The sequence below is a fragment of the Oncorhynchus gorbuscha genome, linkage group LG16 (genome assembly GCF_021184085.1).
Source record: "Oncorhynchus gorbuscha isolate QuinsamMale2020 ecotype Even-year linkage group LG16, OgorEven_v1.0, whole genome shotgun sequence".
Classification (NCBI taxonomy): Eukaryota; Metazoa; Chordata; class Actinopteri; order Salmoniformes; family Salmonidae; genus Oncorhynchus; species Oncorhynchus gorbuscha.
The window spans coordinates 57,127,727-57,271,905 of NC_060188.1; the positions used below are offsets into that span (position 1 = coordinate 57,127,727).

General features: G+C 42.7%; 7 protein-coding genes and 2 pseudogenes across 12 annotated transcripts in view; 7 read left to right on the plus strand and 2 right to left on the minus strand.

Moving 5' to 3' along the window:
- Window positions 1-25,860, plus strand: part of ddx10 (DEAD (Asp-Glu-Ala-Asp) box polypeptide 10) — a 90,157-nt gene extending 64,297 nt beyond the window's left edge. The window contains exons 16-18 of one of the 2 annotated variants that reach the window (XM_046304478.1): window positions 5,415-5,471; window positions 21,371-21,510; window positions 25,397-25,860. In XM_046304478.1, the coding sequence (XP_046160434.1) occupies window positions 5,415-5,471; window positions 21,371-21,510; window positions 25,397-25,589 (390 nt within the window). In that variant the 3' untranslated portion in view covers window positions 25,590-25,860. The remainder of the gene's footprint in view (window positions 1-5,414; window positions 5,472-21,370; window positions 21,511-25,396) is intronic. The other variant, XM_046304479.1, reaches the window with a different exon arrangement.
- Window positions 25,861-42,144: 16,284 nt separating this feature from the next.
- On the plus strand, window positions 42,145-45,141 carry LOC124000474 (uncharacterized protein C11orf87 homolog). The gene is made up of 2 exons (XM_046306847.1): window positions 42,145-42,578; window positions 43,049-45,141. The coding sequence occupies exon 2, from the start codon at window positions 43,160-43,162 to the stop codon at window positions 43,643-43,645; it is 486 nt and encodes a 161-aa protein (XP_046162803.1). The 5' UTR covers window positions 42,145-42,578; window positions 43,049-43,159; the 3' UTR covers window positions 43,646-45,141.
- Window positions 45,142-46,874: 1,733 nt separating this feature from the next.
- On the plus strand, window positions 46,875-52,932 carry si:dkey-183i3.5 (uncharacterized protein LOC566445 homolog). Its single transcript, XM_046306564.1, has 10 exons — window positions 46,875-47,181; window positions 48,344-48,555; window positions 49,066-49,126; window positions 49,238-49,333; window positions 50,062-50,238; window positions 50,620-50,745; window positions 50,910-51,023; window positions 51,145-51,251; window positions 51,377-51,753; window positions 52,698-52,932. The coding sequence occupies exons 1-10, from the start codon at window positions 46,876-46,878 to the stop codon at window positions 52,715-52,717; spliced, it is 1,596 nt and encodes a 531-aa protein (XP_046162520.1). The 5' UTR covers window position 46,875; the 3' UTR covers window positions 52,718-52,932.
- On the minus strand, window positions 52,812-70,615 carry LOC124000293 (annotated as a pseudogene).
- A 3,563-nt stretch (window positions 70,616-74,178) lies between these two features.
- LOC123998620 (linker for activation of T-cells family member 2-like) lies at window positions 74,179-79,833 on the plus strand. 2 transcript variants are annotated; one of them, XM_046303654.1, is made up of 12 exons: window positions 74,179-74,295; window positions 75,523-75,627; window positions 75,854-75,896; window positions 76,165-76,208; window positions 76,414-76,459; window positions 76,942-76,958; window positions 77,613-77,654; window positions 77,823-77,853; window positions 77,966-78,039; window positions 78,597-78,653; window positions 78,812-78,880; window positions 79,018-79,833. In XM_046303654.1, the coding sequence occupies exons 2-12, from the start codon at window positions 75,525-75,527 to the stop codon at window positions 79,047-79,049; spliced, it is 558 nt and encodes a 185-aa protein (XP_046159610.1). In that variant the 5' UTR covers window positions 74,179-74,295; window positions 75,523-75,524; the 3' UTR covers window positions 79,050-79,833. The 2 variants fall into 2 exon arrangements, with proteins under 2 accessions (XP_046159610.1, XP_046159611.1); XM_046303655.1 differs by lacking the exon at window positions 78,597-78,653.
- Window positions 79,834-79,982: 149 nt separating this feature from the next.
- Window positions 79,983-91,260, minus strand: LOC123999774 (annotated as a pseudogene).
- A 33-nt stretch (window positions 91,261-91,293) lies between these two features.
- Window positions 91,294-104,388, plus strand: LOC123998619 (E3 ubiquitin-protein ligase rififylin-like). Of its 3 annotated transcripts, none has more exons than XM_046303652.1 (7): window positions 91,294-91,492; window positions 94,232-94,410; window positions 97,981-98,118; window positions 98,452-98,760; window positions 99,061-99,271; window positions 99,508-99,531; window positions 99,801-104,388. In XM_046303652.1, exons 2-7 carry the CDS (start codon window positions 94,240-94,242, stop codon window positions 99,980-99,982), a joined length of 1,035 nt encoding a protein of 344 aa, XP_046159608.1. In that variant the 5' UTR covers window positions 91,294-91,492; window positions 94,232-94,239; the 3' UTR covers window positions 99,983-104,388. The 3 variants fall into 3 exon arrangements, with proteins under 3 accessions (XP_046159608.1, XP_046159607.1, XP_046159609.1); XM_046303651.1 differs by lacking the exon at window positions 91,294-91,492 and adding an exon at window positions 92,473-92,632; XM_046303653.1 differs by lacking the exon at window positions 91,294-91,492 and adding an exon at window positions 97,082-97,152 and having other exon boundaries at window positions 94,272-94,410.
- Window positions 104,389-104,646: 258 nt separating this feature from the next.
- On the plus strand, window positions 104,647-113,233 carry fkbp6 (FKBP prolyl isomerase 6). Of its 2 annotated transcripts, none has more exons than XM_046306612.1 (9): window positions 104,647-105,076; window positions 105,559-105,676; window positions 106,947-107,036; window positions 107,118-107,320; window positions 107,591-107,710; window positions 109,184-109,381; window positions 109,879-110,015; window positions 110,098-110,172; window positions 112,963-113,233. In XM_046306612.1, exons 1-8 carry the CDS (start codon window positions 105,005-105,007, stop codon window positions 110,168-110,170), a joined length of 1,011 nt encoding a protein of 336 aa, XP_046162568.1. In that variant the 5' UTR covers window positions 104,647-105,004; the 3' UTR covers window positions 110,171-110,172; window positions 112,963-113,233. The 2 variants fall into 2 exon arrangements, with proteins under 2 accessions (XP_046162568.1, XP_046162569.1); XM_046306613.1 differs by having other exon boundaries at window positions 104,655-105,076; window positions 109,906-110,015.
- A 24,121-nt stretch (window positions 113,234-137,354) lies between these two features.
- LOC123999930 (frizzled-9) lies at window positions 137,355-140,248 on the plus strand. The gene has a single exon (XM_046305969.1). It carries the CDS (start codon window positions 137,950-137,952, stop codon window positions 139,702-139,704), a length of 1,755 nt encoding a protein of 584 aa, XP_046161925.1. The 5' UTR covers window positions 137,355-137,949; the 3' UTR covers window positions 139,705-140,248.
- Window positions 140,249-144,179: the final 3,931 nt, after the last annotated feature.

Consider the following 144,179-nt stretch of genomic DNA (forward strand, 5'->3'; position numbering starts at 1 on the left):
GCCCAGAGGAGAAGGCAAAGCCTGTCGTGCTGCACCCATCCCTCCCACTCCAGGTTCTATTTTTAATCCCATATATAGTATATCGCAGGTTGAAACCCAAATGGCAATAACAGACATGTCTGAGTCTGGCACACAGCTTGGGAGCCCACAGGCAGACGGGGAGATCAGGTTCAGTTAATATTTTCGAGAGCGAGCTTCATTTCTCCACTAAAATAACTGCAGAAAGTTTGCTCAGCTTATCTGATTTGCAGAGAAAGTACTTTCCTTGCCAGTGGATAAATATTGACTGCTGGGATAAATATTGACTGCTGGATGCTATTGTCTCACCCACTCGTTGCTACCTTATTTTATTTTATGAGATTATTATCTTATGATTTGATTGGAAGTAGTAATGACTGGCCTTTGAAAGGCATGTGGTGAGTGTTGATGAGGGAATATATACATTGCACAATGTGTAGAAAACTCATATAGAACAGAATAAAGTCATTTTAGCAGTGTAGTCAATGTCAGGGATTTATTTTTCACACTTATACAATTACCTTCTACTCAATTAACTCAAAGCTAAATAACCCACTAGTATTTCACTTTACTAGCAAAGGTTACAGTTCATCAAAACCTGATGAGGAATTTAAAAAATGTTATGGTTGAGAGGGATGAAGCAGAAGGAATTGCAAATAAGTCTGGCTGCACAACCGATTGGCAAACGTACTGCAAATGTATAAATAATTTGACTAAACTGAATAAAAAGACGAAGCTACACTTTAAAACAAAGAATGATAGTAAAACGCTTTGGAGCGCCTTCAATGACATTTTGGGGGAAATGCAAACTCCGTTCCATCATTCATTGAATCAGATTCATTACAAAACCCACTGATACTACTTAAATTATTTTTTAATTGGCAAGATTAGCAAACTTATGCATGACATGTCAGCAACTAATGCTGACACTACACATCCAAGTATATCTGACCAAATTCTAAAAGACAAGAATAGTAATTTTGAATTCCGGAAAGTGAGTGTGGAAGACAGTTTTTTTTGTTGTCTATCAACAATGACAAGCCACCGGGGTCTGACAACTTGGATGGAAAATGACTGAGGATAATAGCAGACAATATTGCCACTCCTATTTGCCATATCTTAAATTTAAGCCTACTAGAAAGTGTGTGCCCTCAGGCCTGGAGGAAGCAAAAGTCCTTCCTCTACCTAAGAATAGTAAAGCCCCCTTTACTGGCTCAAATAGCTGACCGATCAACCTGTTACCAACCTTTAGTAAAGTTTTGGAAAAAATTGTTTGACCAGATACAATGCACCCAAATAAGGGCACTGCGTTCATCCACCTCTGGCCTGCTCGCCTCCCTACCACTGAGGAAGTACAGTTCCCGCTCAGCTCAGTCAAAACTGTTCGCTGCTCTGGCTCCCCAATGGTGGAACAAACTCCCTCACGACGCCAGGACAGCGGAGTCAATCACCACCTTCCGGAGACACCTGAAACCCCACCTCTTTAAGGAATACCTAGGATAGGATAAAGTAATCCTTCTCACCCCCCCTTAAAATATTTAGATGCACTATTGTAAAGTGGTTGTTCCACTGGATGTCATAAGGTGAATGCACCAATTTGTAAGTCGCTCTGGATAAGAGCGTCTGCTAAATGACTTAAATGTAAAATGTAAATGTATTTTACAGTAAACAAATTGACAACAGACTTTCAGCACGCTTATAGGGAAGGACATTCAACAAGCACAGCACTTACACAAATTACTAATTACTTGAGTGATTTGTGACAAAAAGTTTGATTTTCATTTGAATATTCTGTAATTAACATAAAGAAAATTTGCGCATTTTCCCACCAGTGGTGTTTCTCCACCATTTGGACTTGTTGCGGATAAAAGTCAGTGCGTGATGACCTAGTGCACTCAATGTACGTTTTTGCTTAAGTTTTCATGTACCAAATAAAAATCTAAAGTTCAATGTGTTTCCATCACATTTTCAACTCTACCGATAGTTTTGTCACAAACTATTGAGTTAAATAGAAGTGTACCTACTCTGGTTTTGGCACATGCACTGTATCTGTGAGCTGTTGGCTAGAGCGCGAGTAGGCTAGTCTACATAATTATTATGGATAAGAGCAATAATATTTGTTTTTGTCAAACTGCAGTCAAGCATCAATCATCATGTCACCAGAGTAAGACCCTCTATTTATTTGAAAGGAGCATCGAGATCACAGTGCACTCTCACCACCCTGTGGAGTTCATCATACCGTATTTCATCTGTAGCCTAATAAACTGCATGGTTTCACGAGTCACCTTGGGAGGACAACACCATGTCAAAGCACGACTCCAAGTTTACTTCGATATGATGGTTATTATATCAATATTTGCGCATAAAGGCGTTTGTACCACCATTTCTCACATACTTAATTTTACAGACACAAAAAGATCCCACCGTGTCGAATGAACAAATTCTGTCGCCATTTATAAAATTGTACCGAAGCTACCTGTTTCCACCATCTGTTGTGATTAAAAAAACATGACGTTACTCAAACTGTGGATGAAAATGTGGTTAATGTCAAGCATGCATTAGCTCTGCTGAAGTGTTGTGTAGGTGAGCCACCTCCCCCGTAAAGGGCGGCCCTCGAGTGGCTCATCTCATGGTCTCGACAATTAAGTTATGCAGCAGGCACTCCCCCCGCACGTCTATTAGGCATGGCTGTTGTGATTAACGCCTTGTCCCGTTCATTTGTCGTGCTCGCCGAGCATTGCCAAGAATGGTTGTTGTGATGACGGCTGACGCGTGAAGGGAAAAACAGACACTTTAAAAATCCATTTAAATTTCTGTGCAGCAAGCTGCCTCCGACACTCAGACACGTGTCCAGAAATCAATTAGCAGCAATCACCAACATGAATCATTCCTGGCTGGCTGGCGTGCTAAATATCCCTCATGTAGCTAACTCTCTGTCTCTGGCTGTACTAAGGCCCTACTCAAACACTGTTGTGATCGTTTTAGTTTGACGTTCTAACTGAACTTGCCACCTATACTTCTACAGTAGAGAGCCAATCGCTCTGGACCACTGTAGCTACTGTAACTGCACACAGCATGCTGACTGAGGGACCGGAGGCATGCTGACAGACTGCCAACTAGATGGGCAGTTACTAGTCTGGTGGCCGTGGCCCCTACTAATGGAAGGCAGCTCAGTGGGGAAAATGTATTACTCTCCCCAGACCGTCCTAATAGATCCATAACTTATTTGTTAGTCACGACTCCCTCTGGTGTTCGCTCTCTCTTCTCCCACTTCCTTTCTTATGCTCTTGCTATCGCTCTCCCTCTACCACTTTTCTGCATCGTTTGGAGGCCGGGCCAGAGTAGATTCCCATATTTTCATTCGGTCACGGACCTGTGCTCCTCGCTAGCTCTGTAAAATGCTTTAGACACCCTCCCCCCTGCTCATACCTTGTGGCCTGAAAACCAATGAGAGCCCGGTTCTAGCCTTCCTCCCATATCACAGACAAATGAGGAGGGAGTGGATGGCTGGTCCTCGCCACCACACACACACACACACACTAGTGGCGGTCGCTGCTGTTTAAGATTAGGGAGGACCATTCTTTTTGTTGCTTGACCTTATTTCCGGGGTAGGATGTCATTGTAAAATAATTTGTCCTTCACTGACATGCCTAGTTAAATAAAGGATAAATAAAAATTATATTACAGCATATTGGATGACTGTCATTCATATTCCATTCACCCAGCTCAATGTGACATCGATAGATTTAGACTACTACATGATACTAGAATTTTGTCCTATACCCATCATAAGGTTGCTACAACCTAGTCTACAAATGAAAGTTGATAACGTAGGTGCACAGGTCGAGAGACAAATTGGAGTAATCAAGGTGACAGAGAGTGACTCATTCAATACCGCCTTGCACACTCTTGCCTGCATCTAGCTGATCTAGGGTGTAATCATTAGTCCCAACAGCAGTTGCAAACACGTTTCGATTAGACAAATTCAGCTATATTTATCCCTGTTTCATTTCATTTGCTTCCTTTTCAGAAATGTTTTTCAACAGAATCGGCAGAATGAATACACCCTTGATCATCTGCACACACAGTTCACTTTCATAGCAGCCACATACAAACAGCTTCATCACTTTGGGTTATGTGTAACTCTGTGTTGTTGTATGTGTCAAACTGCTTTGCTTTCTCTCGGCCAGATTGCAGTTGTAAATGAGAACTTGGTCTCAACTAGCCTACCTGGTTAAGTAAAGGTGAAATAAAAAAATGTAAAATGATAAAGGGTCACGTTAAGGGAGAAAACAGTTTATGGCCCGTATATCACTTAGTTTCCTGCCTAGCAATAAAGATACAATGTTTGTTCAGATGTGTAGGAGGAGACTCAGCCTAGGAGAAATGGTTAAATATCAGTGCTTGTGTGAACAATGTCTTTGTCTAATGCGGCTGTATTGATCCTCTAAGAAGAATAAACTTGGTTTGCGCTTTCATAGTATCCGTGGAGTTTATACTCTGAAAATTAGAACCTAACAATAGTCTCTATGTATTGGATAATGACACAATCATTTGGCCTTGGGCTCATAAAATGTATTTAATGTATGGCTCATAACATGTATTTTAATGTAGGGGTTATCAGGCTTTCATTTTAATGCCGATCAAAGCTTTAATCAAAGCTATATGCTTTAGTATGACACTTCTGGTTTGTGCGGGAAATACTGGATTACTTATTTATTCTCTGGATGGAACATTTTGGGAAAATATTCAACCCTAATACACACACACATTCTAATGCAAAATGTGGTTTTCACTGAGTGACATTTGGAGCAGAAATTAAGAACTCATGTATCAGCTGCTGACATTTCCTAATGCCTTCTCCCGCCGCATATAAATAGGCTTCTGTTTTCTCACACTCATTATTTTCCCCCTCTAGCGAGGGTTTCACTCCCGTGTCAAGTCGTTTACTGTGGTCAGTTTTTTCTGAATATGCCGTGTTGGACAAATGATAATGGTGGAGGTCTGCTTTATTTTGGACTGTCTTTTGCAAGTCAGCCATTTTGTTTAGATTTGTTTGGTGTTTTTTTCCCACCTGAAGGATGTGGCTGCCTCTCGATACTCTATTGTGACCTGTCTAACCTCCACTCCTCTGTCTGCTTTCTTTCCTTCCATCCCCTCTTTTCTATGTCTTAGCTTAGAGGCAGTAACCAGTGAATCTTATCATTTAAAAAAACTACATAGAACAAAAAAGAGAAAGCATATCCTCTCATGGAATCTCTGACAATCTAATGAAATACAGCCATTTCAACCCAAAACAACCTGCCCTGAAAGGCATGGATTGTCAGAGATATACGACACAAAATCTGGTCAGACTGACATTGCTCCAAACTCAGTCTCCCTCTTCTCTCCCACAGGAGAAGAGACTGAAGGAGAACGCTGCCAGAAGAGAAGCCAGCAAGCAGTACGCTGAGGTAAGTCTCTCTCCTCCATTTTACATTAGAATTTCTCCCCCCCAAACCCCTCTTGAAATCCATCACATCCTGAATGGGTTTGACTCCATTCACTAGCTCCCCTTCACTCGTGTTACGTTAAACCGTGGCTGTTTAAAGTGATACTTCTGTCAGGATGCTGCTATTGAACTCCAGTCTAGCTTCAAAAGGAGAGGCAGTCTCTAAAAGTGAGGGCCACACTCTACCCCTTCGTCTTTGTAACAAAGGCAGAAGGAGCATTCTCTCTTCTTCAGCCAATGTCAGACGAAGAACACAGAGTCCCCTGATGCCGATGTAGCACTTAGCTTTTAGATTGGAACAGAATTCATTGAGGAGAGAATGGGACAAGCACAATGGTACTTTACAGGGTCATTAATGTCAGCCCCTCTAGTGAGTCATGTGAAGTGTTATCTTCACAAAAGGGGACATGCTTTTCTGCAGACATACCAAACGCTCCATAGAGCTTCTCTATCGCCAGCTGAATTGGCTCCACTCCTGCCACGTGATGATGAGACTGAGAGAGGAGTTCCTTTTCTTACGCAAGATCCCGGTCACAAAGCATCTGGGGTGTCTTCAGCAGAGGCGAGTCCCTCTTCCTCTCCGTGTAATATTAAATCCCCCTCTGCTCAGCTTGTGTCCGTCTGCCCGCCTGCTGAATTCGTCTTGCGTAATGTGGAAATTAAAAATCTTGTCTTCAACCTCAGCATAATTACCATGCCAGCACTCTTTCTTTCTCTCCTGTCAATCAAACACACCCAGTGTCATTACATTAATGCTGGCTTGCAGTGATAGATACTCCGGAGGTGTTAGGGTGGCATTGCTCTAATCCCCCTTCCGACAGCTCTTCTGATGCCTCCTACCACTCTGGTGTATAGCCTACCTTACGTCTCCTGCTCTGTTTAGCTTTGTTCCTATTTGGCCTCTTCAGTGACGCGGGAGACTAATAAGGGGAAAATGAATGCAACATCTGAATGTGGCGTCATGGGTGGGATTATCATACACATCCTATCCCCCCTGATCTCGTTCAACGCTGACTCAACTCCTACACATAGACTTCCTATTGAGTTAAATCAGACATTGATAAATACTTCACAATTATCCCTCATTTCATTGGGTTCAGAATCCACGTTCCCCATCTTTCTTTAAAGAAATACTATGTAGAAATACCTCCGGCATTTCCTGGTTGCTAAAATTCTAATATTTCGCCTAATATCAGTTTGTGACAAAACAAGCAACAATCGTGTCGCGCACTGTTCACCAATCGGTCGATCTCCAAGCCATTCCTCGTCGCTCACCAAACGTTTCTGTAAAAAAATATGATTAAGCCTTGCAATTTATTTTTTTCATTTTGCACTGTTGGTGGTAGGTGCACTTGATTCAGCAGCCCTAGCGCCGGGAAGGCAAGGTATGAATAATGCAGTTTGACTTAAGTTTCGCCATCAGCTGGGCAGCTGGGGGAGGGAGCCTCGCATCCGACATCCGAAGTAATGCAACAAATGATCTAGCAGTGTGATCATATACCTAAAATGTTGAAATCTAATTTAGAAAATGGTCTGAGCCACACACAATTGGTGGGGCAGTTCAAGCGTGGACAATATGCAGTACTAATGTATTGGGCCTACAGCACAGACCTCATGTTAAACACATTCTAATAATCTGAGCAGTAGAGATCGGCTTGCATTTTGACTTGGTGATCTTGACTTAGAAAAGGTTGGTAGGCATCCCAAATGGCGCAGTGGTCTAAGGCAGTGCTACCTGGGCCACTAGAGATCCTGGTTCGAGTCCAGGCTCTGTCGCAGCCGGCTGCAACCAGAAGACCTATGGGGGCGGTGCACAATTGGCCCAGCGTCGTCCGGGTTAGGAGAGCGTTTGGCCGGCAGGGATGTTCTTGTCCCATCGCGCACTAGTGACTCCTGTGGTGGGCTGGGTGCATGCACACTGACACGGTCGCCAGGTGTACGGTGTTACCTCCGACACATTGGTGCGGCTGGCTTCCGGGTTAAGCGGGCATTGTGTGAAGAAGCAGTGCGGCTTGGCTGGGTTGTGTTTTGACCTTCGCCTCTACCGAGTCCGTATGGGAATTTCAGCGAATGGACTAGACTGGAACTACTGGATACCATGAAATTGGAGAGAAAAGGGGTATAATCAAAAAATAAAAGTTTGGGACCACTGGTGTAGACAATTATTGTACCATCTAAACATACCGCTGTGAAATACATTTTCCATAACTAAAAATATTGTATTTTCAGCTGTTTGAAGCTAGTGTACAAAACCTAAAGTAAGATGCAGAAGACCTGGAATCATAGAAATAGAGCACATAGAAACATATCTACAACTTCTTAGACTTGCTTTCAATGATAATTACAGATTTATAACACATTTCTGTGAATTTGGTTGAGTATCACAAAAACCTACACATTACAGCTTTAAATCTGCCCATTTTTTAAAGTAGCTTTTTTTCTCAATTCGTTCATCTTCTGTTGGCCCTGAAGTCTGCTCTTATGTTTTACCAGCTGCATGGTAAACCAGGCTGCTTCCTCCTGGTATTGATAGGGGCTGTGTGTTGAACTATGCACCGCCATACTGAACACTTCTCACTCTGCCATCCTCCCACTCACACAGAGACAATTAGAGCATTACAGGCTGTCTCCACTGGGCAACGTGCCTTCAGCCCTCCACTGTTGTCTCATTTATCATCGCTAACACTTTTCCCCAAAGCCTGCGAGCGCAGCCATGGTGCCCTCAATAAAGCAGCAGGCCAGACTTATCCAGGCTAAAGCTTGGGGAGACTTCGTGCTTGTTTGTTAAGGATTTGAAAGGAATTGGGAAAGTCTTGGGTCAGATATAGCTTGTTAACTAAATGAAGTGCCTTCTACACTGTCCTTGAGTTTAAAGTTTTTTTTTGTCATTTGAAGTTTTGATTTTGTGTGGTTTTGTGATCCTGGAGTATTTATTTAGTCTTCAAGGTCTTATTTAATCTTCAAGTTCTCTGGGCAAGATAAAGATGCAGCATCTTGTTTCTAAAGGTGCTATTGATCATATAAGCACAATGTCCAGTAGTTGGATACCTTAAGGCAGGTATTCCCAAACTGGGTTGCCGTCGTGGGTACGCCAAATTAAAATGTGATTCATAAATTATTATTATTTTGTCACATTTTCAAGCAGTCCATTTATAGTTTCCAACAGGGCTATACATTTGGGTGAGGTTTTTTTATCGCCTGAGTAGCCTCGTTTCACTGCCAAAAATAACATTAAACGATCTAGTGTTCAGCAAAATAACAACACAATGTCAAATAATAAACATCCAATCACATTAACTGTTACTCTCTCGCGGGAATTCCACTAACGGTCCGTATGTAGCCAAACGTAGCAGCTGCTCATTCCATTGGCTCGAAAATGGATAAATGGTTCAAAAAAAAGTAAGGCCCATAGAGACACATACCAGTTCTACATGTAGTACTGCTACCACTATCAGCAGTAGTGCACCTGTCGACAACACAAGTTGTTCTGCTTCCATGAGCACATCCAATGCTAGTATCAGTAATTCTACATTTGTTGTTAGCCCAGCTAGCATGGACACTGACAGTTGTGAATCTCATGCAGCCGAAAGAGCTACTGATCCCTTACCCGGGAAAGCACCGAACAGACAGTGACGTTGGACCATCGAAGAGGCGCAAATATGACCCCTACATTGATTTGGAGTTCACTTATATTGGGAGTAGTGCCTTTCCTCAGCCACAGTGTATTTAATGTGCATAGTACCATCTCACAACACAATGAAACCTTCACTTTTGCGCAAACATTTATAAACAAAACATGGCAATTTAAATAAAAAAAATAAGCCACAAGAGTTTTTTGAGCGAGAATGAAAGACTTTCGAGTAGTAAGACATGTATAAAAGCAACAGATACCATTAATAAGAAGGGGCTAGAAGTGTCTTATATGGTGAGCTACGGGAGTAGTTAGCACAGGCAAGCCCCATACTATTGTGGAGGACTTTAATTCTTCCTGCTGCCGCAGATATGTCTGGGACAATGCAGGGGGGAATAGGCCCAACAAAAAAATGCCTTCATCAAACAACACTTTCACAATGCATCATTGACGTGGCAGGAGATGTTTTGAAACAATTACTGCTTCACATACAAGCCAGTGATTTCTATGCGTTACAGCTGGATGAGTCAACAGACGTGGCGGGCCTGGCACAGCTCCCAGTTTATGTCAGTTACATTTATGGGGGTTCAATTAAGGAAGACATCCTCTTCTGCAAACCACTGTGTATTTTCTCAACTGTGTAATGATATGGGCAGCAAATATTTAACACTTTTACAACATACAGAAGTGCGCTGATTATCAAGGGGCAAAGTATTGACACCTTGTTTTAAAATTGAGAGACGAGCTTAAAGTTTTCTTCGCTGACCATAATTTTCACTTGAAGAGTTTCTCACACGACTGGCCTATCTGGGTGATGTTTTTTCTCGCCTTAATGATCTGAATCTAGACTTACAGGGACTCTCCGCGTCTATATTCAATGTGCGGGACAAAATTGAGGCTATGATTAAGAATTTGGAGCTCTTCTCTGTCTGCACTAACAAGGACCTTCCTCCAGTCCACTTACCGATATCTGAACAAGAGAGCCTCATCAAAATTGCAACAAGTGGTTCTGTGAAAATTGAATTTAATCAGAAGCCATTGCCAGATTTCTGGATTGGGCTGCGCTCAGAGTATCCTGCCTTGGCAAATCGCCTGTTAAGACACTGATGCACTTTGCAACCACGTACCTATGTGAGAGTGGATTCTCGGCCCTTACTAGCATGAAAAACTAAATACAGACATGTGCTGTGTGTGGAAATGATTTAAGACTGAGGCTCTCTCCAATACAACCCAACATTGCAGAGTTATGTGTGTCCTTTCAAGCACAACCTTCTCATTAACCTGTGGTGAGTTATTCCCCATTTTCGATGAACAAATAAAGTTTGATATGTACGATAGCGAAATTAAAGAGTACAATTATTGATTATAATTGTTATTTGTGCCCTGGTCCTGTAAGAGCTCTTTGTCACTTCCCACAAGCCGAGTTGTGACAACATGAATTAAACATAAGAATGAGCGTATTATATAGTGTGTGCTTGGCAGAAAAAGAAAAAAAATCAACTCTCAAATTTGATAGTGTGCTGACCCTGGTGCTAGAAGGGGGTACGCAGCTGGAGGTTGAGTGTTTGAAGGGTACGCGACTTTAAAATGTTTGGGAACCACTGCCTTAAGGATATTATAAAGATGAGATTTGTCTCTGACGAATGACCGGGCTCTTAGGCTGTGCGTGAGATTCAAGTTTGGGGAAGCATTTAATGCATCCATCTTAGTAGTTTCAGACTAATGTAAGAGCCTACTATTCCTAATTTGATGAGTAGATTGGATGGTGAGGAATTAAGATTATAATAGCTCACTCACTGTTTGCAAAAAAATAGGCTGCCGTTCTGAAATATGCGTTTCTTGTCCATTCTTTGCACTTGTTTGGAGCTCAGCCCCAGCTATAGGATTATTTTTTTGAAGTGTACGTTATTTATAATAAGTTTCAAATTTGACATTTTATTAGATGTATATGTATTTTATATACGTGGTGTACACTGTCCAACAAAATGCGTACAAGTTTTTTCTCAACAATGCAACAATAAGAAATAATAAAATATAAAAATTGAATAAACATTTTAGCGTAAGTATAATACAGGAAGGCACAATTTATAGTCCAATATTTACACATGTATCAGGGAATGTGCACTATTAGCAGTAGTAAATAAAGAGCCTGGTTTGTGTGGACTACATGACCAAAAGTCATGAACATCTCATTCCAAAATCATGGGCATTAATATGGAGTTGGTCCCCCCTTTGCTGCTATAACAGCCTGCACTCTTCTGGGAAGGCTTTCTAATAGATGTTGTAACATTTGCTGCAGCCATGAGCATTAGTGAGGTTGGGTACTAATGTTGAGCGATTAGGCCTGGCCAGCAGTCGGCGTTGCAATTCATCCCAAATATGCTCGATGGGGTTGATATCAGGGCTCTGTGCAGTCCAGTCAGGTTCTTCTACACCGATCTCTGCAAACCATTTACGTATGGGCCTCGCTTTGTGCACAAGGGTATTGTTATGCTGAACGAGGGCCTTCCCCAAACTTTTGCCACAAAGTTGGATGCACAGAATCGTCTAGAATCGCATACTGTAGCGTTAAGATTTCCCTTCACTGGAACTAAGGGGCCTCGCCCAAACCATGAAAAACGGCCCCAGAGCATTATTCCTCCTCCACCAAACTTTACAGTTGACAATGCATTCGGGCAGGTAGCGTTCTCCTGGCATCTACCAGAGTTCAATCTTGGTTTCATCAGACCATAGAATCTTGTTTGAGTCCTTTAGTTGCCTTTTGGCAAACTTCCTAGCGGGCTGTCATGTGCCTTTTACTGAGGAGTGGCCTCCATCTGGCCACTCTACCATAAAGGCCTGATTTGGCGGAGTGCTGCAGAGATAGTTGTCCTTCTGGAAGGTTCTCCCGTCTCCACAGAGGAATTCTGGAGCTCTGTACGAGGGGCCACCGGGTTCTTGGTCACCTCACTGACCAAGGCCCTTCTCCCCCGATTGCTCAGTTTGGCCAGGCGGCCAGCTCTAGGAAAAGTCTTGGTGGTTTCAAACTTCTTCCGTTTGGAGCCCACTGTGTTCTTGGGGACCTTCAATGCTGCAGAAATGTTTTGTAGCCCTTCCCCAGATCTGTGCCTTGACACAAACCTGTCTCGGAGCTCTATGGACAATTCCTTCGACCCCGTTGCTTGGTCTTTGCTCTGACATTGCACTGTCAATTGTGGGACCGTATATAGACAGCTTTGTGCCTTTCCAAGTTATATCCAATCAATTGAATGTGTACCACAGGTGGACTCCAATCAAATTGTAGCAGCATCTCAAATTTGATCAATGGAAACAGGATGCACCGGAGCTCAATTTCGAGTCTCATAGCAAGGGCTCTGAATATTTATGTAAATAAGTTATTTCTGTTTGTTGTTTTTTTAACCTGTTTTAGCTTTCTCACTATGGTGTATTGTTTGTAGATTCATGATTAAAACATTTAATACATTTTAGAATAAGGCTGTAACTTAACAGAATGTGGATAAAGTGAAAGGGGCTGAATACTTTCCGAATGCATTGTAAGGGGAGTCAAAAAGAAACGCGACAATAATATACAAGGGCATAGCGAACATTACAAGTACAACTGTTTATATGGATTCTCTTGATAATTAAGTAGGCATACACTACATAGTGTGTGAATTGACACGCACTACTGTCACACGCAAATTTCAACGGCGTCCCTCCATGCGTTTTCGGCTTAAGGCTGCATGATGCAACAAATGATTATTTGAAAAGAGTTTAATGAAAGGCAGTCGCGCTGCTCTGTTTCTTGCGCAGGCTGCACACACTTCATCAGTCTCTCATTCACAAGTTGACAAGCATATGATATTCTCACCCATCAGACTATTCTCAATTCAATCTGGTCTTTACATAGAGCCTGTAATATGTGGGGAATTTTTATTTTATTTAGAATGGCCATAAAAAAAGTTAATCTATAGCCTGCACTTGAATAGCGAATGTAAGATACGTGTGGTTTATAAAGCAGATGAATGTGCTTAATTTGAAGAATGTAGTAATCAACAGAGCAGCACGTGAAAGCTGTCTCTTTTTAAATAGGGGCCAGTCAGAACAAGGTTTTCACACACGATTGCTCATTGACTGGGCTTATAAGAATACATGTATCACTAGGATATGGGCTCTCCAACAGTGTTCCTGGGATCATGGGCCTAAAAGGCTATGTTTAGAGTTATTTGGCCACTTTAGTTGTTACAAACCTTTTCAAAACGTATAAGCATAGGGCCTCCCGAGTGGTGCAGCGGTCTAACGCACTGCATCGCATTGCTAGATCTGCCACACCCTTTGACCTAGACAAACATTGGCAGTAGAATGGCTTTACTGAAGAGCTCAGTGACTAGGGTGCCACCTTTTCAACAAGTCAGTTCGCCAAATTTCTGTCCTGCTAGAGCTGCCCCAGGTCAACTGTAAGTGCCGTTATGTGAAGTGGAAACTTCTAGAAGCAACAACGGCTCAGCTGCGAAGTGGTAGGCCACACAAGCTCACAGAACGGGACCCCCGAGTGCTGAAAATCATAGCGCATCTGTCCTCAATTTCAGCACTCTCTACTGACTTCCAAACTGCCTCTGTAAGCAACTTCAGGACAAAAAAATGTTTGTCAGGAGCTTCATGAAATGTGTTTTCATGACCAAGCAGCTGCACACAAACATAAGATCGCAATGCCAAGTGTCGACTAGAGTGGTGTAAAGTTCACCGCCATTGGACTCTGGAGTGATGAATCACGCTTCACCATCTGGCAGTCCGACGGATGAATCTGGGTTTGGTGGATGCCAGGAGAACGCTTACTGCCCGACTGTATAGTGCCAACTGTACAGTTTGGTGGATGAGGAATAATTGTCTGGTGCTGGTTTTTCATGGTTCGGGTTAGGCCCCTTAGTTCCATTGAAGGGACATCTTAAAACTACAGCATAGAATAACATTCTAGATGATTCTGTGCTTCCAACTTTGTGGCAACAGTTTAGGGAAGGTCCTTTCCTCTTTCAGCATGACAATGCCCCCATGCACAAAGCGAGGTCCATACAGAAATAGTTTGAGATCGGTGTGGAAGAACTTGACTGGCCTGCACAGAGACCTGACCTCATCCACATCGAATACCTTTGGAGTGAATTGGAACGCCAACTGCGAGTCAGGCCTAGTCGCTCAACATCAATGCCCGACATCACTAATGCTCTTGTGGCTGAATGGAAGCAATCCCTGCAGCAATGTTCCAACATCTACTGGAAAACCTTCCCAAAAGAGTAGAGGCTGTTATAGCAGCAAAGGGGGGACCAACTCCATATTAATACCCATGATTTTGCAATGAGGTGTTTGACTGCAGTCATTAATCTTGACTGCTGGTTCACTGTAACAGCTGTACACAAGGTAAGGTATTGAAAACAGGGGTGGCAATAATTTTGACATCCATCTAGTCGAGAGAAAATCATAGTACTTGTTAAACAAAATCTCTATCTGAGTAATTGTATTAATATAATATACCTCAGTATTTGTATTTATTTTATCAAGGGTACCAATAATTTTGGACCTGACTGTATATGTTGATTTTATGTGATGTGCTTCCCGATGTGACACAGTTCAGTCACGTAAAGAACATTTCATGTACAAAGCTGTTAGGCTTTGGAGTCCCTTATCATCCTCGCACAGACCAGTACACAGACATGAACATTTTGATGCTGGCCCTACCAAGCCCACTGAGCTCGCTGAAGTTTGAGTGAAGCTGATTTAACCACCACTCACTCCAACTCTTTTAAATAGATATCTCCCAAGACTAAGACTTATCAAACAAAGCCCCCACTTCGGACAGATGGCGTTTTGCTTGACTCATTTCCAAACCCAGGGTAAGTGTATTACTGTGATGGCATGCCAGGAGAACCACAATGCCCGGACTCTCTGCATCAGAAGTTAACGTTAGAAGGGGTAACCGCCCTTTGTTGGTATTTTAAAAGTAATCTTTGCAGGGAACTTGGCAGCAACCTGGTGGCCAATCCAGTGTTTCTCTGCTCCTCCTGGAATAATTATATCCGGCAGAGTCCGAGAACTGGAAAGCAGCTGTTGTCATCCGTTTCAGGAGGCCGTCCACAGTTTCTAGATGGCAGCTGTCATGTCTATTCTTTTCCCACTCTCTCTGGGGGATACCTAGTATAACAAGCATATGCAAATGCAGGTGTTGGGAAGAGGTATCCATACCACCCTTTGATAACCGATTCTCAATGGACCTGGTAGTGCTCTTGTGCTCAGTTACCACATCTACAGTGTTTTGTACCTGAACCGGTGCTATCATTTATTGCTTTCAATTGATACCTAAAAGACCATCTCTCTTAAGTGTTCTATGCAGCAAATTAAGTTTAGTTTATTGTTAATTACTTAGCTTGACTGACCAATGAACAGATTCAAGTTTTACACATAGTTTTGGTGTCCAAATGGGTACAAATATTATCTAATGAGCTGTATCAATGTTAAGCTCAAGGCTTTTCGTGTTTGTTCACTTCCTTGTCTCATAACCTTCACTATATTATCTATAAACCCTCTTAGATTTAGCATCTGTGCGTTTTTGAATCCTGGCAAGCCTTTTAGGTCTTACTTTTATGTAATCCTGATGAGAAATGCCGGTGGTAGCTCTGCATGCGCCAATGAGTTCAGACAGCCTAATGTCTGACAGGTTAGTAATAAATGTTCCCTCCATGCTGCCTGAAACTGCTTTCCACTTTTCCCAGAGTTAGACTTTCAAGAGATGAAGCTCTAAATGAGAATCCATCACCAGGGGCCTGAAGAGATTTGATTAAAGTCCACCAGGGAGCGTGAGCTGTGGTGGCATGTCAGAATTTCTCCTAAAATACTTCTGTGTTCTCATCAATCTGTCCTCCCTTCTCTTTTATTGCTCCCACACTGGGATTTCTGTCTGTGTTCGTGTTTTGTGCCTAGTTGTTGGCCCAATGTTGATACAGAGCCCATGCGTTAATCAGTAAACTCCTAAATTGAATGAATAGGTGGAAATAAGGCTTCCTGGATGATCTAGATGAGCGTGTCCTGAAAAATTAATGCCTAGTATTCCAGGGTTTAAAGCGTCACATACATTTGATGGTCTCCTAAATGCTAAGTGATTACAGCATTTATTTAAATATTCATTGACTAAAGTGCTGGCTGGAGCCATTCTAAGCTGGCACGAGGCATGGATTTTGCCTGTGTGTGATTGAGACACCTTAATCGACGTGACATCCCAGGTGGTGCCTCTGAAGATGTGTGTTAAACTAGCTGACACAGTAAAGGCGTGTAAAAGAAGGCTGTGCTCACACACAAGGGAAATAAACATTGCATGATGTTGAATGTCAGCGTTTTACTTTGACCTTAAAATAATGGTGGTGCTTTTTTAAATCTTTGAGATAATAATAATATATTTATTTATTTTATATAGAGCTTTTCATTACAAACAAGAATGTCAGCCGCATTGAAAACAAAAACTAATGTAGGGATCTTGCAGTTCGCGGTTGGTCTTCCACAGCTTCCGATGTCTAGGCGGTTGGTCTTCCACAGCTTCCGATGTCTAGGCGGTTGGTCTTCCACAGCTTCCGATGTCTAGGCGGTTGGTCTTCCACAGCTTCCGATGTCTAGGCGGTTGGTCTTCCACAGCTTCCGATGTCTAGGCGGTTGGTCTTCCACAGCTTCCGATGTCTAGGCGGTTGGTCTTCCACAGCTTCCGATGTCTAGGCGGTTGGTCTTCCACAGCTTCCGATGTCTAGGCGGTTGGTCTTCCACAGCTTCCGATGTCTAGGCGGTTGGTCTTCCACAGCTTCCGATGTCTAGTCGGTCGGTCTTCCACAGCTTCCGATGTCTAGGCGGTCGGTCTTCCACAGCTTCCGATGTCTAGGCGGTTGGTCTTCCACAGCTTCCGATGTCTAGGCGGTCGGTCTTCCACAGCTTCCGATGTCTAGGCGGTCGGTCTTCCACAGCTTCCGATGTCTAGGCGGTTGGTCTTCCACAGCTTCCGATGTCTAGGCGGTCAGTAGCAGTGGCTTGAGGGGAGGGAGCCAAGCCAAGCTGAATAAACTGGCTTGCCGTCATCATTCCTGTAACTCCGTGGGTTACCACCGGTTATTTCAGATCAACCCTCATTAAGTTAAAAACCAAAGAAGTTGATTGAAAAAATGCAGTTAAAAACACTTAAAATAATGAACATATGCACAACATTTAGAGTTTTCTGCCTAGGCGATCCCACAGCGCCATGGCAACCACTGAACTTGACGTTATTGATGTATAATATGACATCCTGTTTCAATCAATACATGGCATGCCATATACTGTGGAATTTACAACTAAAGGTGCACTGAGTATTGTATTGCTATTTTCCAGACAGTATCTGTAATATGTCTAAAGGGTTTTCAGTTTCTACGGTAACACTGGCTCCTCTCTCAGCTCAATATGGCATTCTTGTTTTGATGAGTACATAAGTCTCCCTAGAGGGAGCTGAGATTGCACTAACTTGAACATCTGAGACTGTACTGAAGATAATGAGATGAGACCACGCACAGGTCTGCTTGGTGGTGTGGAATTATGCTGCCAATTCTTCAGTATATTTAGTTTATGATACTGTCAGCCTTGTTTTTTGTCGTTGTAATTACTAATATATTGGTCAAAGTAAGAAAGAGACTCATTGTTGCTGTTAATCTGTACATAATGATCAGGTTAGAAACAATACAGTTCTCATCTATAGTGCTGGGTGGTATAACATATTTTACTATACTGAACAGAAATATAAATGTAACAAGTCACAATTTCAATGATTTTACTGAGTTACAGTTCAGATAAGGAAATACGTCAATTGAAATTCATTAGGCCCTAATCTATGGATTTCACATGACTGGGCAGTGGTGCAGTCAGGTACAACCAATCAGAATGTGTTTTCCCCCACAAAAGGGCTTCATTAAAAACGTAAATACTCCTCGGGTACCAGTGATGATGTAGGCTTAGATAGGCATGTTTGTGCAATGGTAAGAAACCATGTAATGTAACATCTAATTAGTCCCCTGGAAACACTGACCAACACTTTGGTTCCTACCCTGTCAATAATTCCTCCTTGGCGTCGTCATTCATTGTCATGTCAAACAATATATTCAAGATGCTGCCCACTATATTCCAACCATAGAATTAAATGAATCATTCTATTTCCATGATCCCAACAGTTAACTAGGCATATATTTTTTCCCCCCATATTATACAGCTCTGTGGGGAACAGTGTGGTAATGATAACAGAAATTCAGAAAATGCTGAGGATTTTAGTTTGAAGTTATAACGGTATAAAATGTTCATGACCCTAGGGTGGAAACACTACCATTCTGAACTACCCATAAAGCATATTTAGAATGTTTTTATTATTATTGAAAAACATAAAATACCGTCATACCATACATCAAATATTGTGATATGATATTTTGGCCAAATTTCCCTACTCATCTGATTTCAAGTTTGTTGTGACACACTGGTGTACTGTGTGTTTCTCCCTGCTCTGTTTCATGGGTCTGATTTGTAACTGTCCCTGACATCAGCATGAGGCAGGGTGAACTCTTGTTTTTATTCTGTTCAAGTGGATATGACAGGACTGTTCTTGCCCCAGGTCTTGCTAGCAGAATTTCACATGAATCGTACAAAAGCCAGGTCTCCATACAGGATTTGTTTACAGCGTGCACAGACACTGAATCTGGCTCCCTGCATAGCAAGACTAGTGGCAGGACACTGCTGCTGATACTCCGACTTAATGTTCTAACATTAGGTAAATCAAAGATTATATTTCCTCCCGAGAAACTAGAATTGCTACAAGTCCCACACCCATCCATATTTTGTTGCCTTTGTTGCCATGTTAGATCTCTAACATGAGAAGAGTCAAACTGGCATACTGTGTACTCCCCTTCCTCACTAAAGTGCTTGAGCGATTGCTAGCCTCACAAATCCAACGACATATAGCATCTCATTAACTTTTTGAGCCCCTCCAGTCAGGCTTACGGGCTATGCATAACACTGAAACTCCCTTGGTAAAGGTAGTGAACAACGTTCCCTGTGCTGCTAAAGCTGGGAACATCTCCATCCTCCTGGACCTGTCTGTAGCATTTGACACTGTCATCAGATTTTAACTGGCCACATCTAGAGGCTTCTTGGAGTCTCCAGAACACCCCTTGCCTGGTTCCACTACCCATCTGATAGACAACTAATTGTTTCCCTTGGAAACTGCAGGTCTTCCCCTGTCCCTGTATCACAAGGTGTCCCCCAAGGCTATGTTAGGTCCATTACTGTTTATTATTTACATGCTACTCCTTGATCAGTTTCTCCCACCACTTTGGACTCAGATTTCACTATTATGCAGATGCATATGCACATCTAGGTCCACTCAAAAAAAGTCTGTCATCATCTTTAGTTTTCTCCCTGGTTAGTCTGTCATTGTGTTTAGTCTTCTCTCTAGTTAGTATGTCATCGTATTCGGTGTACTTTTATATACTTACTTATTTCTATGGGATTTTATTGCTTTTCATCCTGCTGCATGTAAAGTGATTTGGGGTGTCTTGAAAAGCGTTTAAAATGAAATGTATTATTACTGTATCCATATTAAGCCTACATATGCGTCATAGCTATTGCTTCAGTGTCATCCACTAAGCTTAGAACTCTTTTATTCCATTTCATGTGGATATCTCTTCATTTAAATCAGCAAAGTGCATTGAACTATTGACTTACCAGCGCTATAGTCTGTAGTCACAAGAATGTAGGAAAATCCATACCGCAGGTTATGTTTGGAAAGTTATGAAAGGGGTAGAGTGTAGTGCTGTCGCTAACTCGGTCTCCCATAACATTTCATGCTCATGACCCTTTGTTTTCCACGGTAGCCTTAAAAAAAAACTTTTTAAAAACCTTTTTCAAACAATCCGTGGGGGAGGTCTTTCACACACATCAGATGGCCTGATAAATTGTTTTGTCTGGATAGAGCTGTTGGTTTAGAAAGCAGAGCTTTGAAGACTGTTTTCAAAGCCAGTTGAAATTGAGCAGCCCACCTTCTAGTCGTGAAAATCAGCTTAGGTCTTAACGTTCCATCGAGTTGCTAAAACCAGCAATATTGTCTTCTCTTTCAAGGCTTTCTAGAAGCTATTAATAGTCTGGGACGGGCAAATAAGGCTTGTTGAACACTGAGGTTAGCAACACGGACTCAGATATGTGGAACAAACAGGGCTCTCTCATTATAGCTGTCCATAGAGAAATCTACCACTGATGCGTTTGTCCCAAATTCTTTCATAAAATGGCGTCCCTGTGGGTCTGAGAACCCGAGCTCATTAACAAGTGCGTTCCACTGGGCAGTTTCATCCATTTTAAGTAGATCAATTATTTCCCTCTTTTCCCTCTCCCTCCCTCAGTACCTCCCCTCTCATTCCCTGCTTAGATTAAAGAGCACCCAGTGAAACGCCTTAAAACTTCCACTTGTTTTATTTGTAGCTTTTTATTGCCCTCTGAATATGTAGGTTACATTGTGTGAGGGAGATCCACGGGTTATTAGTGAAACACACAGAAGCAGAGTGGTTTGGTGCCCCCGATTCAGTGTTTACACTGCTCACATAGAGGCTTACCCCTCTGCCTGTCTCTGTAAACCTTTTTATTGGGCTGCGTTTATCTTGCCCCTCGTCTTTTAACCTGCTCTTGATTCAGACTGAGTTTGTTTGACTCATCCCATACTGCTTTAACCTTCTAGATATTTGTATCCGTCAGGCTTTCACTGTGAATATATTTTCATACTATTATTTTGGTCCGCCACTGCAGTATTTCCACTTGCCAGCGTCAGACTTGCAGTATTATCGCTGAGTTCATTTAGGGGTGTGATTTAGTGTGGCTTGGCAAGCTTTCTCTTTGTGCAAAATAACATTCATTAATTGGGCATACAAACATTGTCACATATACATTACTGTTTATGGGTGAAGTTTTCTCCCTCTAACCAGGTCAATTCATTGATTGCATTGCTAATGCCAACTGCTAATTTCCTGTCTTCCCCTCACTCACAGTTACACCTGTACCTTTTTTGTTTCGGTCAGTAAGAACTTTTTCAAGACATTCGGTGGAACATTCATAGGGGTTATTATATATATTATTATTATTATTATATTATGCAATTAGTTGATTTGCTTACTGGATCCAGCACCTGAGGTATGTATTTGTAGTAATGGTGTATTTTGTCCCAGGAGCAGAAGTCCAGTGAGGAGGATGAAGAGGAGGTGGTAGCGTACCTGGGCGGTTCTGATGGAGAAGAGTTTGACCCCAGCACACTGCCCGACCCGGACAAGCTACACTACGACTCAGAGGAAGAAGATGACCAGATCAGGTAAAAAAGTGCTACTGTACCATCTAGTCTTTAGGCTGAAACTGGATGCATGATAGACTAAAGGTTCCATACAAGGCTTTTAAAATGGCTTGACAATGCGCAGCCCCTACCTGTACGGATTTTGTGATGAGTAAATCTGAAAGAAACAGGCATCAACTCGACAAAGCGTAGATTAGATGTCTGGATATCACTGATGCATTCCAATCCTTTCAAAACTACCAGACAGAGTCGAGAAGCCAAGGAATCCATATCGGGGAAAATGAGGTGCTCAGCATTTTAGGCTTGGTGGTGTGTCGTAGAGGGGTTGTTTCTATTGAGCATTAATAGATTCATTAGATTTGCAATGTTGTATCACTGCTTGGCTGCCTGGGGTTATTGGGATTTGTGGTGTAATTGCCTCCGGAGCAGAATTATACCCTTTCCAGGAGGGAGGACTCACTCTGTAGCTTGCCGAGGCATTGATCGCGGGTCGGACAGCAGATAGGCCATAAAGTGTGTAATTAGAGGCAGATTTAAAGTGGCAGCCGAGGGTGAAGGGCAACGCGGCCTCTCGCTACAGGGTAATGCACCAAGGATTTAAAGGCGGAGAGGCAGACAGGACGAGGCTTCGGGTTTTCTGCTCCACGTCTCCCTCTCTCTTCTCAATGTTTTGTCTACTACGGCAGTGGTTCCCATCCAGGGGTACTAGGTACTTGAGGAGACTCATGAGACCATAGTCTTACAGGTTGGTGGATAGAGCAACTGGAAAAGGTTGGGAACCACTGTACTACGGATTATTGTCTTTGTGCTCTCGCTCTGACTTGTTTCTACTTATCTCCCTTTCAATTCCTCATGCTTCTCTCTCTCTGCCTGTCTTTCGCTCCCTTCGCCTGCATTTATTCCTCCCTTCGGCTTCCCATGAGTGGAGGATCAGCAGATGTTCCTTCGTCCTCCTCCGTGAGCCCTGAGGGCTGCAGGCGAGAGCAGATTTACAGTCTGCTCCACTTCCCCGCGTTCACTGCATGACTACGATGGCCCTTTACCACGCAGATCTACCGCCAGCCTGCCTGTCTCTCTCCCCAGGATGCTGGTTTATACTAGGGAGGGATTTCTCAGAACACCACCACTTATATATCACCCTCTCCTTGACACCTTCTACTGCGCCTCCTCCTCCCTCTTTCCTCCTAGTGTCTTCTTCTGGCTGATTTCCACACACCACTATCTGTAAGAGAAACCTCCCTGTGCTGCTTGTATAAGGCCTGGCCATTGTTACAGCACACCAAGAATATATTGTACTGTCCATCCATTCACTCTGGGCTTATCCCTGCTGAATCCATCCACGCTTATACTGGCCAGTTCTTCTGTCTGACTCCATTGCTCACATCCTGTGGTGATGATGAATGGAAGTATAATTGAGTCTCCCTGTCTGACTTAACCGCTGAGCTGTTTGACCATGATCTCCAGGGCAACAGATGGTGGTATGATGCATGGTGGTAGGATTATGGAGTAGCGGATGGATGGAAGTCCCCAAGACGGCTCTAAGGCCAATTGGCTGTACCTGGATATAGACATTCATAAGCATGTTACTTGCTAACCTGTAAGGGAGCTATTGCTCAATGCACAGCCTTGAGCAGCCCATATTTCTCTTGTTTCTAGCACAATGTTAATTATGTATAACCACCACTAGGGGGACAGTAACACAACTCAAGCCATGATTGACATGAGGACCATGACATGTGAAACGTTCCCTCATATCAATTGTTAACCCCATTCCAGTCTATACTTTATACACTAGCACATACAGTTCTGTTGGCTAAAAGCCTAAAATAATTCAACAGAGACTTAGATTTGACAGTGATTGAACCAAACAATACAGGCAGAAATTGTTTGGTGAAATCATCTTCAACACTACACAGTACATTGAACCTTCCTAAGCTTTGGAACTTGTGTAAAGATTCATTCATTTATTTAAGACGCAGTACTAATTATTCCATCATAGACATGTATCTATATAGGGGATGTTATTGTCACTCTGTTGTTTATTTTCCATTGGTCAGGTTCTTGTTCTCAGCCAAGTGTAAGATACAGCTTGGCTGGTGTGTTATGACGCCCAGGAGTATATTAAACACAATACTATATGAGACCTGCTGGCCTGAGGAATTCAATTGAGTCTAAGGCAAAAACACTTAGGATAAGAGCAATGGTACAGAGGCACAGAAATCTGACGAAGGGGTCAGTTAAGGGGTGAATTAGCAACTCGTCAGAATGAGTCCCATTTCTGCTCTTTGAAATGTACTGTTGCTGCCCTTGTAGCTATTATAGATGATAATTGCAAATATAAGTTCTGATCAGTTGGGACCATTCCCCAACTTCTCATGGCTCACAACCTGTACCAAACAGATGTGCTACACACTATGTTCTTCATTTGGGCTCAGGTTGTGTTCACCATGGGCTAAGGTTAGCGAGAACCACCCTGTCAGCACTAACAAAACAGCAAAGCAAGACAAATGTACCACTGGTATTCCCCTTTCCTTTTGACTTTCGCTGAAATCACTCCTCCTTATGGCTAGCGGAAAGACTGTCAAGAAAATGCGCTTGCCTACATGTTTGTGGTTGGCAAGATTAATGTAAAAGTAACTCGCCAAACCTTACTCATGTACACACCTGGGTCCTGATTCGTTAGACATGAAATGGATGAAAATGGGCCGAAACGACAAGAGGCCATCTGAACTTATTCATTCGAAGAAAAAAAACACGCGTGTTTTCGTTTTCCATTGCACATCATTTCTTTACAGTGCGCTAGAGCTGGGACGATAAACCGAATGTGGGCATTTTGCTGATGCATGTATCGTTCATTATGATAAGTTGCCTATACTAGAGAAATGTGAAGTTTGAAATGAAATAGGTTTGGTTATATGTTGTCGTTAATGGGACAATTGATGGCTACAACAATCAAAATAGTTGTAGTAGTTTAAAGGATAAATTGCATTACTTCAGTTAATTTATTGTGATATGGATTTTTGGCCATATCTCACAGCTCTATGGTGTGTGCCCTAATGAATATGACACCAATGAGGTTCTGCATGCACGGCAGCCATTTTGTTTTACCTAGTGCTCGCCACCCAGTTCTAGAGCTGTGGAGTGTCAAAAATCGGAGGCATGGCTAATAGGAGCAATGGCTCGACTCATCGTTTCATTCTGCTTCCCGTTGACATGATAAAGCATTCCCATCTCCCTTTATCCACACCATTTGACTTCATGAAAGATTTAGGCTCATTTGTTCGATTAATTCCATTATGCCATCGCTGGTGTCTGATCATCTTGACACTGAAGGAGTCCTGGAGATCTCTATAGAACTGCTTCTTTCCGCACCATCTCACAACTTTTGAATAAAGAGTCAGTTTTGTGACAGATGCCTCTTTCCATCCCTCAATTACAAAGAAAACCAACAGTGGGCTACCGCAAGCAACCAAACAGCTAGCAACCGTGGAAGACTTTTAACCAAATTTCCTCTGTTGCATTCCTCTACACCCTTCTTACACAGATTCCCATAATCCACGGTATGGCTCAACTAAGACCCTGTGTTTTGGACAATCAGGTCACGTGACCTGGATTTTAACCTTTTTAGTTAAAGCTTTTTCATCAAACAGTCACATTTTCTTTTTATGTCAGATGGTCCAGCAATATCCCCAATTGCTTTTAATTTTTGGTGTAATTCAAATTTTTGGAAAAGGCTTAAAATAAAGGTTCTTAACAAGGTCATGTGACATTATAGCGCAACACACAGGGTCCCTGCTCATAACCCCTTTCAAACCCATCTCCATAGTTTGGCCCTCAATATAAACCCAACTCCCCTTGATATGCTCTGAACTGATTGTTGAACCCTTTCTCCTATCTCTGTTTAAAGCCCTGCTGCTGGGATGAGGAAGCGCATCCACAGTGACCACATCGATGACTCTGGTGAAGAAGAAGAGGAGGAGGCGGCAGCGGGGAGCAGGAAGAGACCCAGGCAACAAGCAACCGCCAAGCCCCTGGACACTGGCCTCTCTCTGGCCGAGGACGAAGCACTGGTCCTGCATCTGCTGGGGAACCGGAGCTAGGGCTAACAAATGACCCAACACTGTCTTATGGCGGATCCTCTCCAATGTCTTGTCATAATTTGGGGATGTTCCCCACTATTTTGGGAACATAAAACAAATAAAGTGTATGTTAGTTACAAGTGACCTGTTATTGTTTTACTGTGATTACGTGTGCTTGTTTGGTACATAAAATGTCATTCAACATGAGAAACAAGTGCTTTAGCTAGTACCTATCCACATACTTTTTTTTAATGTCCTCAAGTGTTTATTAGAAATACAGTCATTTGCTCTACCTTGTGTTTTTTGTTTCTCATTGTTCTAAAATACCTTTTCAAGTACCCATCTATTTCATGACAAAGTAATCACACAGCCATTTCCTTGGCATGTGTGTTTCTCTGCATCTCGTTCCAAGTGATGTCTCTTGTAATATGATTAGATTCTAGCTTGATGCAGATGCAACACGACCACCTTTCACTCACTTGGTTAAAGCCTGAAGCCCACTTTCAGCTTTTTCATTTCACAGATGTAAATGACTTTGGCACATTCTAGAAGGAAATGAATGTATAATTCCTTCCGCCCCTAGTGACCTTACCAGAGGAGATCTGATGCACACTACAAGGGGTGGACTGGCAGGCTGACCGATGTACATTATGCAGACATGCTTTTCCCAGCTCCCGAAACCTCTCTGTTTTCTGTCCCTTTGACAATTGTCTTAAATCCTCTCTCTTGCCGTCCCAGTAGTTGTTGATCTCCATCACACTGTTATCCTACATTACACCTCACTCCTCTTTAAGTTTTGTTCTCTCCATCTCTCACTGGCTCTTTCTGGTTCAGCACGTATACATCATTTTTCTCTCTCCCCTCACTGCAGTTCTATGTTTTGAGAGCTGCTCTGCCAATGCAGCCTCAGATGACTTCAAACCACTGCCTTCTTTGGTGAAGCATGACTTGCATCACTTGTGCCAAAAACAACAGTAATGGTATACCTTCATGTCTCAGTCGCCATCTGCGTCCTATCACCTGTTATTGCTATTTTCCCCCATTTTTGGACTTTGATGCTCAGCTATATTGCTATTTGACTTGATAGAAAGGAAAGATCCATTGACTGTAATATTAAAATACACCCCTTCAAATGAGTGAATTTGGCTATTTCAGCCACGCCTGTTGCTGACAAGTGTATAACATGGAGCACAGCCATGCAACCTACACAGGATATTCTACTGCCAATGTTTGTCAAACTGAAAAGTTAAGTGACTTTCAACCCTGCACCGTCATAGGATTTCCAACAAGTCAGTAAGTCAAATGTCTGCCCTGCTAGAGCTTCCCCGGTCAACTGTAAGTGCTGTTATTGTGAAGTGGAAACATCTAGGAGCAACAATGGGTCAGCCGGGAAGTGGTAGGCCACACAAGCTCATAGAATGTGATCGTCGAGTGCTGAAGCACAATAACTGTTCGTCGGGAGCTTCATGAAATGGGTTTCCATGGCCGGGCAGCCGCACACAAGTCTAAGATCAACATGCACAATGCCAAGTGTCGGCTGGTGTGGGTGTAAAGCCTGGTGCCTTTGGACTCTGGAGCAGTGGAAACACGTTCTCTGGAGTGATTCATTACGCTTTACCATCTGGCAGTCCGGCGAATAAATCTGGGTTTGGCGGATGCCAGGAGAACACCACCTGCCCCAATGCATAATGCCAACTATTAACGTTTGGTGGAGGAGGAATAATGGTCTGGGGTTGTTCATGGTTTGGGCCCCTTAGTTCCAATGAAGGGAAGTGTTATTGCTACAGCAAACAATGACATTTCTAGGTGATACTGTACTTCCAAATTTGTGGCAACTGTTTGGGGAAGGCCCTTTCCTGTTTCAGCATGACAATGCCCCTGTGCACAAAGTGAGGTTTGGTTTGTCAAGATCGGTGTGGACCAACTTGACTGACCTGCCCTGAACTCAACCCCATCGAACACCTTTGAGATGAATTTGAACACTGACTGCGAGCCAAGCCTAAAACCCCCAACATGGAAGTAAGTACCCGCAGCAATGTTCCAACATCTAGGGGAAAGCCTTCCCAGAAGAGTGGAGGCTGTTCTAGCAGCAAAGGGGGGACCAACTCCATATTAATGCCCATGATTTTGGAATGAGATGTTTGACGAGCAGATGTCCACATACTTTTGGTCATGTAGTGTAGGTATGTCTAGGATTGCAGAAGTCCCTTTACAGTAATACTCTCAGGTTTTCCAAAAAACCTGGACGAAGGAGTCCCGGATTTCCTTATTCCTGATTACAGGAATATTCTAACTGGGATTTCTATTTTTTTAATTTTTTTTATTACTGGAATTTTGTTGTCCCAAGTTTGACAAAACCCATTGGAAATTTTGGGACGTCACAAAATTCAACTTCTGTGTGACATGTCGTAATGTTATAGCTCCGCTTCTACACTTTGATCTCAGCCCTCTTCTGTATCTGTAGTGCACTTATCCCACTCACTCCCTCCAGAGAGACCCTACTCATTTGTTCAGAATAATGGGGCACAGTTGGCGACAGGGACTTCAAGGTATTCCATTACTGTTATTGGCATCGGTGGTGCAGCTTATTATGCCTCTCACAGAGTGGTTTGATGTTGTCGGAGGCTCACCTGGATTGGAGCCAAAGGGGCAGCTTTCAGATCTCCAGCCCCCAGCACTTTATGTTCAAAGATTACATGGGCGTAGGCCTTGCTCACGACTCCCCTGTGATTGACATAACTTAATTTAGCAGACCCCGAATGCTGTAGAATGCCAGGATAGGCTTTTTCATAATCTGTCCACCCCAGAGTTTTTTGTTTTTTTAACATTTGTCTCGTCCTGTTACAGATCTGTGTTGTCACCATGACAGAACCTGATCGCTTCAAAATATGTTTGGGACATATTTTCCTTCCTGAAATGCAATAGTTTCCCATTTAGTTCTATTAGTAGTTATGTCTGAAAGATGTCCTTAAACCCACTTAGTGCGCCTGAACGGTCACCTTCCACTGCAGTACTTGTTTTTCCTTTCTGTACACTCATCTCACCCCCCATTTAACACATCGGTAGTCAGTGGGGGTCCTCAGTTAACCAGGGGAGCTGCATTATCTTCACAGCAATGTTACAGTAATGCACTCTCAAAATAGAAAGGCAGAAAATCACTATTGTTGCTTCACTACTTAAATTGCCTCCTTTTGTCATTGTAATCATGTTTGTGGAAAAGCTACACAAAAATGTACGGTAGTGTGAAACCATCTTGAGTCTGAATATACGCAAGGTTGGGTAGGTTACTTACTAAATGTAATCCGTTACAGTTACTAGTTGCCTGTACAAAATTGTAATCAGTAACTTTACGAATACCCAGTAACGTAGTCTGGTTACATTCCGTTACTTTTGGATTACTTTCCCCTTAACTACAATGTTTTTAAAGAAAGTTAAAAGGATAGCTAAATGTTTACCAGGATAAATTCTTCAGCATATAACACAAGCATTAATTGAGAGTCAGGTGAACTACTGTTCGGTGGTCTGGGGAAATGCATCATCAAGTGAAGTTAGGAGGCTGCAGAATGCACAGAATAAAGTAGCAAGGATTGTTTTAAGGTGGAGATATGGTTCTTCTGTTGCAGAGTTGTTGGTTGGTCATCAATCGACAAGATAATTGGAAAAAACATGCTTATTTTATAATATACACTGCTCAAAAAAATAAAGGGAACACTAAAATAACACATCCTAGATCTGAATGAATGAAATATTCTTATTAAATACTTTTTTCTTTAGATAGTTGAATGTGCTGACAACAAAATCACACACAAATTATCAATGGAAATCAAATTTATCAACCCATGGAGGTCTGGATTTGGAGTCACACTCAAAATTAAAGTGGACATGCTCCTGATGAGGTAGCGGATGGTCTCCTGAGGGATCTCCTCCCAGACCTGGACTAAAGCATCTGCCAACTCCTGGACAGTCTGTGGTGTAACGTGGCGTTGTTGGATGGAGCGAGACATGATGTCCCAGATGTACTCAATTGGATTCAGGTCTGGGGAACGGGCGGGCCAGTCCATAGCATCAATGCCTTCCTCTTGCAGGAACTGCTGACACACTCCAGCCACATGAGGTCTAGCATTGTCTTGGAACCCAGGGCCAACTGCACCAGCATATGGTCTCACAAGGGGTCTGAGGATCTCATCTCGGTATCTAATGGCAGTCAGGCTACCTCTGGCGAGCACATGGAGGGCTGTGCGGCCCCCCAAAGAAATCCCACACCATGACTGACCCACCGCCAAACCGGTCATGCTGGAGGATGTTGCAGGCAGCAGAACGTTCTCCACGGCGTCTCCAGACTGTCACGTCTGTCACATGTGCTCAGTGTAAACCTGCTTTCATCTGTGAAGAGCACAGGGTGCCAGTGGCAAATTTGCCACTCTTGGTGTTCTCTGGCAAATGCCAAACGTCCTGCACCTGTGGACGTCGGACCCTCATACCACCCTCATGGAGTTTCTGACTGTTTGAGCAGACATATGCACATTTGTGGCCTGCTGGAGGTCATTTTGCAGGGCTCTGGCAGTGCTCCTCCTGCTCCTCCTTGCACAAAGGCGGAGGTAGTGGTCCTGCTGCTGAGTTGTTGGCCTCCTCCACGTCTCCTGATGTACCTACCAGTCTCCTGGTAGCGCCTCTACGCTGACAGACACAGCAAACATTCTTGCCACAGCTCGCATTGATGTGCCATCCTGGATGAGCTGCACTACCTGAGCCACTTGTGTGGGTTGTAGACTCCGTCTCATGCTACCACTAGAGTGAAAGCACCGCCAGCATTCAAAAGTGACCAAAACATCAGCCAGGAAGCATAGGAACTGAGAAGTGGTCTGTGGTCCCCACCTGCAGAACCACTCCTTTATTGGGGGTGTCTTGCTAATTGCCTATAATTTCCACCTGTTGTCTATTCCATTTGCACAACAGTATGTGAAATTTATTGTCAATCAGTGTTGCTTCCTAAGTGGACAGTTTGATTTCACAGAAGTGTGATTGACTTGGAGTTACATTGTGTTGTTTAAGTGTTCCCTTTATTTGTTTGAGCAGTGTACATCGTTTAAAACGGCCAAGTTCTATTCACAATGGTGTTCAGTTGGTAAGAGACAGACATTCCGTAAATACTAGGAATAGATTGTCCACCATCTATGCGTTATCCAGACAGAAAAGAGAAATGGGCAAAAGGACATTTCGATTTAGAGCAATAAAGAAATTGAATAAATTAACTGAACAAACTAGAAACATTTCAATATATAAATTTAAACATGATTTTAAAACGATTTAAATATAGTATATAGAAATGTTGTGGGACTATAGTAGATGAAGAATCAATCTTTTTTAGATTGAGTATTTATTGGGTCATTATGCTAGTATATTATGTATGTTTGTAAATGTGTGTTATGTGAAAGTGTGTTTGTATTATAAATTGTATTTTAATGTTAAGGACTTGGAAGATTAGTCCAAATGGGGACTAAAAGAGATCCTAATCAAATCAAATGTAAACAAACACTATAAAGGTGGGAGATGCCTTGTTATTATTTCAACTGCTGATTGCATATATACATATATTCAGGGTTGGGGAGTAACGGATTATATCATGGATGGATTACAAGTAATCCGTTACATGTAAGGGATTACAACAACAAAAAGGTACCTGTTAATCCGTTACCAGCTAAAATATTGTAATCAGATTACAGATACTTCTTACAAAACTAGATGATTACCTTGAGGATTACTTTTAAATACAGAAATGATTTTGCAACAAAAAAAATGGGCACTTCTGTTTTCTCAATGACATCCAAATCAGCATTGAACAAAGGCACAACTTTAAGTTTGTTCCACGTGAGCGAGTCTGACCACAAGTCAGAGACCACTATGATGACACACCAAATGTGTTTGATGGATCGCGGGAAAAGAACATGAATAAACTTTTGTAGGCTACAGTCCAAGTCTTCCAATGGTGTGACAGCTGTCGGCATCCAAAGATTATCCAACTTGAATAAACGCTTGGAGGTAAGGATGACAGCAGTGTTGTAGTCTACTTGCAGCAGCTGCATAGTGAAGATCCCAGCCTATGGAATAAAAGTGGGGCTTTTATTGCGCAATCTAATTCATGTAGATACAATATTTTTTCCATAGGCCTAATGGACACATGTTCAAACTCGCACACTTTTGATAGACTTAAAGGGGCAATTTGTAGTTGATACATCCATTTTTTTTTACTTCTAAATTATATATATATGTATATATCCATTGATTCTGGAAGAATATAAATTATAAATGCCTCATGAGTTTAGTTCAACTTTCACACTCCATGAGAACCCAAAATATAAGATTGTTTTTCTCCATTGTTTGTAAACATAAATGTAAACAAAACCCTGCCTCATAACATGGTTTAAACAATTTTGATATCATGGATGGTCAGTCTATTCATCTGAGAGTGGTTCCATTTCTCCAGGCCCATCCCTCAGCTTTTTACCCAAACAGAGGCGGAACGACCGTTTCTTATTGTTTCATCTGTGGATTTGCACTTTAAACAGCTGCATATTATCAAGATATCAAAGTGTCACCAACCAAATTCTTAATTTAGCCTATAAGAAATACTGCATATGGAATTCATTTTTCACACGTAAATAGCAAATTTCAGTACTGCTCAAAGCAGGCCATTCCATGAGAGCAGCATTTATTTTTCAACTCGAATCAATGAGCCCGATCAGTCCTCCAATAACAACAAAATCATAAACAGAGTAGGGCTCTTTAAATCATAAACAGAGTAGGGCTCTTTAAATCATAAACAGAGTAGGGCTCTTTAAATCATAAACAGAGTAGGGCTCTTTAAATCATAAACAGAGTAGGGCTGGCTAATAAGTCCTTCGTTTTGTGGTTATGCTCAGGTAAAACTATTTGGCTATTCTATACTTCCATATTTCCAAGTCCTATTCGTAAAGATCAATGGGTATTACATTTATTAGAATGACTGGAATTCTGATAGACTATTTGTTTAATGTAAAGATAATTTAATCGTATAATCTGCGATGGGTTAGAAGAAGCCTACATAACCAACCCATAAAGTAAAATGTAACATCCATATATGACCAGCTATGTAAACTTTAACACTGATGTATCCTGCAATAGATGTCGTTCAATTGGTAACATACATGTTTGTTTTCTTCCAATGCCTCTTACATTGGGTTCTGATGGGGTATGACAGTTGAGCGAAGTTCTTGAGGCTTTTATATTTAAGAATCAGTGGATATGTATCATTAATGTATACAGTGTCATCAGAAAGTATTCATACCCCTTGACTTATTCCACATTTTGTTGTTACAGCCTGAATTTAAATTGGTTTCCATTCATTTTTTCTCACCCATCTACACACAACACCCCATAATGACAAAGTGGAAATCCGTTTTTAGACATTTTTGCAAATGTATTGGAAAATGAAATACAGTTATCTCACTCATTTACATAAGTTTTCACACCCCTGGGGTCAATACTTTGTAAAATGTCATTTGGATATGTTGTGGAAATTCTTACACAGGGACACTCAAAGTCAATCTTAAATTAATCATTGTTCATTTGTCAGCGTGCTGGAGAGGTTCCAACAAACTTAATGCACCATAGTGAATGTCTGTCAGGAGCTCTGCTGGGGCAGTCCCAGCAGTTGTCTTGTATACAGCTATGCACAGACAAGTTATATTTGCATCATTTAACATAATTCATTAATCATTACCATTTTGTTTCATTCATGTGACAGACCAATACTGGTGCATAACATGTGACAGACCAATACCTCACGAGGCTTCTTCTCTCTAAACTGAGACCTTCAAACTGAGATATCTTTCGTTCAAAACAAAGGTCTGGGCGTACTGCCAAATTGCAGCTACTGATAGTGAGGATTTGTTCAGTCAGTCACTTGCATGAACACAGAAATTGGTTTATAGAACAGCACGTATAACATTTTCATCACAGAGGCGATTACAGCTTTGAGTTGTCTTGGGTATGTCTATCAGCTGTGCACTTCTGGATTTAGTGTTATTTTCTCCCATTCTTCCTTGCAGATTTTCTCAAACTCTTAAGTTAGATGGGGAGCGGTGGTGAACAGCAATTTTCAAGTCTTTCTGCAGATTTTCAATGGGATTCAAGTCTGGGCTTTGGCTGGGCCACTGAAGGATTTTCACATTTTTGTTCTGAAGCCATTCCAGTGTTGCTTTGGCTGTATGCTTGGGGTCATTGTCCTGTTGGGATGTAAAATCTTCACCCCAGTCTAAGGTCGTTTGCACTCTGAAGCAGATTCTCATCAAGGATTTGCCTGCATTTGGCTCCATTCAGTGTTCCCTTACCAGTCTACCAGTCCTTGCTGCTGAAAATCAACCCCATATTATGATGCTGCCACCACCACCCTTCACGATAGGGATGGTGTTAGACAGGTGATAAGCTGTTCCTGGTTTTCTCCAGACATAGTACTTTGCATTCAGACCAAAAATAAAATTTTTTGTCTCATCAGACCACAGAATCTTTTGCATTTTCACATGCCTTTTTGCAAAGTCCAGTTGTGCTGTCGTGAGCTTTTTTTTCTCAGGAGTGGCTTCTGTCTAGCCACTCTCCCATCAAGCCTAGATTGGTGAAGTGCTGTAGAGACTGTTGTCCTTCTGGCAGGTTCTCCCATCTCAGCCAAAGAACTCTGTAGTTCTGTCAGAGTGGTTCTTGGTCACCTCCCTGACCAAGGTCCTTCTTCATGCCCGATTGCTCAGCTCTAGGCAGTCTGGCCGTCCATTTGCCAATGATGGAGACCACTGTGCTCTTGCAAACTTTCAAAACTCTAGAAATGGTTTAATACCCTTCCCCAGATAGATGCCTCATCACCAATGTTCCCTCTAAATTGCACACCCAGGCAGTAGACCGAGACTCTGCCACACAGAAATATCAGCCCACAGAGAGAAACACGAGATTTAACTTCAACTTTCTAGAGCAGTGGTCACAGACTGGTCAATCTCCAAACATTTTTTTTTTTTAACTCAAATCAAGTGCACTATAGGCCTACCGCTGACCAATCGGATGGCTCAGATACCCATGTCTGCAGTAACGTAGCAGGCATATTTTTTTATTTTACCTTTATTTTACTAGGCAAGTCAGTTAAGAACAAATTCTTATTTTCAATGACGGCCTAGGAACAGTGGGTTAACTGCCTGTTCAGGGTCAGAACGACGGATTTGTACCTTGTCAGCTCGGGGATGCAACCTTCCGGTTACTAGTCCAACACTCTAACCACGAGGCTACCCTGCCGCCCCAAAAAAAAGCTACAGCAAAGTTGATACTGTGAATTTTCAAAAAGTTTAAAACAATGACGAGAAAGAAACTCAACGAATACAGCGAAGATATGCTGTAGAAATATCTAAGAATATTTCACTTTCTCTGTTCCTTGGAGTAACAACATGAACTTGTGCATGAGACAAAAATAATGTGGCGCGACTCGAGTTTCGCCATCAGCTGGAAGACTGTGTCCCTTTTTGTTCATGGTCAGTGGAGGAAAGGGAGAGAGGAGGGATGCTGAGGCGGACTTTGTCTGCTGCTCTCTCCCTCCACTGAGACTGACCATCAGTCTGCTGCTCTCTCCCTCCACTGAGACTGACCCTCAGTCTGCTGCTGTCTCCCTCCACTGAGACTGACCCTCAGTCTGCTGTTCTCTCCCTCCACTGAGACTGACCCTCAGTCTGCTGCTGTCTCCCTCCACTGAGACTGACCCTCAGTCTGCTGCTCTCTCCCTCCACTGAGACTGACCCTCAGTCTGCTGCTGTCTCCCTCCACTGAGACTGACCCTCAGTCTGCTGCTCTCTCCCTCCACTGAGACTGACCCTCAGTCTGCTGCTCTCTCCCTCCACTGAGACTGACCCTCAGTCTGCTGCTGTCTCCCTCCACTGAGACTGACCCTCAGTCTGCTGCTCTCTCCCTCCACTGAGACTGACCCTCAGTCTGCTGCTCTCTCCCTCCACTGAGACTGACCCTCAGTCTGCTGCTGTCTCCCTCCACTGAGACTGACCCTCAGTCTGCTGCTCTCTCCCTCCACTGAGACTGACCCTCAGTCTGCTGCTCTCTCCCTCCACTGAGACTGACCATCAGATGCAGGCACCATTAGCGCAGTCAATCAAAAACGTATGATTTTAAATGTATGCTCACTCAGCTGTGCTTCACAAGTAATAAAACAATGGATCTATTACCGGTGTGATCATATAGCCTACCTCAAATTCTGAAATACATATTTTTTAAATGGCCTGATCAACAATGCATCGGCAGGGCAATTCAAGCAAAGCCAATATGCGGTGATAATGGTCGTGGCTAGCATTTTGTCTCAAAGTGATCTTGACTCAAAAGGTTGGTGACCACTGTTCTAGAGTTTTCCCTATTAACACTATCAACATTTCCCTTTACTGTGGCAATTGTGATTGAATCAACCTAATATTTGCCACTTTCAATGCAGCATACTGAAACAAAACAAACTATGCAAGAGACTTTGTTGTAGGCATAACGCATCGGAGTAGGATTCTATTGCATTGACATGCACGAAACAGCCCGTACACTACACCGCCATGTGCGGCATAAACAAACAGAACTGCAGTAGGCCTCTATGTAAATAGACCATTGCCATATATGGATCTGTGCCATTTACTTTGACCTGGACTGTGTTTACAGCATGAGTGGTCGTGAGTAGGTGCGCTTGTTTTGAGATCAAAGCTAGATCTGCATGTAGTCACGTGCACATTTTGTTCATATCCTTTGCTAGTTAGTGAGTTTTTAGCCCAGTTATAGATAATTAGTATTCAGCAATAGGTGACTGATTGCTTCCATCAAGAGCACAAAATGTGTACATTTCCAGACATCTTTGAAAAGCAAGTCACGTAAAGAGCTTATTATTTTTACTTTAAAGGGACAGTGTTGTATTTTGAGACAGGCTTGAATAAGCTAAGTAACCAATAGGCAGAGGGTAGCATAATTTGTCTTCTTCTCTAAAAATGGTATGGGAATAATAATGCAAAATGTTATTTTGTGAAGTGGTCTCTTGCATCAAACAACACAACATTTTTAGCCTTGGATTTCATGGTATAGTTTATTCACTGTCAACTGTGGGACCTTATATAGACAGGTGTGTTTCTTTCTAAATCATGTCCAATCAATTGAGTTGGCCACAGGTGGACTCCAATCAGTTTGTAGTGACGTCTCAAGGATGATCAAAGGAAATTGGATGCACCGGAGCTCAATTTGGAGTATCATAGCAACGGGGGTGTGAATACTTATGTAAATTAGATTTCTGTATATCATTTTCAATGAATGTGCTAAAAGGTCTAAAAACAAGTTTTCACTTTGTCATTATTCAGGCTGTAACACAACAAAATGTAGAATAAGTCAAGGGGTATGAATACTTTCGGAAGGCACTGTAAATCCACAAATTGATGCAGCAACTGCAGATTGCAGAGACCTAGATATTGCAAAGCCGTAAATCCCCATTTCAATGCAGTCTGAGGGATTTCTACAGCAAAAGACTAGAAGGCGTAACGTTTTGATGCCACCCACTTATTAGAAGCGTATCTGGCTCTTGCCCTTAGAAAAATATGGCTTGAAGTCTGTCTCTCGAACTTTGGAAATGAAGCAGATGGCCTTTTTGCGGCGTTGTCGTTGACTCCCCGTTTTGCCGTGCTCAGAGTGAGTGAGTGATCCAGGGAAGACTGCATTACCGGGTTTTAGCGCAGAGTCCTCTGCCTGTCCTTTCCAACTAAATCTACATAATTAGAGAGAGGGAAATTGAGACTGAAGAAGACGGAGCAGCGAAGTGAGTTTCTCCCACAATGACCTTATCAAACTTAGCCGGAGCAGCAAACAGTCGGGGCCCCGCTCACTGCAGTGACAAATGGAGCTGATGAAGTTTGTGTGCGAGGGGGATGGAGGGAACCAGTTCCTTAAATTTGCGGCTGTCTGTGCCCACAGTCATCCATCAGTGCTATGGTGTTTGCTTATGAAGTGCCCTCTCCACTCACCTAACCAGCCAGCCACAGCCAACTGCCTCTTGGACGGACCTTTTGATTACAGTAAAACCGTTGCCCCATTTTGTTCAACTTTTTCCATCCTCATCTTACTTCCTTTATGAGCAAAGTACATACTTGATCCACTGATATGGCCGACAGACCATAGCCCTCAAGCTCCTCTTTGGTCACTTACAGTGCCTTCAGAAGGTATTCATACCCCTTGACTTATTCCACATTTTGTTGCATTACAGTATGAATTCAAAATGGATAAAATATTTTTTGTATCACCCATCTACACACAGTACCCCATAATGACATAAGTGAAAACATGTTTTTATACATTTTTGCAAATGGATTGAAAATTAAATACAGATATCTAATTTACCTAGGTATTCACACCCCCTACTTTGTAGAAGCACCTTTGGCAGTGATTACAGCTTTGTGTCATCTCGGGTGTGTCTGTATCAGCTTTGCGTCGTCTCGGGTGTGTCTGTATCAGCTTTGCGTCGTCTCGGGTGTGTCTGTATCAGCTTTGCGTCGTCTCGGGTGTGTCTGTATCAGCTTTGCGTGTCTGTATCAGCTTTGTCTCGGGTGTGTCTGTATCAGCTTTGCGTCGTCTCGGTGTGTCTGTATCAGCTTTGCGTCGTCTCGGGTGTGTCTGTATCAGCTTTGCGTCGTCTCGGTGTGTCTGTATCAGCTGCGTTTGCGTCTCGGGTGTGTGTCTGTATCAGCTTTGTCTCGGGTGTGTCTGTATCAGTCTCGGGTGTGTCTGTATCAGCTTTGCGTCGTCTCGGGTGTGTCTGTATCAGCTTTGCGTCTGTATCAGCTCTCGGGTGTGTCTGTATCAGCTTTGCGTCGTCTCGGGTGTGTCTGTATCAGCTTTGCGTCGTCTCGGGTGTGTCTGTATCAGCTTTGCGTCGTCTCGGGTGTGTCTGTATCAGCTTTGCGTCGTCTCGGGTGTGTCTGTATCAGCTTTGCGTCGTCTCGGGTGTGTCTGTATCAGCTTTGGGTGTGTCTGTATCAGCTTTGCGTCGTCTCGGGTGTGTCTGTATCAGCTTTGCGTCGTCTCGGGTGTGTCTGTATCAGCTTTGCACATTTGGATTTGTAGATTTGTTCAAGCTCTTAAGTTAGATGGGGAGCGGTGGTGAAGAAGACTTTCCACAGATTTTCATTGGGATTCAGGTCTGGGTTTTAGCTGGGCCACTCAAAGACTTTCACATTCTTGTCCTGAAGCCATTACAGAGTGGCTTTGGCTGTATACTTGGGATCATTGACCTGTTGGAACGTGAATCTTCGCCCCCCCAGTCAGGTCATTTTCACTCTGAAGCAGATTCTCATGAATGATTTGCCTGTATTTGGCTCCATTCATTGTTCCCTCTATCCTTACCAGTTTCCCAGTCCCTGCTGCTGAAAAGCATCCCCATAGAAAGATGCTTCACGGTAGAGATGGTGTTAGACGGGTGATGAGCTGTGCCTGGTTTTCTCCAGACATAGCGCTTTGCATTCAGGGCAAATAGTTACATTTTTGTCTCATCAGACCACAGAATCTTTTGCCTTATGTTCTCAGAGTCTTTCACAATGCCTTTTTGCAAACTCCAGGCATGCTGTCGTTCCTTTTTCTCAGGAGTGGCTTCCGTCTGGCCACTTTCCCATCAAGCCCAGATTGGTGAAGTGCTCTCGAGACTTGTCTTTCTGGCAGGTTCTCCCATCTCAGCCAAGGAACTCCGTAGTTCTGTCAGATTGGTCATTGGGTTCTTGGTCACCTCCCTGACCAAGGTCCTTCTTGCACAGTTGCTCAGTTTGGTCGGACAACGAGCTTTAGGCAGTCTGGGTAGTTCTATATTTTTCCAATTTCCCATTGTGCGCTTGAAAACTTTCAACACTCTCTATAAATTGTTTGATACCCTTCCCCAGATATGTGCCTCATAGTTTCTGCTCTGGCATGCATTGTCAACTGTGGGACCTTCAAATCAAGAATGCGAGGCGACCATCTCTGTCGGCGCCATTGCATGAGGGAATCTGTAACTCCTTATATAGACATGCGTGTTTCTTTCTAAAGCATGTCCAAACAATCCAAGTTGTCGTGACGTCTCAAGGATGATCAAAGGAAGTTGGATGCACCTGAGCTCAATTTGGCATGTCATAGCAAAGGGGTGTGAATACTAATGTATAAATTAGATTTCATTTGAAATAAATAAGCAAACATTTCTAAAAACACGTTTTCACTGTCATTATGGGGTATGGTGTGTAGATGGGTGAAAACTGTATTAACATGTTTTCACTGTCAGTATGGGGTATGGTGTGTAGATGGGTGAAAACTGTATTAACATGTTTTCACTGTCAGTATGGGGTATTGTGTGTAGATGGGTGAAAACTGTATTAACATGTTTTCACTGTCAGTATGGGGTATTGTGTGTAGATGGGTGAAAATTGTATTAACATGTTTTCACTGTCATTATGGGGTATGGTGTGTAGATGGGTGAAAACTGTATTAACATGTTTTCACTGTCAGTATGAGGTATGGTGTGTAGATGGGTGAAAACTGTATTAACATGTTTTCACTGTCAGTATGGGGTATGGTGTGTAGATGGGTGAAAACTGTATTAACATGTTTTCACTGTCAGTATGGGGTATGGTGTGTAGATGGGTGAAAACTGTATTAACATGTTTTCCACCATTTCGAATTCAGGCTGTCACACAAAATGTGGAAGATGGCTGAAAACTGTATTAACATGTTTTCCACCATTTTGAATTCAGGCTGTCACACAAAATGTGGAATGAGTAAAGGGATATGAGTAACTTTCTGAAGACACTGTATCATCAACGTCTCTTTGTCTCAGTAGAACCATTGCATCTCAACTGGCCTTTGTAAAGGCGTAGAGCGGTAGAAAATAACCGTGCCTCCATATATCATTGGCATAGCATATCATCACATTGCCATAGCATATCATCACATTGCCATAGCATATCATCACATTGCCATAGCATATCATCACATTGCCATAGCATATCATCACATTGCCATAGCATATCATCACATTGCCATAGCATATCATCACATTGCCATAGCATATCATCACATTGCCATAGCATATCATCACATTGCCATAGCATATCATCACATTGCCATAGCATATCATCACATTGCCATAGCATATCATCACATTGGCATAGCATTGAGTAGACGATTCCATTTGTAGACTTTTGTTTTCCTAATGACCTTGTTGATGTTATTATGAGGTCTGGTTTGTTATCCTGAGGGTGCACAGTAATGACATTTACAGCTCATGTTAATGTAATGTTGTTCTCTGTGGCTTCTCTAGAGTTTATTCATAGGAGTAAAGGGGCAATCCGCAGCTAAAACAAAGTGTATCCTTGCCACTGTTTAGGTAAAAAAGATGAGGGATGGACAAATGTAACCAGTATTTCTATTTCGACCTCAGAACATGGTTTAGAGAGGATACTCTTGTTCTAATGTCTGCCTTTGCTGTTGGCCAAGTCTAGCATTTTGCAATGGGTCATGTAGGCCTACCTACCGATGTACCTGGCTGTGTCAAATTGAGCCAGTCACCTCTCTCGACAAGGAAATGCTGCTTTAGCCTACTACAAATACAGTCCAGTGATTACTGTATTGTCACGCAATAGGATACTTCATGTTGATTTATGATGTGAAGAGATTGATTTAGAGGTTGTCCAGCTTTCTCCCTCATTATGAATGTCAATAATCTCGTATCAATTCCTTTGACACCAGCTTTGTTTTTAGCCAACCTGCATCACCGTGGCAGTCCGAATGCATTTAAATAAGGTCACCTTATAGGGGCAATCAAAAGTTTAAACAATAACAAAGGCAATTCCCTGCCCTTGTTTTGACAAAAAGCAGAGGGATGGGGCTGGAGAAATGTAACTACTCTCAAATTCATAGACAGAGCTATGGATGTAAGGACTGACCATCCCATGATATCACAATTATAGTTTTAACCATGTTTTGAGGTTGTATAGTGTTTTTGTTTAGATTAACTTTAACATTGAAGTAAAAAATATATATATATATTTATTTATATATATATTTATTTATTTATTTATTTTTCACCAGGTTGGCCAGTTGAGAACAATTCTCATTTACAACTGTGACCTGGCGGAGAGAAAGCAAAAAAACTGCGTCAAAAACAACAACACAGAGTTACACATGGGATAAATAAACGTACAGTCAATAACACTATATATCTGTATATATATTTGTGGTTCTGATGGGGTTAGACAGTTAAACTAAGCTCATGATGCATTTATGTTCTATTCTTCATGAATCAATACAGTATCTTCTATTTATAACTCCAAAAAAAATGTAGCAACTGCAGATTGTGACTTTAAGGTCAAAAGCATTATTTTAGCAATTTAAGCGCATGATCGTGTGAACTAAAAGTGCGCGAAATTAAATGACAGGTAGTCCTAAATCGACTGACTATGGTCATGACGCTGTGCAGATGATTTCAGCACCACGAGCGCAGGAAGCGCTCCACACTATTTTACATGCTAGTGCTTAAGTGCGTGCACGCGTGTGATGACTAATAGAAAGTAAGTAGGGGTTCAAGGCGCATATAGGTACTGTATGTGGACTCAGTTTTTCGCCTAAATATATTATCCAAAATTGTTCCGTTTATTGTTCGCGTATCTGTTGGTATACCCTTTATGTTCTACTGTAGACGTTTTAATTTCCTCTACGCCTTTCAGAAGCAGAGGAGCCTGTAGGAGGCGATGTAGACACCAGTGAGGAATGTGGAACACAGATGTGCATCCAGTGTGTGTGTGTGAGAGAGAGAACCATAGACTGTAAAAAGAACAGAGTACAGCTTTTGCATTGTGTGCTAGGCTACGTCATTGTGATCCCCGAGAATTCTCTCTGCTCCCCACATCGTCACTCCGACCGGTCCTCGACTCTGAAACGGCTTCGACTAGATAGTATCACCAGGTAAGAGATTAAAACATATATTTCCCCCTCAAACAGTCTGAAATAGATACGTTCATATTGTTCTCTTAAATGTCTGTCTCTTGGAATTACCCTACATCAAGGAAATGCTATAAGTATTGTAGTAGTCTATGATATAAGCCAATCTCAATGATCTCATATTGATACTATTCACATGGGAACTTTTGCGGTAAATTTATTGGAATTGAATGATGTCTCTATCGTTCAAATACAATAATAATTCTGATTTCTGTTCATTGGAGCCATGAATTTGTTATCTCAAAACTGATGCGCAATTACGCACGGCTAATAGTCCTTTCAATTATTTAAATAATTTAATCGGGCGTGCCATGAATGGTGAGCCTATACACGGAGGGCATATATGCTACTGTATCCCCCCTGCTCAATGTCATTGGCGTATTGTATAGTAACATTTTGCTACTGATCTCAAAGGGGTTTTAATTTCCATTTAGGTCAATCTAATGGGACAATCGAGGCGTTTGATTCCATTTGCCTCGTTGCACTGAGGTTGGAGAGAAGGACATTAGCCTACCACCCCAAAGTGAAAATCAAACCCCAACGAAATGACAACCAAGGAGTCAGAGAATGTGGGTCTCTCCATACCACTGTGCATCTACAACGGGGCTTCCCAAACCAACGGCACCTGCATGGACCAAATGGACCGCTTCTTCCAGCCGTTCTCCTCTACCTTTGCGCTCATGGTGCTGGTGGCCATGATCATTGGGATAATATTGGTTTCCCTGGCAGCATTTCACTTTAACAAGAGGAGGATGAAGAAGAGGAAGATCCAGCGTGCCCAGGAGGAATACGAGCGTGACAACCGCAGCCCCTCCACCAAGACGAAGAGAGAACCCACGAGACCATCCATTATTGTCCGACCGTCGCCTCCAGATAGTGAACACCGGCCACACTCCGTTCTCCAAAATACCAGTTGTCACATTCAGGAGGACCCTGGTACCTTACCCATTGCAAATAAAGAGTCAGAATTGGATATGGCACACATTGACAAAGGAAATGGACAAGTCCTGGAAACGGTCATCTTGTCTTGATAACGCTGCAGTTGAAAATGTTGGGACTTTGTAAATAGACAACATATCCACGTTATAGTTCAGGTGTAACTGACTGAAAGAAACTCTTAACATCAATTTGGGATTAACTGGGATAAGCAATATGGCACAAAAACAAACACTGACCTCAAGGAACTATGGTTGCCATTTCATCATAAATCACACTGAGTGGATTAATATCTGTGCCACGTGTATAAAAGTAGAATAATTCAGTATATTATAATACATTTGTGGGATAATTTCAGCAAAGGACCATTTGGTAAAGTATTCTACATTGAAGACAGGCTATGTGTGAAGGATAATGATGCCCACTAGAAAGAGCGCTGTCCATGGTGCTGAAATGTATATTCATGTGCTGCTAGCACATTTCATTGTGTAGATGTAAATTGCTAGTCGTCCTTAAAGTATTATAAAGTATTTATTTCTACAACTACTATTCTACTCCTGGACTTGCAAATTTTAGAATTAGATTTCTAACAAAAGGCATTTTCCCTAAAAGTTCATTCAACCTTTTTAAAAGTAACTGTCCAGTGAAAATCTCACTTTTAAAAGTTCATATTCTGTTATCTCATACCCAAATAATGTTGTTGACTCATCCTATACACCAATGCATAAAAATAAACCTCAAACTTGTTTCTCAAACAGACCATTTCGAAAATGCTTGCGGTTTCCTCACAGAGGATTATGTCATCCTCCTGAGGAGAATGAGCTGGCCAATCAACAGTCTACCCGCATTCATATTTTTCAGTGATATGCGCACAATTCTGTTGTTGGGATACACCCACACCATTCCAACATATAAAAACATAGTATTCCTTCCAAAAAAGGTTAATTAACTATTTCAATCATATATAATAGAAATCTGGAAACACTGGACAGTTACTTTAAAATCAGTACCACATTAACACGATTGACTTTATACATCATTCAGTAGCTACTGTCAGGCTTGAAATGGGTGACATAGCACATTTTCTGGTGACCATGCATTCCTCTTAGTGTTAATCCATTTTATTTTATTTCGACAATGCTTTCAAAAGAAGAGCAAGTAGATGTCGGAAGATGCCTTGAGAGGAACTAGACTCCGATTGGCATGTGCTATGTATGGCACCGTTTTCCAAAGTTTTACAGGAGCTATCAAATAAGGCTTTTAAGTCATGTTTGAAAAGGTTTCACAATCCTACTTCAGGCTTTTGGCTTTGTTAAAAGTGTGGCAAGAGGCTTAAGTTGTAATTTGTTGCTATTAGTTAGTGCAGACTGCATTTAAAAAATAGACTCAAATCATTATTTTCAGAGTTACATAGTTTCATTTAAATGACGTATTTTTATTGGTAGTTGATCATCTGCGTTTAGTTTGTAATAAGGCACTCTTACAGTCATGAACTTTCATGTGCCAGGTGGTAGCTGTGGGTATTAATATAGCACTTTCACTATTTATAATGTATCCTCTGAAATGTAATAAATCGGGAATCATAAACAAATATTTCTTTTCGCTTTTTGTCTTTGTAATGCAAGTGACATTTAGTCTATTTTTCTACCTCAAAACATATTTTTTAAATATGTAGCCTATAACATAATTTAACATTGTGATGCTGGAAAACCCCTATGTGTTCTGAGCTTCACTTTTGAGTGAATCCTCTCAAAAAACCTTGGCTCTACCCATAACGACAGACCTACCCTTGACTTAAAGCCACGTCCACCTCTCTTCTGATTGGCTGGCTCATTGGGGAGTTGAGTTGAGTGCTTTGACAGGTTCTCCTCTAAGAGGGGTCTATGGCGGCGGGCCAGGAGCAGTCACTCCCAGTGAGACTTGGGCCCATGGCCAGGTGCCAGGAGGGCATGTTCCTAATTGTCTCCTCAAAGACAAGCCCTGGGTCTCTCATCCCTGGCTGGGCTCCAACTCCTATTGGACATACTGCTGCTGGGAGTCTCTCAGTGGAGCTGTCCCCAGACTAATCTCCTTGGGGAGTGTGGGGACAAATAGATCCCTGCTATTTACTCTTTGTGATTGAATTTGCATTACAAGGTTATAAGGAAAGCGAAAACTCAAAACGAGCTGCATATTTAGTTGATGACGTTTTGGGGCTGATATGTGTATGGACAAGTTTGAGCTCAATAGATTGGACAAAGGAGATGACCTCAAACGGAAGTCTGTCCAATTTTACATGAAGAAAGATGATCGGTTTAAAAATGCACTTTTCTAGGTGTTTAAAGCATACTGTACATTGTCTGGAGTGGATACTCACCCTGTCCATTACCACCTACCTGGTGGGTTGAATGCTAAAGCTTCTATATAGTCTGTTCCAGCATGTTGCATACCATATTCCTCTGTCAAAAGCCCTGCTGCTCATCCTTAGGGGATGCTCATTCAAGAATGTTCAGTGATATACTATTCACCTGCCCTTCACAGGCAAAGCCCAGGGAATGATTTATGAGCGAAGCCCTCAGTGAAGCGGTAAAATAAAAAAAATAAAAAAAAGGGGGCTCGATAGCACGACACTCAAAGATAAAACTGAGATCAGTCCTTGCCAGGCAATTTAACAGCCGTTCTAAGTGAAGCCTTGGTGTGGAGAAAAACATCCATCCAGTGTGAAGGCAACATGAGTCAGGTAGGCTGAGATTCTGGAAAGACATTGCCTGGGGGACAGAGGTATCACTCCTGACACTTGTGGGAGTAGAGTGCCTGTCGGGCAGACGCTGTCCTGCCTGTGAGCCCAGCTACGTGCAGTGACGTGAGCCGCCTCCCCAGCGAATGGGTAGCCAGGGAGGGCAACTGCCCCCTTACAGGGCCCAATGTATATAAAACCCTGGGAGTCTGTATGCCTGTGACTATAGCACTCTGAGCTTGGACACCCGAGCTTTGAGGCTGCTGCTGCTGCTAAAATGTCTGAGACAAACCTGAGAATCAGTGGGGGGGGCGGTGAGGTTTGGGGCGACCTATGGGGGCAACAGGCTCTTCTCTGGGGGCAGGAGCGGTGGAGGTGGCGGCGGAGGGGCTGGAATGGCCCTCTCCAGGTCTTTTGGAATGGGCGGGGGTGGAAGAGCAGGACTCGGTATGAGAGGAGGGATGGGGCTAGGCATGGGGATGGGAATGGGTGGAGGCCTTGGGATGGGAGGAGGCCTGGGGATGGGAATGGGTGGAGGCTTTGGGATGGGGGGGAGGCCTGGGGATGGGGCTAGGAATGGGGGGCGGAGGAGGTGGAGGCGGTCTTGGGATGGGAATGGGTGGACGTGCCCTGGCTCTAGGAGCCGGCGGTGGAGGGGTCAGTGCAGCAGGGTTCAGGGCTGGCGTGGCCCCACTCAGGGCTCGCTTGGGCGGCCGGGTCTTCAAGATCGGAGGCTATGGCTTCAACCCATCTTTCCTGAGCTCCACCACTGCAGTGGGTGGTGACGTGGGTGTCAGCCCTGTGCCAAGCATCGATCCCTCGCTACCCTCGCTCGACACAGTCCAGGTGACCCGCCTAAAGGAGAAGGAGGAGCTGCAGGTCCTCAATGACAAGTTTGCCACCTTCATTGACAAGGTATGTAATGAAAATATTACTCTTCATACAGGCAGTATCTTTAATGTCTATAATGAATAATCAGTGAAAATTGATGTTGGTATTTAGCCACTATGCTTCATTCATTTGAATCCATCTCAGTAATATTTTAAGTGCACTTTAAGAATACAGTAATTAGCTATGCTTCTTATTCATGCATAAATATGGTCCCATGTGTAAACTCAATATTTGTACAGGTGCTTAAACAACCAAATTAATTAAACTATATACTACTGCTTGAACAAATTAATTAACATTATGTTGATCAGTATCCTCTACCCATCAACATCCTCTGAGGGTGTGACATTTTATAGCCTAGGTGGATTTCTCTTACAGATGTGGATTGACCTATGCATAATTTATGTTTGTGCGTAAACCAGTTGAGGATAGTCTTAGATTGTCCTGGTTTTGAAATTGATAGCAATGCTCATGTAGGCAGTCAACATTGTTATCATGCAAAAACATTATGCATGTATTGGTTCTACACAGAGTGTACAAAACATTAGGAACACCTTCGTAATATTGAGTTGCACCCCCTTTGCCCTCAGAACACCCTCAATTTGTTAGGGCATGGACTCTACAAGGTGTTGAAAGCATTCCACTGGGATGCTGGCCCATGTTAAACCCAATGCTTCCCACAGTTGTGTCAAATTTGCACGAGGTTCTTTGGGTGGTGGACCATTCTTGATTCGGATGGGAAACTGTTGAGCGTGAAAAACCCAGCAACGTTTCAGTTCTTGACACACTCAAACCGGTGTGCAGGGCACCTACTACCGTACCCCATTCAAAGGCACAGAAATGTTTAAGGCTTAAAAATTATTCTTTACCAGTCTCCTCCCTGTCATCTACACTGATTGAAGTGGATTTAACAAGCGACATCAATAAGGGATCATAGCTTTCACCTGGTCAGTCTGTCATGGAAAGATCAGTGTTCCTAATGTTTTGATCTAAATAAAATCAAAAAGAACAGCCCATTAGAATGTTCTGAACATCAATATCAATCAAGCTCATTGAAATTCAGACCCGTTCTTGGAGAGGAACAACAGACTGTATTTCTATGTTGTAAAACCAATAGAAATCTATTTGTGTAGTGTATTCATCGATCTGGCCTCTCTCGTTCTCTCTCATGGTCTGTGGTCCCCAGGCTCGCTCTCTGGAGCAGACCAACGCTGTGTTGAGGGCCAAGATCGCCATGTTCACGAACCCGGACCAGAGCGGCCCTGCCAACACCTCCATCCTGCTCACCTCTGCCATCGGTACCTACAAGATCCAGATTGATGGCCTGTCTGCCACCAAGGAGGCCATTGTTGCTGAGATTGAGCACTACAAGAGCATCATCGAAGATGTCCAGAGCAGGTGGGTGGGGTTAGGGTAGATTACCTCACAAAAGTGGCACCATAATGAAATAAACATTGACCCTATAATACGCAATACAGTAAAGTTAAGTGTCCCCACAATACCTTACAGTGAATCCACAACACAGTATCATAAAGTGTGGGTCTAGTGTTTAGTCACTAATCTGTCTGCTGCACCAGGCCTGAAGAGAGAAAGCTCTCAGCCTCGTGTAGATGTGGTGACTTTGCTTTATAATTACCTCAGCAGATCAATGCATTTAATGCTCAGTTGGAGCAAAATCCAGCAGCAGATTCTTGAGCCTTTGATCTGAAGAGAATCTGCATCCTACAAACACACAGCTTGACATTCAATTGATGCTGCGAAAAAATAATAACAAATACCCACATTTGTTTCACCCGAGTACACAATATATTACCCTTTAAAAACTCACGAAGCAGAATTGTAGACGTCGATGATATGAAAGCTGATGCATACATTTGACAAAACCTTCTATTGGTTTTATATTGAAAGGTTTGAGGAGGAGACTGTCCAAACCAAGTCATTAGAGATGGACTGGACCACATTAAAAGAGGTACGGATACATCATAGTGTTATCAAACTACCAAAGGATTGTTCAAACTATTGAAATAATGAATAACATTCTGTTATGGCTACTAAAACCACCACTCCCATGCTTTAACAGGAGGTAGACAATCTCTACATGAGCATTTTTGAGCTTCAAACCAACATTGGCGGACTGGAAGATCAGATTGGTCTCTCAAAGCAGGTGTATGATGCTGTGAGTACATGATGACAAAGTCTTTTACTGGAAAATTCTTGCACATTTAGGCTCTATAAAATGAGCCAACATGAGAAATTGTAAACGCACCCCCCCCCCCCCCCCCACCCCGTTGGTTCACATTTGTATTAGAATTGTACATATGCACTGTTCCTTGTCTGCTCCTGTACTCCACCAGTAAAAGCCTTCCTCCCTGAACCCTCTGGAGATGATCCCTTGCCCAGGCGCTGCATTAAAATGTCTCCCCATCAATTATGGAGATTCAGACAAGCTGACAGTCAGCACTCAACACTAAGCACTACTGCTTCTCTCTCTCTCGCTCACTAAAATCACCCAGATGATCACTGCTGCAGAACCAGACCTTTCATAAGTGTTCACAACATTATGGATTCACATTACACATCCTGTGACTCTCTCAGTATCGTAAATTGCATAATTGGTACACAGGAGGGACAATGTGGGCCTATTATTCTAAGAACACGGTTGCAGTAGATTATAGTATATATGGGGATCAACAAAGAGTAGGGTACATTTACCAAAGCGATATTGGAAAGTGTTCAAATAAAGGCAACATGCCCAACAGATGTTGTGCAGTGTGTTTTCAGAGTTCAATTGTGAGTCTCAACACAGTACTACGCATATTTTAAAAGCTGTATTATGTTGCCATAGCCACAAGGAAGACTAAAACAATTGGACATTAGACATAACACATTTGCTTTGTGTTGTAGAAAGTGAAGGAGGTGAGGAACATCATGACGGGCAGTGTGAGGTCAGCCTTCTCCATCTCGGTGGACAATGCAGCCCAAGCCCAGGACCTGACCTCTGCCCTGTCGGACGTCAAGTCCCACTATGAAGCCCTGGCCCAGCGCAGCAAGCAGGACGCCCTTGTTTCTGTGCAGGACAGTGTATGTACCCTTCAGCGACCGACAGTATCTAGTCTGCATTTTGTCAACCAGTCTATTGGTCCATCAACTTTATATTGCATTAACATAATAATAATCTCAAGTCTGTCAGGCCTTATCTAACAATAACTAGTTGCAAAAATGATGACCTGTTTTGCAAACACCATTGGAACCAGTACAACATTCATTATCTCTCATTCCTATCTGTGTTGCAGTCTCCCCCAAGTGGATGTTCTTAGCATTGCACTCAGAATACACTATTTTAGCCTACATTGCCTTCCAGCATCCAACCCCAAATCTTATGTTTATTTCTCAAGTTTGCGTAGACTAAGACTATGTGAAGGCACCATGAAAATGTAACCTTTTTCTTATTTCAAACCCCAGCTCTCCATGATGTCCATGACGTCCCAGCCCAGTACCCAGACTCTGACCCAAACCAAAGAGGAGCTGCGCATGTACAAACTGCAGATCGACTCAGTACAGAGGGAGATCGACAGACTCAAGACCCTGGTAGGAACATGACCTTGTCTACCCTGAAATTATACAGCCTCAAAGAAAATGTTTCATTGATTTCATAAATGACAGTATGAGGGTAAGTATCCCAGTCCTATCTCCTGACAACCTAATGCTCGCCACAGTGTTTTAATACGCAGGACTGATCTCTCCCGTTGTAGAACATCCAGATGGAATCTCAGGTGGATGAGGCAGAGTCCCACTCCAGCTCCCACACAGAGACCTATCAGGAGCAGGTGCTGACCCTCAAGTTGCAGCTGGATGACATCAGAAAGGTAAGGATGGGGTACAGAGTCCTCCACAAGTATACACCAGTAAAAAATACAACTCCTATGAGCCACTTTCACGTGCAGTTTCTTGGTGCAGCATAACCCATGAATCATGCTCTTCTTACAGCAAATAACACACTATGGTCAAGAGTACCAGGAACTCCTGGCCAGTAAAATGTCTCTAGATGTTGAGATCACTGCATACAAGAAGCTTCTGGACAGCGAGGAGAGCAGGTAAGAGAGTAGGGTCTCATACATCATCCAGATGTTCACCCATATAAGAGCTGATTGACGCTCTCTGAAGTTCTATGCCCGTCTCTATGATAGTCATGTATTTGTTGTGATGAATATGGTTTCAGACTGAGGTCAGGAGGCGGCGTGACCGTGCACATGTCTAAGACTGCCATTGGAGGAGGGGGAGGTGGGGCTGGCCTGGCCCTGGGAGGAGGCGGCGGCGGCATGGGTCTGGGAGGAGGAGGAGGCGGCGGCGGCGGCATGGGTCTGGGAGGAGGAGGAGGCGGCGGCGGCGGCATGGGTCTGGGCGGTGGCTACAGAATGGGCGGAGGCCTAGGAGGTGGCTTTGGAGGGGGTCTGGGCAGTGGCTTTGGAGGTTTTGGAGGAGGTCTGGGGTTAGGAGGAGGTGGAGGGTCTTTCGGAGGTGGGGGATCCTACGGAGGCGGGGGGTCCTTCGGCGGCGGGAGCAGCTACATGTCCTCCAGCCTGAGCAGCAGTGGACGTGAGTACAGCTCCCATCTCTATGAACTAGTTTTACTTTTATCTGTAATGCCTCCTTTAAAACAATACTATTACTGGCGCCATCTTAAAGGAATATCACACTCCCAAGATAAGTCCATGTCACAGGCCATCCACAAGCTAAAATGAATGGAAAAGCACCATGGTATTTCCAGATTTGTTGTACGTGTCTTTGAATTTCTTTGGGTTGGGGCGGCAGGTAGCCTAGTGGTTTGAGTGGAGGGGCGGCAGGTAGCCTAGTGGTTTGAGTGGAGGGGCGGCAGGTAGCCTAGTGGTTTGAGTGGAGGGGCGGCAGGTAGCCTAGTGGTTTGAGTGGAGGGGCGGCAGGTAGCCTAGTGGTTTGAGTGGAGGGGCGGCAGGTAGCCTAGTGGTTTGAGTGGAGGGGCGGCAGGTAGCCTAGTGGTTTGAGCATTGGACGAGTAACCGAAAGGTGGCAAGATAAAAATCTGTCGTTCTGCCCCTGAACAAGGCAGTTAACCCATCATTGAAAATAATAATTTATTCTTAACCGACTTGCTTAGTTAAATAAAGGTTAAAATAATACATTAAATAGCAGGGTCTACACAACTTATTGCTTGGGACATGCACTCATCAGATAGGTCTAAAAAGAAGTTAAACTTGGGAGTGTATTGTCCCTTTACCTTCTGAGATTCAACCATAGATAATGGGACTTCCAACTTCATTGGCGGAGGGCTCAGCCAATCGTGCTATTTTAAAATGGATTGCCTCAATGGTGTTGGCAGTTGCCTTAGGTCATGTATTTTTAATCCCGTGGCCTTTTGGTAGGCTGTCATTGTAAGTAAGAATTTGTTCTTAACCGGCTTGCCAAGGTAAAGGTTACATTTTAAAAAAGACTAATGGGACAGATGAGTTTCTCTATGGGTGCAACGCAGACAATTCCTCATTGGACCACTCTTTTCCTTCCAGTCTCTTCAACAGTGTACTGAGGACAAACCGGACCAACCAGAGAATCTCCATCTGCCTACATTGAGATGGAACCCTGTTTTGGCAGAATTACTAAGAAAGATCAACAGTCTCAGATTCTGTTGTGTGACTTGCCATAATGTAACATGTTTAATATCAATAAAAGCAGTGTTATTTCACCATGTGCAACACATTCAATAGGCTTGAGGTCTACTAGCATAATCCCCAAGGCCTGGATTCAAGCCGACTATGCTCCCTTGTTCGCAGAGAACGCATGCAAGGAAAATGGCGCATAGACAAAGCAATGACCAATTATTATTTAAATACTTATCAGTTCAGAGGCTTATGAACACTCCAGAATTTTGCATACGATTCACACTGGTGTGTTGGGATGGGGTTGGGAGGCAAAGGGAACATACAGCCTAAGGCCACAAACAAACCTCACCCTTCCTTTGTATGAAAAGGATATCAATAGGAGCCTTCGTAGAGCAAAGTTACAAAACCAGAGCATGAGACCCCATCTTCACAACCACAGGCTCTCTCTCTGGCCTAAGTACACACATATAGTCCACTTTATTCTCCTCTGCCTCCCTTCTTCTGTTTGCCTTCAGGCTGTGTCGTCTTGGCCTTCTTGGTCGGACCCTGTCCAGGTGTCTCTCCTCCTCCTGGTAGTTTCCTCTTGATTTTGTTTCTTTTCTTCTTTCCTCCCTCTGGTTTCCCCAAGGGGACTGAGTTGGCATCTGCTGCCCCCTGCTCAGAGACAGGCAGTTGCTTCTTGCGGTTCTTTCTCTTCTTGGTCTCGGGCAGGAATCCTTTCTTCTTCTTGGGAGCGGTCAGCTCAGCCTGGTCTTTGGTTTTCCTGGTTCTGTCCCTTTTGGGCTTTCTGTTAAAGGTGGAGCCACAAAACATATTTTAAAGCAGGTATTTTCAAAGTGGTGTCCACCTCTAAATATATAGAATGTAATCTCTTTAATGAATTTTACTAACAGATTAAACGTTGTCTGTGGATCTGTGGAATAGAGTACAATATTATTAATATACAGTTTGTGTTCCTAACCATGGTCTGCCTGGGAGGCACACAGGGATATTGGTATCAATAGGTATGTAATTCCCCCAAAATGTTTATTTTTTAACATAAATCACAGTGCATTTAAAATGGCAAAGTTCTCTCGCTGCCTCATGGCAGGATACTTCCTTTAAAGCTGAACAGAATCTCTTCCCCATGACAAAACATGTAGAACTGCAGGAAATTAGCTTAATCTGCAACATTCTCTCCGATGCCAAGAGCCGGGCTTTTAAAATGTTTCTTCCCAGGGCCCGAGACTTGGTTCGTCTGACCATGCACTGCCGAAGTAGTACAACTCCTTGTATCTCACTCCAGTTGTGTTTTAATTATGAGGGAGTCCCTTATGAATTGGGTCTCCGGCCCCAAACAGGTTGAGAACCACTAGCCAAGCTGCTCTGTTGGCATACTGGCACAGCAGTTCTCTTACCAATTATCTGAAATAGTGGAAATGCTCAAAGTTTCAACAGTACTCAACCCCCCCAAAATAGCTGACATATTCAGTAGGTCTCAATGATATAAGTATTGTTGGTACAATTATTTCCCAATGACATGACACTGTAACAGTAAGCATGTGGCAAAGTTACTCACGTGACTCCAAAATGTTTCATAACAGCCCAGTAGGTGTCCTCCATCTGTCCAGTCTTCCTGAAGCCCAGAACCTCTCTCATGGACTGAAGAACCTTTTTGAGGGGCTCCAGATCCACAGACAGCTTCTGTAAAAACACAGGAGACAAAAGTAGGTTAAAGAATCTGGAAAGACAAATGATGGGAGGGGGTATTAAAGGCATAAGTTGCTTTACCTGCTGGTTGACAGTTTTGACCAGGAAGAGACCGAGCTCCAGGGCTTTGACCAACTTCTCCTGGACCACCTTGTTCTTACCAGTCTCAACTACAGTCTCCAAACTCTGAGGAGAACATCCACAACCATATCAGTAACAAATCAACAGCTCCAGGGAGAGATGGGTAAATGTACAGTATCATCCAAGTCAAACCTAGAGGTTAAAGTTGATCCGTTTTTAATGTAACATGCTTTTGAAGAGTTTGGGGTCGTACGCACATCCCAGGCGGCACCTTAATTGGGGAGGACGGGCTCATAGTAATGGCTGGATCAGAATCAATGGAATGGTATCAAACATGTTTTCAATGTGTTTGATAGCACGCCATTATTATGAGCTGTCCTCCCCTCAGCAGCCTCCTGTGATGCACATCCTAAAATAATAATGGAAAAGAACAGGGAGGGCCCCACACACTATGGTCCCAATTTACCACAATATGATTTTTCCCATGCTTTTGCAGTAATGATGTGATATAGAGATTGATTCCTGTGGTGTCTCACACAGTGACATGTTCTCTGATGTCTAAGCCTGGGTGAGGTGTTTGATGCCTACCGCTGCCACACGGCCCACCGCCTGCTGAAGCAGCCCTGCCCAGGGGTTGCCTGCTAACAGCTGCTGTACCTCCCTGCTCTGCAGCCCCCGCAGCACCATGGCACTGGCCTGGCTCTGTGGAACACACACGCATACAAAATGAAACACTCAATGGGAAGATGATTTTGTGCAGATCAGTGGTATTTACCGTCAGTCTGAAAGGATCATTGGCTGGGAAGAGTGTGGTCCGTCATCACTGTATTAAAACTAGAGTTGGTAGAAGTTGAACCTAACTACTGGTCCAGGGTCAGATGCTTCTTTTTACTGGTAATTGTTGAGGTGGAGCCTGCTAGTCTCACCTGTTGGTGTTCTCGGACTCCTGTTGTGATGTGTTCCACTGCGGTCACCAACAGGTTCACACACAGAACCTACACACAACACAAAATAATCAACCTCCAACAGCATCATGTTACACCAGCCAACAGACTTCTTAACACTAGTTGTGGGGATTCTAGAAAGCACAGAGCAACAAGAGGAAACAACAACGCATCTTCAAGTATTTATGCAGTCATTTGAATCAATAGAGAGCAGTGTGGATGCAGTTGTTGTTAACTCACAGGGAAGCGGGTGAAGAGGTCGACAAACATTAGGCCTGACAGAGGGCTTTTCCTGCGCGTCATGAAGGAGCAGAGGGCCCCGTTAAAGATGGCCGACACCCTCTCCACGTCCACGTTACCCATGAACCTCAGCTGCAACACCAAGATTTCAGCAGGTTGGTTTCATATAAAAGATGCACTAATAGTAAATACTCGGCGTACATTAAGGTTGAATGCTAAGGGTTGGTTAAGGAACAATTGTCACTGTAGTCAACTCTGAAAGGTAAAGAGGCTTACCTCAGTAGAAGGTGTTGTCTTGCCATCTGCTGAGGCCACGGGCGCCCCCCCTCTCAGCACCTTGACCAGGTACAGAGATGCACTGAAGAAGTAGAGTGACACTGAGGAGTCAGACAGCTTCTGGGTTTTGGTCATGAGTTTCTCCAGCAGGTCGTGGAGCTCCCCCTGTCTGTCGCCTACGGTCTTACAGTACTGCTTGGCCCGGCACAGCTGGTTCCTGGGAGTAGGAGAGGACGAGGGTGACGTTGACTGATCAGTGTGGCAGAATAATACTGGAAACTGTTGACATAACATGATAATCTGTCTCCCCAGAAAGAACACATTCGTCTTCAATGCACCTGCATATGACAAGTTGTTCTTTCGAGGTGCATAAAGAGAAGTAAAGCACAAATCCTGTCTCACATCTCTTAATACATTGCGAGGTGTTTTCAGTATTAAAGGAAAACTCCACCCCAAAATGTTAGCAATCAAGTTTTCAAGGGTACATGTGTTCCTAAATTGAAAAATGTGGAACAAAACACATTTGGGAGCACAATGAAAGTATTTGAGGAAGGAGGTTGCCGTGGCAACAGCGGAGAGCTCCCCCAATGTTTTTGGCATGGAGAGATGATAGAGTCGACATGACACATTGGGCTGGGCGATATAGTCTTTTAAGGTCTTCCGTTATGGCTCCACGTACCGGTATGGATTTTTACAATACCGTTGAGAAAAAGGTATTTTGATACAGTACTACATAAATAAAAAGTTTTAGAAATTGTCCTACTTCACTGTCAGTTTTGTCCTAGTATGGTTGAATATAAATCAAATCAGAATGGAGAAATACCACTTAGAATGTATTTGTTGCCATCCTAGGGTCATGGCCTACTCATAAAACATACCAGTCAAAAGTTTGGACTCACCTACTCATTTTACTATTTTCTACGTTGTAGAATAATAGTGAAGACATCAAAACTATGACATCATGCAGTAACCAAAAAAAGTGTTAAATAAAAATATATTTACGATTATTCAAAGTAGCCACCCTTTGCCTGGATAGCTTTGTTGTTTGTCACTGGCCTACACACAATATCCCATAACGTCAAAGTGGAATAATTCTGTTTTTCAAAATGTTTACAAATGAATAAAAAGCTGAAATGTCTTGAGTAATCAACCCCTTTGTTATGGCAAGCCTGAAGTTCAGGAGTGCAAACCACATGGACTTACTCTGTATGCAATAAGTGTTTAACATTATTTAAAATAAAATAAAATTTACTACATCATTTCTGTACCCTACACATAATTGTAAGGTCCCTCAGTTGAGCAGTGAATTTCAAAAACAGATTCAAAGACCAGGGAGTTTTCCCCAATGCCTCGCAAAGAACGGAACCTATTGGTTGATAGGTAAAAAAAAGCAGACAATGAATACCCATTTGAGCACGGTAATGTTATTAATTACACTTTGGATGGTGTATCAATACACCCAGTCACGATAAAGAAACAGACGTCCTTCCTAACTCAGTTGCCGGTGAGGGAGGAAATCACTCAGGGATTTCACCATGAGGCCAATGGTGATTTTAAAACAGAGAGTGTAATGTCTGTGTAACTGTTCAAAGGGCCTGGAAAGCTGTGTAGTCGCTGCCAAAGGTGACTCGAACGTATTTGAATGTATTGACTCGGGGTGAATACTGATCTAATCAAGATATATTAGTATGTTATTTTTCATAAATGTTTTAACAAACGTTCAAATTTTTCTTCCACTTTGACAAGAGTATTTTGTGTAGATTGTTGACAACAACAAAAAAGAATTAAATCCCATTTTTTAACAACAAAAACATCAAGGGGTGTGTATACTTTCTGAAGGCAGTGTCTGAAGGTAGTGGGTATGTTTCTGAGCCTGTCTGTCTCTAAACGCACTAGCATGACGTACTTGAAGATGTCTGCGGCCTTGCGGAGGAAGTCCTGCTCCTGCTGGTCGCTCTCGGAGCTCATGCCACTCTCGATGACGCTGAGCAGGGGCTCCACCATGCCCAGCACCAGAGGGCTGCTGCCCTGCCTGGCCAGGAACACCTCCACCAGGTCCAGCACCTAGAACACAGCATAAGACCAGGGTCAGCACCCCATGAACATAGGGGGACCATCACCAGAAGAACAAGAGAGGCAGTGTTAGAAATAGCACTGCCAGAGTACAGTGTTTCACCTATATTAATTTAGCAGTGAAATCATTGCCACCACTCCATGTAAAAATAATAAATTACAAAGAAAGATAACGGAGCTATAATTTTTTTTTTTACAAGATCATCTTTGAGAATTAACAATCACCAAAATAAAAACTAGACAGTCGGGGAGAATTTTTTCTCTCCAAAACTGTCATTGCATGGGGTCCCCATTGATTTTGTAATGTTTAAGTCACTCAGATAGCATAACAACACAGCATAAGCCATGGCAAAATGTGCTTTAAAACAGCAACATTTTGCCACTGCGGCCAAGAAAACTTTGGGTTGGCCACGCCGACTACCACATCTTACACACTTACAACTCTATCCAAACAGGCGAGACGGAAATAGTAATCTTGTCATGTGAATACCTTGATCTTGAAGTCTCTGACGAGGGTCTTTTCCTTTTTTAGCTTGTCCTTCTCATCCTTCTTGGCCTGCATCTTCTTCTTCTGTTCAAGGAACAGTCCTGCGATGCTGCCGTCCAGCTTCATCATGGCTTCATCGTCCAGCTCGTCACCATCGCTGCCATCCTCTTCAGTGGCCTGTGACATGCAGCAAGAAAGACCCGGTCCAGTTAAAATGTCTAGAACAGCGCTGTGTATTAATGTCTCTGCTTTTGAACCCCCCCCCGATTTCAATGAAACTGCTAGAATCTTATCCAGAGCGACTTAACACAAAATGCATTTAAAAAAAAAAAGATCTTGAGCACTATAAGTGAAACCTTCAAAAATAAGAGTAAAGTACAATCCCAGAGCTAGAATAAAATACCAATCACAAGACACCTACCAGAGCACCCTGGTTCTGTAGGACCTTCATCAGCTCAATGCGGAAGTTCTGATCCACCTCGCTCCCCTCCTCCATGGCCTCATCTTCACCATCATCAGAGTCGTCGTCTGATGCATCCGACTCATCCTCATTCTGGAGAAGCAAGTAATACATATGTTTACGAAGAGTAAAAATATAAGCAATAGCTGTTACTGGACACAAAACAATACCAAACTAAAATATATAGGCAACAATATTTTGGGCTCATTCTAATTATTATTACATTCTAATGGGAGAATAAAGTGGACTTGCCTGACTAAATAAACTGGATGCGTACATGGTGATAATAAAGCCATGAATAGCGGTAGCTTCACTCTCACCATTTGAATCTCTCCATCACTGTTTTTATCATGAGAAAGCGTGCAAAAACCAGGTTCCTTTTGTAATGGGAGGATTTGTATAGAAAGCCAAGTTGATGCCAGCATTAGATGCTGTCGTCCTCATAATAACCGCACATGGTTTTACCGCAACACCTTTCAATTGAAGCGGCAGAGAATAAATGAAAGTGGGCACGTCTCACAAAAACGGAAATCGTGGATAATAAGGGGAGCAGGAGAACTTCTAGATTGGCTACAATAATTACAAGGTAGGCCTTTTCCAGTACTTGAATTTCTGAGCTCCAAATTCAAGTAGGCTACTTCAAGCCCCTTGTATTGTTTAAAATTGCAGGTGTAACATTGAAACCAAAATGTATTTGTCATGTTATTTCATTACTATATCATATTGAGAAAAAGCACACTAGGCAATGTCATTGGTTGTCATCATATCCAGAATAATTCATAGGAATAGAGTTGGGAGTTACACAATAGTCTATCCTACACAATTGCGCACAGTAGACTTGGTGTACAATCCGAGGCACAAAAACATGAACTCATTTGATGGTTTCCCTGTTAAATCTAACGAGACCCTGCTGTAAAAGATGCAGACAACAACTGATGATCAACATCAACTCGCTAGGGTTATTAGATCCAACGTGGATCCTGACAAACACCTTTTTTCCAGCAATTGGGCGGTTGCGTCGCATACGTCATCACAACAGCCGATTGTCACTTGAATGTCATTAAAAAAAGTCCTTCCTGGATCAGATGATTACATGTGAAAATATCACGGTGTAATTATGCATAATTATTGAAGCACGTTAACGACAATATCGATTTAGGTTTTAAGTATCAAGGTAAGGCGACTCAGAAGGCTTCCATTTTGCAATAGCATACATTTTGGGTGATTTGTGTGCCCATGAAAACTGTTTCACCTCTTAACATAAGCAGACATGAAATGTTAGGTAGTTACACTGCATTTCTGAGATCTCTATACAAAAAACAGTGACGGCTAGATACAGGTTTCTTACAGGGCTCAAGTTCAATGTCTAATTTAACTGATTAATGCTTAATATATAATATGACGACAACTTACACTGCCACAAATGCAAGGACAGAAAAGTAATGTTTTATGTCACAGGATTTTGGACATATCCGTCAAGACACCAACCAAGAGAAGGGGTCGTCTACCTATATTCAATAAAATGTCAAACCCTTATATCTTAATGTAATGTAATAACATGGGGGAAAAATGGCTAACTATTATCAATGAGTTCTCAATAGCTGTAACATGTTTTCCAGCATAGGAAATCCTCGCTGGTACCCTAGTTTATAGAAAAACCCTGATGTAGATTTGTGAACGTGACCAGGTGTGAAAGAACTGAACTGACCATCTCTTCGTCGTCTTCATCCTCAACTTTCTTTTTTTTGTCTTTCTTCTTTATTTTGTCAGTCTTTATCATCCGTCACCACGATGGAACTGTCCTCCTCATCTTTATCTGGGTCCAGAACCTAAAAGACACAATGAGTCAAATGAATGGACATTCCTGTAATATATCAACATTTACATTCGCAAATCGACAGAAGTTTTACCTTCAGTGAACACTTATATGCAACATTTAAAAACCACAGCTCTGTAAGAGTACAGAATTCTCTAGTCTTGGAGACTTACATCCAAGATGGCGGTGAGGGCTCTGGCGGTGACGTGGGGACAGATGTTGGAGAAGACAGTCCTGCAGACGTGGCGGATGTGTCTACTGGGCTGGGACAGGAGTGAGAGCAGGATGTCCACCACCACCTCAGCCCAGTGGGGCTCCTCCTCTCCTGCTGCTGCAGAGCCTGGATTAATAGGACATGTGGTTACAGAGACATCCCACCAAAGACTACCATACTGAACATAGAGGCTGGTGTTTATACTAACCTTAAGCCGGGTGTACACTACACGACTTTCAAAACCCTGACATCGCTAAACCTCACAATAAATGACCATCTTCCCTGTAGTTTTTTTGTCACGCAAATTTAGTGGTGCGCACACTAAATGATCTGGCAGACGGGGGTCACACACTACAAGATTCTTCACTAGGCGTTGAGGATTGTCGATACCAACCACGCTGTCCGGCGAAAACATTGACGTGATTAGACGACCTGTGGCTCAAAGCAGCCTCAAACGTTTTCAGTCAGACATTCACGCTTTCCCTACAGTTGAAATATCTAGCCAACATTTTTAACATTGCTAAGAGCTGTAACGATTTGGCACTTTGGCTTTGATTAAGGTACAAACGCATTCTAGTAGTAGTCATCGCTCCTTCTTGAGTCTACACATTATGGGTAATGCGAAACAACATCATCTCACTGGCGTCTTCTCTGGCAAGCTCTCATTGGCTATTGCTCATCACCGTTCTCAAAACTTGTCGTTGCATATCTCACACTACAAGAGCATTGCAGATTGTGCCGAAAAAAAAAAAACATACTTGACATTTTTGGGACGTCTGGGACTGCTCAAAAACAAGATCGGTAGCCCTCAGATTTGAGTCTCTGACCCTCTCACATTTAACGAGCGGCAGTGACGGCCGCACGCCTGAGTAGGCAACGATATTGGGATTTTGTCTCCGATTTCAAAAACTTGTCTGGGACAGCTAAATCGGAGCCAAAATCGTGTAGCGCACACCCGGCTTTACTGTCACTGTACAACTGTGAACCAGTATGGATGGGAAATAACTAAATATATGGTTTTCAATATATGGAGAATGAGTACTTCTTTCCATGTCACAGATTAAGACTGGGGTGGTTTTGGCAAACTCAACTCTTCAGTAAGATTCGGTTGGCTCGAACACATTCTCTATGGACATGTGGTCTTACCGGTTACCGCCTTCTTCTTCTTGAACTTCTTCTCTTGGCATTTTTCCATGCAGTTCTGCAGATCCTGCATCAGGTCTACCAAATCCTCTGGAGCCTTTACAGTACAAGCAAACATGTATACATAAACGTGGGATAAAAAGGACAAAGTAAAATGATTTATCTAAGAAATCTTACCATACTACGACAATCATTTTCATCCCTCATTTGTTTATCAATTGCGTACCTTGAAGAGGTGAATGCCAACCAGCAGGAAGAGTTGTTGGAAAGCAGAGGTCTCTGGAGTCTGGCCTTTCTTAGATTTCTTCATTAGAGTCCCCACTGACGCCAGCATACTACATCAGAACAGGTTCACTATTGGCTTACATTTTTCTTACACCAACCTTTAACCCCCCCCTCCATATGGTCTATTTACAGTCAGTGTGGTCCGTACCTGTCCCAGGCCTGTCTCTGCTCGGGGCTGAAGGGCTGGGTGCTCTGAGCGTACTTGGGCTGGTTGAGCAGGGTGTCAGCGTACCGCACCAGACAGAAGATCCACATGGAGCCGTCAGCCATCGCACCCTGCATGTGCCTCTGGTTGCGGGCTGCCACCTCAGGGGAGTCGCCCAGCAAAGGAAGGTGGTTGATGTGCTGCAGCAATCTGGAGGGGTTGGGAGGTTAGAGAGATGTGTTAATCGGATGTGTAGTGTAGGACAGGGGTCGACAACCGGTGACCCCTGCCCTAAAATCATATATTTTTTGGGACTTCAGTTTTTGGAAAAACAAATTCTAAAATCACCAGGAATTCAGTTAAAATATGTTTAATTTAGGAAATTTGTTCCCAAATATTCCCACAAATATAAATATATGTGATCATATAATCAAGGTATGAAAAGATTGTATTTGAAAATAATCTATTTTGGGGTTTAGTTGTGGTCAATGTGCAGTAGGGCTGGGTGATAAATCAGTCATTTGAGTAATATGAATTTATGTTCTAGCGCAATGCTCCAAATGCCTTTATTGCAAGAACCTATGTTTTTATTGTGTTTGTTTTCATAAGCGTTGTGTCTTTTTGGTCTCGCCTCCGTCGCTGCTCCTGTGCACCTTCCCACTTACAGACAGACACCAAGCCCCTCCCGCTGCCACACAACAATGACGAAAGATCACCTCTTCTTCTCTGGACAACAAGCAGTTTAAACTTGCTATTTGCATTGGAGGTTAGGTCCAAAAGAATCGGACATACGGACACCGAAACGCTTAGGATAAATGATTTTACTGTAATAGACGAGAACTTAACCATCTAACGATACCCTGTTTATGTCTCAACTCCCAAAATGTAGAACAAAGCAGATCCTAATAAAAACCAGAGTATCAATGTTGTAGAAAATGAATGCTCCATTTGTCACGCGCAGCATTTTAGCCACATACTTATGTGCTAGTCTGTATAAATGTGCAATGAGCCTAAAAAGACTCATGTATATAAAGAATTGGCAACTCATTCTCATTCTGAGAAATAATATTTTTATTATCCAGGTTGGCCACTTGATTTCAACATCTAAACAAAGAGGACAGGCTGTTATTCAAACAGTTGGAGACGGACAGGAGGGTCTATTCATAACAGTTGAACCGTTCTCTACCTTGTTAGCAAGCAAATAGACCCAAGTTGGCTAGACTTGAAATACAGTATAAAGACTCATTAGCACGTGGGCTTGTGTTAATGAGACCCATGTTCATTTTGTAGAATGCCTGTCACAAGAAGTTGGTCATTATTAGTGGATGTGCATTGTGCAGGTTCAATTTGTAACAACAACGGCATTTTCATACAGACTTAAAAGCCAGATCAGTGACCATTGCAAAAATAAAAAATAACTGGTTAAACTATTTTGATAAAATAATTACATTATTAGTGAGTCTTATGGTGTGGAAGGCTTATATTTACCCTAGGTATACTTTTACAAGCCCTGAATTCATTATATTATTCCTGACTGTTTGAAATGCAGTGTATTGATCTTTAATTGTGTAATAAATCTTACGCAGAGAGAACTAGATATACAAATCTAGATATACATAAAAGTAAAAATCACTGTCTTATATCTCCCTCTCTAACTTTAAGCATCAGCTGTCAGAGCAGCTTACCGATCACTGTACCTGTAAACAGCCAATCTGTAAATAATAATAATAATAATAATAGCACACCTGACTACCTCATCCCCATATTGTTATTTATCTTCTTGCTCTTTTGCACCCCATCTCTACTTGCACATCTATCACTCCAATCTCCATAGACAAACATTGGCAGTCGAATGGCCCATACTGAAGAGCTCACCATAGAATGCCACCTTTCCAACAAATCAGTTCGTCAAATTTCTTCCCTGCTACAGCTGCCTCGGTCAACTGTATGTGCTACTATTGTGAAGTGGTAAAGTCTAGGACCAACAATGGCTCAGCTGCGAAGTGGTAGGCCACACAAGCTCACAGAACGGGACCGCCGCGTGCTGAAGTGCGTAGCATGTAAAAATCATCTGTCCTCGGTTGCAACACTCACTACCAAGTTCCAAACTGCCTCTGGAAGCAACATCAGCGCAAGAACTGTTCGTCGGGGGCGTCATGAAATGGGTTTCCATAGCCGAGCAGCCGCACAAAAGCCTAAGATCACCATGAGCAATGCAAAGCGTCGGCTGGAGTGGTGTAAAGCTCGCCGCCACTGGACTCTGGAGTACTGGAAATGATGGAGTGATGAATCACACTGGCAGTCCAATGGAGGATCTGGGTTTGGTGGATGCCAGGAGAACACCACCTGCCCCAATGCATAGTGCTAACTGTAAAGTTTGGTGGAGGAGGATTACTGGTCTGGGGCTGTTTTTCATGGTTTGGGCTAGGCCCCTTACTTCCAGTGAAGGGAAATCTTAACGCTACAGCATACAATGACATTTTAGATGATTCAGTGCTTCCAACTTTGTGGCAACCGTTTGGGGAAGGCTCTTTCCTGTTTCAGCATGACAATGCCCCCGTGCACAAAGCAAGGTCCATAAAGAAATGGTGTGTCGAGATTGGTGGGGAAGAACATGACTGGCCTGTACAGAGCCCTGACCTAAACCCCTTCAAACACCTTTGGGATAAATTGGAACGCCGACTTCGAGCCAGACCTAATCACCCAACATCAGTGCCCGACCTCACGAATGCTTGTGGCTGGAAGCAAGTCCCCGCAGCAATGTTCCAACATCTAGTGGAAAGCCTTCCCAGAAGAGTGGAGGCTGTTATAGCAAGAAAGGGGGGACCAACTCCATATTAATGCCCATGATTTTGTTATGAGATGTTCGACGAGCACTTGTCCGTATACTTTTGGCCATGTAGTGTATATCGTAAATCGGACAGAAGTTTAAAGAAAATGTAGACGTGATTTTTAGACCATATCACCCAGCCCTAATTTGCAGTGTACAAATTATTATAATTATGTCCCGGTCTCCAGGCCATCCACTCCAACAAATATCGGCCAGTGGCTTTAATCTAGTTAACCTACCCCTGGTGTAGGGCATCTAGAGTGTAACGTAAATGAACACTCACGCTATGGAGTTTCATGCAATTAGCCCTTTAAAACCATTCATGTTTAAAACTTAACGGACTATTCCAGCCACCTACCATTGTAGCCATGCTCTTCATCTTTGACTACCCCACAGCTTGTTTTTGAAAAATGATAAAGAGTGTAAAGTAGTCTTATCTCACCCAAAGAAGGAGTTTATGATGATGGCTCTGGTCTTCTCATCCAGGGGCACTGACAGGGTGGCTTCTGTCTCAAGTATGTCCGGGGTGGCCTTCTTAGCATTGAAGAACGCATGGAAAAAGACAAACCTGGCACGATGGAGGACAAAACAATGAGTTAGCATCTATGCTACATTATGACTATAAAGTGCCCTTCAGAATACAATAGTTATAGAAATGTTGGGAAGATTACTATGCACATCCAACTTGGCACAGGACAAATATCACCCTTTGCTACTCCCAAAAGTGATATCACCAAGGAATAATCTAAAATCACTTGGGGGAGCAGCAAACAGTGAGTGACATGACATTTTCCCTGCAGTGAGATCTCTCACCTGGCTACATCCATCACTAGAGCCTCCTCTCTCTTCACCTGGTTGTTCTCGGCGATGGAGGTTAGGCGTGGAATGATCCACTTCCTCAGGCGGAATATACAGTTCTCTCTCCTAAGGATAGAGAGAGTCAACAATTCAATGGGATACTTTTAGTTTAGAAGCCTGAAGTCATATGAGTCATTCTAGGATATGCTCCAAGAGTTTTACTCACTGGATTCCGCCCTCCTGGTTCTCCTTCTGCCTGCGGGTGCTGAAGTCCAGGCAGCTGTCCAGGCGGGGGTTGAGGAACATGTCTTTGAGCCAGTCCACGTAGCTCTGCAGTGCGGTCGGCTGCAGGTGATGCACAACCCTCCAGAAGGAGGGCACCACAGGGTAGCCCTGGTTTGTGAGCAGGGAGAAGGCCACCATAACCGCCAGCTGCTTCTCCGGGTCATCGCAGCCCTGCAGGAAGTCGCCAACGTACGTCTCCATCTCGGGGGCAAACTTAAAGCGGTCTGGGAGCTGAGGGGGCGAGATGAGTGCATACTTGTAAGTCAATATATTTTAAAACATTTCCTTTTTGGATAAGTGAGCATCTTACTATATATTTTCTGTGACCAACTAAGATGCCAGCAGCTTCACTATGTATTTTCTATAATCTGGTGCAGTCATGAGTCGACAGACATTTGTAGGGAGACTGACCTGTGCAGAGACCACGTGTTCCCCGTAGGTCCTCATCACCTCTCCATTTAACACCTGTTTCAGCTGGGCCAGGGTCAACAAGGACAGGGCACTACCCAACAGCCGGTAGCTCAGGTAACTGGGGCACAGAGAGAAGACAGCCCGATGTCACAGGAAGGTCAAAAAGATCATCAAGGACAACAACCACCCGAGCCACTGCCTGTTCACCCCGCTGTCACCCAGAAGGTGAGGTCAGTACAGGTGCATCAAAGCAGGGACCGAGAGACTGAAAAACAGCTCCTATCTCAAGGCCATCAGACTGTTAAATAGCCAACACTAGCACACAGAGGCAGCTACCAATATACATTGACTTGAAATCACTGGCCACTTTAATAAATGGAACACTAGTGACTTTAATAATGTTTACTTATCTTGCATTACTCGTCTCATATGTATATACTGTATTCCATACTATTCTACTGCATCTTAGTCTATGCAGCTCAGACATTGCTTGTCCATATACTTATATATTCTTACTTCCTTTGCTTAGATTTGTGTGTATTGGGTATATGTTGTGAAATTGTTAGATATTACTGCACTGTCGGAGCTAGAAACACAAGCATTTCGCTACACCTGCAATAACATCTGCTAAACACGTGTATGTGACCAATAAAATTAGATTTGTTAGAACAGCTATGTAAATTTACAGCACAGGAAGGAAAACAGGAACATACATGGGGGGAAATGCATGCATTAAGTTAGAAAAATGACAGGGGTAAAAATTGTATTACAGGGGTCTAGGCTACAGAACTTAGTTCAATCATCTAATATTCGGGTTCAGGGTCCAAATGTGAGTGAGGAGCCAACAGTCTTAACCCCAATGCTGTGCTTACTGTGTGGGCCCCGGCTGGTCTTTCAGCATGCCGTTAATGATGGTCTCCCTCCAGAAGAGCTCAAATTTGTCCTCCCTCAGAGAGATCAGCAGCAGGTCCAGAGCCACCGCAGGCAGCAGGCGGTCCTTCTTGACTGAGCGGGCCGCCATCTTCAGTACATCTGTCAACCTAGGGGAGAGGATGGACAGGAGAAACAGGTTTGATTTTACATTTAGTAAGTGCGTGTGTGTGTGTCATCCTGACCATGGAAAAAAAACATAGCCCTAGTCGTAAAAAGCTGCTCACTTAGGGATATTGTCCATGGTAATGATTGTGGAAGGCCCAGCAGCTTCTTCAGCTTCTTGGGCTTGAGCACCTGGGGGAACTTCTGCATGGCCACCAGGAGGAGCTGCAGCTGCTCAGGGGTGCTGAAGGCAGAGGACAGGTCTGTCTGCAGGGCTCCCAGCAGCACCTCCTCAAACACCTCCTCTGACGTCTGGAGAACCACACAGACCAAACAATACACAGGTCATACCGACTGCACCCTTCAACACAAGGATTTATCACATTGAGACACCATTAGAAGAGTGCTCCACTATGAAGTAGAGCTGGATGAGTCACTCACCTCAGACAGGATGTCCACCATGGTCTTCCTGGGCAGGTCCCGCAGGTGTTCTCTATATTGCGATAGGCTCTGGAGGAGCTGGACACACTCCAGCACCACCTGAGGCTCCTGTCACACACACACACACACACACACACACACACACACACACACACACACACACACACACACACACACACACACACACACACACACACACACACACACACACACACACACACACACACACACACACACACACAGGTGAGTAAGAAAACCAAACACACACTGAAGTCTGAAAAGTAGAAACCGAGCTAGGTCTGGCAGTAACAATAAGGGGGACATATGTGCACTTCAATTCTCTGTGCAAAACATGGTATACTAGTCTTCCCTGCCAAGCCCATGGGTGATCTGGTGTCATTCTTACCTTTGGAAGGCGTGTGGACTGAGACAGGGCGAGCACACCAAAGAAGTTCCCAAAAGCAGCATTTCTGATGAGTTTCTGTCAACATGAATATAAACGTCAACATAAGATACTGTGCAATATAGAGACCTTCATTGGCTGATTACATTAAGTATATGGATGTTAGTGAAACACTCCCGAGCGGTGCAGCAGACTAAGGCACTGCATCTCAGTGCAGGAGGCGTCACTACAGTCCCTGGTTTGAATCCAGGCTGTATCACATCCGGCCGTGATTGGGAGTGCCATAGGGTGGCGCACAATTGGCCCAGCGTAGTCCAGGTTTGGCCAGAGTAGGCCGTCATTGTAAATAAGAATTTGTTCTTAACTTACTTACCTAGTTAAATAACGGTTAAATAAAAAAGGTATTATAAAATGATAAATTTACCACCCCATCTAACTTGTTACATCACATGCTTACCTTTTTCACTTTCGCCAAGTTGTGCTTCTCTTTGATTTGATCAAAGGCTGTACGCAGAGGTACCTCCTCAAACACGCTCAGTACCTGACAACCAAAACAATGACAGAAATGATGCATCAGTACCAACCTCTTATATGTTATGTAGCAACACCTTCATAACTCCTTCGTAAGACATGTACAAAGAAATAGGATGTTGGTGAGCCATTAGATGTACTATTAACATTACCTGTCCCAAAGCCAAACTGAAGCCTGGCCGGGCAGCCTCTCTAGTGTGTGCCAAGCCATCCACCAGTCTCTTCAGGGTGTATGTCAACTCATCTGTCTAGAAAGGCAAGAGAAGAGAACACATACATTATAGCAAAATGTCAAGAACTCTATGGACCCGTAAATGTAACATGTATATGTGTGGTGGAACATACACCTTCTAAACAGACAGTATGACAGCAACTCAAATGCATATAAGTAGAGTAGCATTCCAGCAATCAAAACTTTCAACTCAACACACGTGGCCAGGTGTGAAATAAGTTTCGTTTACATCTGTGCCAAACTTGATATGGATTTGCTATTTCCTCTAAAGTCCAACACCCACCAATAGCATAAAAGTGACAATGTGCCTAGCTAACCAGCTACTGTAGTTGGTTTAGCAAGATAAGTAGGCTATGTTAGCTAACAAGCTAACTCCATTGCAGCTAACTTAGCAACTGAGAGCTGTCCAAAACACACCAACCTTTTCACTAGTCTTCAGATATTGTATGAGATTTTCAATGGCCTTCAGCCGTATCTCTTGTTCAGGTTTAGCGATATCCCAGAAGAAGTCCAGGAACTCGCGGTTCTGTTGGAGAATACCCTTGGCATCAGTAATTTTCGGTAGCACTGGTTCATTTTCTATCTCCCCCATGTCTACATGCATCTTATTCATGCCATGTGATAGTAGGGAGATAAGGGTTTTGAGTAGACGGGATACAGTTTTTGGTCAGATTAGACTTTTCTTAGCAGGTTAGGATCATTTACGTAACAGGTTAACGTTGGGGAAACGAATGGAGCTAAAATATATATATTTTTGAGTTAATTTGACAAAAGCTGTATCGCTTTTTATAAGAGGAAAATGCCAAGCAAGAGGCATAACTGGGGCCAAAATCTGTCTTCTCCAGGTGGCTTTTAAAAAATTGCAATTCGCTCGTCAAGCGATGGGTTTTTATATGGAGGTCGTGGGGTGTTACTTATTTGATCGAATCGAAGTTTCGTAATGATTCGGTTGTTACGATTGTATTGATATAAGTAGGACACGTGACATCCCGGTAACTTTGAGAAAAAACACGTTATAAAATCACTAGTTACCACAGCCACAAAGTCATAAACCTTCTTAAAATGTTACTTTAAACCTAACCTTAACCACACGGCTAACCGTATGCCTAACGCGAAATTAAGACCCAAACCATGTTTGTAATATATATACGATATAGTAAATGTTGACTTTGTGGCTTCACACATATCTGTCCTCTCATTGGCTAGAATGGCCCCACCTGATCTAGCTTCCTCCTGATTGTCTTCCATTTTTGAAGACTTTCTTTTCACGTTTAGAGCGCCAACTAGAGTATCCGATGGATCTTTTGGATCAATGGTTCCTAAAATATGTATAGTTCCGTACCCCTTCAAACATTCAATCTCCAGCTGCGTACGCCCTCTAGCACCAGGGTCAGCGCACTCTCAAATGATGTTTTTTGCCATCATTGTCAGCCTGCCACACACACACCATACGATATATATTTTTTCCACAAAACGGCTCGTGGGAAGTGACAAAGAGCTCTTATAGGACCAGGGCACAAATAATAATATTATAATAATCAATACTTTTTCTCTTTAGTTCGCCATCTTACATATAAAACGTATTTGTTCATTGAAAATTATGAATAACTCACCATAGGTTAATGAGAAGAGTGTGCTTGAAAGGACACACATAACAATGTGGGGTTGTATTGGAGAGTCACACTCTTAAATAATTTTCCACACACAGTCTGTGCCTGTATTTAGTTTTCATGCTAGTGAGGACCGAGAATCCACTCTCACATACACTACCATTCAAAAGTTTGGGGTCACTTAGAAATATCCTTGTTTTTGAAAGAAAAGCCAACAAAAATTGTCCATTAAAAATAACATCAAATTGATCAGAAATACAGTATAGACATTGTTAATGTTGTTTATGACTATTGTAAATGGAAACGGCAGATTTTTAATGGTATATCGACATTGGAATACGGAGGCCCATTATCAGCAACCATCACTCATGTGTTCCAATGGCACGTTGTGTTAGCTAATCCAAGTTTATAATTTTAAAAGGCTAATTGATTATTCCATGCGAGAAATTGCCAAGAAACTGAAGTTCTCGTACAGCGCTGTGTACAACTCCCTTCACAGAATGGCGCAAACTGGCGCTAACCAGAATAGAAAGAGGAGTGGGAGGCCCAAGTGCACAACTGAGCAAGGGGACAAGTACATTAGTGTCTAGTTTGAGAAACAGACGCCTCCACAAGTCCTCAACTGGAAGCTTCATTAAATAGTACCCACAAAACGCCAGTCTCAATGTCAAGAGCGAAGAAGCAACTCCGGGATGCTGGCCTTATAGGTCCTAGTTGCAAAGAAAAAGCCATATCTCAGACAGGCCAATAGAAATATAGGTTAAGATGGGCAAAATAACACAGACACTGGACAGAGGAACTCTGCCTAGAAGGCCAGCATCCCAGAGTCGCCTCTTCACTGTTGATGTTGAGACTGGTGTTTTGCGAGTAACGGTTTACTCAAGTAGTATTTTACTGGGTGACTTTCACTTTTACTTGAGTCATTTTGTATTATACAAAGGTATGTGGACAACCCTTCAAATGAGTGGATTCGGCTATCTCAGCCACATCCGTTACTGACAGGTGTATACAATTTGAGCCCACAGCCATGCAATATCCATAGACAAATATTGGAAGAAGAATGGCCTTACTGAAGAGCTCAGTGACTTTCAACGTGGCACTGTCATAGGATGCCACCTTTCCAACAAGTCAGTTCGTCAAATATCTTCCCTGCTAGAGCTGCCCCAGTCAACTGTAAGTGCTGCTATTGTGACGTGGTAAAGTCTAGGAGCAACAAAGGCTCAGCCGCAAAGTGTTAGGCCACACAAGCTCAGATAACGACAGACAAGTGCTGAAGCACAAAGCGCATAGAAATCATCTGTCCTTGGTTGCAACATTTACTACCAAGTTCCAAACTGCTTCTGGAAGCAACGTCATCGTTGGGAGCTTCATGAAATTAGTTTCCATGGCCGAGCAGCCGCTCACAAGCCTAAGATCACCATGTGCAATGCCAAATGTCGGCTGGAGTGGTGTAAAGCTCGCCACCATTGGACTCTGGAGTAGTGGTTCTGCTAGTCACATTCTGTTAAAGATCCCCAAAGCACACACATCCCTGGGTTGCTCGTCTTTTCAGTTCGCCGCAGCTCGCAACTGGAATGCCCTACAACAAACACTCAAACTGGACAGTTTTATCTCAATCTCTTTATTCAAAGACTCAATCATCATCATCGACACTTACAGACAGTTGTGGCTGCTTTGCGTGATGTATTGTTCTCTCTACCTTCTTGCCATTTGTGCTGTTGTCTGTGCCCAATAATGTTTGTACCCTGTTTTGTGATGCTACCATGTTGTGTTGCTGCCATGTTGTGTTGCTGCCATGTGTTGTCATGTTGTATTGCTTCCATGCTATGTTGTCTTAGGTCTCTATTTAGTGTTGGGTTGTCTCTCTTTTCGTGATGTGTGTTTTGTCCTATAGTTTTATTTGATTTATTTATATTTTTAATCCAATCCCCCAACCCCACAAGAGGCCTTTTGCCTTTGGTAGGCCGTCATTGTAAATACGATTTGTTCTTAACTGACTTGCCTAGTTAAATAAAGGTTCAATTTTAAAAAATTAAGTGGGGGGCACAAAAGCCAGGTCCATACAGAAATGGTGGAAACACTGTACTGCTGGCAACCATGTCATTGTGCATGCACCCAGCCCACCACAGAAGTCGCTAGAGTGTGATGGGACAAGGACATCCCTGCTGGTCAAACCCTCCCCTAATCTGGACGACGCTGGGCCAACTGTGCACCGCCCCCATGGGTCTCCTGGTTGCAGCCGGCTGCGGCAGAGCAGTGCCTTAGACCACTGCGCCACTCGGGAGGCCTTGACTTTTAGTCTTACCCTGTGATGTCACAGAGAAGCCGTTTTAGGAATTTTCTTCTTATCTTTTTAAAACACAGATCACAGAAATGGGCTGTTTTCACATATGTAAACACTGGTTTGGTACTGGAGACAATAATGAGGTTATGGGGTTAAAAAGTGGCAGAATTGCCTTTTAATTAAGAAAGAGCCAGGGCAGAATTTCCCGAACTTATTGGAGTAGGTATAGCCTATGCCAGCTGGCTTACACCTATGTAATAATAACCTAATGACATTATAACGGCATCCATTTGGAAACATTTCTCTTTATAAAATGATGTTTTCTCCACAGACTTCTTCATACGCTACAGCAACAGGGGTTTCTCATGCTGTATGGCATTGTATAGTGTTTTTCGTTCCTGGTCCCGGAAGGCCACACAAGAGCACCTGCAATGTGAGGACCCCCTTGGATCAGTATTGAAGAACACTGAAATATGTTTACAATTACAACAAAGCAAATTACAAAGTCCATTTAAAAACCATGTTCTTTTGTGCATGGGAACTGTCCCTAAAGCAGCCACTGAAAGGTGTAATTTCATGCACCCTTGTTAAACCACAGTGATGTAGGGAACCTTTTAGAGGTGGTCCACTAGACTCTCCGTCCGGCCCGCGGATCGAGGCGGATGTGGTAAGGAGTTCAGTTAGAAACAGGAAGCTCTTTCTGCTCTCCCCCTTCACAGCTCTGTTACAGTAACCTGTCTGTAAGTGGAGCTGTCAGTGAGATGGTGGTGGCCTGAAGAGGCTTTACTAAAGGTGAGAACAACACAATACATGTATTTCTATTGTCTCATGTTCAAGAGTGTAGGAGCAGCTTGGTTGGGGATAGATAGACTATTTGAAGAGGTTCAATTTCAGAGACGCATCCATGTTGTGTTATTGTCATCCTCATACCAAGGTGAAGACTTAATTGGAATTATATTGGCTTTCAATAATGTACCACTTCAGGAGTCTGCTTTGAAATGTCAAAAAGATTATCCAGCAAACATGGATTCCCCTTGTTCAGTCCGACAATTTATTTGGCATGATGAAGTTCAGCTGAGTGTGTAAAAAATGATGCTACGGTTTGAGTTTGATGCTCAGGTTTTTTACAATTAAAACAATGTAACTAATGCTGTTGAACTGTATACTCATATATATTTCAAATCTCTTCTATTTGGTATATCAATTATAGACCATTCATTAATACTTTATTAGTCTTTATTAGTATTAGTGATGTAGATCATAGTCACTATTTTGTTCAAGGTAAATAAACAGACAAAATGTATTCCTAAGTGTATTGTTAAGTTTGATCAATACCACATGTTAAACCTCTACCCTATCTCTATGCATTTGGCTTTTATCTACCTTTAATCACAAAATCAGTTATCATTTGCCCTAACCAAACTTTGTTTTATAAAAGCGAAAGTGTTCTTATCTTCTGATGCAGATACTGTATCCCTGAACCAACAGGGGTATTCAATACGATACCAACATCATTTTTCTTTGGACGTTTCAAGTTAATATCATAAGAACATGTCACTCCTCACTGAGTGGGATCAAGGCATTACACAATTGTGTTGGCTATAGCGCTGTGATGACCACACACATCCTGTGGGTAGCTGTGGGCTCAGGTTGTTTACAGGAACACATGACCAATTTCTACCAAGTGAGGGGTTTATTTCCAACAGTTTAGTCTTTCTTTCCACTTAGTTTTGGTGCCTATAGAGATGATATGTAAGTAATCATTACACCCTTGGTCAGTATCTAATGAACTTGAGGTCTTTTCATGACAACATTGGGTGAGCAGGAGATTTGTACTGTTACAGCTGAATACGGAACAAGTTTGGCCAACACCTGTCAAAGAGAGAAGTTATTTTTAGTAAAAGTGAAAAACAGCAGTAAGCAACTATTCTTGGTGAATTAATTATACAGAAGAAAACTATGGAGGATAAAATTAGATCATTCCAAAGGCAAATGCATTGTTGTTTAATTTTCCCATAGGCATGATAGCCATCTTCAGCCTACAAGGAGCTGTCTTGGCCATGGTGTCTGCGGCATCTCTCAGTGTCTTCTCTGCTTTCTGTCTGTGGTGCAGGAGGAAAACCAGTGAGTGGCACTGCATTACAAATTATGACATTTATTACGTATTTACTAGGCTACATGTCCCACTAATCAACCTGTAAATCTATTCCAATATCATGAAATCTTAAAGTAAAAATATATTTTTCACGTAGCACTAAAGCTAAATTAAAATACTTAGTGAAATCATTTTCCAAATCAATCCGTAGTGTGGGCCATTCAATTAAAGTCTTCCTCTTTTCCTTGTCTGTAGAAATAATACATGAAGAGAATCAAATTTATGACCCTCAAATATTGTAAGTATAACATTAACATAGATATTAAATAACTGATGCACTGTAAGACCAGGCATGATCTAATCGATATAGTGAAGATTATTATAGATAAATAGCATAATACCCTATGTAATTCCTAATGTACAACTGAAATGTTCTATAGTTCATAAAATAGCCGTTTCTATCTTAACATAATTTTTTATACACTCATGCTGTAAAACAATTTAACCTCACTATTGGCTCCTATATGACAACATCATTTTTCATCACGTAACTCTGCCCAACTCAGCCAACGCGAAGGAAGCAGATTTGCAGTAATGAGATCTAAAACAGGTAAAATGACATTGTGATTCATCATACCCTTTGGGGCAGATTCCCAGACAGAACAAGCCTTATTCTACTTAAATTAATACAGAATAAAAAAATATCTAAAAGGATTTCACAAGTGGCTTCATTTTTGTGAATTCCCTTCTCATAGTGAATGACTGAATGCATCTATTTAATATGGTGATGGTTGTTATGGCTTGGTTTTTTTTAGTCACACGACCCAACCAGATTATAAGAGAGCTGCCTCCAACACCAGTGTAAGTAAACTACTCATACATTTAGGTATTATGCCCGTCATGCTCTTGTCTTGTTCCAACATGACAGCTGAAATTACATTTTTTTAGTTCCTTAAAACGGGATGGGTAACAAAATATATACTTGTTTTAATATTTTACACACACGAACAAGAGTTTCTACAGTTGGAGAAAATCTAAAAGAACATTGGAGTTTAGTTTTTAGCTTCCAGCTCACACCTGTTGGTTGTCATGTGTGATGTAATGACCACAGACCCACTGGGCACACACTGGTTGAATCAACGTTGTTTCCACTAATTACAACAACATTACGTTGAACCAACGTGGAATAGACGTTGAATTGACGCCTATGCACATATTGGCTATGGTCTGTATTTACCTTAGGTGGCCCCTCAGCACTTTATCTTTGTCTCTAGATATGCTAATAACAGACAGCAGATATGCAACACTCACAATAAATACTTTCAATGTAATTTATTTTACAGGGAACAAACACCACAAGGTAGGTTTTATTTCATTCTTAATGTCCAGCAGACCTTCTCATTCACTTACATGGGGTCAGTGCCTAAAGAGTCTGTTGATAAAGGTTATAAACAAAACTGAACCAACTGGACCCTGAATTTGAACAGATTACAAACATTACAGATATTTCAACATACAGGTAACTGCCAAAAAAAGGAAACACCAACATAAAGTGTCTTAATAGGGCGTTGGGCCCCCAGGAGCCAGATCAGCTTCAATGCACCTTGTCATAGACACAAGTGTCAGGAACTGATTGGAGGGATGCGACACTATTCTTCCACAAGAAATTCCATAATTTGGTGTGTTGTTGACGGTGGTGGAAAACGCTGTCTCAGGCCCCGCTCCAGAATCTCCCATAAGTGTTTGATTGGGTTGAGATCTGGTCACTGATGGCATATGGTTTACATCATTTTCATGCATTGCTCATCAAACCATTCAGTGACCACTCATGCCCTGTGGATGGGGGCATTGTCATCCTATGGGGGCATAGCCATGATAGCTAAAATAATGGGATGTTAATTGCTTAATTAACTTTGGAAGCACCTGCTTTCAATATACTTTGTATCCCTCATTTACTCGTGTTTCCATTATTTTGTTAGTTACCTGAAGGTGTTGTATGTGTGTATCTTTACAGTTGTGAATGAGGAGCAAGCGAAGTATCAAAATGTTGCAACAGGTAAATATTAACTGTTAGTAATTGTATTAGGTATATATGAATGCCCAACGTTTCCATTTTGGAAACACAGACCTTTCAATGTGGAAACAGTATCACTAATTCACTACAGTTTTATCCTGCACCAAATTCCTCAGCACTAACTAAGACTTTTCAATTGTGTTATATTAGCTCAGATGGGAAGTGTTGAACCAACATATGTGTAAGTATCTATCAATGCTTGGTTGCCATTTAAAACGTAATATTCTGTATAGTCTACTTACAATTAATCAGAATTTTAGTTTGTGAAACTATTGTGCTTATTGTTTTTACAGAGATCCAATCCCAGTGTTAGTGTACCAGAATGTTAATGAGAGTGCTAATGCAGACACCAGAGAATCAGAAACGGGTAAGTATGATTTATCCAGTGACGTGAATACAGTATGTCTATGGTTTTATCAGATGGAATAAAATAAAATAAAAACTGGGGCGGCAGGGTAGCCTAGTGGTTAGAGCGTTGGACTAGTAACCGGAAGGTTGCAAGTTCAAACCCCTGACAAGGTACGAATCTGTCATTCTGCCCCTGAACAGGCAGTTAACCCACTGTTCCTAGGCCGTCATTGAAAATAAGAATTTGTTCTTAACTGACTTGCCTAGTTAAATAAAGGTTAAAGAAAAGAAAGATGGGAGGCACCACCATTGATACATTTTGTAGAGACCGTTACTGTAGGGTGAAATCTTCTCAGATAATGTAATCTGCTGCTGTTGAAAGTAATGTCAAGCTTCAGCTCAAACCACAACCATCAAAAAGTACAGGCGACACAGCACATGGCAGTCTACATGCAGTAACACAATCTAACATCCTCTCAAGACAAGTTTGATCATTTATTCGTATGTGTTCGGATTGTCACTTGCCTTATTTGGATGTCAGAAATATCATTTGATAAAGATATTTCTACTTTCTAGATGGTGATCAATATGAGAATGTTTTTCCATCTATTGATACAATCAGCCGGGGCTCCGGTATGTACTTTAGAATGACTAAATGTAGGCCTATCCCTCCTTTGAAATTAGCCATATTTATGAAGATCATGTTTTTTTAGCAAAGTTCATTATCCATTTGGAGTAGATTTCATATATTTTATGTTGAACTAAGATTATTTCCCACCACCTCACAACAGATGGCTCAGATTACGAGAACTCTGAATTCCTGGAGCAAGTGAAGATGGGGTTAGAACCATTAGAGGATGGTAAGTCACCATAGTGCATTATAACGAAGACAACACTTCTGCTATGAATGTAGGATGAATGCACTCATTTTAAGTTGCTATGGATAAATTACTACAATGTAATGAACTAAGACTTGAGACTTCTAATTTCGTCACAGATGAACCGGATTACGTGAACGACACTGACTGATATGGAATCTACATGCTCTACGAGTAGATATCTATGGGAATGGACTTCTCTCTCTTTGTTGAGCTGCTTGAATAAATTATAATGATACGTATGTCAATGTGCTATACCAGAGCAATGCCATTTTAGGGTTAATGCCCAAAGTTGTAATACTTCATCAGGAATTCCCTTGAGTCAAAAAATGTGAGGAACCATGTGCAGCAGGGATGGGCAACTGGCAGCCCATGGATCAATTTCCAAAACTCAGTGAGGGTCTCAGTTTACTGTTGAGAGAATAGTAGAATACACAAGGTGCACTTTTGAAATGTGCAGTTGTGCATCAGCGGTTATGTCAGCCACTCAATTAGCCCACGCCAGCAAAATTATTTTAGATTGGTAAATTAGACTAGCGGCCAGTTATCTAAACTTGTAATCATGTTCAAATTATGGGGCCACCATTGATCATCAGAGATCATATTAACTGCTGTTTGTCTCTACCCTATGGTACAATGTGTAGAATTACAGAAAATCCACTTAACTGCTGCTACTTTCCCCCCTGTTCAGAATGCATGTATGGATGGATGTGGGTATGCAGACCCGCGAGCCACTGTGGCCCCTTATGAGGAGTTCTGATTTGTGGCCCCCACCCCCATCAATGTTGCCCATCCCTGATGTACAGTATTTTTGATTGTTTGAGTATTACTGTAACTGTCACCATCTAGTGGTACAAAATGAATACGAGTCAGCTCCAAATGTAAAAGAAAAAAGATTGTCAATGTGTATTAATAAATACATCCTTACGACAAAACCTTTAAATGTACAACCTCTTTATAGACCAATGTGTTCTGTCAAGTAATAAAAAAACATAGATTCATTACAAGAAGTGATTTTCAATAGTATTTACATTAACATAAAATACAAAATGTATTTAACCCAGAAATGTTACATCAAACAACTCCCCAGGACTCTGAGTCAGTCATTTAAGGGTGTCACGCAGATTGGTGGAATAGGGTTGTGTTCATTAGGAACGAAAGGCAAGAAACTGCACTGAAACAGGGAAGGACAACCTGGGCATGCTCAATATGTAACTCTCTTATGTTTTCTGTTGCAAAATGTTTTGTTTTCGTAATGAACACAACCCAGGAGAGACAGTGCTGAGATGATGGGTGGGTGCGGTGTTAGCTGAGATCAGGGGCGGCCGTCTTGCTGCACAGTCGACCCAGGAGGCCTGCCATCTGCAGTAGGGAGTTCACGCCCTCCGCCACCTTCATGTGGGTGTATCCTATCTCCTGAGAAAAGGGACAATACCAAGTAAACAAGGAGAGCGATGCTGAGGCGAAGTGGATCAATACTATGGTGTGGCTTACTTTCCTATGCCAAGTTTGGCCCTTTTCTGCCATTTTGTTTCACCCAACCAAGATGAGGAAAACAACCAGAGATGTACATAATGTACAGTGAACAACACAAGTATTGGGACAGTGACACGTTTTGTTGGTTTTGGCTCTATACTCCATCACTTTGGATTTGAAATGATCCGAGGTTAAAGTGGAGTCTGTCTGCTTCAATTGTAGGGTATTTTCATCCATATTGGGTGAACCGTTTAGAAATTACAGCACTTTTTTTGTCCATAGTCCCCTCCATTTTAGGGGACAAATTCACTAGTAGTAAAAAGTTATGCATTTGGTCCCATATTCCTAGCATGCAATGACTACATCAAGCTAGTGACTCTCCAAATTTGTTGGATGCATTTGCAGTTTGGTTTGGTTGTGTTTCAGATTATTTCTATTGTAAATAAGAACAGAATGTTTCTAAACACTTCTACATTAATGTGGATGCTACCATTAATGTAGAAGTGTTTACCTTCTGGATAATCCTGAATTGTGAATGCTGAGTGATAAAAGCGAAATGGCATATATTATTATTATTATTATTATTATTACAAACGGATAATCCTGAATTGTGAATGCTGAGTGAGAAAGACGCACAAATTTCATACCCCCAAGACATGCTAACTTCTCACCATTACTAAAACAGGGGAGATTAGCATTTTTTTGAGTTCACTGTACAACTGCAAATGTTTTACCATGTCTCTTACCTTGATGAACTCCAACTTGAGATACTCGGACATCTGGAAAGTCTTACACACTCTGAAGATGTTGCCGATTATGTCCTCAGGGGAGTAACCCAGGGCCCACAGCTGCTCAATAATCTAAGGGAGAGGAACACATTAATATTAATCAGCTATATGGTCCTACTATATAATATAAACTGAGCAGTTATTGATCACTTTAATTAAGAACCATACTTAACGGCTAGAGAAATAAGGGTTATTCATCGAGAAGAATTTTATACACATTCTGTTTGGATTGTTATTGAAAAGTGGATCGCAATACCTTGTAAGCCTCATCAATGCTGGAATTGACAGTGTTCCAGCATGCTTTTCACCAACAATGGGTGTGGCTCATTGCACACCTGAACAAAAAACAACACATTTACTTGTCTTTCCTTTGAAACCCTACGCATTGTCAATTTTGCCTTCTAGAATGACAAAAAAAAGACAGGTTAGGTAACAGTACCTTGAACACATTTTCACTATTGATGTAGCCAAAAACCAGAATTTGTGGATTGTAGGTTATTCAACGCCTGATGATGATGAAAAATAAATAAAAAAGCTCAAGTTATTATAGTTTCTCATGTCTCAGCCAAACTTTAATTGGCCCCCCAAAAAGTACGGCCACTACGAGGAGCCATGGATCAGGGTTTCCGTGGCACAGGACAACGTGACCGGAAATATTTGAATTTACCAACCCATTAGGGTGTGTCCACCCACAGTGTTCAGAATGACAGAAATCACATTTACATTATGGTAATTCATCTTAACAGAACATGCAACTCCTGCAATGAAGCAGACAATAAAACATCCCTTTTTAAACACTTTCCAAAATGCAATTTGCAGGAAAACACCATTCTAAACAGTGCACCTGATGCAAGCGGTTCCATATGTTATAGAGATGAAAATCTCTGCTAGAAACTTAGAAAGAGGGGGACTCTAAAGATACAACAACTATGATGGGTTGTTAATATGACTACCGTACGATTGTGCCTTTGGGCTCCTGGACCACGAAAGAAAGTTATGAAAAGACAACGTGACTGGATGGGCTTGTGGAGGAAGGGGCAGAGCAACACGGAGGACCATCAGGACAGAGAAAAGACAACGTGACTGGATGGGCTTGTGGAGGAAGGGGCAGAGCAACACAGAGGACCATCAGGACAGAGAAAAGACAACGTGACTGGATGGGCTTGTGGAGGAAGGGGCAGAGCAACACGGAGGACCATCAGGACAGAGAAAAGACAACGTGACTGGATGGGCTCTGAGGAGGAAGGGGCAGAGCAACACAGAGGACCATCAGGACAGAGAAAAGACAACGTGACTGGATGGGCTTGTGGAGGAAGGGGCAGAGCAACACGGAGGACCATCAGGACAGAGAAAAGACAACGTGACTGGATGGGCTCTGTGGAAGGGGCAGAGCAACACGGAGGACCATTCGGACAGATAAAAGACAACGTGACCTTACACTTGGGTCCCTATTCAATACAATGGCATCATTGTATCGTACGGTTAGGACCCTCACCGATGATCTTGTCGGAGGCGGTGCACGCCAGAGCGAAGCGTGTGGTTTTAGAGTAGTTCATGGTCCCCCTCAAGGTCTGCTGGGCTCCGTCTGTCATGCTGGAGATAAAAGAACAGCCTTTACAGACACAGCCATTATAGGTACACTAGATCAGCTTAGCTGTCGTGACCCTCAGGGGGTCTTACCTGTCAGCCTCATCCAGGATGATGATCTTGTGTCTCCCTTTAGGGAGGGTGACTTTCTGCTGGGCAAACATCTTGATCTTGTTTCGAACTACATCGATGCCTCTGAGGAAGATGCATGACAATGTGGTGGTTTAGGCTTCACTTTCTAAAGCAACATGATTTTAACCCTAAATGCAACTCCTGGACTCACTGGTTGTGCAGTAAAAGGAAAGACTCCCCCATTTTTTTTATTTGTTATCGTATTTGTGCATCTCTATGTAAGAATGCTGTTCATCGACTATAGCTCAGCCTTCAACACCATAGTGCCCTCCAAGCTCATCACTAAACTTTGGGTCTGAAACTCGCCCTGTGCAACTGGGTCCTGGACTTCCTAACGGACAGGCCGGGCCCAAGTGGTGAAGGTAGGCAACAACACTTCCACCAAGCTGATCCTCAACACGGGGGCGCGTGCTCAGCCCTCTCCTATACTCCCTGACCACCCATGACTGCGTGGCTACACGCACGTCTCCAACTCAATCATCAAGTTTGCTGACAACATAACAGTGGTAGGCCTGCCTGATTACCAACCACCAGACAGCCTACAGGGAGGTGAGGGCCTTGGTGGAGTGGTGCCAGTGAAATAACCTCTCCCTCAACGACAACAAAAGGGACAGAGCTGAATGTGGACTGCAGGAGAAAGGAGAGGGCGGGGCCTCAGTGGAGAGGGTCAAAAGCTTAAAGTTCATCAGTGTGCACATCACTAACGACCTATAATGGTCTCTTTACACAGATAGTGTGGTGACGGCACAACAGCACCTATTCGGCTTGGCACCTAAGACCCTCGTGAACATCCTGTCTATCACCGCGGGCACCATCCGCAACTGCAGGGCTCTCAGAGGGGGTGCTCATCATGAGAGGACAAGACCTGGTGTCAGGCCAAGAAGATCATCAAGGACCTTAGCCACCCAAGTCAAAGCCTGTTCACCCCACTAGAAAGTAGAGCGACTACAGGTGACCGAGAGGTTGATAAACAGCTTCTAACTCCAGGCCATCAAATTGTTAAACAGTCACCACTAGCCAGCAGGTTAGAGACTGCAACCCTATGTACATAATCATTGAACACTGGTCACATTAATAATGTTTACATACTGTTCTACCCACTTTATTTGTATACTGTATTCTAGTCATGGCTCATCCTATATAACTATTGCTATGCACACACCTTTTCTATTCACATACTGTCCATACACACCATTCACATACATATACACCGAGTGCATAAAACATTAGGAACACGTTCCTAATATTGAGTTACACCCCCCTTTGCCCTCAGAACAGCCTCAATGTGTCAGGGCATGGACACTACAAGGCGTCAAAAGCGTTCCGCAGGGATGCTGGCCCATGTTAAACCCAATGCTTCCCACAGCTGGATGTCCTTTGGGTGGTGGACCATTCTTGATACACAGGGTTAACTGTTGAGTGTGAAAAACCCAGCAGTGTTGCAGTTCTTGACACACTCAAACCAGTGTTCCTGGCACCTACTACCGTACCCCATTGAAAGACACAGAAATATTTTGTCTTGCTCATTCACCCTCTGAATGGCACACACACACAATTCATGTCTCAATTGTCTTAAGGCTTAAAAATAATTATTTAACCCGTCTCCTCCCCTTCATCAACACTGATTGAAGTGGATTTATCAAGTGACATCAATAAGGGATCATAGCTTTCACAAGGTAAGTCTGTCATGGAAAGAACAGGTGTTCCTTAAGTTTAGTACACTCCGGAATCTAATTTCCTGCAATTCTATCCATTTTGCTATGGGGTTTTGTACTGTGTATTTATATACGGTATTCTCAACATAGCTCCTAATATTTCTACTACTGTACATTGCATTTTAGCTACAGCGTTTGTGCACACTGCATATTTATTGATATAGAGCAGATGTCAAGAATCCAGTATATCTACTGCTGTACATAATATTTCTACTATATCTTGTGTAAATTCATTTGGTGTAGATACGTGTAGTTTGCATTTGGATTACTGTTACAGTGCTATTTGGGTTGTTAATTGGATTCGTTTCTGACGTTTAAAAAAATACTTTTGGGATTATGTGTGTATCGTTTTCTATTGCTGGGTATTTGATTTTTTGATTCATACGATTTATTTAAATCCCACATGGGCTTACAAGACACTACTAGAACCAGTATTAGTACTACACTGTTGGAACTAGAAACAAGCATTTCACTGCATCTAAGAAACATCTGCAAATCTGTGTATGCAACCAATAAACTTTGATTTGACCTCGGAGCGATGTTCTATAGATTCCCGGGGTCATTTTATGGATTCACGTGTATCTAAGCTATTCAAGCAGCCAGAAATACAGCTAGTATAATGATGAAAAAAATGCAGCATACCGGCTGTATTTATGCCTGCTTGAACAGAGAATAGCTCAGATACACGTGAAAACATGAAATGACCCTGGGAATCTATAGAACACCACTCAGAGGTGCACAAATACAATATAACATTCAAAATGGGTGAATCTTTCCTTAAGTATGCCAGTGTGACATTTTTCATGACAGACATCACTTGCTCTCACCTGTCATTGGAAGCATTCAGTTCCAGGACAGAATCTTTCATGGCTGGGCCTAGAAGAGCTCGCACCAAACACAGAATAATAGTGGTCTTTCCTGTACCGGGGGGACCCTATAATAATGATACTTGTGTTTTAAAAAAAGGTCCCACATGAAAGACGGCATAACATTACTCTGCTGCACCAACATGTCACAGTATGTAATATCAAATTGTTATGATGAAAGAATGAATCGGGTCAGTCACTCACTGCAATAATGATGTTGGGTACATTTCCCTCTCTGGCAAACACCTATAAGAGAGAAGGGAACAAAAAAAATCATACAGTTAGCTATTATTTATCAAAAATTATTATTGAAACTTAAACTATTGAGGATACTTTACCTCCAATCTGCTAACAGTCTCCTCGTTGCCTACTATTTCATTCAACTTCAATGGTCTGTATTTTTCAACCCTGTGAGATATTCAGAACAAGCATAACTATCAGCAACTAGCTTGGATGGCAACTTTGCGAGTCTGTTGGGACTCAATTCATTGCCACCAAAGCTAATCAACAAGCAATTCAAAGTGATTTACCCAATTACTTGGACTAGTAGCACTAGCTGTTGCTCCAATGAGATGCTTAGAACGTAACATTACATAGCTAACGCTAGCTAGCTGGTTACTTTTTGAGAGGTATGCATAATGGCTGTTTTCATAGCTAATATTCATTTTAGTGCTATTAGCTAGCTAGCTACAATGCTAGGATCTTACGTGGTGGAACTAAGATTTGAAACGTGAAGCTAATCGATCCCTGTGGAGGGAGGAGCTGATTTTTTGTATATTACATTTTTTAAACGACTATAACATTTGTTGGCACCTTCAATTCTTGTACTTTCTCATATTTCAACACGGCTGCTCAGGCAAATTTGCGGAACTACTAAACTTGGAACCCGTCAGAACTCCCCTACATTCCCTTGTGATGAAGGCAGCCAATGGCCTGCTTCTATCGACAATGTTAGCTCGCTCCCAGGCTGAAATAAGATTTTTTTTTTTAATTCAGCTGCACTTGAAATATGCAGCATGCAAAACGAATTGTCTTGATCATATGAAGAGGTAACTCTTGTTGACGATTTAGCCAATTTAAGGAAAGCTAGTAAATGTTACAGACGAGCCAGCTACTGTAAATGTCAATTTGTGTTTCATTAGCTAACGCTCGTTCAGTGAATTTAAATGTTTAAATCGTGTTTTGGCATGATTATATGTCTCGTTTCAAGTAAACAGCTGCAGGCTTAAAGAAACATTCAATAATATACTTTGCATAGAAACACAAATAAAAGCATGTAGATAGATATGCGTGCCATGCATACTAGAATGGAGGTTTTAAAACGACAGCTGCATTTGCTTATTAGTCAATAAATATGGCATAGCCTACAAATATAGCATATATTGTAATACAAAAACACCTGAACCAGTTTGATTTCTAAACCAGATGAATTCTCAAATAGCAGCTGCCCAATACCATGGTGAGCCTGCATAATGTTGGATGCATTGGAATATAAGGCATGGAGCATGATAAACATTTACATTTAAGTCATTTAGCAGACGCTCTTATCCAGAGCGACTTACAAATTGTTGCATTCACCTTATGACAAGAGGCTGTAGGATTATATACTGTAAAAGCAGTTGTGAAATAAATGTTTGAGTTTCAAATACTAAATGTTCAGTGAAATGTGAGTATATTTAGATGGTTTAGATCAGGGTCACACAAACTTTGTCCTACCCCCCCATGCTTGTTTTTTTTTGTTGTTGCCCTAGCATTACACAGCTGATTCAAATAATCAAAGCTTGATGGTGAGTTGGTTATTTGAGTCAATCTAGCTGACTGATGTAGAGACATTTACATTTGAGTAATTTAGCATATGCTCTTATCCAGAACGACTTACAGGTGGCACTAAGGCACAGACCGTCTTCACCTAGTTGGCTCAGGGATTCGAAACAGGCAAATGCACGTGGTCTAAATGGTGACAGCAGGGCTAGTTCAAACTGCAGAAGGATGGTTCTCCTGACAGGTGAATTAATCAGCCCATTGTTGATCTCTGGGAGTAGGACACAGGAGAGCTGAATAGATCATAATGTAAGACAAGAATTCATGAAAGAAATCATCACAGCAAAGGTATGTAGTTTGTGAGCTTGAAAATGTCTTGACAGTCTGTTGAAAACATCTTGACAGTCTGAGTTAGGGTGCTCTGCAATCAACCTACTATTGACAAGGATAGTGTGGCATTTCTTATTTGTCAGAATGAAATGAGTGGGTCCTGCCTTGGTGACTGTAGTAGATTTACACTACTTGTCCTATAGGTTTTTGTAGTCTTCAATTATTACTTGGAATAAACTGAAAGCTAAAACACTCCTTGTCCCAGAATGACATGCTAGCTAGTGATTAATCTATCTGCTCCCGCTAGCTAGCAACACATCTGCTTGTTGTAACTAGCAAGCTAGCTACATTACTAAAAGGTTGCTGTGTTCTAAGTTGGGAGTCATTTTACAGCTTGCATTGATGGTATCACATTTCTATATCTATATTGATCAAAAATATAAAACGCAACAATATCAAAGATTTTACTGAGTTACAGTTCATATAAAAGGTGTCTGGCTAGACTGCAAACTCTCCTTCCAGACCCATATCAAACATCTCCAATCGAAAATCAAATCAAGAATCGGCTTTCTATTCCGCAACAAAGCCTCCTTCACTCACGCTGCCAAGCTTACCCTAGTAAAACTGACTATCCTACCGATCCTCGACTTTGGCGACGTCATCTACAAAATTGCTTCCAACACTCTACTCAGCAAACTGGATGCAGTTTATCACAGTGCCATCCGTTTTGTCACTAAAGCACCTTATACTACCCACCACTGCGACTTGTATGCTCTAGTCGGCTGGCCCTCGCTACATATTAGTCGCCAGACCCACTGGCTTCAGGTCATCTACAAGGGCATGCTAGGCAAAGCTCCGCCTTATCTCAGCTCACTGGTCACGATGGCAACACCCATCCGTAGCACGCGCTCCAGCAGGTGTATCTCACTGATCATCCCTAAAGCCAACACATCATTTGGCCGCCTTTCGTTCCAGTACTCTGCTGCCTGTGACTGGAACGAATTGCAAAAATCGCTGAAGTTGGAGACTTTTATCTCCCTCACCAACTTCAAACATCAGCTAGCTGAGCAGCTAACCGATCGCTGCAGCTGTACATAATCTATTGGTAAATAGCACACCCATTTTCACCTACCTCATCCCCATACTGTTTTTATTTATTTACTTTTCTGCTCTTTTGCACACCAATATCTCTACCTGTACATGATCATTTATCACTCCAGTGTTAATCTGCAATATTGTAATTATTCACCTACCTCCTCATGCCTTTTGCACACATTGTATATAGACTCCCCTTTTTTCTCTGTGTTATCGACTTATTAATTGTTTACTCCATGTGTAACTCTGTGTTGTCTGTTCACACTGCTATGCTTTATCTTGGCCAGGTCGCAGTTGCAAATGAGAACCTGTTCTCAACTAGCCTACCTGGTTAAATAAAGGTGAAATAAATAAAAAATATAAAAAAATGAGTCAATTGAAATAAAATAGGCCCTAATCTATGGATTTCATATGACTGGGAATACAGATATGGATCTGTTGGTGACAGATACCTTTAAAAAAAAGAAGGTAGGAACATGGCTCACAAAACCAGTTAGTATCTGGTGTGACCACCATTTGCCTCATGCAGCGCAACACATCTCCTTTGCATAGAGTTGATCAGCCTGTTGATTGTGGCCTGTGGAACACTGTCCCACTCTTCCATGGCTGTGCGAAGTTGCTGGATATTGGCGGGAACTGGAATATGCTGTCGTACACGTCGATCCAGAGCATCCCAACCATGCTCAATGGGTGACGTGTCTGGTGAGTATGCAGGCCATGGAAGAACTGGGACATTGTCAGCTTCCATACAGATCCTTGCGACAATCTTATTTCAGTCTGGGAGCGAGCTAGCATTGCAACATGGGGCCGTGCATTAACATGAAACATGAGGTGATGTATGAATGGCACGATAATGGGCCTCAGGATCTCTGTGCAATCAAATTGCTATCAATAAAATGAAATTGTGTTTGTTATCTGTAGCTTATGCCTGCCCATACCATAACCCCACCATGGGGCACTCTCTTCACAACGTTGACATCAGCAAACCGCTTGCCGACACGTCGTCGTACATGCTTGTCTGCCTTCTGCCCGGTACAGTTGAAACCTGGGATTCATCTGTGAAGAGCACACTTCTCCAGCGTGTCAGCGGCCATCGAAGGTGAGCATTTTCCCACTGAAGAAGGCGGTTAAGTCGCCTAACTGCAGTCAGGACGATGAGCTCCCCGAAGCGGTTTCTGACAGATTTAGCAGAAATTCTTCAGTTGAGCTTACCCAGTTTCATCAGCTGTCAGGGTGGCTAGTTTCAGACAATTTTTTTATTTGACCTTTATTTAACTAGGCAAGTCAGTTAAGAACAAATTCTTATTTTCAATGACGGCCTAGAAACAGTGGGTTAACTGCCTTGTTACTGCCTCCTACCTTCTCAGCTCGGGGATTTGATCTTGCAACCTTTCAGTTACTAGTCCAACGCTTTAACCACTAGGCTACCTGCCACCACAATACCACAGGTGAAGAAGCCAGATGTGGAGGTCCTGGGTTGGCGTGGTTACACATGGTCTGCGGTTGTGAGACCAGTTGTGGACATACTGACAAATTCTCTCAAACGACATTGGAGGTGGCTTATGGTAGAAAAATGAACATTCAATCCTCTGGCAACAGCTAGGGTGGACATTCCTACAGTCAGCATGGCAATTGCATGCTCCTTCAAACTTGAGACACCTGTGGCATTGTGCTGTGTGACAACTGCACATTTTAGAGTGGCTTTTATTGTCCCCAACACAAGGTGCACCTGTGTAATGATCATGCCGTTTAATCAGCTTCTTGATATGTCACCGGTCAGGTGGGTGGATTATTTTGAAAAAGGAGAAATAATAAAAGGGATGTAAACACATTTGTGCACAATATTTTAGAGAAATACGTTTTTTGTACATATGGAACATTTCTGGGATCTTTTATTTCAGCTCATGAAACAATTTACCAACAATTTACATGCTACGTTTATATTTGTGTTCAGTGTCAATAGTTAGATTACAAATAAATAAATGACTTCTCTGATAGCAGTTTCTCGAGATGCCACCAGCTGTCTACTACCTTCGATTTGGATAATGTCATTGGCAGACGTGATCAGCAGATAATACCGTGGATATTACACGAGTTTTGATTGGTTTACAGTTTAGTATTCGGTAGCGTTTGTCTGCCCAACTAGCGAACATAAATGTAAGTATTTTGAAAAAAAATGCAAGAATTTACATTGCCAACAAACAGATGTGTTCAGAAGAAATAAATATACACAATATGTAAAAAACAGCTCTTCCCTCGACACAGCTCGATCATCTCGAAAACGAAAGAAGCTAGCTTGATACGGCTCACCACCTATCTACTCAAATGATCCATTACCACTGCTAGCTAGCCATGATGAACTAACTAGCTTGTAAATCTTACCATGGCAGATCATATCCATTGCTATTTGAGTCCGCTAATAAATACAAAAATACTGCAACTAACTAGCTTGTAAACGTTACCATGGCAGCTCATATCCAATGCTAGACACTTTCGCAGTGGCCTCATATTTCTTCCATTGAACTTCTGTTTGAATTTGCTCAGAATCTGCCTCATTCATCGTCACGTCCATGTTTTCGGCTGCAGTTCTTCCCGCCACGGCAGGAACCAAACAACTGTCGCTAAACTGACGTCATTTCCTTGAAGAAGCTAGCTGTCCTCCATCAGTAGATTTTTAGCCAACCGGTTGTATGGCCAGACATCGAACAACACAGTGGACCAAGGCTACGCCAAAAACCTGGCTTTGAGACATCGCATGTGTGTGATTGATTCAACATTGATGCCAAACTGAACTCAGCAATACGAGATGGCTGTTACAAAGAGGATTTGCTCCGGGTCACCCAGGTAAGATCGCTTGCGCATCACTACGATCTGTCAAGCCAGTTAGAGTGAGGAATGTCAAAATCTCAGTTAGTTGTTGCATGATGTAAAATCATCACAAAATGGAGGCATACCCCCTACCTATATTGTTCAAAGATGCCACCCCTAATTTTTGTCCCATGCTTTTGGTAATGATCTGGGATATCCCATTCGAAATGGCTGGGTGGAATGAAACATCATGCAGCATCAGGACCATTCCTAAAGAAACGATCACACACGCCCTTGCGTCATACACAGGGATAGTTCAATGTAGACGACGTATCTCTCTATATTGTGTACGCACTTATGTAGCTATTATTTTGGAGGAAAAAAAATCAACTGATGATGGTTTGATTTCCATTTTGCAATGTGCGCTTTAGGAGGGCTATGCTACTTACCACTGTCCAATTTATTGTAGGCGTCACCACTACTCAGGCACATTGTAGTATAATTAAAACAACAATTGTTATAGATTGTATTAAATCAACACCCATTGTACAGTACATTTAGCCTACATCGATCCTAAGTGGGAGAGAAGTAGCCTATTGTATTTTGAAAATAGGCTAGGGAAGACAGCCAATAGGCCTGCCTATTCATTGTTGTGTTTTTAGAATATTTAATTTGAGTTTCTCTCAATAAGATGCCATGTACAACAGTATACCCCGCATTATTCATTAGATGAATGTATGACGATTTCAATACAAAATGACGCATTAATTGCCTTAAAATAATGATAGTCTACAAAAATAAAAATTCTGAGCATGAAAAATGTTTATTTACTTGACGAGTTTATTTTTGCCCTGATCCACCATGACATTAATCAGAGACCACCATTTCACAATTCCTAAGCACTACTAGACAGACTAGTTTGTGACTCACAGGTGCGCTGCTACTGTACTTTTTTTTTGTACAATTTCAAATATGGGGCGTGTGCTTCTTGCGAGGTTGGCAACGGGAGGCGATGATAGGCTAGGCGGGGAGTGGAAGCGCTGGGGAATGTTGCTGTGTCGGGTTCTTCCTGGAGTTTGCTGTTACAGAAAAGTCTCTTGGTAGCCTGCATTTCTCGTAGACTTTTCTAAATAGGCCACACAACAATTTTCTGTGCGTAAGCCTACCTGTCGACAGGTAAGACTTTTCATGTAATAAACTTGTCGGCAGGTTTCTTTTAGAGAGCCACAGAGTTGATACGTTGTTACAGTTCAGTTGGTAAGCAACATGCAGCATTTTCATATCAGGAATAGAACGTCAAACTATTGCCAGAAACAGAAACTGGAGGCGCATCACCGTAACTTCTACCGACGTTTTAGCGTTACAATCAAATGCGGCTAGTAAGGGTTGTACATAAAACCCAGGAAGTGGGATTAAGTTAACACAAGATCAATAGTATGATCTATGATTAAGTTAGAGGCAATGGACCAACCTTTTTTTAAATGACAACACACTGTAGGATTCAACTACAATAGCTATCGAAAACCCTTCTCCGTGTGTAGGGTTTTCAGCGGTTACATTCGCCCATGTGAACTACAATTCTGATATTGTGTTTTAATGTTTAGAACGATAATCATCGCGTTCAAATCGGTTTTCGAAACATGCTGATATGCCCCGTATCTTTCGTATCAGCAAGAAATAATCTTTAAAATAAAAATATACTTATTGTAGCAGTTTTGCACAGATCCACAAGCTATGTGTGCCTCCATTTGTAGAACTACTCTTCCTTCCCAGTTACACTTACACGCAGGTGTTCAGAGCAAACTAGATAGCTAATTATCACCGGTGGCTGCCTAGGCCTTCCGTCTTGTCTTTCGTAAACAAGTGAATGACATGGATATATGGCCTTGTGGGAATCCTAACCCTATAAAGATGTGTAGTAATTTAACCTTAAAAAACATTTGATTTCTCACTAATATGAAAGATACATTCGTTATTTTTCCAAGCCTATACATACAGTATAAAATTTAGCTATCAGCATTCACTCTCCTCACTCATACGTTTTAACAGTTAAGAAGTCTCGATTTTCTAACTTCCCCATTTGGCCCCTTTTAACTGAGGGAGAGTATCAGGCATGCATAATTCTAGCCCTGATAACAATGACACACAGCACTCTCATTGTTCCTGAACTCAGTTCGCCACCGATCTGATCATACATTTGTTCCTGTTTGCTCCTACTGTGATTCAGTCCGAGCGTAGGAGCAAATTATAGGCCATAATGGAAACAGCTCTGAATGTAGCTTAGAGTTGTTGAAATTGTGAGTTTTTTGCAGTGAATTAAAGTCCAAAGACTATCAGTTGTTTTCATTAAATTCATTTCAGGTTGTGCTTTACTTAAAAACTTGAAATGATGGCTGAAGGTTTCTTGGCTCTGTCCTATTTGAGTACAATCATTCCCCTGCGCACCACTGATAGAATCTCCGGCACTTGATTGCAGCAAAAGGAATGTAATACAAAGTCTTTATAATCTTGGGTTTGATTATATTATTTATTTAGAGTGTGAAATATTGCCCTTTCAATATCGATTGTTCCAAATAAAAACATTTCAGGTAACACAGAATGGGATTACAGTAGGTACACATCTACATAATTAATCTGAAAGCAATGCTACACTATTCTGCAATTCAATTTCCCTACTAGGCATCCTTTGTAATGTAAATCCGTAGAATTAGAATTAAGATTTCAATTCCATGAGAAAGTGATGTAATTTCCTGGGTATGTATTTTGTGTGAACAGGCAGGAGCATGTGGACATCCTGTTGTAGCTGGTCCTGTTTGGAACCTACCGCCACAGTGGAAGAAAACGGCAGCTCATGGCGCCAGGCCTACACAAACTCGGGCAACAGCCAATCCCCGATCTCTCCCGAACTTTTGTGCAAGGCCTGCGGAGGCCATTTTGACACCATCGCTATAAAGGTAAGAGGCACTGAACCAATGGGTAACAGCCTGATTAATATTGTAAAGGAGGGCCGGCTGGCCAGCTCTCATCTGAAATGTGGATAGCAGAGTGTGACTTGAAACTCTGGAACAGCATAGACCCAAGAGGATTTGATACAGATGAGCTGCTACAGACTCCAAAGTAACAGATTTGCTTTTCAACAGAATTACTAGAATTTAGACTTTTATGATTCACAGATTCACTATATCAATAACTGGGCCTGTACTAGTCAGTCTTAGAACACAGTGATGCTCACATTCTGGATTGTCAAATACAGCACTAGTCGACACTTCTACAATAGTGGCTGTATTTCTGAATCCATCAAAGCAGGAAGTTAAGGGCTGTTTAAATCACTAACAGATGTACACTACAGTTTAAAAGTTTGGGCTCACTTAGAAATATCCTTGTTTTTGAAAGAAAAGCACATTTTGTTTGTCCATTTAACATAACATCAGATTGATCAGAAATACAGTGTAGACATTGTTAATGTTGCAAATTACTTTTGTAGCTGGAAACGGCTGATATTTTTTTTATGGACTATCTACATAGGCGTGCAGAGGCCCATTATCAGCAACCATCACTCCTGTGTTCCAATGGCACGTTGTGTTAGCTAATCCAAGTTTATAATTTTAAAAGGCTCATTGATCATTAGAAAACCCTTTTGCAATTGTGTTAGCACAGCTGAAAACTGTTGATCTGATTTAAAGAAGCAATAAAACTGGCCTTCTTTAGACCAGTTGAGTATCTGGAGCATCAGCATTTGTGGGTTTGATTACAGGCTACAAATGGCCAGAAACAAATAACTTTCTTCTGCAACTTTCTTCTGAAACTTGATCTCCCGAAAGTCGTCTGTTCTTTCGACCAATCAAGTGGTCGACATTTTGGAACGTGTATTTTTATATATATATATATACACATACACATGTAACAGATGTGAAACGGCTAGCTTAGTTAGCGGTGGTTCGCGCTAAATAGCGTTTCAATTGGTGACGTCACTTGCTCTGAGACCTTGAAGTAGTAGTTCCCCTTACTCTGCAAGGGCCGCGGCTTTTGTGGAGCGATGGGTAACGATGCTTCGTGGGTGACTGTTGTTGATGTGTGTAGATGGTCCCTGGTATGGGCGAGGGGACGGTCTAAATTTATACTGTTACACACATACCCTATGTTTTTTAATAAAATCAACTATATTATTATCTGATGCTGTTTGATGAAATAAGACACAAATTACTCAAGAGGGAGCCAGAGATGAAGAGAGAAACGACTATCCTCCTCCTGCTGGCTTTCGTAGATTCTGCCATTACTCTCTTGAAGTTGCCGGTAATAGGCTACACGAGGAGTCGGCAACCTTCCTCATGTGGAATGCCAATTTATCTTACCATTTCTAACGAACTGCTTGCCACTTTTGTTTTTCATATGCACTTTTTTGTGGAACAGTTTCATTTAATTTATAACGCCTTTGAATCTCAAAATCATTGTCATGTGGTTAATCAAAGTTGTAAATGACAATGATACAAACCTAAAAGTATTGCCAATGCCAACGATGTAAAAATAGCCTACATAAAGCCAACAAATAAAAACATTGCAGCCTGCAGGTAGAAAATATCTTGATAAAAATAAATATCCTATAAATCACATTGGCTACACATGGCCTGTCTGCAACGAACTTGAAACATTGTATCAACTAGTTGTGTCCAGCCTGAAGCTCTTGCTAGCAAACTTGGAACATTGTATAAAATATTTTGGGCACTCAGAATTTACTGCACCAGTGAGCTCGGGACAGACACAACTGTATAAGATCTCATCAGGCAGATCTGTTTTATGACGTTTCCACTCGATCAGAGCATGACCTTGTTCCCTTTCACTCCAAGTGGTTATCGAAAGATTTTTCTAATACATTGAGGAAATATTGTCATTCTCAATGGATGTAAAAATAGACTTTGTTTGCTTGCTGTTTGAGGGGAAGAAAGCTCCACAGCTCATTAGTTGTGGTGCGTTAAACCAATCAGAAATACTATCAGATCCTCTAATGAGAACATTTATATGCCTACATTTGTGCGCAGGCCAGGTAGCCTATAGGCCTACTTCTATGCGTAATCAGGTGCGTGTCCTTACTCAACATTTGACCGTAGTGCTTCAAACAAAAGACAATGGACTAAATTGACAAAACTCGTAAATGGAAGGAAATAAACCAAAACTTGTTTCTCACAAGTGTAGCATAGGTTGTGGGCTCTGCAAACAACATGTCCACTATGACAATGAGAATGCTAAAAGACTGGACTAATAATATATTGAATGCATTAACAGAAATTACCATAACCATACAAACATTGTAAATTAGGAGTTGTTGGTAAATGTAGGCTGCTACTGGTTATATGTAATGGGGAATTGATAGACACTAACAATCAAGGCAAACGATTCACACAATGAGGGTATGAAACAATGAACGTGCACAAATTGGCGGGTGAGATACTTGTGTTGTGCATCTTAGCCACACTCCCCTTCTTCTTCTTGGACTGTGCCATCCCTGCGGCCTTCGCAATGGATTAGTTCACTGAGATGGGCGCGAATCCGACAGGTGTCTCGTGCCATAAAATGTTTTATATATATATTTGCTACTGCTTGACAAAAACAATCTCGGTCGACCAACAGCCTATCGACCAAACGATCTACCAGTCGACTAATTGGGGTCATCCCTACTTACATCACCAGTTTACATGGAGGTAAGATCTCATCTTTGCTATAAATTTGCCAAGAGCTGTGGGCCCGAGGTGACAATTATTTTTGTGAGAAGTTTTTGACTAGTTTTTAGTACAGTATAGATGCGGTAAAGAGGTAATGGAACGCAGACCGTGGGTGACAGGACGATGCCGGATTGGCACACATTCGACAAATCTCATCTAACAAAGTGAATATTCGTCAAATCCGTCATGATTGATGTATTATAACAGGCCCACAATGTGGTTACTACATTTTATTTGGATATATTGGCTGTTTTCGCTGGATAACATTTCGAAGTAGTCCATTTTCAGGTTTAGAAGAAGTGACTGCTAAATGCTAACTCCCGTTCATATAAGCTGGTAGCATAGCTAGCAGAGAGAAATTGGTGGTGGTAGTCAGTTGTTTTTAACTGCAATGCAGTTGATTGGTGACGATGACATAAACGTGTATTGGTGTTGACAGGCATTGTAATTTGATTTTTACATCAACATAGCATGTGTAATTCACACTGTATAACAATAGCCTAAATGTTGGCTAATTTCTTTGGAGGGGACAATCAGAAGAATCGGGATCTTTCCCCCCATGGCATCTTTCCTCCATGCGTTTCCATGTCATCTCTATTGATTTGGTCAAGGTCTATTGACCTCTTTACCGCATCTTTGGCGAACACTTTTGATTCAACTTCTCAACAATAAGGTTCTAGTCTAGTGCTCAGCTGGAACAAAAGGCTGTGTGGCGCACACACACAGAGTGTTATTCTTTCAGTGACCGTTCATTTCTTGGTAAGAGTTTCACCCTCACCCTCTTGTCCTCCTTTCTCCCTACCCCAGCATGTCTGTGTGGACTGCAAGAAGAACTTCTGTGGCCGCTGCTCGGTGCAGCTGGAGCCGCCATGCCCGCGCCTCTGCCACACATGTCAGCGATTTCACGGAACCCTCTTCGACCGCGCCCAGTTGATGAGACTCAAGGTGTGCTGCTTTTCTTTTTGTATTTAAAAACAAAAAATTTGAATGGAAAATAAACAAGGACACATGCATTAGGTTAAGCTACATATATAGTAGCTAAGTCAGGTGAAAGCTAAAGCAGTAACACTTTTCATTCTTTTACTCTTATCTGTGAAATAACACTTTAATTACAATTGCCAAATTGTATTAAGTTGTTGTCATGATGTTACATGAGTACATTAGTAACTGCATTATAAACATGGTAATGTAGTTGAGTTTTTTTTTTATTACACGAGGAGTAGGAAAAATATAAATAGTGTGTGTCAGATGAAATTCAACAATAACCCCAAAAATTAGGTGCGGGAGCTGCGTGACTACCTCCACCTGCACGAGGTGCCCACCCAGACGTGCCGGGAAAAGGAGGAGCTGGTTGAGCTAGTCTTGGGCCAGCAGACCCCCAGCACCAGCAGAAGCAGTGAGACCGTGTCCTCCCAGCCCGGGGCTCACAACAATGTCCCCTCCCCAGACACACCGTCCCCTCCCCAGACACAGGGCCCTACCAGCCCCGACACATTGAGCCCAGAGCAGCCAGAACAATCAGCCCCTGAGGCAGAATCAGAGCATATCTCTGATGAGGAAGAAGAGGAGGAGGATGAGGATGAAGAGGTAAACACTAAGTTCAAGGTTTTGGGATTGATTAATCAGTAGCTGTTAGATGGAGGGATGCCTATGACCACCAAGAGGATAATTGATGTCAGACAGCAGCAGAGACATCCAGAGACCACAAAAAATGCAATGTTATTATGATTTTTTTTCTAATTCCCTGTTTTAAAATGTAGCATACCACTGTTGTTGACAAACTCAAAGATGTGGAAAAATATACACGGGCCAGATAAAAGTAAAAGAGACCAGACAAAATACACATTACTATTCTGACCCACCTCCATGGTTGTCCTGTTCCTGCAGTCATCGGACAGCGAGGAGACCCTGATGCCCGGCCGCAGAGCCTCTCTGTCTGACCTGAGCCGCGTGGAGGATATCGAGGGCCTGAGCGTTCGCCAGCTCAAGGAGATCTTTGCCCGCAACTTTGTCAACTACAAAGGCTGCTGCGAGAAGTGGGAGCTGATGGAGAGGGTCACCCGCCTCTACAACGACCAGAAGGACCTCCAGAACCTAGGTGAGCATTTCCAGGATGTGGTCATGTGAGGCTCATTTGGTAAAAGCGCTAGCAATCCTAGGGATGTGGATGCCATTTCCTGCTGGGGTCACATGTATTAAAAAATATGCACTCACTGTAGGCTACTGTAAGTGTCTGCTAAATGGCATATACTGTATTATATCTGGGGATGATGTGGAATTTTATCCTGGATTTTAAAAAGTTAATATCAGTTCAATTCTTTTTCTTTTTTCCAGTTTCAAATACAAAAAATGAAGAAGGTAAGGGTCTTGTTTCAAGTTCAAAAGACAAGAGAATCGGTGTAGAAAACCATTTTACTGCCAAAGGGCTAGAACACAATTTGAGGAACACTTGAAGTTTATGTAAATCATACCATTGATCCGTAGTAACAATTTGGTCCCACACTGCTTAAATGTAACCTGTTATGGGCAACCTGCCAAATATAAAACAATGAAAGATTACCCAAATAGAGTTATTTAGACCACACTCAATAGAGACCTCTCCTCTTTTCCATGTCGTTGTTCCATAGACCCTGCAGCTCCCAAGAGCCAGGAAGAGAACCTCTGTCGGATCTGCATGGACTCTCCCATTGACTGTGTGCTGCTGGAGTGTGGCCACATGGTCACCTGCAGCAAGTGTGGCAAGCGCATGAGCGAGTGCCCCATCTGCAGACAGTACGTGGTACGGGCAGTGCACGTCTTCAGGTCCTGATGCATGGCCACAACGAGGGACACAGTGGATACCAGGGACAACATGGCATTGCTGCCACCACTGCTCAGAGATGGCATATTTTACAAGAATACACTCCTCTGTAATGCACACTCTCACTCATTCAATCTGTCTTCCTCTTGCTGGCATTCCAGAGAAATAACCTGCCTCCTCTTTTCTGGGTTCTCTGTTTTTCTACTCCACCTGAACCTATTGTTTCTACACTTTCAGCATTTTACAAGACCTCAATATTTCAGTACTATAACTTTATTGTTCAAAAGAGTTAGGTATCATGTATTCACATTGGTGCCAGTCAGACACCAAACTATATTGGCACTTTGCATGGGAGGGCAGCAGTACCTTTTCAAATTCTGAGGTTATTGGGTAGAGATCATGTTTATTTCAACCCCACACACAGGCAAGGTTATATTGCATTTTTCTGTCTTTGCATTTGTGTGCACGGGGAAACAACTGAGTTCCATAGCTGAGAAACACAGGGCCTTACTAGAGAGGGCATCGACTAACAAGCAAACGTATTTGTTCTAGCAATGAATGAAATGCTGAATCTTGGTAAGAGAGGGAACATGTTAGGCTACTCTGTTATGCATATCAATAGCAAAACAGAGTGGCCAGAATGGTGCTATTTGACTAGTGATTAACAACACTCGTAACAAAACAGAGTGGCCAGAATGGTGCTATTTGACTAGTGATTAGCAACACTCGTAACAAAACAGAATGGCCAAAATGGTGCTATGTGATTAGTGATTAACAACACTCGTAACAAAACAGAATGGCCAAAATGGTGCTATTTGACTAGTGATTAACAACACTCGTAACAAAACAGAATGGCCAAAATGGTGCTATTTGACCAATGGAAGCAACACTCAGGGCCCCATTTTGACAGTGCAAGTAAGCGGTGTGTATCGAGACCAAAATATCCAAAACCGTTTATTTCAAACCTTATCGCCTCAAGCAAGGCTTGGATATGAACGTGCTAATATTTGATGCATGGAATGCAGTAGTTGTGAAATTGGTGCATTAAGTGCAGCACGGAGTACTTGAAGTGGTAAGGTCTGTTTTGCGCCCTCCAATTGTCACACTTAAAGTTCAGTACCTGCAAACCAGCTGTTCTGTTAATTGGTTTTGTGGTCCAGAGAGCTATCTTTAGGTTGCAGTGCACTTGCTAAGCATAGAACCCAGGCCTTATCTGTCTTATTGGCGATCCTTCAGACACATCTGTGTGGTGGATGAACATAGCATCTTAGGAGTGGAAACAGCCCTTTAAACACACGAGTCTGCTTGTAGCTCACTGGAAGTACTTGAGGGTCAAGGAGGGGATAATGCTTGGCTTCATTCGCCCTTTTATGGTCAAATTACCCTTTTAACTTGCAGATATTGTATCAAAACTGGAACAGAACACGCATTGACTTGATGGTAATAGTTAATAGTTCTTTAAATGAGCCGCAATGGGGATCTTTTCTGAAATGTAAACCCGACACCGTAGATTTGCAGTTTCTTTTTTATTCTCTGGGGGTCATAAATTGTTTGAAGTTGGTTCCATGACCTTAGCCCAAATGAGTTTTGGGGTAAAGAGAACTGACCTCGTTAGCAGAATGTCTCCATTCCAAGGCTCTCACCACCTCTCTCTTATCAGCAAGTGCCCCAGAACAGAGTGCTCATTAACTTAGCTGACGTAGTGCACTGAATACACTCATTTCCTAATGACAAGTTGATTAAATGTATCTACTAGTTAAAAAGAAAAAAAGCTGTTTTCTGTGAATTTACTTTGTTTGTGGGGGTGTTTTAAAAGCTAGAATTGATCATTGAAACAATAACAAAGAGCCACCACGCCTCTGTTTCAGTATAAAGCTGAGGGATGGACATGGAGAAATGCAACCACTCTCAGATTCAGAGACAGAGCTAAGGACTGACCATCCATGATATCAAAGTTATAGTTTTAACCATGTTTTAAGGCTATACAGTGTTTGTTTAGATTTACATTGTTTATACACATTGAAGTAAAACAAGCTTATATTTTGGATTCTCATGGGGTATGACAAGTTAAACTAAGCTCATGAGGTATTTATATGTTATAATCTTCAAGAATCAATAGGTATATATCATTCATTAAATGGATGTAGCAACTAAGGATTCGAGCTTTAATGAGGATCTTGGTTAATTCTATTCCAACTCTAGGCAATTCAGTAAATGGATTGAGACTGAATTTATATGAAATTAGAGGCAATTTTATTACAGTGCATTTCTCAAATTGCCTGGAATTGAAATGGTTTGGCAGCCCTCTGCAACTTTTTATGGAACATGTTTTAAATTATAGAGAAACATAATGGTTTGCATTCAAATGGTCTTTCTACTGTATATCTTGTTTTATAGCTAATGAATGTACCATAAAACTGATCATGAGGAAAATGCACTTATACTAATTAATGTGTCTGTTTTAGGGAATGCGTATCCACTGGGATAGACTCCGTTTATCCCAGATACTTGGTCTGCCTGAACTGAATGTAACTGGTTTAAGTTGTTTACAATAACAAAACCATTTCTTACTGTGACTGCCAAATTGCCAATATCGCAAATAGATTTTACACTAGTCCGTTTATGTCTTTTGTCAATAACTGCTAATATCATGCAAGAACAATATGAATCATCTCATGTAGTTTGTAGAGAGCAGGTGAAACGAGATATGTCAGTGTCGTGAGACTAGATCTGGATCTTTTCACAAACATCCCATCACCCATCTTGTTTTTATCCTGGACATCAGTTTATACAAGCCAGGCTGTCAGTCAAGTCAGTTCTCTCTGAAGAGTGTTTTCTGTGCATGTGAAAACGTGTGTATACATTTAGCGAAACCCAACCCAAGATCTAAACATTCCAAACAGTAGAATGTACCTTAACAGAACACTCTTCATCAAAGAAAGCTAATATTTTCCACATATACTATAGCCCATGTACATGTGTAATGCTACTTGAGGACCTGATTTAAAGGCAAGGGCTGATAGAGGTTCAGTGCAGATGTGTTTGATCTCTATCAAATAATTTCCGGGTAACAATTAAGTACCTGATTGTTAAGTACTGATTGCTTTCATTTAAAATTGTCTAAAATAAATAAAAATAGCTTTTTAGCAAAGAGCAATTTCTCAAGCAAGAATTTTGCTATTACTCTGGGAGAGGAATGAGTGGGCACGGGGAAACTGAAAATGTTATTATTGGCAGAGGTTTGGAACTTAACTAATTTACCCCATGGTGATGACACCATGGAAGGCAAAAACTCCCACCAAAACAGGCTAAAACTTCAGGTGTTTTTTTTCAGACAGCTCTTACACTAAAAGGGTTATAATTTTCACACAGTATTATTCCAACCTCATTGTGGAAATGCGTATATATAAAACAAAGGATTATCATGTTTTTGACTGCACTGGGCCTTTAATAACAGTATATGAACTGTGTAGCAGATAACTAATTAGAATATTTCAAGAAATGTCTTCTAAATATTGCCTTCTTCCTGATGGTATTTCAATGGCTTTAAAAGGCACAAGATAAAACCTTAATGTCATGCGTGTGTGGGATGTTGGTGTCCCTAGTCTGCCACGAGAGTCCTGTAGTTCTTATTGCTGTCTGAGGACCTAGATATTAATATCAATTTGTTATTGGTGACTTTAAAATGGAGGTGTTTTGGTATTTGGAAGACAAATCAATCTACTATTGTGAAATGTTGGACGTGTTTAGAAAAATCAGACAATCTTATCATATCTGTGATTCTTTAACAGTGAGTTATAATTTTGGCAAATGCCTTGCTATGGAGAGTTGTGCTAAAGGTGATTAACAACACCTCCACTAGTTATTAGATAAGAACAAGGAAATTAGTCTGTTCTATCTCACCCCAGGGGGAAAAGGGTCATTATTAGCATATGAAGTTCAACTTTAATGGAAAGATTTGCATGTGTTTTTTTGGGGGGGAAAGGAAGACTGCTCTGACAAAAGGCAGTTTGAAAACACTTAGAATGACTCATAACTGTATGTGTGGAGAATTATTTGTGTTTCGTATACTCTGATGATTTAACTTTGTTCAACAACTGTGAAATTGTATATAATAATCCCATGCGACAGTATCATTTTAAATATTATTGAGCGTGTTGTACATTTGTGAAATTACTAGCATGGACTATTGCCTTTGTTGTAGTTTAAATATGTATTCAGTAGTATTGGCTAAATGAGCTAAATGCTGGATCAGTTCTTAACTACAATGGAAGCTAATAGGATTTATAAATCAGAAAAACCTATATTTTTGAAAATGTATTAAACATATTGATGTTCTTGTGCATATATTTTGTTGGACATTTTTTATATTGATAAAAATATAATAAAGTACCCCAACAGACTTATAAACTCTATTTGTACATTGGGCTTTTCTATGACCATAGACTATAATTAAGCCTATGAAAAACCTCAAAGAAAATTGTGCAAAAGGAGATGTCAACCGCTTAATAGGTTTCTGGTTGTGATTGAATAATGTCAAAAGGTCAGTGATCCTTGGGATGTCCCTCCCTGCACTAAATCTGTCAACTTCAATGAGGTGACATCCCAATGATTCCGTATAGCAATGCATCAGTGCACCCAAAGAGGAAATCCAGAACAAAGACGGTACAGTTTGAAGAAATCCCAGATCACACTTGTAGGCGAATCACCGCGACGTTGGCAAGCTAAATTTATGCGTAGAATCACGTCATCTGGTCTAAAAGTCTCGCACCGAACTGCATATATGCAGGCCATCAAATCAACGTCACTCCATTATAAAGTTGTTTTTGACGACAACGCAAACGTGTCAGTTTGTCATTTCACGAGGTTGGAGTAAAACCACGTTCAACTACTTAGATAGGTTGTGCCATTAGATTTCAAGACAATTAACAACTAAGGAAGATTTTTTGAAATCTCTCATTGACTTTTATTATTTTATAGAGTTAAATGCTAGCACAGTGTAATTGAAATTTGCAATCATCTTTCGATGAAATGATGTCAGCGAACGGACTGTCGACCAGAATTCAGCAGTTTTTGGATCCCCACGCGCTGGCACATACTCCGGTAAAGAGATGAATGGGAGGCTAGCCAGTGTCAAAATATGGCTATGGCTAGTTATCGCCAGCGAGTTAGCTACATCATGTGATCTCAACATGTTAACAGTTATTTGCTAAACTTCACACCTTCATATCAATAGGGAGGTTTCATATACCAATCTATTGAGGACTGGCTACACTTTAAGTTGTATTAAATAAATGTATAGAAATCTGTGTGCGTAGTTCTCGCTAGCAAGCGAACTAGCAAAGACTAGCCACATATTGTGCTGCTGCAGCAGCCTTGCGAGCTTGATCTCTCACGCAAATTATTTTTGCTCCATGTGCCACCTTGCTGAATTTATTTTCAACTAGCTATTTATGTAATATATAAAACGGTGTTTTGACAAGTCGTTTTTTTTGTGCCCCCCCCCTTTTTTTTGAAGGGTTGAAAACAATCAACCAAGGGTCAGGGATGGTGTTCACTTTAAAACTTGTGTCTATTGTTGTCAGAGCCCTTTCCACCGCCTCGGCCAGCAGATGCAGGACATCTTGGGCGATGGAGGGATCCTGAAGGAAGTGGTCCAACCTGGAGAAGGCCCACCAGTGCCAAGAGATTCATCTGTATCAAGTACCTTCATATAATAATCTTTTCTTTAGGTTCCCTTTCAACAGGGGTCTCCAAGAGGTCAATCGTGAGCTACCAGTAGCTCGCAGCCCACCTATGAGTAGCTTGCCAAACAATTCTGAAAGTATATGCAATTTGACCAGTATCAGACACTTCAAGCTCCCAGCTACTATCTAATCCGGGGGGTTTGCCCTACACAGCTGATTCAAATAATCAAAGCTTGACAATGAGTTGGTTATTTTAATCAGCTGTGTAGTGCTAGGGCAAGAAACAAAATGTACACGGGGGGCGGGGCATAACATGACCGTGTTTGGGAAACCCTGATCTGATCAATGCAACATTGACATTGTCCCACCCCGGTTAGCCACTATTGGCTTAAAAAGCCAAACCAAACGTAATATCTGTCAATTATGCCCCGTCTGTCTGTGTGGTGCGCACATTTCTGTCACTCTGTGTGTATCCATTTGATGTGATAACCATCTTGTGGGTTGACAGAAATAATATCTCCAAAACCTTCGTAATTAAATGCATGCTAACCTGGCAGAAGTACACTACCATTCAAAAGTTTGGGGTCACTTAGAAATGTCCTTGTTTTTGAGAGAAAAGCATTTTTTTTGTCCATTAAAATAACATCACATTTATCAGACATACAGTGTAGACATGGTTTCTTTCAAAAACACGGACATTCTAAGTGACCCCAAACTTTTGAACGGGAGTGTATATCATGAGGAAGTATATAATTTGTATCTATTATTAACTATGCCATGAAATGAGCAGCAGCAGTACCTTCTCTAGACCGGCACATTTCTCACTTGCTTGATGCACAATTAAAGGGGAATTACACTGAGAAATATATGTTAGTTTTATTCCAGACCTAAAAAAGTAGTATTCTGATGTGATTTAGCAATTGACATGGACTCAGAACATTTCATTTTGTTGTTGTATCTAAAGTCTGGAAAGATACAACTGAGAGAACATAATTTGGGAAAACAGTGCAGTACATTCTCATATCAACTACTGACCTGGGGAAGAGTTGCAGGGGAGAGAAGAACAATGTGCCTCTTTGACAGCTGGAATTATTTTTCTGGCTCGCAATATGTTTAATTTTTTCAATGAATGCCTCATGCTAGAAAAGGTTGTAGACCCCTACGTTACAATGTAGCCTAAAGCATATGTATTGCATATTTATTGGGACAAAATGCAATCAATCACACCTTAGGGACACACCACATGTTTTTTGTGCCGATTTGAACCCCTGCTAATATTCCTTCAGTCCATTTCTCTGGATTTTTGGAGTACTCTGACCGACCATTTGAGACCACCAGCCATCTGAAGTACCCTCGAATGATGAAGCTTGGAAGAGGTAAGCTGTAGCCTATGGCACTCTGAGATAACTGGTTTTCGTATGTGGCTTCATAAACAATTAGTACACCTTACCTTACAGACGTGACTCTGTGTGGCCTTGAGCTTGGTATTCTGACCATGAGGAAGGGAGAGTTCTCTCGTTTTCTCTTCCTGCCTGAGTACGCCTATGGAGCGATGGGCTGCCCTCCACTCATTCCTCCTGTAGCCACTGTGCTCTACGAGGTGCAGGTCCTCGACTTCCTCGACTCGGCCGAAGTGGATGAGTTCTTCGCAATGAGTCCGGTGAGGACACTAGGAGCCTTTTTATTTAGTCAGGGCGGTATCTCTCAAAGTTGGTAGCGATAACCTCCAGGACCAGGGGATTTTTTGTAACAGATAATGTCAACCTACCTCGTGGAAGGAGCTAAGATATGTTATTGGGTTAAATAGAGATTCAGAAACATGTTGCGGTTGTACAATTTTACTGAAGGGACTATTTCAGGTCATCTCTGCTTACTGGGGATTAATTGTGACTTTGTTGGCTGCCGCTCCCAAACCCCTCTCTTCTGCCAGGAGGAGCAGAACACGGCTCCTCTGTCCATGCTCCTCAACGTGGTCGACACAGAGCGCAGCTTTGGCAACCGCTGCTTCAACCACAGTCGCTTCGAGGACGCCAAAGATCGCTACAAGCAGGTAGCGTCAGAAAAACGCATCAGTCACGTCCTAAATGTTATGTCCTCGAATGAGCCCCTTCATTTTAGTTTCAGCATTATTTTATGATGAAGCATCACTTCAACTTTCCATGTATGTGAATGAATGAGAGGGGTGATGGTGATGCTTATGTTTTGCTTCCCTGTCATAAGTGTTGAGTTTCATAAGCATACTGCCGTGTGTGTGAAATTTGACAAGCACACTGTTGTGTGTATGAGTGCGTTTAGTGTGTACACGCACTACTGTGTCTACGTAGAAGTGTACGTGTGAATACATTTCTACTTATTGATGTATACGTACAGTTGAAGTCGGAAGTTTACTTACACCGTAGCCAAATCCATTTAAACTCAGTTTTTCACAATTCCTGGCATTTAATCCTAGTAAAAATTCCATGTCTTAGGTCAGTTAGGATCACAACTTTATTTTAAGAATGACATGTCAGAATAATAGTAGAGTGATTTATTTCAGCTTTTTATTTCTTTCATCACATTCCCAGTGGGTCAGAAGTTTGCATATATTAGTATTTGGTAGCATTGCCGTTAAATTGTTTAACTTGGGTCAAATGTTTCAGGGAGCCTTCCACGAGCTTCCCACAATAAGTTGGGTGAATTTTGGCCCATTTCTCCTGACAGAGCTGGTGTAACTGAGTCAGGTTTGTTGGCCTCCTTACTCGCACACGCTTTTTCAGTTCTGCCCACAAATATTCTATAGGATTGAGGTCAGGGCTTTGTGATGGCCACTCCAATACCTTGACTTTGTTGCCCTTAAGCCTTTTTGCCACAACTTTGGAAGTATGCTTAGGGTCATTGTCCATTTGGAAGACCCATTTTCAACCAAGCTTTGAACTTCCTGACTGATGTCTTGAGATGTTACTTCAATATATCCATATAATTTTCCTCCCTCATAACGCCATCTATTTTCTGAGGTGCACCAGTCCCTCCTGCAGCAAAGCACCCCCACAAATGATGCTGCCACCCCCGTGCTTCACGGTTGGGATGGTGTTCTTCGGCTTGCAAGCCTTCCCTTTTTCCTCCAAACACAACGATGGTCATTATGGCCAAACAGTTCTATTTTTGTTTCATCAGACCAGAGGAAATTTCCCCAAAATGAACAATCAATGTCAAATGATGTCAATTAGCCTATCAGAAGCTTCTAAAGCCATGTCATAGTTTTCTGGAATTTTCGAAACCTGTTCAAAGGCACAGTCAACTTAGTGTATGTACATTTCTGACCCACTGGAATTGTGATACAGTGAAATAATCTGTCTGTAAACAATTGTTGGAAAAATTACTATTGTCATGCGCACAGTAGATGTCCTAACCGACTTGCCATAACTATAGTTTGTTAACAAGAAATATGTGGAGGGGTTGAAAAATGAGTTTTAATGACTCCAACTTAAGTGTATGTAAACTTCAGACTTCAACTGTATTACCTCTCCAACCTCTCTCTGGCCAGGCTGTCACTCTGCTGGGGAATCGGAAGGCGGAGGATGAGGAGGAGAAGAGGAGCATTGTGGCGGGGCAGCTGCCCATCTACCTCAACCTGTCGTTGACCCAGCTCCGCCTGGACAGGCCCCTGAAAGCCCTGGAGTATGGCCACAAGGCCTTGAAGATCGACCCCAACAACACCAAGGCCCTGTTCCGCTGTGGTCAGGTCAGACCCTCAGGGCGGGGTGAATTTATATTCATGTGTGTGCCTACTATATATGTGATTGTTTTTGGCATCATGGTTTGGCCTTTGGATATGAAATATAGGTGAGCTGAAGGAGATCCACACAAATGTTATCTTTATTTAGTAAGAAAATAAATCTATCAGGTGGTGCATTTAGTATGATCATATGTTTAATGGATAACCATTGCATTAATAGCGTCTCATAATGATTCTAAAACGTATATGTTCCCTTTTTCACACATTTGAGTTTTGCATGTTTGGCGAAAGCTCACTTGTGGAAAGCTCACTTGTGGAAAGAATCAGTCACAGGGAAGATCTCAATTGTATTCTCCAAGCGTCCTCTCTCCTTGTCTCATTCTCAAAACCCATTGGAGGAGAAAGCCAGAGGTACCGCCCCTCTTACCTTCTCCTCCAATGGGTTTTTGAGAAGGAGACAAGGAGAGAGTCCGATGGTGTATGCAATTGAGATCTTCCTACAGATGTTTCAACCAGAGGGTTTTCCTCAGGCCTATTTGGAGTTGTTTGACTTTGAGAAAGCCCAGGATTACCTCATGATGGCTCAGGCCAACAAACCTTTTGACGTCGACATCAACAATCTCCTGAGGAAGCTTGCCATGTAAGATAATAGTCCTGACATTCATTGTTTTTTTCCCCCTTGCGGCGCATATGACTCAACTAAAATATTGTTATTTTTGCAGACACTACAAGGACTGTTTGGACAAAGAGAAAGAGCTGTGCTCCAAGATGTTTGCTGACTTTGTGAAGAAGTGAAGGTGACATGTTAGTTAGCGAGTGTGTCCTTTGTCATGTAAATGCACCCATCCGTTTCCACTCTGGTAGTCATTCCTGTGCTAGCCGCAGGAGGGCGCTGTAGGAACAATGCAATCCAAAAGCATTGATTGATTGATTGATTCCTACATACAGTACATATCTTACTATTGGTATCCAGTTCACATAGTTGCCCCTTTTCACTCCCTTTTAGTGAGAGATAATGTTCCATCGATGCACATCTAAGACAACCCAATCTAGTGGGTTTTAATGTCATATTTCCATGTTCCTGACTGTATACAGTTTGTCTATTTTTAATGAAAGTAGGTGACTATTATTACAGGCTTTAGGGCAATATATTTGAATTTGATTTGTATCATTTTGAGTGATTTTCAGTAGCGTGTGTTGGTTGGTAGAAATGCCTTGGACATGCCCTGTATTGCATTGGAATTCTATCCTGATTTAGTATCTGATCATGTATCTGATCATGTACGATAGATGTGTGCGTCCAAGCTGAATTACCCCCACCACAACATGAAACCCACAAACAAAAACCCTAATATGATCAATTTGATGTCTTTCAAAAACAAGCACATTTCTAAGTGACCCCAAACTTTTGAATGGTAGTATAAATATATATTTGAAAAATATATTTATATATTTTTTATATATTTATACTACCATTCACAAGTTTGGGGTCACTTAGAAATGTGCTTGTTTTTGAAAGACATCAAATTTATCATAAATACAGTTTAGACACTGTTAATGTTGTAAATGACTATTGTAGCTGGAAACGGCAGATTTTTTTATTTTTATGGAGTATACATTTATCAGCAACCATCACTCCTGTGTTCCAATGGCACGTTGTGTTAGCTAATCCAAGTTTATAATTTTAAAAGGCCAATCGATCATTAGAAAACCCTTTTGCAATTATGTTAACCCAGCTGAAAACTGTTGATCTGATTAAAGAAGCAATACAACTGGCCTTCTTTAGACTAGTTGAGTATCTGGAGCATCGGCATTTGTGGGTTTAATTACAGGTGCAAAAATAACTTTTTTTTTAATGAAACATAATGAGACACTTGAGGACTTTTGAGATGCACCCTTCAGGTTCCTCAGCTCTTGGGGAATGGGTACTGCCCTGGGCTACAGGATGTTGTGAAGAGCTAAGTAACAGGAGACGCGGTTCCCACTTCACACTGCGCGCACATCTTACCCCAAACAAACACCAAGACTCTTTTCGGTCTGTCAGATTGTGTAAAAAAATGAATTTTAAGTGCCTCCCGGGTGGCGTAGTGTTTAAGGGCGCTGTACTGCAGCGCCAGCTGTGCCACCAGAGACTCTGGGTTCGCGTCCAGGCTCTGTCGTAACCGGCCGCGACCGGGAGTTCCATAGGGCGACACACAATTGGCCTAGCGTCGTCCGGGTTAGGGAGGGTTTGGCCGGTAGGGATATCCTTGTCTCATCGCGCACCAGTGACTCCTGTGGCGGGCTGGGCGCAGTGCACGCTAACCAAGGTTGCCAGGTGCAAGGTATTTCCTCTGACTCATTGGTGCGGCTGGATTCCGGGTTGGATGCGCGCTGTGTTAAGAAGCAGTGCGGCTTGGCTGGGTTGTGTATCGGAGGACGCATGACTTTCAACCTTCATCTCTCCCGAGCCCGTACGGGAGTTGTAGCGATGAGACAAGATAGTAGCTACTAACAATTGGATACCACGAAATTGGGGAGAAAAAGGGGTAAAAAATAAAATGAATAAAAAAATTAAAATATAGTTTAAAAATCCACCAGACCACCATCGAATCAAGCGCCACAGCTCTTTCCAAAACCTCATCCGATCTTAGAAAAAGTGCCACATGTAACTAACACAATTGCAAAAGGTTTTTCTAATTAGCCTTTTTAAAATGATAAACTTGGATTGGGGACGAAATTAACACAATGTGCCATTGGAACACAGGAGTGATTGTTGCTGATAATGCGTCTCCGTATGCCTATGAAGATATTCTTTTAAAAATCAGACAATACCAGCTACAATAGTCATTTACAACATTAACAATGTCTACGCTGTATTTCTGATCAATTTGATGTTATTTTAATGGACAAAATTAGCTTTTCTTTCAAAAACAAGGACATTTCTAAGTGACCCCAACCTTTTGAACAGTGTGTGTGTGTATATAAACACAATGTCAGATTTAGTATTTTATAGCTCAGTGTTGTAGACGACTACTAAGACATCCACCTTGTTTTTAGGGTATAGATATTTACAGCGATAACTTCTAGTGAGAAGTGAGTTAAGGGTGCTAAGAAGCGTAATGGCCATGATAGTGTGCTATGGGCTTAGAGAGCTCATGTGGAATTGGAAGATGCATCATGAGATCCACTGGCAGCTCACATAAAGAGAAATTTCAGTTATCTATACTCAACACGATGACAGACTGAATCTCGAGTGTGATTTGTCGGGAGCATGTTTTTTTCCAGAGGTACATAAATATGCATATGTTCCAGACACTTGTACATAAAATGCCCGGCGCAGCAGAAAATGTCAGCAGTGCAGAAAGGCCTCTGCTTGCTCTTTCAGCTTCAAGTGGCAGCGCTCTCTTAAGATCAAAGGCTTCAGAGGGTAATTCGGGAATCATGTTAACTACATGCTCTGGGTGCTCTTCAAAGGGCTTGAGCACACTCCAGTTCGGCTGAGGTATCCTCCCTGTATCACATGGTGGGATCTGCCCTGCTTGCGTTCCAGACGTGTGTGAAAAGAGCGGTGTCTGGAGCTAAATTTTGGACTCATTCTGTTGCAGGTGATGGTGTATGTGGAACTTAAAGTCAACACCAAAGACTCTCACAAGCCTCACTACAATATGTAGATATATTCACTTTGATTTAAAGTTTTTTTGTTCATAATGTACCAAAATGTAGAAAGCTATTCTGTACACCAAATCCAACTGCAATTGGACACAGAGTGAAATTATAGAGTGAAAAAATGTATTTTTGTGTTCATCTTACAATATTTTCAGGGGCCATGGTTGTTTATTGAGATATATTCAAGAAGTAAAGCCTCTTTCCAAAACATACCGTTATCTTGTCTTACTTGTCTGAATAAACATATTCTCCTAGTGATTCAAGCAATTCTCAGAAAAAGGATCAATACAATGTATTCCTGGGGAAAGCTGAATTGGAGGACGTTCTTCATCCAGTTGGAATCACGTGCTGGTTTTACAAGGCAGATTTCTTCATACCATTGACAAACTCTTCAGCCACACTAGGAGTAGCTTTCAGGCATTCTTGTTCAACAAATTAAATGTTACAATTATCAATTTAGCTGTTTCATTATGCAGACAGCGGCATTAAATCACCCTGGTTTTGACACCAAACTCATAAAATCACATTTGGATGTTATGCCTGATTGTATTCGGCTCTCAATCATAACTCTCATGTACTCACACAAGTTAATGATGTATTTAGTGTTGGGGGCAACAAAATGTACTTCTAGAAGCTCCCATAAAGCCAGACACCCATCCATATATTTTTATTAAATGAAAAGGTTCTACTATTGGTAGAACTTGTTTGCCATGGTGGCCAGTGAGTCTGTTCACTCCGCTCTGTCGGTTAACATCCAGTGCTCCCAGTATGTAATCACTGGAAAGAATGACAACTCTGGGCATTCACCATGGCTGAGCATTATCACTTCATCTACCAAATTAACCTGGCGGTTTCAGAAACCATAGATGAGGAATTTCTTTAACCGGACTACAGTTTACATGTGGCCCTTTTTCTAAGATCGGAGGAGGTTTTGGAAAGAGCTGTGGCGCTTGAGTTGATGGTGGTCTGGTCGTCAAGTGTCTCATTTTGTTTCCTTAATTTACACTGGTGTGAAAGAACTGGACAAGTGCATGAACATTCCTTTAGGGTATCCACTCTATTGCTTTAACCTGTGTTTTCAGATCTGTGCAGTTGGGAGTAGGGGGGGGAAAGGGAGGAAGCCACATGAGACCTGAGATTTATCCTAGATGTTGACCTGTTAGGCTGGGCGTGGGGCGGGATTGTCCGCAGAGCGCCCGGGCAATGTGGCTTCTGTCTACGGTTGTCGTTCCAAGAGCGAGCGTGCCATGTGTGTTTAGCGAGTGTGCCTCAGCAAGGATCTTTGTCGGAGACCTTCAGCAAAAAAAAAAGTGTTTGGCTTTTTAACCACGTGTTAAGCAGAGAAACTCTCCCACCCAGTGTTTGTTTAAAGTGGTCGCTGTTCGTGAGATGGCTCCATCATTACAGTGGACCCAGAGGCATTCCAATTATTCTGTAATATGATTGGAAGGGAAACCATGATGTTTTTACTGCTGAAGGAGTCAAGTCAATGAAGTCTTGTCTAAAAGGCTAGAGCTGCTCATTTATTAATGTCTAGGTCTATAGTCATTGGTGCAGGTTGAAGACAACCCGTTTTATAATGTGATCAGGCATTTGAAATGAGGTGGGAAGATCTTGTGGAGTGTCGCTCCTCTGTGGGTTAGATTGTCAACAACACTAACTAGGATGAGATCATTTAAATGTAGTTGATGCTTTGTAAATTGTGCTTTGAAAAAACTTCAGGCTAAATGTGGAATAGGTGTTGCCAGTTACATTTTCACCTTTCAACAATAGACTTCCAGCACTTTCAAATTCAATGTTTCTCTGTTGCGTAGTAGTATCATACGCAGATGGAAGACCGCACATCTGTCCACAATACTGTTCAGCTCATACACAGGTATGGGCCTATCTGGGAGGACAGAAGGCCAGGGTTCAGTGCCATGCTGTTGGTTTGGTCCACATGTCTCAGGCTTGGAGCTACAAAAACTTCAACCCTTATTTCTCACTCTCTTACTGTTCAGTTCCATTTCAGGGATATACTTTGCCTGTGATTTGAGTTGTTACCCCCCCCCGTGTGTCTGTCCTATTGACTTTAAAAGGATGAGTGCAGGCTTATTTGAATCAGGACTCATCCAAATTCACTTTAGCATGACTTTCAAAAGTCTTTCCAATTGCAAAGTTAGAGAGTGAATAACCACATTTGTTTATAATCCATTAAAGCTGTTGAGTAATGTTTACAGATTAGCCTTTAATAAATAAAAAAAATGGCTGAGCGTTTTGAGCGTGATTCAATCAGCGTCTGAAATGCAGTGGGGTGAATCTGTCCATTTACCTTGTATGGAAAGTGCAATATTTCTAATGTACTGTATATTCCTATCAAATAATATGGCTTAGAGTAATTATTTTGGGTTGGTCAATACTTTCTGTTTGGTGAGAATAGTCGGAGTAATGGCCAGTGGAGGACTAGTGTTGTCGAGGTAGGATTCTGGGGATTAGTTAGGTTTTGGGAAGTATAACCACTAAAATGTCCTCTGAAGTGTCTGAAGCGCTTGTCTTTGTGTGATCAAGGGGGAACACTAGGCTTTGTACTCGGTCTTTTGGACTTAAGGCTTTGGATGTTTGGGTATTTTGTGCATGGTGTTTTTTTGTTCTTGTCTGTTGGGAAAATATTTGCATCCATGACATTAACATTTTACATTACATTTACATTACATTTACATTTAAGTCATTTAGCAGACGCTCTTATCCAGAGCGACTTACAAATTGGTGCATTCACCTTATGACATCCAGTGGAACAGCCACTTTACAATAGTGCATCTACATATTTTAAGGGGGGGAGGGGGGGGTGAGAAGGATTACTTTATCCTATCCTAGGTATTCCTTAAAGAGGTGGGGTTTCAGGTGTCTCCGGAAGGTGGTGATTGACTCCGCTGTCCTGGCGTCGTGAGGGAGTTTGTTCCACCATTGGGGAGCCAGAGCAGCGAACAGTTTTGACTGGGCTGAGCGGGAACTGTACTTCCTCAGTGGTAGGGAGGCGAGCAGGCCAGAGGTGGATGAACGCAGTGCCCTTATTTGGGTGTAGGGCCTGATCAGAGCCTGGAGGTACTGAGGTGCCGTTCCCCTCACAGCTCCGTAGGCAAGCACCATGGTCTTGTAGCGGATGCGAGCTTCAACTGGAAGCCAGTGGAGAGAGCGGAGGAGCGGGGTGACGTGAGAGAACTTGGGAAGGTTGAACACTAGACGGGCTGCGGCGTTCTGGATGAGTTGTAGGGGTTTAATGGCACAGGCAGGGAGCCCAGCCAACAGCGAGTTGCAGTAATCCAGACGGGAGATGACAAGTGCCTGGATTAGGACCTGCGCCGCTTCCTGTGTGAGGCAGGGTCGTACTCTGCGGATGTTGTAGAGCATGAACCTACAGGAACGGGCCACCGCCTTGATGTTAGTTGAGAACGACAGGGTGTTGTCCAGGATCACGCCAAGGTTCTTAGCGCTCTGGGAGGAGGACACAATGGAGTTGTCAACCGTGATGGCGAGATCATGGAACGGGCAGTCCTTCCCAGGGAGGAAGAGCAGCTCCGTCTTGCCGAAGTTCAGCTTGAGGTGGTGATCCGTCATCCACACTGATATGTCTGCCAGACATGCAGAGATGCGATTCGCCACCTGGTCATCAGAAGGGGAAAGGAGAAGATTAATTGTGTGTCGTCTGCATAGCAATGATAGGAGAGACCATGTGAGGTTATGACAGAGCCAAGTGACTTGGTGTATAGCGAGAATAGGAGAGGGCCTAGAACAGAGCCCTGGGGGACACCAGTGGTGAGAGCGCATGGTGAGGAGACAGATTCTCGCCACGCCACCTGGTAGGAGCGACCTGTCAGGTAGGACGCAATCCAAGCGTGGGCCACGCCGGAGATGCCCAACTCGGAGAGGGTGGAGAGGAGGATCTGATGGTTCACAGTATCGAAGGCAGCCGATAGGTCTAGAAGGATGAGAGCAGAGGAGAGAGAGTTAGCTTTAGCGGTGCGGAGCGCCTCCGTGATACAGAGAAGAGCAGTCTCAGTTGAATGACTAGTCTTGAAACCTGACTGATTTGGATCAAGAAGGTCATTCTGAGAGAGATAGCGGGAGAGCTGACCAAGGACGGCACGTTCAAGAGTTTTGGAGAGAAAAGAAAGAAGGGATACTGGTCTGTAGTTGTTGACATCGGAGGGATCGAGTGTAGGTTTTTTCAGAAGGGGTGCAACTCTCGCTCTCTTGAAGACGGAAGGGACGTAGCCAGCGGTCAGGGATAAGTTGATGAGCGAGGTGAGGTAAGGGAGAAGGTCTCCGGAAATGGTCTGGAGAAGAGAGGAGGGGATAGGGTCAAGCGGGCAGGTTGTTGGGCGGCCGGCCGTCACAAGACGCGAGATTTCATCTGGAGAGAGAGGGGAGAAAGAGGTCAGAGCACAGGGTAGGGCACTGTGAGCAGAACCAGCGGTGTCGTTTGACTTAGCAAACGAGGATCGGATGTCGTCGACCTTCTTTTCAAAATGGTTGACGAAGTCATCTGCAGAGAGGGAGGAGGGGGAGGGGGAGGAGGATTCAGGAGGGAGGAGAAGGTGGCAAAGAGCTTCCTAGGGTTAGAGGCAGATGCTTGGAATTTAGAGTGGTAGAAAGTGGCTTTAGCAGCAGAGACAGAGGAGGAAAATGTAGAGAGGAGGGAGTGAAAGGATGCCAGGTCCGCAGGGAGGCGAGTTTTCCTCCATTTCCGCTCGGCTGCCCGGAGCCCTGTTCTGTGAGCTCGCAATGAGTCGTCAAGCCACGGAGCGGGAGGGGAGGACCGAGCCGGCCTGGAAGATAGGGGACATAGAGAGTCAAAGGATGCAGAAAGGGAGGAGAGGAGGGTTGAGGAGGCAGAATCAGGAGATAGGTTGGAGAAGGTTTGAGCAGAGGGAAGATTAACCTGTGGTGGTGTGAACCCACTCTCATTTAGGTTTGCTCTACAGTCATGCATAGGTTGTGATGGTGTCCGCTCTGACAAGTTCAGCAAGAGGTCAGACCATATAAGGCTGCCTTTATGAACTGTGGACACTTACTCACACCAGAATTGGAGGTGATCGTCAGACAAGCCCCTTTTCAGTTCCTAAAAGGCTGTTTTGCAGAGGGCTGAATGGAAAGTTTGTCTTACTCAGGGTTCTGAAGCTGAGTTGAACCAAACCCTGTTTTCCTTGGGTCGTAATTGCATTTGATTTGAAATTAAATACTGGGTATTTTTGGCTTGTTGAATGAATGGAGGGGTTTTGTTTTCTTTGTTGGCATCCTAAGAAGGTAACAAGTGTAACCCTCCACTTTCTGTGCCCTCTTAACCTGTCCACATTAAAGGCATAAATAAACACCCACTATTATATCAGCAACATTCCGTATGTGTTCCTTTTCAGATGGTTTAACTACTGATACGCTGATATGTCCTTAGCTATATTTTCCTGTAAATACACATTCTAATTTCAGCCACACCCGTTGCTGACAGGTAAATAAAATCGAGCACACAGCCATGCAATCTCCATAGACAAAGATTGGCAGTAGAATGGCCCTACCGAAGAGCTCACTGACTTTTAACGTGGCATAGGATACCACCTTTCAAACAAGTCAGTTTGTCAAATTTCTGCCCTGCTAGAGCTGTCCCGGTCAACTGTAAGTGCTGTTATTGTGAAGTGGAAAAGTTGAGGAGCAACAACGGCTCAGCCGTGAAGTGGTAGGCCACACAAGCTCACATAACGGGACCGCTGAAGAACGTAGCGCGTAAAAATAGTCTGTCCTTGGTTGTAACACTCATTACCAAGTTCCAAACTGCCTCTGGATGCAATGTCAGCACAATAACTGTTCGTCGGGCGCTTCATGAAATGGGTTTCCGTGGCCGAGCAGCAGTACACAAGCCTAAGGCCATCTTGTGCAATGCCAAGCGTCGGCTGGAGGGGTGTAAAGCTCGCCGTCATTGGACTCTGGAGCAGTGGAAACGCATTCTCTGGAGTAATGAATCACACTTCACCCTTTGGCAGTCCGACAGGCGAATCTGGGTTTGGCGGATGCCAGGAGAACACTACCTACACCAATGCATAGTTCATACAGAAATGGTTTGTCTAGATCGGTGTGGAAGAACTTGACGGGCCTGCACAAAGCCCTGACCTCAAACCCATCAAACACCTTTGGGATAAATTGGAATGCCAACTGCGAGCCAGGCCTAATCGCCCAACATCAGTGCCCAACCTCACTAATGCTCTTGTGGCTGAATGGAAGCAAGTCCTCGCAGCAATGTTCCAACATCTAGTGGAAAGCCTTCCCAGAAGATTGGAGGCTGTTATAGCAGCAAAGGGGCGACCAACTCTATATCAATGCCCATGATTCTGGAATGAGATGTTTGACATGCAGGTGTCCACATACTTTTGGTTATGTAGTGTATATCTAACCACTGACTAGATTCCCTTTCAAACTTTTGAGACGCTCCATCAAGTTACTAACCTATCATCCAAGGATTGTCAGTCAATAACTCCCCTAACAAGTTCCCCCGTTAAGATGAGGAACAGACTGCCATTCATATGAGTTAGATTCACAGAGGTTTTGTATGTAAAGCCCTCCCTGAAAAGCCGGAGAATGCGCTGGAACTCTCACCCCATCCACATCTATCTAACTGCCCCAATGAGTTTAAAAAATAAAAATTTATTTTTTGTTTTTTGCTGCTGAGTGTGCTTACATTTACTTCTAAGTTATACACTAATTACACAGGTTAGTGTGCAACTGAAGGTGCGTCTCGATTGTCTAACTTGGATGTGTCCTAGGTGAGTGTTAGATAGCAGTCTCAGGGTATAATATTAATGTGATAATCATCATTTATACGTACGGTGATGTAACTGAAACACTGTATTGGTAATGAATATCAAAAGTTTTTGGACCTACCACAACGCAAGTCCCTTTCATGTCTAGAAGGTGGCATTCGTGCAAACTCGGAACAGATAGCGCCTTCAGATGGAACAAGCCGATAAGGTCAACACAAAGGGATCAGCACGAGCTCCAGTTTGTTCCTGAGGAGGAGACAATTGAACCCAATGAGAGTCCATAGAGGAAGGCCAGCCAGATAAGTTAGCGCTGCCATGGAGTCCGCAGAGAGGCGGAGCCAGCCAACAACATTGAAGACGCTATCAGAGACTGGGATACCGTTCACTCTGGGTGAGGTAGACGAGCTGAGACGTGGCGTTAGGGACTTGACGCACTTGAAAGTTTGTTTGTGCTTCAAGATGAAAAGGATTACAGTGAGTTATAAACACGGTCACACTTTATTTGGATAGTCTGGATTTTCCATCAGTATATGCTCAACAGATAGTATGACCATCTGTTGATAAGCAACTACTTGCTACGGTTAGGGTAAGGGTTAAGGTAAGGGTTAAGTTTAAGGTTAGGGTAAGTGTTAAGGTTAGGGTTAAGTTTAGGGTAAGGGTTAGGATAAGGATTAGGGTTAGTAGATCGTCTGTAGAGCATCAGTAACATTTCAACTATCCAAATAAAGGGTTAGCAAAAACACCCCCAAACCTACAGCAACAGCAGAAGTGATTGATGATCTATGCATTTCATGACATCCCATGGGTGCTGATGTTCTCCTGGGGTACGTAGAGATAAGGTCAAAATCTCTCCGGTGACGATGGCACATGAAACGTCTAAGATTAGCTGTGTCTTGGGAGTTGGACGACCAGAGGGGCACAGGCACACTACCGCCCCTGTTCTGCTGGGTCTACTTTAATATACCAGTGGTGCTGACAGAAACGTGGCCTTTGAGATGTGTGAACTCTCATTTTTGTGTGTGTCAACCCTCACTCCCCTGGAGTGTATGAGCCAGAGAGAGCATTAGGGTTTGCGGCACTCACAGGGTGAGAGAACCAGCCAAGTCAACCCCAGCCAGTATCAGGGCCAAGAAGACAGCCACGCTATAGAGAAGCCTCCGAAACATGTCTAACCTGGCGCATAGAGAACAAGCTGATGAGAAAGTAGAAACACACCCTACTCTTATATCAACTCTGCCTGGCATTATGATTTGCGAGTAATAATTTATGAAAACACTCCTAGGCCATTTGCGTATATTCGACCACATCCTCTCAACCCCTTTTGGCGGATCAATGTCCTATTCATAACATCTGGTGGTGCCTCAATCCCCCCCCATTTTTTTCAGGTTTAGGAAAAAGGTTGTTTTACTTTTCCTCTCGTTGCTCTCCCACCTCTGATTTAAACACACTCCCTGCCACTTGGAATAGCAGAGCTCTAAATATAGAGAGGAGAGAGTGAGAAGGAGCATGGGGGTAAAAGGCGGATGTTGCCTTTCTCTTCCCCTCCAATACAGCAGTGGCTTTGTCAAGGAGCCGATTGCTTATCGCCATATCTCGGAGAATCAGTTCCTGCCGCCGCTAGCAGGGAATGAGGGCTCCTCTCTGTTGGGGTTCAGGTATATGTTGGTCTATGCGTCGAGGGGCAGAGAAACCTACAGGGGGACGTCATAAAAACAGTGGTGTTTTTGTTCAGGCCTTTTTCCTCGCATATAAAGCGGAGGGCTTTTTTTTCTCGGACTTGATAATTACTTGCAGATTTGACAGCTCAGCCCCCCCCCCCAATGTTTTTCTTTAAAGATTTAAAATGGTGCTGAAGCGAGTTCTTCCAAAGTCTGCAACATTTTCACCTTGAACTCTCAATTTTTCTAATGGGTGATTGGTTTTTGGGCAGAATTCTAAAATGGGCGTCTTGTTGGCCACAGAAGGCCTTTGAAAATGATGCTGCCGGCTCTATGGTTTGATGAGCTGTTTGTTCTGGTATAGCAGGGTTGGGTTGCGCAGGCAAGAAGTGATACAGTAGGAGGAGAGGGTTAATGAGATGGACAGAACAAAGAAAGTTTGATGGGCCTATCTGCAATCCCACTGTCAATTTAGAATATCACCAATAGTATCAAGGAGTTTAATAGTTTTGTTGTTGTGAAATTGCGAACAGTGATACAATATTGTTGCTTGGGCATGTACAGTATCTTTGTCCTAAGGCTAAGTGTACTAGGTTTTAAGCAAAACAATTCATAGGGGGGATAAATGTACTCTTCGGCAGTAAAATACCATAGATGGTCCTCATCTCAACCTCCTGATTGGCCTACTGAGAGGTCATTATTCCACTTGCCAAAGCTACCCCGCACAGCTTTCCTTGGCCATCTGAGATCACTTGCTGCAGCTTTTGCCTCAGTGTGGACATCTAAAAATGCAACATTTTCTCATTTGGATGCGTAGCAAGCAGCATGGCGAAATATAGCCCCAGGTCTGTTTCCAATGTTTGCGGCTCAATTCTCTCTTAAATGCCCACTCTAGTCCCCAGCATTTAGGACAATTACCAGAGAAACACACATTTCTGTTTTTACATGCCCCCTGCAGTATATATGCCCCATTTCTGCTGGCTCCAACTGAATACATGCTTTGTATTCAATAAACCTGTAAAAAGGGGCCACTTAATAAAAAGAGAAATAGTTGTTCCAATCACGTGTCCAGTTGTAGTGACCTGCAAGGCTGTGGTTTTATTTCAAATTACCTTCTTGGCATCAGTATTTTTTTAAACCTCCACACAAAGGATGACTCCTCTGTCAGAGCTGTGTAAGATTTGAACTATACACAATACCTGCAGGGAAAAGAATCTGTTTAGGTGTTACAGTAAATACGTTTTATATCTTTGTACCGTGTGTAGCTCAAAGCTACAATTGGATGAAACCAAGGGGGCATATTGTACTGTACCTCCTGAATTCCAATATGCATGACACTGTTGTCCATGAAGGTTCCCAATAATGGGGACAGCGATGTTGGCAATGTTTGGGAAGCGAAAGGATCTGGGTATGAGATGCCATCTTTTCTTTGATCTGAAGCAGGCTGTTATCAGTGTCATGACAGGCATGTTCAGACATGATGGCCTAGCATAGTTTAGCCAAGCCAGAACTGAGGAAGGACCTATGCAGTGCTTGGGTGTGTGTCCTCAAAGCCATGTTGCCTTTGGTGTTTCTGACTGGCAATCCAGTGTGAATGAATTGATAAACTAAGGAAGGAGGATTTTTATTTGGCAAATGAAATTACCTTTTATTGGTCACATGCGCCGAATACAACGGGTGTAGACTTTACAGTGAAATGCTAACTTTCAAGCTCATTCCCAACAATGTAGAGTTAAAACGTAAGACAAAAATGATAATAACAAGGTTATATACAAGGAGTACCAGTACCAAGTCAATGTGCAAGGGTACGAGGTAATAACCAAGGGTACAAGGCATCGATAAGGGCTTGTAATAGTTTCACAGTTTTAAGTAATTTGGTGGAATTCACATTAAACTTGCTCAACAAGTTCCCAAGTTATGTAACTCAAAACCAAATACTGTAGGTATGGCCTCAATTTCAACATAACCCCCTATTTTTCTACTGCTTGTCCCACACGCTCACCATGAAAATAGCATAATATCTGTTTAAGGCACAGCTGCCCTCAAGGTGTTCAGAAAGTCTCCAAATGTGTGTCTCGCTCTAAAACAAATGAGAAGCAAAACAATTATACTGTTAACATTATATAGGTTTAGGCCATGTAGACTCCATCCCACCACTTCATAATTCTACAGAAAGTATGGCAACAATTCCCAGGAACAAGGGGTGACATTGTATGGCCCCACAGTCCCATGCAAAAAATGGCCATAAGTTTATTTTTCTCGTTCTTCCACCTCTTTCCAACACGGAGGAGAAGAATCAAAGGTTTCTGCAAGCGAGGGCCCGGTGTTTATGCAAGAGCACCGGTAGAGGGGGAACAAGGGGGAACAGCGCATTAGGAGAGGAAGGATGGTGAGAAGAATGGACAGAGCGTTTAGGAATGGAGAAAAGGGTATGGAAAATGAGAGAGGAGGTGGGGGAGAGAAATACTTGTTTGAGTGACAGGACATTGGGAACCTGGAGCAGTGTGTTGGAGCCTTCAGCTCCAAGGTAAACACCATGAGAGCAGGGGGGATTGTGCCGAGGCTCAAGTCAAAGACATCATTGAGAGGAGTACTGTAGTAGGAGTGGGAAACTACTGGTGACCGTCACTGGTTCTGCTGTACTCTTGTCTGCGTTGGTATGTGTGTACAGTGTGTGCATGTGTGTCCATCAGTCGTTCTATGTGTAGGTAGGTAAGATAAAACATTCACCCCGTTATTTGAAAGTGTTAGAATTGATAGGTTGAGTTTGATTTTTGCCTCTCACAATTTTTTCAGTTGAAAATATCAATGTACACTTACAGTTGAAGTCGGAGGTTTACACCTTAGCCAAGTTATTATTATTATACCTTTATTTCAACAAGGAACACAGACACAGAAATACATTTAAACTCCGTTTTTGACCATTTCTGACATGTAATCCTAGTAAAAAAGTCCCTGTTTTAGGTCAGTTAGGATCACCACTTTTTATTTTAAGAATGTGAAATGTCAGGAATAATAGTAGAGAGAATTATTTATTTGGGTCAGAAGTTTACACACACTCAATTAGTATTTGGTAGCATTACCTTTAAATTGTTTAACTTGGGTTTAACGTTTCTGGTAGCTTTCCACAAGCTCCCCACAATAAGTTGGGTGAATTTTGGCCCATTCCTCCTGACAGAGCTGGTGTAACTGAGTCATGTTTGTAAACCTCTTTGCTTGCACATGCTTTTTCAGTTCTGCCCACAAATTTTCTACAGGATTGAGGTCAGGACTTTATGATGGGCACTCCAATACCTTGACTTTGTTGTCCTTAAGCCATTTTGCCACAACTTTGGAAGTATGCTTGGGGTATTGTCCATTTGGAAGACCCATTTGCAACCAAGCTTTAACTTCCTGACGGATGTCTTGAGATGTTGCTTCAATATATCCACATAATTTTCCTCCCTCATGCCATCTTTTGTGAAGTACACAAGTCCCTCCTGCAGCCAAGCACCCCCACAACATGATGCTGCCATCCCTGTGCTTCACGGTTGGGATGGTGTTCTTCGGCTTGCAAGCCTCCCCTTTTTCCTCCAAACATAACGATGGTCATTATGGCCAAAGAGTTCTATTTTTGTTTCATCAGACCACAGGACATTTCTCCAAAAAGTACGATCTTTGTCCCATGTGTAGTCTGGCTTTTTTAATGGTGGTTTTGGAGCAGTGGCTTCTTCCTTGCTGAGCTGCCTTTCGGATTATTTCGATATAGGACTCGTTTGACTGTGGATATAAATACTTTCGTACCGGTTTCATCCAGCATCTTCACAAGGTCCTTTGCTGTTGTTCTGTGATTGATTTGCACTTTTCGCACCAAAGTACGTTCATCTCTAGGAGACCCAACGCGTACGTCTACTTCCTGAGCGGTATGACGGCTGCGTGGCCCCATGGTGTTTATACTTGCGTACTATTGTTTGTACGAATGGATGTGGTACCTTCAGGTGTTTGGAAATTGCTCCCAAGGATGAACCAGACTTGTGGAGGTCTGCAATTGTTTTCTGAGATCTTGGCTGATTTCTTTTGATTTTCCTATGATGTCAAGCAACGAGGCACTGAGTTTGAAGGTAGGCCTTGAAATGCATCCACAGGTACACCTCCAATTGACTCAAATGATGTCAATTAGCCTATCAGAAGCTTCTTAAGCCATGACATAATTTTCTGTAATTTTCCAAGCTGTTTAAAGGCACAGTCAACTTAATGTATGTAAACTTCTGACTCACTGTAATTGTGATACAGTGAATTATAAGTGAAATATTCTGTCTGTAAACAATTGTTGGAAAAATTACATGTGTCATGCACATGTCGAAACTATAGTTTGTTAACAAGAAATTTGTGGAGTGGTTGAAAAACGAGTTTGAATGACTTCTGACTTTAGATGTATTTATGTTTAGCCTTTTAATTTGAATAACTGTAAGCTTGGACAACATTTTGAGATTGAGTTGATATTGGAGTATGGACTCTATATTGTATATGTCTCTCCCCTCTTTGTGAGAGTCTAGGTATCTACCCAGTTACCCCTCTCTCTGTCATAAATGTCAGATCCCAGTGACTGTGCAACGGGCCTGTACTTAGCCTGGCCTCAGTGACATATCTGTCCCCCGTCACCATCCACCCCCTCAGTGGGCCCTGCTGCCTGCCACGCCTTGGCCTAGCCACACTGCCAGCCACGGAGATGCCACCTGACCCCTCTGTCCGTCCACACTGTATTAATAGGACTTGTTTGGCGTGCCTGCTTTGCTGGTAACCCAAGCTGGGGAGCGGGGTGATGAGGTTAGGAGGGGATTTGAGGGGAGAAAACAGGGGAGCCAGAGCAGAGGGAGAGGGATGGAGGAGGAGGAGGAGGAGGAGGAGGGCAATGTATTATAATATGCCAGTAAAAGATAGCTGCCGTACTGTCAGGCTTCTCTTTCCTTCAGCTGGGGCTAATATAGCCCCCCTGTCACCACAGCCCCTGTTTTCACATCTGCTCTCGTCTTTATCCCCCGCTGGGCGCAAGCTGAAGAACACAATGGGACTAGTGCATAATATCAATTTAGGAGTAAGGAGTTTACAGCTCTGGTTTACCGATCGTCTCAACATTGATGTTGGGAAGTGGCTTATTGTTGATTATTATGGACAAGGTTACTCTTTAGATGTGATGATAATTATAATCTCTGTTCGGTGAATTTGCACGGGCATTCTCAGTCAGCTGATCTACACAGTTTCATTTCTTTCAGGTTATTCTCAAGAACATGTTGCCATGTACACACCACTCCAGAGCTTACAGCTCACATGTCCAGTATCTGTAGCCCCCCTATGGAGTCGACAGGCCAGGTTCTAAATGTATTCCCGTGACTGTGATATAAATATCTGCTGTCTGTTCAGGCATGAGAGATGTGTGTGTGTGTCCTGTAAAGACACTGCCTTTGAGTAAAGAGACAGCCCCAGAGGCGGTGACGGGCGAGTCGGAGGCACCCATTCTAGGTATTTTCCCATTAATTGGACCGATTTGTCAGCTATTTATGGTTCTGACAGTGGGTGGGGGGGGATTTAATGACAGACACGCTTGCTGGATTATTGCTTTTTGAGCCCTCGCCCGTTCTAGTTCCCACATATGCTGAGCACTTGTTGACTCTGAAAGGTCAGAGTCACCATGCCCCAAGTCAATGAACACGGCTTCCCTGTGGAGCATGTACTATCTGGGAACATGTTTCTCCTCCCGGCCAAGAGGGCAGAGTGCGGGGGGGCTAACCCATGGGAGCGTCTCCAAAGACTGCCAGGCATCTTCACTATGCACTCAGTGCTGCCTTGTGCCCTCTTTGCCTCCTCTCTTTTTCTCTCCTCCCAAACCTCCCCACTGTCTGGCTGACTGCTGCTGCCGCAGCTACATAGACTTGTGCGTTTCCATCCCTCAGGTCCCGGTAGGCAATGAGACTGAGTGTGTGTTTGCTTAGAAAGCTGGGCTTCTCTAAACCAAGAGTAGAGACCCCCCCCCCCAACTGTGCTTGTAACAAAGCAGAAGAAGAGAAAGGCTGTATATTCCACACTGTGCTGGTAAAGATATCACATTTTAAGATTTTTCCCTCGCAAGTCTGATTTCTCCAGTAACAAGACGGGGACTATTTTATGGAGTCTGCTGCATCCAGACTCCTTCAGCCCATTTCTGTTTAAATTCCTCAATGTATTTGCTTTCCTTGGCATTCTGCATTCTGCTCATAGTTCTGAGGAGGCCAAAACGCATGCGGTCACTGCCAGAATGGCTCTGTTCCAGGGCAGAGGCCAGCAGAAGACCACAAGCACCATGTCGTCCTGGCCTGTGGTTGAAATGGGCACATTCACGAGTCACCCTCTCTCTAATCCATCTGCCCCCTAAAGCCATGCAGGTCACTGTGGTGCCACACCAAGTCTGATTGAGAAGGCAGGTGTGTTTTGGCAAGCTAAAGAATTGGACGCTTTTGTTGCCTGTCACTCATTAGGGAAATCTATGACTTATGTGCGAAGGGTTTGCGCGAGACGCTACACAAACTCGCTCTTAATGAAAACAAGGAGCAGGAGAAAGACACCACAAATGTTGTAAAAGGCAGGTCTGTCTGGAGACACCTTGTAAAAATATAAAGTAAGAATACCGGTATTGAGTTTTCTGAGCCAAGATGGGAACTGCCTTGTTGAAACGTGGTCTCTGTTGGGTGGACTGGCCTTCCTAAATAGGAGGGGTTCTGAACAGATTAATTAGCCATTGCCAAAGATTTCCCATATGTCCCTGTTTTAGTAAAAAAAAATATTAACTGTGCGAAACCTTAATCTTGTGAAACCTGGACAAAATGTGGTCAGGGCTAATTGTGCAATGCTGGCTTTGAATCTCCAACCAAGTAGTTTAATTTCACTGAAATCAGTTAAATGACTGGGCTACTCTTGGAACTCTTAATTCATATTCATGTATCTCTCATACAACAATATAGCCTTGTTTCACCAAGCTTTGGTTTAGAATAGTACACTGTTCTCATGTCCCTCAACCTCATGAATCTGACCAATTACCTGTCTTGTACGACTAGACAGCAGGTTCTTTGTGAGTACACTTGTGTTTTAGCGTTAGAGTGTATGACAGCTGGCAGATAGGTAACAGGGTGGTGAAGAGATTAACCCTTGAAATCCAATTGTCACATTTCTCAAGCCTTAAAAAAAAGTTATGGTGCCAACTGCCACTCCTCAGGTTTTTTTCTTCTTCCGACACTGGGTTTATGAAGTGTAGATGTAGGAATTATTTCATTTGCACTGAACAAAAATATAAACGCAACATGTAAAGTGTTGGTCCCATGTCTCATGAGCTGAAATAAAAAAATCCCAGAAATGTTCCATATGCACAAAAATCTTAAAATTTGTGTTCAAATTTGTTACGTCCATGCTAGTGAGCATTTTTCCTTTGCCAAGATATTCCATCCATCTGACAGGTGTGGCCTATGACGAAGCTGATTAAACAGCATTGTCATTACATAAGTGCACCTTGTGCTGGGGACAATAAAAGGTCACTCTAAAATGTGCAGTTTTGTCAAACAACACAATGCCACAGATGTTTCATGTTTTGAGGGAGCGTGCAATTGGCATGCTGACTGCAGGAATGTCCACCCGAGCTGTTGCCGGATAATTTATTGTTAATTTATCTACCATAAACCACCTCCAACATGATTTTAGAGAATCTGGCAGTACGTCCAACTGGCATCACAACTGCAGATGGCGTTGTGTGGGCGAGTGGTTTGCTGATGTCAACGTTATGAACAGAGTGCCCCATGGTGGAAGTGGGGTTATGGTATGGGCAGGCATACGCTACGGACAATGAACACAATTGCATTTCATCGATGGCAATTTGCATGCACAGAGATACCATGACAAGATACTTGGGCCCATTGTCATGCCATTCATCCACCACCATAACCTCATGTTTCAGCATGATAATGCACAGCCCAATGTTGCAAGGATCTGTACACAATTCCTGGAAGCGGCAAATGTCCCAGTGCGTCCTTGGCCTGCATACTCACAAGACATGTCACCAATTGAGCATGTTTGGGATGCGCTGGATCAACGTGTATGACAGCATGTTCCAGTTCCCGCCAATATCCAGCAACTTCGCACAGCCATTGAAGAGGAGTGGGACAATATTCCACAGGCCACAATCAACAGCCTGATCAACTCTATGCAAAGGAGGTGTGCCGCGCTGCATGAGGCAAATAGTGGTCAGTCACAAAAGATACTGATTGGTTTTCTGACCAACAGATGCATATCTGTATTTCCAGTCATGTGAAATCCATAGATTATGGCCTAATGACTTTATTTCAATTCACTGATTTCCTTATAGGAACTCTAACTCAGTCAAATCTTTGAAATTGTTGCATGTTGCGTTTAAATTTTTGATCAGTATAAATTAAGCATGTCATGTAACATTGCATTTGGACATTATAAAAATAAAGAATCCTCACTTATGTATGGATTCTGTGTGTCATATTTCTTAACTCAACCACAATCATATAGGCAAACATACCAATTGTAACACTTCATAAGAATGATAGCAGTAATCACGAAACCCTGACAAACTTTTACAGATGCGCAATTGAGACCATCCTGTCGGGCTGTATCACAGCCTATCACAGGTACGGTAACTGCACCGCCCTCATCCGCAAGGCTCTCCAGAGGGTGGTGCGGTCTGCACAACGCAACACCGGGGTAAAACTACCTGCCCCCCATGACACCTACAGCACCCGATGTCACAGGAAGGCCAAAAAGATCATCAAGGACAACAACCACCGAGCCACTGCCTGTTCACACCGCTATCATCCAGAAGACAAGGTCAGTACAGGTACATCAAAGCTGGGACGGAGAGATTGAAAAACAGCTTCTATCTCAAGGCCATCAGACTGTTTAACTTACTCAAAGGCTGACTTACTCACTTACTCAGAGGCTGCTGCCCACATTGAGACCCAATCACTGGACACTTTAATAAATGGATCACTAGTCACTTTAAACAATGCCACTTTAAATAACGCCACTTTAATAACGTTTACATATCCTACATTACTCATATCATATGTATAAACTGTATTTTATACCATCTACTGCACCTTGCCTTTGCCGCTCGGCCATCGCTCTTCCATATATTTATTTATATGTACATATTCTCATTCACCCCTTTAGATGTGTGTGTATTAGGTAGTTGTTAGGGAATTGTTAGATATTACTGCACTGTTGGAACTAGAAGCACAAGCATTTCGCTACAATTGCATTAACATCTGCTAACCATGTGTATGTGACCAATAAAATTTCATTTGATTTTGACTATACCACATCAATATTTCTGTATGTCTTAGGACAGGATATTTTGCGGCTCCAAAACTGAAAAATATACCCATAATATTAAAGTATGTAAATCGGAGCATTGAGTGAGTGGGCCAACATTACTGTAGAAAATGATTCGGTTTTGTAATTGGATAAGTATGGATCAGAGATGAATACATAGTGTCTGGCTCTAGCATCACATCAAACATGTATTTTGCGTTCTCTGCATATATAACCCAAGCTTATCTTAAACTACGTAATCATTATCTGCCACTGACTAGCATGGTAGATTAGTCTTCTGAAACACACACACTCCCTTTGTGTCAGTGCAGCAGCCTGTTAGTTTAAATAAGTTAGCTAATGGTGAAGTTCGTGGAAAAGCTCTTCCCCATCCTGATGCCTGCAATTGTATCATTGACTGATTGCCCTTGTAGCTGCGGTTTCCCTTTATTTTCTACTCATTCATCGACCGCAAAGAATAGCACCTTTCATGGAAGGCTGAAGGAGATTTGCGGAGGACGTTGAAAGCGCTGCTTAAACAGCTCTCAGCCAAAACAAAAACAGACGCCAAAAAGAATCCCATTTCGGGGGGATAAAAACAAGAGGGGGGAACATGACCCCGTAATCTGTGGGAACGTGACAAGTGGGCCTGCTTCCTTCCCTAAGGGCCTTCTGGAACCGGGCAGTTTTTGGGGAGTCTCGCTCTGGCACTCAGAGTGCACTCTCCTATGCAAGCCTGCTTAGCATGACAATGGAGCTGGGGGATGGGCTCTGGGAAGCAGGTGCCGCTTTCGTCACCCCTCCGACCCACAGTTTGGCCAAGAAGGGAATCAATATGGGTTAGCCTAATAGAGGTACCCGGCCTCGTTTAGGCCTAGGCCCGGAGATAGAGGGAAAGGTTTCACAGGGGCGCAACTTTCACTGGGGACATGTCCCCCCCACATTCTGAAATAGCATTTTTGACCCCACCAGTTTTGTCATTGGAATGTGATACAAAATGAGGCAACGGTATGCTTCAGGACCATGCGGTCGCATCCGAGCATCGTGTAGGCTGTTTGGAGTGTTTATCCAACTGGATTAAAAGGCCCGAATGATCTTTTATTGTGGCGAGCTGGTCGAAATTAAAAATTAATAATCTGTTGAAAAAAAAATATATATATATATATATATATACACTGCTCAAAAAGATAAAGGGAACACTAAAATAACACATCCTAGATCTGAATGAATGAAATATTCTTATTAAATACTTTTTTCTTTACATAGTTGAATGTGCTGACAACAAAATCACACAAAAATGATCAATGGAAATCAAATTTATCAACCCATGGAGGTCTGGATTTGGAGTCACACTCAAAATTAAAGTGGAAAACCACACTACAGGCTGATCCAACTTTGATGTAATGTCCTTAAAACAAGTCAAAATGAGGCTCAGTAGTGTGTGTGGCCTCCACATGCCTGTATGACCTCCCTACAACGCCTGGGCATGCTCCTGATGAGGCGGCGGTTTCCTGAGGGATCTCCTCCCAGACCTGGACTAAAGCATCCGCCAACTCCTGGACAGTCTGTGATGCAACGTGGCGTTGGTGGATGGAGCGAGACATGATGTCCCTGATGTGCTCAATTGGATTCAGGTCTGGGGAACGGGCGGGCCAGTCCATAGCATCAATGCCTTCCTCTTGCAGGAACTGCTGACACACTCCAGCCACATTGTCTAGCATTGTCTTGCATTAGGAGGAACCCAGGGCCAACCGCACCAGCATATGGTCTCACAAGGGGTCTGAGGATCTCATCTCTGTACCTAATGGCAGTCAGGCTACCTCTGGCGAGCACATGGAGGGCTGTGCGGCCCCCCAAAGAAATGCCACCCCACACCATGACTGACCCACCGCCAAACCGGTCATGCTGGAGGATGTTGCAGGCAGCAGAATGTTCTCCACGGCGTCTCCAGACTGTCACGTCTGTCACATGTGCTCAGTGTTAACCTGCTTTCATCTGTGAAGAGCACAGGGCGCCTGTGGCGAATTTGCCAATCTTTGTGTTCTCTGGCAAATGCCAAACGTCCTGCACGGTGTTGGGCTGTAAGCACAATCCCCACCTGTGGACGTCGGGCCCTCATACCACCCTCATGGAGTCTGTTTCTGACCGTTTGAGCAGACACATGCACATTTGTGGCCTGCTGGAGGTCATTTTGCAGGGCTCTGGCAGTGCTCCTCCTGCTCCTCCTTGCACAAAGGCGGAGGTAGCGGTCCTGCTACTGGGTTGTTGCCCTCCTACGGCCTCCTCCACGTCTCCTGATGTACTGGCCTGTCTCTTGTTAGCGCCTCCATGCTCTGGACACTACGCTGACAGACACAGCAAACCTTCTTGCCACATCTCGCATTGATGTGCCATCCTGGATGAGCTGCACTACCTGAGCCAGTTGTGTGGGTTGTAGACTCCGTCTCATGCTACCACTAGAGTGAAAGCACCGCCAGCATTCAAAAGTGACCAAAACATCAGCCAGGAAGCATAGGAACTGAGAAGTGGTCTGTGGTCCCACCTGCAGAACCACTCCTTTATTGGGGGTGTCTTGCTAAATGCCTATAATTTCCACCTGTTGTCTATTCCATTTGCACAACAGCATGTGAAATTTATTGTCAATCAGTGTTGCTTCCTAAGTGGACAGTTTGATTTCACAGAAGTGTGATTGACTTGGAGTTACATTGTGTTGTTTAAGTGTTCCCTTTATTTTTTGGGGCAGTGTATATATGTCACGGCCAGGGCCCATGGGCCTGTTTTTGTATCAGTCAGAATAGAACGGTGGTGCCGAGAAGTTAGAGACGAAAACAAGGGTTCTTGAGGCCTACGTTACTAAATGTGTGAAATTGATCAACTTATTTGTTTAAAATTATGGTTCTGCTGGCCCAAGTGCTATGTCTGCGTCTGAGAAATGATAGATCAGCTGCTGATCTGAAAACAGAGAAAGACACTCATGCACACTGACACAGATCATATAGCCTACTGCTGCCAGTTAGGCCTTATATTTGGCTGTATAGTAGGCTAATTAGGGAAGGGGGGGATTCAGGGGAACATTGGGACACCAGTCTACTTGCAATGTAGCCTAACAAGTCGTTAGATTAGCTTTTCTAACACATATACAGTGCATTTGGAAAGTTTTCAGACCCCTTGACTTTTTCCTTATTCTAAAATGGATGGCAGGTAGCCTAGTGGTTAGAGCGTTGGGCCAGTAACCAAAAGGTTGTTAGATCGAATCCCCAAGATGAAAAGATTGTTGTTTTGCCCCTGAACAAGGCAGTTAACCCACTGTTCCTTGGCCATCATTGTAAATAATAATTTGTTCTTAACTGGCTTGCCTGGTCAATTTCTTTTAATTTTTTATCCCTCATCAATCTACACACACTACCCCATATTGACAAAGTGAAAACAGGTTAAACAAATAAATAAATTAATAGCTATTTACGTAAGTATTCAGACCCTTTACTATGAGACTCAAAATTGAGCTCAGGTGCATCCTGTTTCCATTATTTATCCTTGAGATGTTTCTACAACTTGATTGGAGTCCACATATGGTAAATTCAATTGATTGGACATGATTTGGAAAGGTACACATCTGTTTACATAAGGTCCCATAATTGACAGTACATGTCAGAGCAAAAACCAAGCTATGAGGTCGAAGGAATTCCCCGCAGTGCTCCAAGACAGGAATGTGTCGAGGCATAGATCTGGGGAAGAGTACCAAAACAATTCTGCAGCATTGAAGGTCCACATGAAGATAGTGGCCTCCATCATTCCAGACAGAAGCCACACCTCAGTAAAAGGCACATGGCAACCCGCTTGGAGTTTGCCTAAAGGACTCTCAGACCATGAGAAACAAGATTCACTGGTCTGATGAAACAAAGATTAAACTATTTGGTCTGAATGCCAAGCGTCACGTCTGGAGGAAATCTGGCACCATCCCTATGGTGAAGCATGGTGGTGGCAGCATCATGCTGTGGGGAGGATTTTCAGAGGCAAGGACTGGGAGACTAGTCAGGAAGGAGGAAAAGATGAACGGAGCAAAGTACAGAGAGATCCTCGATGAAAACCTGCTCCGGAGTCCTCAGGACCTCAGACTGGGCAAAGGTTCACCTTCCAACAGGTCAACGACCCTAAGCACACAACCAAGACAACGGAGAAGTGGCTTCGGGACAAGTCTCTGAAGGTCCTTGAGTGGCACAGCCAGAGCCCAGACTTGAACCCCATCGAACATCTCTGCAGAGACCTGAAAATAGTGGTGCAGCGACGCTCTCCATCCAGCCTGACAGAGCTTGAGAGGATCTGCAGAGGAGAATGGGAGAAACTTCCCAGATACAGGTGTGCCAAGCTTGTAATGTCAAACCCAAGCAGACTCGAGGCTGTTATCGCTGCCAAAGGTGCTTCAACAAAGTACTGAGTAAAGGGTCTGAATACTTATGTAAATATGATAATTTTTTGCTAACATTTCTAAAAACCTATTTTTGCTTTGTCGGTATTGTGTGTAGATTTAATACATTTAATAATAAGGCTGTAATGTAACAAAATGTGGAAAAAGTCAAGCGGTCTGAATACTTATTGTGAAAAACTGAGTTTCAATGTATTTGGCTAAGGTGTATGTAAACTTCCGACTTCAACTGTATGTATAAGCCAATGGTCATCTATAAGGCATTTATTCAGTGATTTTCTTCTTTGTCTAATATATATATATATATATATATATATATATATATATATATATATATATATATATATATGTGTGTTCTTTCATTCACCACTAGGATGGGTAACAAGCACATGCGTGAGGTGATGTGGGCTGGTGTGGCTAAAATGCCAGGGACTCATTTTTATCCCAGTCCGCCCCTGCTGTAAGCCTCAGGGAGGAAAAGACATGAGGGAGTTCTGACTGACAACAGCATTTGATTATATTTCAAGAAACAAAAAACACCATGGATTGTTCTCCATCCACCCTGATTCAGAATATACAATTTTCACTGTCAAGGCATGCTTGGTGTAACAGTATAATTTTAAACCGTCCCCTCGCCCATACCCGGGCGCGAACCAGGGACCTTCTGCACACATCAACAACAGTCACCCACGAAGCATCGTTACCCATCGCTCCACAAAAGCCATAGCAGAGCAAGGGGAACTACTACTTCAAGGTCTCAGAACAAGTGACATAACCGATTGAAACGCTATTTAGCACACACCGCTAACTAAGCTAGCCGTTTCACTCACCCCCCTTTTGACCTTCCTCCTTTTTTCCGCAGCAACCAGTAATCCAGGTCAACAGCATCAATGTAACAGTATAATTTTAAACCGTCCCCTCGCCCATACCCGGGCGCGAACCAGGGACCTTCTGCACACATCAACAACAGTCACCCACGAAGCAGTCACCCAACAGTCACCCACCCATCACTCCACAAAAGCCGCGGCCCTTGCAGAGCAAGGGGAACTACTACTTCAAGGTCTCAGAGCAAGTGACGTAAACGATTGAAACGCTATTTAGCGCACACCGCTAACTAAGCTAGCCGTTTCACATCCGTTACATTGGTACAATAGCTATTGAGCCGAAAGGAACTAATATCCGTCCGAATATCTAATATAACACTAATTTTACATGGTGTGTAACTCAATTACTGATTACAGTGACAATATTATGGAAGGCCTGATAGGCTATTGTTCCCATCTAGTGGTCACTATCCACACAGCATCTATCCATGGTGCATTGCAGACAGGCTGTATCACATCCGGCCGTGTTTGGGAGTCACATAGGGCGGCGCACAATTGGCCCAGCATCATCCGTGTTTGGCCGGGGTAGGTCGTCATTGTAAAAATAATTTGTTTTTAAATGACTTGCCTAGTTAAATAAAGGTCAAATAAATAAATATAAGTAGAAGACCGGGAAGAGTCTGGCTTCCACTAGTCATTCCTTAATGCCTTTAGTTAACCTAACTGTAGCATAAGAGCTCTTTTGTATGAATATGTAAACATTTTGTGCTTTATTTGCCATCGCATCTCTTACTTTCTCAAATGAAATGTGCAGCGGTCTAAGGCACTGCATCTTAGTGCAAGAGGCATCACTACAGTCCCTGGTTCGATTCCAGGCTGTATCACATCCGTCCGTGATTATAAGTCCCATAGGGCGGCGCACAATTGGGCAAGTGTCGTCCGGGTTTGGCCCGAGTTAGGCCGTCATTGTAAATAATAATTTGTTCTTAAGTTAACTGACTTGCTTAGTTAAATAAAGGTTCCATTTTTTAAAAATCTAATACTATGTGACTTGACAAACAAAAGTGTGGATTGTTCTCCATCCTCCCCGGATTCAAAATATATCATCTTCACAGTCATGGTTGGCATGCTTGGTTTAATAGCTATTGACTAGAGAACCGAATATCCAGTATAAATACATTTAACCTCTGTAAGAAAAAAACATTTGAGAATGAGTTAAGGCGGGGCGAAGCAAGTTCGTCATCCAACTCCCGCCCCTTTATTGAAGAGGCAGAGAGCAGAGCACAGAGAATGTTAATGCACTCAAGCGATGGAGGGAGAAGAAGACACAGAGAGCTAGACGGCTTGAGTATTTTTAAACGACCCAGTATCCCCGCGTGTGGTGCACTGGTGTGGTTACAAACAGGAGCCTACTAAAATGTGATTTTGAACAGCATATCAACTTAAAATAATTTCGGGAAATAAGGACTTTATTACGGTTCAACGAAACTGCCTGGCTTGAGATTTTAATATGCGTGATATCGATGATATAGAGACTAATTGTTTACCATTCGAACGTTCACAGCATGTTGCCGTCACTTTGCTAAACATGTGAAGCGTATCGTGCTTTAACATATCCGACTGGATTTGGAACTAATTCAGATACTGTTTTCAGGGAAAACGAGACGTTTTGCGAAGGTGTGCAATTTTGACCATAGGAGAGCCATATGGTCTGGTATTAAATGAACTCACCTTGGAACTAACATATGCTTCATCAGAATTGACAGTGGGGAAATGGACACATTTTGGGCACCATCTCATCCGTCTGGAATTGTTACAATCACTGTTCCTTTCTATTTTACCTTTCTATTCTAAAACAATAAGTAGTTTGTGATATATTAACTTTCCTGATATCAACATGTATATTTTTCATTTGAGGATTGCCATTTTACTCTGGTGCCAACTTGTTATTGCTGCATCCAGTTTGGATATCGTAGCATATGATATAGAGAGGGGCAGACCTGCAAAATGTGAACCCATCACCATTCCCATGTGCCAGGGCATTGGCTACAATATGACAAGAATGCCCAACTTCATGAAATACGAAAGCCAAGCAGAGGCCAGCATCAAACTGAACGAGTTTGCCCCTCTAGTGGAATACGGCTGTGACGTGCACCTGCGCTTTTTCCTCTGCTCCCTCTACGTCCCCATGTGCACTGACAAAGTGTCCACCACCATCCCTGCCTGCCGACCAATGTGTGAGCAGGCCAGGCAGAAGTGCTCTCCCATCATGGAGAAATTCAGCTTCGGCTGGCCTGACTCACTGGACTGCTCCAAGCTGCCCACTAAAAACAACCCCAACTCGCTGTGCATGGAGGCGCCTGAGAATGACACCAAGCAGGAGACCAAGAAGGGGGAGGGCATGCTACCGGTGCCCCCCAGACCCAGGCAGCCCGGCCCGGGTACCAGCGGGCGTTCGGGCAACAGCCTGGTCTCCTGCGAGAACCCAGAGAAGTTCCAGTATGTGGAGAAGAGCCAGTCATGTGCCCCGCGCTGCTCCTCGGTGGTGGACGTGTTCTGGTCGCGGCAGGACAAGGACTTTGCCTTCATCTGGATGGCGGTGTGGTCCACACTCTGCTTCATCTCCACCGCCTTCACTGTCCTCACCTTCCTGCTGGACCCGCAGCGCTTTCAGTACCCGGAGCGGCCCATCATCTTCCTCTCCATGTGTTACAACGTCTACTCGGTGGCCTTCGTCATCCGCTCGGTGGCCGGGGCCGAGAACATAGCCTGCGACCGGGAGAATGGCGAGCTCTACATCATCCAGGAGGGGCTGGAGTCTACGGGCTGCACCATCGTCTTCCTCATCCTCTACTACTTTGGTATGGCTTCATCTATCTGGTGGGTCATCCTCACACTCACCTGGTTCCTGGCTGCTGGCAAGAAGTGGGGCCACGAGGCCATCGAGGCCCACAGCAGCTATTTCCACATGGCCGCCTGGGGCATCCCAGCCATGAAGACCATCGTCATCCTAACTATGAGGAAGGTGGCAGGGGACGAGCTGACGGGGCTGTGTTATGTGGGCAGCATGGACATTAATGCACTGACCGGCTTCGTGCTCATCCCTCTGTCTTGCTACCTGGTCATTGGCACCTCTTTCATCCTCACGGGCTTCGTGGCGCTCTTCCACATCCGGAAGATAATGAAGACGGGCGGCACCAACACAGAGAAGCTGGAGAAACTAATGGTGAAGATCGGTGTGTTCTCCATCCTGTACACGGTGCCCGCCACCTGCGTCATCATCTGCTACTTCTACGAGAGGCTCAACATGGGGTACTGGAAGTTCCAGGCGCTGGAGAACAAGTGTGTGTCGTTCCCCGGGCGCCGGCATGAGGACTGCTCCCTGGAGGAGTCGGTGCCCACCGTGGCAGTGTTCATGCTGAAGATCTTCATGTCTCTGGTGGTGGGCATCACCAGCGGTGTGTGGGTTTGGAGTTCCAAGACCCTGCAGACCTGGCAGGGCCTGTGCAACAGGAAGCTGTCGGTGCGGACTAGCAGGAAGCCTTGTAGCAGCGTCAGCTGCAGCACCTCCCACTGTCACTACAAGTCTCCAGCCGTGGTGCTCCACATGGCCAAAACAGACTCTTACCTAGAGAGCCCCACACACGTCTAACATTTCAAGTGACACTTCTCACAGTGTCTTGTATTGACAATGCCAAAGGATGCTATTTTGTTATATGATCATTTGAAAAGCTCAGGTTGGTTTGCATCTAATGCTCGATTTGTAGCAATACCTGAACGTAACAGTGTTTGTGCTTTCGTTTTGGTAACAGATGATCCACATTGCTTTCAGTTAAACCACACAGTTCGGTGCACATACAGAATCGGATATGCTTCCAAAGGAAACATTTCTTGTATTGTATGCCATAGAGTTAGTTGGCTGTTTCTGGTTAACCAACTGAACATGAATGCAAAATAGAACTTGCATGGATGTATCAACATTTGGTTTAGTGTTCTCTCCATGTAAATGTATTTATTGTGTTGTGTATTTAATTGCAAGTTCTTCATGGTGTTTCCTAAGGTTTTGTATATTGTATATAAAAGCACATGTACTAAAGAGTTATGAGTTATGAATATAGGGCCTGTTGAGATGTATAAGTGCCTTTGCAAATGCATATTTTTCAAAACAATGGACATTAATAAAACATATTTATATATTTTCACTGATGACTTTACTCTATTGATTACTTTACAATGCATGTCAAATTAAGTGTAGTGGTTATTAACATAAGCAAAGACAGCTTACATTAGCCTTAACTATTTTTTGGTTTAAGAAAATATTAATTTGTGTCTGAAACATTTTGCTACAGCGCCTCTTCAAATTGACAGTCGTCATTAACTTGATGCAAGAATATATTGTATAAATTAAATGGACATCATTAGTTTCGGGGACATTTTTAAAGTATTCATTTTGGTTTCTTTTTCATTAGACTGATTGCCTTGTGGACCCACCTACAGGATGAAGCTCTAACTGGCAAATCTAGTCATATTTTCCCAAGTGACATCAGCTGTTTGTATATGCCCTTTCACGTATAACTCTGTCCTCGCATTACATCAGTGTTCTGTCAAATTTGAGTAATTCAAACTGCTTGAGTAAACTGCAAACAAAAAGCTGCTTGTTCCAAGCAGTTGAGCCTCGCGCCAACTTTCTGGTTGGTTGACAAAAGTGTTAATATTTTTCTAAACTGCAGCCTCAGTTGAGGTGGAAAACGGTCAGGGCCTCCAGGCCTCTCTGACTGCCCATGTTTGTGAAGCTATGCTGAACTTTCTGTTTTCCATTGAAACATCAGCTCCAGCAATAATAACTTACATGGGGTGACAGCATTCCATGGTGAGAGAAACGAGACAGAGTTTTAATAATAAGTCATGACACTGCCTTTAAGAAAAAAATGTATCTGTGTTTCCCAAATATAACACAGGCAATCAAAATGTCAGGCTTTTCATAAGTTCAGTCTCTCCAAAGCTAAAGCCTACATGACTTTATCCCATTTGAATAGGTCTATCATATTTCTGCTACTGTGTTGTAGACCTATGTTATACCATTTCATATTAGACCTTTGACAATGCTGAGATTTTGGGCCGGTCCTGCCCACCAGCCTATCCTTCACTTTTTATATCCTCTCTTCCAAGTTGCTGGTGCCTGCATCCTGCCTGTGCAGACATTGTCCATAGCTTGGCAGCACATCTCCCCCTGGAGCTGAAACCACTGTTACATTTCTCCATAAAAAGCTGTGTTTGTCTTGGAGCTGCTCGCTGGGACCCCACTGTGGTGTGTAGACCACATGTACCAGTCACAATAAAGCACAATTAATGCGCGCCAGCTTTCAAGTTTATACATGGGCGACATGTATAAACACTTGGTTCTCATAACAATAACAGTCTGCTTTGCATCAGCCATTGCAACTGATAAATCCCCTTGCTAAAGCCCCCTGGTCCTGGTAAGATGGTAAACTGGTTTTTAAGTATTTTATTTGATTTGAAATAAAAGGGGAAAGCAAAAGATCTGAATTATGTAAAAATTAATGTGATTCAAATTCACTGCAAATTGACAACAAGAATTAACAATGACATTGTAATTCACATCCTCTATGTGGAGTCTTTCAAATGTTCAATAGGACATTTGAGAAATGGCATTTGGTAATGTTTAAACTACCTCCCCAGACATGAAGTCAAATTCTCAGACCATGAATGTGGAATGGCTCTTTCCGAGGATTTGTCAAGTCAAATGTGGGTGGTTCTTAACAGCAGTCTTTATTCAACCAATCAAAAATACTGAAATGTGCCACATTCACTAGGTTTTAGGCATATCTTAGCCAAATCATTCACAAAGCCAGAAACCCTTTGGGAGACACCACTGTAATAGAGATTCCTAATGGCATTGTAGGAGAGCGGACAATATAGAGTATGTGTGTAATTGTGTGCACTCTGAAAGGAAAAGGCTATGTTAGCTCATACATTTGATTAAAGGAGATAATTAAAGCATCAGGGCTTCTCCCCCATCTTTAAAAAAAACACCAGAAGAATAGAGAAAGGGAGGTAAAAAGAGCTCCTCATTACCCCCCACCCCCAAGCAGTATCCCTTTCCTATGCTGGTTTTGATGTGGAAATTAGTCTATTGAAAATCAGCAGCCCCTCCGAAAGGGTCCTCCCCAAAAATGTGTCCCCCTGAGCCTTCTGTGCCACTGGCTCGGCCATGTCCCACCTGCTGAGCTGAGCACCCCTTGTGTTACTTGTATATGCCAACACACAATGCACCAAGACTCATGTTTTTGAAGTATGCTGTAACATTTAACATCTCTTTAAACTTAGATTAGGTGAGTGGTGTAGTGAAGCATAGACTATAGTTCCTCTACGGAGTGATTACTCAATCATTGTAACCCACCTTTCAAACAAAACAGTTACCACCTTCATCATTCATTTTGTTAGTGTATTAAGATCGTTGCTGTGGCTTCGACATTCTGATTTCCTATGCTAACCCTTATTGTTACTAGATATCACATTCGGGCTAGTCTCACGTTGCCATACGTCCAAAATCACATCATTGTCACGCCTTAGGGAAGCTTGATTCTCGTCGAGGCTCCATTCAGGCCAACAACTGTCTGTCTTTTATACTCTAATGCCACAGAGTATTTGATGTCAGGCTTCTGCGTTTATTTCACTGGGGTATCTAATCCTCATTTACCCTGACCAACAAAATAAACGCAACATGTAAAGTGTTGGTCCCATGTTTCATGAGCTGAAATTAAAGATCCCAGAAATTATCCACACGCACAAAAAGCTTATTTCTCTCAAATGTTGTGCACAAATTTGTTTACATCCCTGATAGTAAGCATTTTTCCTTTGCCAAGATAATCCATCCACATGACAAGTGTGGCTGATTATCCAGCATGATCATTTTCAGAAGATATCCTCCTCACAATCTCCAAAATACAACAGTCAAAGAACAACTTTGTTTGGACGTCGTAAAGGACCATTGGCCGAAACTGAAGAGATATAGCTAGGTAACGACCTCCTTTTTCATGTGAAAAAAAAACGGTGGACAGAGACTTGCTAGCTACGTTAGCTATCTGGGGATTTTCTACAAGGAATCTGCCTCCCAAAAAAAGCTTCTCCCAAGTGGTTGTTCAAACTACTCCTGTGCCTGCTGCACTGCTGCTTGGATTCCACCTGGCGATCTGTTCACCGGCTGCCCTGGCCTGTCTCCCCCTGTCTGGTACAGGTACCCCTGCCACACTCCCCCCTCTGTCCCGAGCTTTCGCTCGCCCCAGGACACATGCACTGTTGGGGCAGGTGACTCTGAACTTACAATGGCTAGCCCCAAGTCATTATATTTTTTTATTGTGCATTATGCTATTTGCCTCATGACTACCCCATTCTTTGTTGACTATGAACATGCTTGTTTACCTGACCGTGGGACAGACTATGTTTGTTCCCACACCAGACTATGTTTGTTCCCACACTCTGGACTCTGACTCTAATGGTTACACAGACTTTCCCATCCTATTCTAACCACCCCTTGCCGGCTTTGTATTCATGTTACCTGATGAAATTGCTGTACAATATGATGTTGTTGCCATTTGATGCACATTCAAATGTCATAAAAAATCAACACTGCAGATCTCTCCCTGTCCTCTGCCCCGCCCTGATTGTATTACTGCTGATGATATCTGGACATGTGCCTGTACACCCTGGCCCATCTACTGTAGCTAGCCCCAATTCTGACTTGTACTCTGATATCTGCTTCACTGATTCCTGCTCTTGTAAAAGCCTGGTTTTCTGCACGTTAACACTAGAAGCGTATTAAATTGAAAGTGTGGGTTCACAGCTCCAATCCAGATGTGTTGGTCATTACTGAGACGTGGTTAAGAAAGAGTGTTTTGAACACTGATGTTAACCTTACTGGTTATAACATCCTTAAACCACCTGACCAAGTCCTAAAGCAATGGGACTCCCTACATCTTTCTCAGATTATTACCAATCCCACAAGGTATGACTCCAAACACCCAGAAAAGGCTACTTTGCTTGATGTTATCCTCACAAATAATCCTGATATGTATCAGTCTGGTGTTTTCTGTAATGGCCTTAGTA

Coding starts and splice junctions, on each gene's coding strand:
- LOC124000474 (XM_046306847.1), top strand. CDS start 43,160: ATGACAACCAAGGAGTCAGAGAATGTGGGTCTCTCCATACCACTGTGC.
- si:dkey-183i3.5 (XM_046306564.1), top strand. CDS start 46,876: ATGGGAATGGGTGGACGTGCCCTGGCTCTAGGAGCCGGCGGTGGAGGG. Junction 50,239..50,619: donor TTGTTTCTGTGCAGGACAGT/GTATGTACCCTT, acceptor TTCAAACCCCAG/CTCTCCATGATGTCCATGAC. Junction 51,024..51,144: donor AGCTGGATGACATCAGAAAG/GTAAGGATGGGG, acceptor CTCTTCTTACAG/CAAATAACACACTATGGTCA.
- LOC123998620 (XM_046303654.1), top strand. CDS start 75,525: ATGATAGCCATCTTCAGCCTACAAGGAGCTGTCTTGGCCATGGTGTCT. Junction 75,628..75,853: donor GTGGTGCAGGAGGAAAACCA/GTGAGTGGCACT, acceptor CCTTGTCTGTAG/AAATAATACATGAAGAGAAT. Junction 75,897..76,164: donor ATTTATGACCCTCAAATATT/GTAAGTATAACA, acceptor TGCCCAACTCAG/CCAACGCGAAGGAAGCAGAT.
- LOC123998619 (XM_046303652.1), top strand. CDS start 94,240: ATGTGGACATCCTGTTGTAGCTGGTCCTGTTTGGAACCTACCGCCACA. Junction 94,411..97,980: donor TTGACACCATCGCTATAAAG/GTAAGAGGCACT, acceptor TCCCTACCCCAG/CATGTCTGTGTGGACTGCAA. Junction 98,761..99,060: donor AGGAGGATGAGGATGAAGAG/GTAAACACTAAG, acceptor CTGTTCCTGCAG/TCATCGGACAGCGAGGAGAC.
- fkbp6 (XM_046306612.1), top strand. CDS start 105,005: ATGATGTCAGCGAACGGACTGTCGACCAGAATTCAGCAGTTTTTGGAT. Junction 105,077..105,558: donor ACGCGCTGGCACATACTCCG/GTAAAGAGATGA, acceptor TATTGTTGTCAG/AGCCCTTTCCACCGCCTCGG. Junction 107,037..107,117: donor AATGATGAAGCTTGGAAGAG/GTAAGCTGTAGC, acceptor CTTACCTTACAG/ACGTGACTCTGTGTGGCCTT.
- LOC123999930 (XM_046305969.1), top strand. CDS start 137,950: ATGTATATTTTTCATTTGAGGATTGCCATTTTACTCTGGTGCCAACTT.